Source organism: Cucumis melo, chromosome 4, assembly GCF_025177605.1.
Source record: "Cucumis melo cultivar AY chromosome 4, USDA_Cmelo_AY_1.0, whole genome shotgun sequence".
Lineage (NCBI taxonomy): Eukaryota > Viridiplantae > Streptophyta > Magnoliopsida > Cucurbitales > Cucurbitaceae > Cucumis > Cucumis melo.
This window is the reverse complement of record NC_066860.1, coordinates 27,960,375-28,082,270: the sequence shown is the minus strand read 5'-3', so window position 1 is coordinate 28,082,270 and position 121,896 is coordinate 27,960,375. Positions and strand designations below refer to the sequence as shown.

The window sequence follows — 121,896 nt, the reverse complement described above, 5'->3', positions numbered from 1 at the left end:
AACCAAAAAAAGAAAAAACAATGACATTTTTTAAGCCGACTTTCAAGTTAATACATAAATATATTTAAAAAAAAAAAAAGAAATTGAATATAAGATTAATATATACCTTGAATCAAACCATTTGATACAATTCTTATTTGCTTGACAATAAAACTATTGGAAATATGTGAAACTATTTAGAGGGAAGGAATAGAAAAATGTATCATATTCAATATGTTGTAGAATTTGAAAAGTTAATAGAAAATTTTAAGGGTTTAGAGCGTTGAGAGATTTCATTCATTACTTATACATAACTATAATATAATAATAATAAGTATTTTCGACCGACTTCAATGGTTAGTGCAGAATGCATAAATTAACCTTTTCAATTGATTATTATTAAGTCATAAAATGAATTAATATTAATCGAAACCTCCAATTTCAATATGTATCCTATGTAGAGATGTTTGATTATGGGTATTTGGAATTTTCAATACGTAGAAGGGATAAAGAAGACAAAAAATGATTCTCTCGAATCCCTCCTTTTAATATATTAAATATTTAAAAGAAAGAGTAAGTATTTTTCTTAGAACGTACTCATAAATTCTTCCGACTTCTTAAAATCAAAGTAATAAAGGTAAAAATTATTTAATTCTAACATTTTTACATACAATATAGAATAAAATCATAAACTAAATATTAATGTTTCATATTCCTTCCATTACATTCACGTTGAATTCAACTGTCCAACACTTTAAAAAAATATAAAATAAAAAGATAATTTATATCATGATTATTGCAAAAACGATAAAATAACCATTTAGTTAAACTATTTTTAAATATAAAAAAATGAATCAAAATATTTATAGAGTATAACAAAATATGACCATCCATTTACGATAGATCAACATAAACTAATAACAGTAGTCTATCACTATAATATATGACAGATAGATTTGGATGTTTTGTATAAATATGTGGAGAAAATAATTTTAAGAAAACATTGGTAAAAGTAATTACGAATATAGATGGTGTAAATATGGACACTCACTCCAATTTTACTCACTAAGAAAGCCCACATCGGTAAGAGTTTGGGCCTTTTCCTAATCTCCCAAACGGCCCATATGTTCTACCCATTTAGCACGGAAGAAAAACAAGGCAGCAAAATGGGGCGAATCCACAAATAACAAATTACCATGGGAGAAAAATACAATTTATGAAACTCAAATTCTCATTTTGTAATTTTTCCTAAATTTATTTGGTATGGTACAATCGTCGTCTATTCTCTCTCTTCTCTCTCTCTCTTCTTCTCGGTTTAGAATCCTGTTTGCTGTTCACAACTCCGAAGGGGCCATATACGAACTCAGGGTTCCGAAGGAAACCCTCAAGCTCTCTCTTCCATCTCGCCGGACCTCCGTTCAATCGCTTAACGCCGGCGGTTTTTTCCTACAACGATCTTGTTTCTTCCCTTGGCTCTGTTCCTTTTTAATGCCCTTTGTTTTTCGCTCCTTTATTATTTGCTTCCCCCTAATTCCAAAGCCCAGTTTCCATGCTCTGACTGAATTCAAGCATTTGGAGGTGCTTTCTTGATCAATTCTTCCGATAATATCCGGTAACTTGTTCGTTTGTTGTTTATTTACTGCTCTGTGTTTGTTTGTTATATATTTTGTTTTTTTCATTACTTCTGTTTTCTTTTTTTAGCTTCTGTGACTTCTTTTTCGTTTCGGGCTTGGAGAATTTTGAACTTTTGTGGTTCTGTTATAATTAGTTCGCCATTGAAGTGATGGATTATTGGGATTTATTGGACCAATTCGATCCTGGATTATTTGAAGTATTACATTCAGCTATTTACTTGTGTGTTTCGTGTTTCATCAAGGAATGAATAATTAATGAATGCTGCTGAATTGATTCCTTTTGTATTTGGTGTGAGGGTTTTTAAGTCTAGGTGTGTATTATATACTGTTTCTCGTTGTTCGAGGCTACTTTGATTTATTTCTTTCTTTCTTCGTTCCAGTAGGTTATAACTCGTTACAGTGATTCCAGTCCTGGATTCAAGGCACACCTTTAAGCCATAAGGGATCGTTCAGGATTTTGCTGGGAGTCAAATGGAACTTAAAGTTTCATATCCTAAGCCAGGTATTTCTTCTTCTGATTATGTTAGTGACCCGGAGGAGAAGGATATTAGTGATGATGAAGATGATGATCGCAACCATAAGCATCGGAGGCGGGAGACACGCTCTCAGTCTTTGGAAAGAGATACACGTGAGCATGTTTTGAGGCCATATGGAAAGCGTAATAAACCATTTGAAAATGGACGTAGTTTTAGGGACAACGATTCTCAAGCCAATGAAGCTTGGAAATCCTTCAATGCTCCCACTCTCGAGAAAGACACTCCTGGGAAATTTGATAAAAGACGCTTGGGTGGAGTGCCAGGACCTCGAGTGGTTGGGGATTTCAATCAAAGGATTAGGGGAAACCAGGGATTTTCGGGTGACCTTAGTTCTGGTAGGGGAAGAGGAAGGGATTCTGGCGCTTGGAACCAATTTGATTCAAGGTTTAGTCCTGTAGATATTGCTTCCCAAATTGTTCACCATGGGTCTTTTCCTCCTAGTCTATTTGCTGGAAGGGGTTTACCTAGTGTTTCTACGGCACAGACTGCACCTTGGAATGCATTTGGGTTAATACCAGGAATTCCAACCAGTGGGCTAGAAACGATGCACCCCATTGGCTTGCAGGGAACACTTAGACCTCCGATCAACCCTCCTCTAAACATAGGCATTCCTCGCCAGAGATGTAGAGATTTTGAGGAACGAGGATTCTGCCTTAGAGGAGACATGTGCCCTATGGAGCATGGTATTAACCGCATTGTAGTTGAAGATGTCCAGGTATGTTTATAACCCAGTTTATTGATTGAGCTTGATATTTGTTTAGAATGAATCTGTAATCTGTATGGGTTCCTATACAAGGGCCATCTAGGTTTTTTAAAGGACGTTTTCTTTAACACCAGTTTGATTGTATGCTTGTCGGTTTATTTTTCCTTAAATTATATAGATCATAACTTATGGAGTTCTGGCTATATCTCTCCATGGCACTGCCAGTTATTGGAAGCATCAATTTTAGTGTTCTTGGATTCCAAGTTTTCTAGAACGATATTATTATTTTTGGTTGGAACCTCAGAGATTAAATTCTTAAGCCAAATTTCCCTTGGGATTGCCCTGCCTAAACTGTAGTGTCCTTTTAGAAAAATATGTAAAGTGAGTTATTTTCGGGATTGATTTATGGGAACTTTTGTGTGCGTGATGTAATTAGTTTTACTTAGCTTTCTTAATTGTTAAAGGTTTAGTTTTCTTTTCAGTTTCCTTATTATCTTAGCTATAAAAAGGCCTTTTCTACATTCTTTTCAATTCATTCAATAATAGAAGTAATTTTTAAAAGAAACAAATTTACCAAGATTTGAGTTACATCAGCGTGTGTATGCGTTTTTCTTTTTTGGCAATTTGTGGGGTGGGGGAATTGAACATTTGACTTCAAGCTTGATAATACAAGCACTATGTTGGTTGAGCTAGGCTTATTTTGGCGGAAACTTGTGTTTCTGTTTACTTTTTTCTTTCTGTGTGTGTGTGTGTATACCCACATTCAAGTATATGATTATAATTTTTTGGCATGTTTGTTATTTGTATAAATTCTTTTGAAATCTAAGTTGTCATTTCTTCATGAAAATAGTACGTGCTTTGGTTGTATAGAAAACCACTAGCCGCTCAGTTTTCTTTTTCTTTTTTCCTTTTCTTCTGTGTTCAAGAAGGAGTGGGATTTACCTTTACTCTCCTCATTCCTTGTTCATTTTGTCCATTATACTGTTCATTCTGTTTATCAGTGTCATTTTCATTTTAATAATATAACAAACTTGTAAATTTTTTCCCATAAACTTAATTATTTGTTTCCCCATAAAGTTTGAAGTTCCATAAATAATTTCATTTAGTATATATTTTTAAAGGGAAGTGGTTTAGTTCCTTGTCAATTTTCCTATTTTCCCATACAAAATCAAGAAATTAGTAATTTTTCTTCTCTTTGGGATGACAAAAATTGAAGAGAACAATATATTTTCCTTTCCGTTTATATTTTTTGTTTGGTTGACTCTGTATAAGTGTACAAGCATTAATTCCTTATGGTCGTTTCTGGCCATACTTGAAAAGGAATCTATCTATTCTTTTGATGTGTAATTAATAACGGTCTAATCAACTGTATGATCTTGCATTTGCAGAGTCTTTCTCAATTTAACCTTCCTCTATCGCTTCCAAATGCACACCTAATTGGGAAAACTACTGGATCTCTGCCTGCAGTTAGCACATCTTCCACGACAGTAATGAGTGGCAAAGGATTGCTTGGAAAAAATATCAAGCCTAGTGTAGGAGATGATTCATTGCCCTTTCATGGTGTATATTCAGGTTCTGGTAGTGCAGCTGAAGCTGACTTGTATGATCCTGATCAACCTCTATGGAACAACAGTTGTCCTGAGAAACCAAATGCACTCTCAGGCATGCACTCATCAAAGATCGATGAAGTTGAGTCCTTTATGGGAGACGATCCTTCTGATAGGAATCAGGTTAGGAAATGTGATGCCGGTGATAATGGATGCACTAGTAGAATTACTGCACCTAGTGGTTCACAGGTTACTAGTTCGTCCGTCTGGGGTAGAGTTGGGTCAAGGAATAGACAAGATGTGAAAGGGAAACTTGATCCAGTAAATGCCTCTGGTTGTCTTGACAATGAAGTGAAAGAACAGAATGTGGTATTGGCTAGTGTTCAAGGAAATTCTCATCAACAAAAGCACATGGCTCAGGATGACCCCCACAATAAAGCAGGAGATTTATCTCTCAAGGCGCAGAGTGATGCCAATACCATGCGTACTATGCGAAAACCATCTCAGAAAGCAACGTGTACTCTGTTTGTCAATGGGATTCCTCTACAGAGCAACAAAACAGAGACACTTCTGTCTCATTTTAACAAATACGGTGAGGTCATTGACATCTATATTCCAGCAAATAGCCAACGCGCTTTTGTTCAGTTCTCAAAAAGGGAAGAGGCGGAAGCTGCTCTAAAATCACCTGATGCTGTTATGGGCAATCGTTTTATCAAACTTTGGTGGGCTAATCGTGACAGCATTCCTGATGATGGTGTAAGCAGTAATAATGGTATTCATGTTCCTCCACGTCATATTGCAGCCGCTTCACTTCCATCTATTGCTGTCAAAGGAAAGAACAGTGTCCCGGTTTCCACTTCAAAAGGCAGTATTTCCCACCCACTGGATTCTTCTTTAGCTGCCCCAGATCACTCTCATGCTTTCAGTAGCCCCAAGGTTTCTTCTCCTTTGCAAAAGAAATTAGAGAATCTGGAACAGTTAAAAGAGGAACTCCGGAAGAAGCAACAAATGCTAGATATGAAGCGGAATGATTTTAGGCGCCAGTTAGATAAACTTGAAAAACAGGTAAACTTTCAGCCTCTATAAGTTTAGTTACCATATGTGCTTGATCAGGAGACTATTTTTATTAAGTTTAAGATATTGCCTCTACTGCTGGAGGAATAAGGGGAGAAAATAAATGATAGTTGAGAAAGAAAATTCATGCGACGCAAATAGCATTTAGAGTTTTATATCATGTCAGCTCTAATCTCAATGGATAGACACTATTGTAGGGTCACTTGTTGTCCCGTGAGATTAGTCGAGGTATGCATAAGCTGGTTTGAACACTCACGGATATAAAAAAAAAAATTAATGCATAGACATCCTGCTGTAAAAGTGCTTTACTAGTCTCATGTATTATATGCTGCAAGCCAATCTATCATTTGTTTTATTTTCTTACTTCTTTCTCAATACAGGCCACAGGAAACAAAGCTGAAGCAGTCACTGGGTCCTCTGCAAAGAGACTTAAAGTGGGAATAGAAGCTGACACTAGTAAACTTGGACCAAAGGCCAGCGATTCTAGTGTTGCTTTGGCATCACCACATACGGAGGTGAATGGGGAGCATCCTGAGCCAACCACATCTATTGTACAACAGGAGTCCTCAAAGTTTGAGCCTGTTGATTCATTGACAACCGAAGCACCTTTTGATAATGAAGGAGAGAAATTGGGTAGCTGTTCAACTGGATTTAAAATTGTTCCTCCTTTACCAGCGGACTTTGCCAATGTATGTAGTACCATTCCTCCTTTATATCAAGACTATTTGTGATAGTTTCAAGTAAATTTCTGGAGTCTCTTATATGATATGCTATAAACTCACTAGATTATCTCAACTTCTTTTTGGGTAGCTTGACAATGTGAGGTGTTTACTATTTATATTTGTTCATATATCAGTAAATTGGTTTTTCCTTTAAGGATGTTCGCCAAGGACACCCCAAAAAAATAAAAATAGAAGAAGAAGTAAGGGAATACGCTTATTGCTTGGTATTCAATCAAGGACTATCCAGTAATAGTTTGTTTAATTGTTATTACTATTTTTTTTAATGAATAATCTGAAAAAAAAATGTATGTACAAGGAAAAACTAAAAAAACCAAAGTCCATGGAAGTAGAGCCGAACTAAAGACAGAGCCACCAATCAAGGAAAATAGCATATAGAGGATAATTACCAAAAGTTTTTCTTCACCAAAACCCTACGAGGAAGATATGGCCTCATGAAGGACCAAATATCACTTAAGTTCCTGTCAGTGAAAAAGTCTTGTTTCCGTTAAAAACAAAAAAGAAGTTGAACATGGGTTGAGTTAATTGTGAAACAGAATGGATGTTTTTTGGTTTGTGTTTGGGCTTGAAAAAAATGAATAGAGCCAAAGTTGGGTTGGATTACGCTGGTTGTGGGGGCCAAAATGAAGGGAGTTGGGTTGGAATGTATAGATTGCGGATAAAAAAATACTGAAACAAGTTGAGATGGGATGGGTATTGGATAAAAAATGGTCAAATATTCTTCTTTCTCATCTTCTTTGCCTGGCAACGACAAAATCACCTTGGATCACAACTTCTTCTGCTTCGCTGAGGATTGTCCATAGGGTTTTAGGTGCCATCATCCCACCTTGTTTCTTACTCAATTTCATAATCATTGGTTGTACAACTTTGAGTTTGAGTTTTCTTTTTCAATTGATTTTTCTTCTTTTTTGCCCATGACGTCCTTCATGCCCAAGTCTTGGATCTTGTCGTGTTTGTTTTATCACTCTCTCACACTCAAGTCTCAAATCTTCTAGACTTTCTTCAAGTCTTGAATCTTCCGAATTTTCTATTGCATTTGTTTCTTTCATGGTTTCATTGCTTTGGTTGGGTTCTTGAATTTCACGAGACTTGCTCTCAATATTTGCAATTCAAATTTTTTCAAATATTGAATCATTCTTTTCAAGATACCATAAACGTTGATGATGAATCTAAGCTTAGAGAGTTTTGATTCCAAAGAAATACCTCTGTAATGTTATTCAAAAATGAAAGGAAGGAGGAGGTTAAATAGCCATCCAAACCAATCCCCAACTGTAATATTTGTTCTACAAAAGCTTTTTTACAAAAGTTATTGACTAAACTATTACAGGTTGAGTTAATAACCAAGCGCAGAGAAAAAAAATTAAAGTCTAACGTAGTAAATTTAATTACATCAGTTGACTACTCCATTTCAAATTTATTTCAGTGCTTCAGGATCGACGTAGTGACTACTTCTGTGAGGTTCAAGATAAATGTAGTAAGAAGTGACATGTGTTCTGGAATATAGGCTTCTGCCTTTCTTGGTCGTTTTCATAACCAAGGTAGGTTTTTTTGGTCTTGAATGTTCTTCTAGAACTCCGTTATTGGGCGATTCTTCTTGGTTTTTCTTGAATTTAAAGGGTTTTCCCTAATTAGGTGTGCACTGTTTGACAATAAGCACTGCTCACAAAGTTTCCTCTTGCGATTTGTGTCGCCAGGAGTTTAAGAGTCCACAGATGGTAGCCAATATTGGCCTTGGCCTAGACACTTGCTTTGATACCAAATTGATGTAGCCTAAAGATATAAGGAGAACTGTCTTTATTACGAGTCAAAAGTTGTCGAGGAAGACAATTGCAAAGAATTGAAAAACCAATTATCCTAATCCTAATTAAGTAAACTAATCCTCATCCAAATTAATCCTAATTCTAATTAATTAAGTAAACTCATCCTCATCCAATCATCCTAATTAACCAAGAAAAATGTTTCTAACTAGTGCTTTTGGTGATCGTTTCTAATGACTCATTCTTTCTTCTTTTGGGTGGCCTTCCCCTCCCTATCCCTTCCTTATTTTCTTTGTTGAGCGAGGTGAGGGCTCAAAAGAAAATTAGGCTTTTTTTTGTTTGTTTTTTGTTTTTGTTTTTTGTTGCCTGGCAGACCATATGGGAAGATTAAAACTATTGGTTCTTTTTTATATGAAACGATTTCGTTGCTGGTATGAAATTACCAAAGACCTCTCCAGTTAGAGAGGGGGAAGAAAGCAATTGCAATGAAAAAGAAGAGGATCTACACCATGTCACCACCAGACTAAACAATAGCTTCAAAAGAGAATCTAGGATAGGATAGGTAAGTCCTTTTCTTGAAAGATTCCGCTGCTTCCTTTGAATTGCAGACTTGAGAGGCTTCGCTGCCCTAGATGCTCTCTCAATCCATATTTCCCTGCTAATCTTTAAAGTATTTTCTATTTGATTTGAAAGAAACAAAGAATCTTTGAAAGGAAAAGGTTAAATTAGATTAGTATAAGTTGAGTAGTTGCATAGAATCAAGCCTCTTCTTCTTAGTCAAGATGTTATTCTAACTATTCTTTATCTTATTTTATTTTTATTATGACAAAACATGCTTTCATAAAGAAAATGAGAGGATCTAAAAAAATGCACTTTTTAACAAATAATATAACGAAAATAGGCTAATGCTTGAATTACAATGAGACATAAGCCATAATGATCCAAAAGAGGGGATCAGCAAGTGCATTCAGATATCTCAACTAAGTTCATATACCCTCAACACCCTCATCATATCCCAATATCGAAATAATGACAAGAGTCAATCCTCAACATAGGAAGATGCATAATAAAGCATGAAGTGAACTTGTGACTCAGATAAAGTGGATAACTAGATCTAATCTAGGAAGGTGAAAGCTCTTCAATTTAAGCTGTCTTGCACCAAAAAGCTTGAAAATTGCTTGGAGAAGTTGACACCTGGGTGATGCATTAAGTCTTGCAACTTGAAAACAATGCTGAAGATCTTTACTCACAACTTGACAGAGGACAAATTGAAAGGGATAAGCAATGTAATGCCATCTTTCTTTGAAGAACCAAAGAGCAATTCAATGATCCGAATAACATAACCTAAACAAGAATATTATTTTTTTTTGGACTATTTTCCACAATCTCCTATAGATTTCTTTAACGAAAATTTAATTGAATACTTCCTGAAGAATCCAATCCCCAAATGCAAGAATTATCACAAGCCTCCACTTTCTTTTCGGCCACTGTTTGAAGGAGCTGGCCAAATTCAAGAATTTGGGGGTCTTTCAACAATCTTCTGAAGGAGATATCCCATGACAGAGTTTCAGTATCCCAATGGTTGAAAACAGAAACATTGGGCTGTAGAGCAATTCTATACAGCGAAGGAAGCATGGGCATAATATAGAATTATCGACCAAGTTTTGTCAAAAAGAAACTCTTTTACCCTTACACCAACTTAAAGACAATGAAGCTTCCACTTGCGACCAAGCTTTAGAGATACTGATCCTAGGACTTTGAAGGCTCATCTCAAGCCTTTCAACCGTGTGCCAAGAAAATTGGTCCTTACCATGAATACTTCATACCACCTTACACCATAAGGAATCGGATTCATGCTGAAATCCCCATCCCCATTTTGCCAAGAGTGCCAAATTCCCATTTAGGAAGGTGATTGACTTCACTCCCTTTATTTCCTTCGCATAAGAAATTTTTCATAATCCTTCCAGTAATTGGAAAAACCTCGGATGGCATTAGATATGAAGACATATAATAAATAGAGAGATTTTCTAAAACAGCTTCTCACAAAGTTAAGTCTTCCTCCGTGAGATAAATTAAATTGCGTCCAAAAATCTAACTACTTAATTTTGTCAATAATTGACTGCAGTAAATAACTTTTTTGGGATAGCCACCCAAGGGAAGACCAAATAAAGAAAAAGAAGACATTTGACCTTACAATGCAGGCAAATGGAAGTGGACAGCCGCTTATCATCATCAATATTTTAGCCACACAAAGCTGATTTGTTCCAATTCACTTTTTGGCCCGAGCACCCCCAAAGTTAAATAATTTTAATGAGTGCATTCAAACTATTATCATCATACTTGAAAAAAACAGTGTATCATCAGCGAAGTGAAGGATAGAGACATGCACCTTATCCTTTCCTGCTACCTCCCTTTTCGTAAATTAGGTTTATAAGTGCATGTAAAACTTCACTAACAAGAAGGAACAAAATGGAGAAATCAAGTTACCTTGCCCTATGCTTCTAGAAGCTTGATTCTCCCCCTTGGTCTTCCATTAATGAATATTAAAAAGTTTGGGTTACAAAAACATCCATCACTTTATGAAATGCATTTAAAGTTGAATCCTTTAGGCAGGAGAAATTCATCCAAGAAGTTCCAAGCTACTCCATCAAAGGCCTTCGTTAGATCAAGCTTGAGAATCCAACCCTTTTTCTTCAATCGATCCTTCCCTACAATTTCATTTGCCACAAGAACTGGATTAGATGTTTGTCTGCCTCCATTGAATGCACTGTGAGGAGAAGAAATTATTTTAGGTGTTTCGTTCCTTAATCTTTCAGCTAGCACCTGTATAATAATCTTATAAACTGATGTCGTAAGGCTGATTGATAATGCATTACATGAAAGGAAAAAGGAAAGGTGGTATATTGGTAGCTATTTAGATCCCTATGCAGATGGAAGTTGACTTTGGTGGCTCCTTTTTTGAGGGATAGGTGGCATAGATGGGGGATAAGGTGTGGGAGGCTTGCATTCCCCTCTCTTCAGCGTTTCTTAGGTTACACCATTTGTCTTCGTTGAAAAGTCTTTCCATGTCAGATGTTTTGGTGTCTTTCTCCTTTGGTTTCCGTCAGGCATTGTTCAATAAGGAGGTGACAAAGGTGACTCCTCTTCTTTCTTTGATTGAGGGTTTTGATTTTAGATCGGAGATAAAGGATGTTTGTGTTTGGAGTCCTAGTTTGGTGGATGGGATTTCTTGTAAGTCATTCTTTAGGATTTTAGTTCACTCTTCTCCTGTCGTTGAGTCTTCTTTGATATCTTATAAAGAATAAGATTCATAAGAAAGTCAGGTTATTTGTTTGGCAAGCTTGAATTCAATGGATAAGGTTTCGAGACAGATGCCTTCGTAAATGGGTCCCTTTGGTTGTATCCTTTGTCGGAACGGGTAGGAGAGCCTGGATCACTTTATATGGGAGTGTCTGGTCGCGAGATCTATTTGGATCTTGTTCCCACAGGAGTTGAGTTTTGTTGGCTTGCGAGAGGGGGTGTTTCCTTTGCTGTGCTGGGGTGTGTGCTGTTATTTGGAATATGTGGGGCGAGAGAAACAATAGAATGTTTAGGGATGTGGAAAGGGAATCTTGCAAGTAAGTTTCTCTGTACCCCCACCCTTAGCCTGCTCCCTTTTTGTTAAAGAAAAGATTATATAACATCTTTAATCTACATCCCGCACATCAAACACAAGCATTTTTTATTTTTTTTATTGAAGCAACTTATATTGAGAAGAAATGAAAGAATACAGGGGCATGATTTATGTTGAGCCACTTAAAGAATCTAAGGAACCTCAGTCTCAACTAGAACAACTCTACTGTTGCAGCAAGGAGCTCTTCATGATGATTGGAAAAAGGTTAGAAAAGTTCTACATGAAAGTGAGTGACTGCTGTTCTATGAGTCCCCTCGGGGGGCTGGATAAGGGAATGGTATTCTCCAATTCAAGTTTGAACTCTAGGGTGAAAAGCCTCTTCAAAGAGAAGTTTTTTCCTTATGGAGGCCTAACAAAGGTTCAAGTATCATCATTAGTCTCTTTTCATTTCTTCAATGAAAAGTGGTCTTTCCATTTCAAATATAGATATATATATGCACATATGCACATACATGTAGATTTACCAAAATTATTGAACAGATAATTAGAGATTGATTTTGGTGGCTGAATATTTTCAGAAGGGTAATAATCATATTAATTGAGATCATGTCAATGCTGATGATCTTTTATTGTTCATACGACGTGGCGGAACGTACTGGTGTGTTGTGTCAACAAGTGCTGTCAAGGCTACCCCATTTGGGAAATTTGGATGGAGAGAAGAAAGAAAATCTTTGATGGAGCTGACAATTTTTTTTCTTGATGTTGATAAGAATTTGTTAATTTTGCTTTGTTCTTCCCTTTTTGAGTCCAATTTATGTGCACTTCGGCAGTACTCGTTAGTCATTGGTCAAATATCTTTTGAACTAATGTTTTCTTTACCGTCTTTTTGGGTGATCTTCATCCTAATTCTAATTTCATTTTATAATTTGTGTTGTAGGAGGACGTGATAAAGCAACATTTCTCGGCGTTGGGTGATGTTTGTACTGTGGAGCTTGTTTCCGAAGATGGTGTTCGGATTTCAAATGCATCCAATAACTGCTCAGCTAATGTCACTTTTTTAACCCGTCATTCAGCTGAAAGGGCATTTGTAGATGGCAGATCCTGGCAAGGTCAAGACTTAAAGTTTATATGGCTGTCTAGTGACAAAGACCCTCATCGCACTTCTTCGGACACATCACGAGATGCAGACATGGAGCCTGAAAACGAAGCAGAAATCATTTCTTTAAACGAAACCCCATGTCACAAAGAATCCCAAAGTCCAACACAAGATGACAGCGACGAGCCTTTGGAAACAGGTAAGGTTTCGGCAGTGATAGAAAGAGAGACATGATTGAAGCATTTTTATTGTTTAGGAGGCGTTTTCTTTTCTTTTCTTTTCTTTTTCTTTTTTTGGAGCATTTTTCATGCCGAGTTAAAAGTGTAAAATTAATGGATTTTTCCTTTTTTCTATTTAGTTAAGGAAAACTGGTTTAGCAAATGTGAAAAATTTGTTTTTCGATTTTCATCCCCTCCCCCTCTTTACTGAATTCATGTATAAAGAAAAAAGAGTCTCTGATTCCAGACTGCCACCAGGGATGATTGATTAAGATAGTTGATTGAATCAAAATATTGTTTTTAGGTTTTTATTAGGGTTCAAAGAATAAATTTGTATCAATTCCATTCATTTCTTAGATTAATGTCTTTTTACCTCTTAAATATTACAATTACTATCCCTTATTTTCCTTCTCATGCTTGGTGTGTTGAACCCAATTTGTGTTTCACAAGTTTTTCCCCTAATCATCCCATTTTGTGCCTCCTTAAATAAATGGACTAAATTAATTGAAAAAATGTTCATACGTATAAATTACCATTAGTCCAAATATCACACAAACATAAAAATTTTCAGACTATTAACTCATTTATCTTAGAGCCTTGATTAATCTGAACATTTCATTGCTATTAATAAATTTAATCGATATACACTTGACTCGAAACTTCTCTATATTTACATCTTTACAATTTTGTCTATACAAGAAATTGATGTTACAATTGAAAGGAAGACATACATGAAGGGTTAAGGACAAATCACCTTCATTTTTGTACAACTAAATTTGACTATAGTTAGCTGCTAATCTAATCTACAAAATATTTGATGGTCAATTTTCCAAAAATGGCCTCTTTGCTAAGTGATGATATTCATGTTCGCTAGTCTAAGCTGCTCCCCAAATGGCAAGAAGTCCTTCAAAGAAACGCATGTATTATGCGTCACATGTAATAGTGAAGTAGCTGCATCAATTTCACTTTCATCAATAGGTTGGGAGCTATGTGTGCCATCCACATTCGGAGTCTGGGTGGCGAGATAGATGCGTTCGGTCAAGGCAAAGAGACGTGAAGCAACGGACTCTGCAATGGAACTCCAGGCAGATGTGGACAGAAGAGAATTAAGGGTAACTGGCAGATTGTTCAACACATTTTGAGGGTCCAGAATGAGTAGAGGCATATACTTGCTAAAGCAACTTGATAGTAAAGCAAGAAATTGGATTGCCTGCAGAAGAAAACATCAAAAGGTTTCAACACAACCAAATTTAGTGTATTTTGGGATGTTTTGAGCAACATTTCTGTAAAGAAAGTGATGAATTTGAACACTAGATAAAGTTCTCATATCCAGCCCACTCTAATTTTTTATAAAAGTGTAGTCTAGTTTTTGAGAAAATACAACATTGCACTAAGCAGTATGATTCTTCGTGTTTCTACTTCCAGCTCTCTATTAACAGTTTAATCATTATATTTCCATACCTAATGGAGTTTATTGTAGAATATGGTGTTATCTGAGGTAAACTAAGTCGGATGGGACTAAAACAATAGCTTATTTTGTCCATGAATCATGTTGTAATGAAGTTTATTGTCTAAATTTAAATGTGATTGTTTCATTGCGTACCGTGGAAGGATGCACCGATACACAGCTAATTTCTACTGCATCAACCACCCATTGTCTTTTGACATTACCCTCTGCAATTTGAAGAGCTGCAACAACCTCAACTAGTACGTCCCACACGTCTGCAAAGTAAAGGTCGGGTAAGTCGATAGTAGTGTGAAATGCCTAGAAACAGGCAAGTAAATGGACAGGAGAATGCGAGAACCCTATTATGTGTTGAGATCACATGAGCGATTTCTATTTGGAGCATTGTAAAACATGCAACGCCCCTCCATGGGACACTTTAATTATAACTTGGTTCCTAGAATTTGTTCAAAGAAGAACCTTGTGATTTCAAGTTCAGCATCAGGGTTTTCATTTTTCCTAGTTCGCTCATTGGGAGAGAACCATTCCTTATTAGATTGGCTTTGGCTTTCATCTTTTTTAGAACTTCAAATAACTTCTGATCTTTTGGTACTAGATCCTCGCATGAAATCTGCACATGACACTTCCAAGTCAGAAACAAAAGACCGTTCTGCAAAGCTTTTACCAGCATAGACAACTAGTTGTCACATAAATATGAATATTAGTCCCCTCCAATGAACACAATGAAAAAAATCTAATCAATATAAGGAGGTAGAGTGTACCTGAAGGAAGTTCAGCAACCAGGTCTGCCGTGCCTTGCTAAGGCATCTGATTGCCTCGGACCACTCTTTTGCGGATTGTACTTCATCTACTTCTTTGTTGGTACTGGACGACAATGTAGGTAACATGGTGAAAAGAACCACCATGAAGTCTTCAATATGAGCTATGCACTCCAATGAATTAAGATTAGCTTCGTCAATACATTGGTAGAGCCCCTTCCAGCACGCGATGCATAGTAAATGCTTCTCATAATTGTACAGGAGTTGGTCCAAGTAAAAAGAAGACATGTAAATTTTCATGTCATTGAAAAGTTTTTCAACTCTTGCATTAGAGAACACTTTCATGAGACCTGCGAGATGAGTAAGCAGGCATGACTGCAGATTCAGTCCAAGTGTCCTAAACCTGGAGATGTCAGAGAGCTCATCGAGAAAAATAAGTAGTTGGTCAAATTGGTTTGCGTGGGCTAATGAGAACTTCAAGCATTCTTCCCTTACAATGCCCTTTCTAAGAGCAGAACTTGGTGGCAGCAACTCAGCAACTTGGTCTTCATACCTCATGCAGCGCCTGATTATTGCTCCCCAGTCTAAGGACGGCAATCTGGGAGCTTGAGAAAGACACCGTAGTGTGGTTACTAGAGTCTCGGTATGTGTAGCTGTCCCTGTCTGGACTTTTGATGTATTAGATTTTTCAAATCAAACTTTTTGACAATAAATTGTGCATGTAGCAAACAAACCACTAGAGACAAAGATTGCATCAGTTCAATAAAGTGTTAATAAGAGTAGTGTGCTCTCAAGAATTTTCATGAGAACAGAGTGGACAATATTTGCGATACACAGTTCATTGATGCTCTCTTCAAATAATAAGAAGCAACTTTCATTCTTATCAAAATACTCAAAAATGAGATTTGGAGAATGCTAAAAGCTTCCTGAATTGTTGAATCAAGGTTAAGATGAACGTGGTTAGGAACAAAATGACAGAGATCTTTTGAGAATACTAAAAGCTTCCTGAATTGTTGAATCAAAGTGCAAAGGGTAAGTTGGTAACTGTGACATCTTTGAAGATAAATGGATTGGCCTAAACTCGCCAATTAAAAAATATACTTATTTTTCTTATAGGAAAGAAATACTATGCCACAAGCCAACTGGAACTCCTTTTCCCATTTCGTTAGGTAAGGAGAAAAATGCTTTATCCTCCCCCTTCATGTACCACTTTCTTTATTATGGATTTATTTCTTATATGAAAAAAGTAAGAGTAAACTATAAATTCTTTAAAGGGAGAAAAAAGAATCCAGAATTTTAATTGCAGGAAACCAAAGGTGGATTAGGTAAAAAAAATGTCACCCAAGAAGCCAAGATAGATTAAAGAAAGCTAATTAAATTTTAAATTGCCAGTTTTATTCACCATTTTGGTTTATGCTCCTTTAAGAAGTACAACCATGTGGCATTTTTTCCAAGCAGCTTGTTACTTCTTGTTTGGATCTCCCCAATGGAAAAGCTTCAAGAAATGGACTGTGTAACATTAGAAGTTTCATTCACTACATAACCATGTAGGTCAATTCATTATGAGGGTGAAAAAACATTGGATCATTGGATTTCTTCCTCTGTTCTGGCCTCGAATTTTGGTAAAACATAGCATTTCTTCCTCTGTTCAGGCCTCGAATTTTCAGAATGCAACTCAGCATTGGATCATTAAAAATCCGGAAGTTTTAGAAGAAGACTTCGATAATCTATGGATTATTTCAAGATTATTTGCATTTGATGATTGGAAGGAAATTAGAAAAACCTTGGAAGATCTTTTTCAATCAAAGATAATCATTAATCCATTGTTTGCAGCTAATGCTTTGATTAAATTGGATGAAGGGTTTCTAGAAGAGTTTGTTGGAAAAGAAGAGGTATGACAAGTCATGGGTCCTTTTCATTTAAAGTTTGAGAAATGGAGTAAAAGTAAACATAGCAGACCATTTGTTGTTGAAGGCTATGGAGGATGGATTAAAATAAGAAAAACTTCCCTCTTGATTATTGGAGCAATCAGACGTTCAAAGCTATAGGAGATATTTTGGAGGTTTGGAAAATATTGCTTCTGAAATGCTCAACCTTCTAAATGTGTCTGAAGCAAAGATTCAAGTAAAAAGAAACCAATGTGGTTTTGTACCAACTACATTAGAAATAATAGATTTCAATCGAGGGAATTTTTTCTTACACTTCGGTGATTTTGAACAAATTGAGCTTCCTACATTAACCAAGGGCTATTTATCATTTGAGGATTTTTCAAACCCATTTGACTTGAAAGATTAAATCATGCTTTAAAAGATGGAGTTGTTGATGATTCATTCTTTCCGAATGGAGTGGAATACCTAAGATCAATCCAAAAAATTCCTTCATATACGAGGAATCCTTTTGAAGCTTTAAACAGGGAACTCACCGGTTTTTAGCCTCGCCAGTGCCGGCGCCGATTACCTCCCCTGGTGAGGGTGGTTTTAAATTTAGACTCCAAGGAAAGTAGTGTGAACTTGGTTGGATTTGAAGAGCCACACTTAAGAAGGAGAGAGAATAATAAATTTGGTTTTGAAAGGAACAAGAAAAAAGTTGTTGTAAAGTAACTTTTAATTAAGAGAGAGAAAATTCTGGCTGTGTCAACTTTTACAGCTGGAAAGTCCCCTCAACCAGCCAGCTTAAGAAATCTGAGTACCCAAATTCTAGCCCCAGTCTGTTCTTCGAAATCATTTTCTCATCATCCCTACTCTAACCCAGTTTAAGTAATTTGAGTTCTCTTTGCCTAACTCCAAGGTATAATTTTTTAAGGGCTTCCCAAGCAAAACCCCTCTCAATCAATCCAACAAGAAGGGTGAGTCTTTTTTCGACTCTCTTTTAAACGTTAGTAGCGAGGAATTGGAGCATTTAAATAGGTCAACCAAACTTGAAAATCAGAAACATTTTGAGCCTCTAGAAACCGATCTCAATGCCCTGTTTCAATGCGAGGAAGAGCCAGGATCTGCAAAGTTTCCGTCTGCTACTCATTTTTGTCCCCGGTCTTGCTAAATACCAAATCATTTAAAATCAATAGTAGCTAATTGTGGAATTATTCTAATTTGATTTTTCAGCATTTTATTGTATTTTTCCACAATATAAGACCAACATCAGTCGTTCTTGGATTTTCCTTCATATGGATGGCAAGTAAATCCTTCACGTCGATGCCGAATAGTGGAAGACTTCTTCAAGCCTCCTCTGGATTATGGATTATTTTGGTTAGGCAGTTTCGAGGCAGCAGGTTGCATCTTCCTGAGAGTTTTTAGTTTCAATTTAGTTCTTTATGAGAGGTTTTTGCATTATGCTTTGTAATTAGATTTATTTGGATATGGTTTTGTTTAACTTGATCTCTTCTATGTTTAGCTTGAATTTGTTTTGCAACTTTTTTGTAGAGGTAGTCTGAATTTTCTCTTTTCTCTTGCTCTTAGTATAATACTCTTGTACTTTGAGTTAAAGGCTCTTTTATTAATAATAATTTAAGAGGTTTGTCTCCTTTTCAAAAAAAAATCATTACGAGGGTGAGCTTTTTTATGCAACTTGAAGACTTAATAAATCTTGTATTTCAGTTTTAAGAAAGATCCTGATAAGGGAAAGAAACAATCCTAGTTGTATTTCAGTCTTATGAACAGCCTTCTTAGCTATTTTCTGGTATATTCGCCTTGAGAAAAATGGAAGGAATTTTAGGGATAGAAACTCCTCTAGAGGACAATTTTTTCTTCAATGAGGTTCAACCACCTCCCTGAATGCCTATCTGTAACTGAGATTTTTGTTACCATACCTTATTTCTTATTTTGAGCAGTGGCCCTTTTTCTGGGCTTCCTTTAGCTCGGACTGGTTTTTCTTTTAATTGTCCGCTTGTAAAAGTATGGTTTTTCACAAATTAAAAAGAAACGGGAGATGATGCATAAATTAAATTAAAAATAAGGTTTGTCATAAATTAAAAGTATGCATGCAGTTCATAGATTCAGACCAAAGCTAAAAAGAAAAACAAAAGAAACATACCTCTGAAAGATTCAGCTGCATTAGCCAATTGCATAGCCGCATTCCTACACCATCCATTGGGAAATTTTGAGGTAAAGATCTTGAATCAGATACATCTGTCTCATTTAAGTTCCGAAGGTTTGGAAATTGCTTTGACCAAATATTGTATCTAAGGAATGATAATGCCCATGCAGCATATTGCTGCAGCTTCTTATCATCAGAGTTCTGTGCAACAAGATACAGCTCTTGGATGATTGATGTCAACAGTGGCTCACAAACACGACTTGAAAGAAGTGGGCCTAGAAGATGGGAAGTCTCCTGTCCAGGAAATGCATTTTATAAGAGAACTAATTTCAAAGTTAATAAAAACATAACAGCATAACAGAATGACACATTACCTTTAAGTCATGTTCAGTTTGAACTGATGATATTGTAGGATGCAAGTCGAACAAACTTCCAACACCCACTCCCATGGCAGTTACTACTCCAAGCATTCCACCAAAATGGATCAAAGGACTGTAAGGATTAGAATAACATCTTTTAAATAACTCCAGCAAGTCTTGGACATGTGCAACTTCAATAGAATGCACCCCCTCATTTAGAATGCCGGCAAGGAGGTTCCCTGCTCCTATGCATGATGCCATCAACAAATTCAGATGGGATGTACAAGATCTTTTAACAGGTAACAATTCAGAAATAATCTCCTTATAGGCACTTATTAAATGGTCCAGTTCATCACCATCCACCAACTCAAGTCTATGGCAAAACAATGTCATGGTTGGTAGTGCAAGACAGGATCCAACAGAGAGAACTCTAATAGAAACTTCATCAAATGAACCAGAGCATTGAAGTACAGAATTTCCATGAGGAAACCACGAGGAAATCAAGCTTTTGATCTTCAGGACAGCATCATATGCTCCAACTTTGCACAGTGCAATGATGGTATTAGCCAGACCAACGACTAGTCCAGCAACACCCCAGACATCGTCTTCTGGGTCACCATTCTTATGCAACAGCTGAGAATCTACACTGATACCAGAAGAGTGTAATGGAACCAACTGAAAAAGATCTTCAAACACATCTTTAGAAGATCCCGTGAGCTGACATATCATCAAAGATAAAGATCTAACTATAGTTCCCAGTAACTCTACTTCCTTTATCTTGGTTGTCTGCTTATCTCCACCCAAGTTTGATTTATCAACAATTCCAACCCCAGAAAGAAGATCATGGCTAGAATAGCCTAAGCCAACTCCACAAGCTCCTTTAACAAGAGTACTCTTGGTAACACTTAAAACCTAAAAAGGAGATTTCACGTTATTCAAAGTCAATAAATAGAAAGTCAACCACAATGATAATCAATTAAGAACATTGCAACCCCTTTATTTGCATAACACCGTGCGTAACAAAACAATAATGTTTTTTTCTAAAAAAATGAAACTGAACTTTTCATTGATTGACAAAACCCTCCTGACGAACAAGGATTATCCATACCTCAAGAAGTCCAGAGATAATCTGAAATTTCAATTTATGGTCGGTCACATGTAGGCATCTAGAGATTATTCCAAGGGATATGGCAGATGGCCATTGGTGAAGCTCATGCTCATGCTGGAACAACCAATTTAACAGAAACTTAGAAGCAGTTGATTTCACGGCATGGGCAGCCTGAGGCAAGACCTGATAAAAGCAAGGAAAAAACTACGATATTAGTAATTTTTCAATTCATATCATCAAATATTGGCTTCTTATCCCAAGAAAGAGAAGAAAAAAACCCTCAAATTTTCATATCGTATATCTACCACATCCACAACGAGGCTGCTGTGGTAGAAAAACTCACAGATCTAAAAATGCACAAAGGCCAATTTTACTCCTGAAGCCCATGCCAAGAAGCTGGCCTCTCGACCTTAACGCCCTAGTGATAATATAGCATTTCCATATGAATTTATACTTAAAAATTAATAAACTTCAGAAATTTCACTGACATTTTGACAAATTCAAAGTTTCTTGAGAACCAAATTACGAAAGAGAGAGGTAGTGGAAGCAAAATATTACCATACAGAGTGCACCAATAGCTAGTGCCATATTTTCAGCACACCTTGGCAAAGCTTCTTCAGCAACATGTATTATTCTCTGAATGACAGGAATAACAACATTAATATCAAGATTCCGACATTTTCAGAACTAATGTAAATAACTGACATGAAATTCAAGGTACTACAGAGGAGGGCAACAGCAACGTGAACCTTCAAAATTTCGTTAGCCACTTTAGAAGTTTTCTCTGAGATAACTGCAGTATCTCTAACATCAGATGATAAAACTTCAGACTTTATCCAGCGTTCCATAAATGCTTTCCATGATTCTAGGGCTAAGAGAGCCATGGCAATATTTCTTGAAAGTTGAAGAGAATCACCAATTTCTCGCATCGCATTTTCATAACTGGTGTGTTCTTCTTGTGTTCTCTGAATAAAGAGCTATCTTGTTAAGGGAAAGGGAAAAAAATCAAAATAAAGGTTACCAGTTACAACTGCCTTACTCTTGTAGGATCATTCCCTTTTCTAGAAGAGAAAGAATGACATAGCAGTGCAGCAGCAGGCAGTTGCCTGACATTACTTCTGATCCCTGAGAACAAATTTACAACTTAGCAATTTTACACAAATAAACATAGGAGGAGGGAACAGCACAAAATATGAGTGGCTAAACTATTCACCAAAGTTTCGAATTCAATTGAATACAACACCCATCTTCCTGAGGAAGAAATGGAAAAACATAGGATGCAACTTTAACTTAGCATCCTTTACTTCTGCTAATCTTCTAGTGGAAGGGTTGCCTGTTATATTTCCTTTCATTTTATGAGTTTTTTCCAATATTATTTGATAGTTACTGTTTCACAAGGTTACCGTGTTTTAAAAATCTGAATTTAACCATTTTTCCATGAGTTTGAGTAGGTCTTAATAATTCGGTTGGTTTAAGATAAATATTTTGTTCTCACATCAACATAAACTAGTGACCATGAAATAGTAAATGTTACCTATGGCCTTCAATAGATCGAAACTACTTTTCCTAGTGTGGCTCCTACTTTTAACGAGCAAAGTCACATATTTCCAATAGGTACAAACAATTTCATTTATGCAATGAAGATTTGTTTCTTATAGAAAAAATTTTGTTCAATATATTTTTATGTATTAACATTTTTTAAAATTTTAGTGTGATCCCATTTAAACATTAACTGAAGTGCATGAGTGGTGTGCCCACAAAATGTGCAACATCTATACTTCATGCAGCATAGATTTATTGACGACCAAATATATTCCTTCAAAGTCAAGCAAATATAATGAAACAAAATGTTTCATAAAAGAAAAGAAGGGAGATCCAGATGGGGCAGGTATAAGCATCCACCCGAAAAATGTTTCATAAACTAATTATTAAATATTTCTACCGGTTGCAATGTAAAATATTATTAAATGTTTCTCATTTTGAAAAAAAAAAATATGAAATTCTTGGTCATAACAGCTTTACCATTAATCATACAATACCTGAAGAAAAAACAAGTCGAGGAAAGACATCTAGTAGCTTCTCAATCTTGCTTCCAGCAACTTTCTTCTCCTTTACCAGTCGTCTTCGGTTACTGAAACACATTGGGAATGATTTGTCAATTATTTTTCAACAGCAATTGAAGCTGGAATTAGATTATAGTAACTTCATGTCCTGACCTGTGCTCATGAAATATAATTTTAACCAGAAAATCTTTTATGGCACTGAGGACGTCCACATCTTTCTCAGTAAAAAGAACTGACGTGCTCTTTTCTTTAAAATCTTGATAATTTCTCTCAAGAAGGGACACCTGGGAAAGCGTGAATAACAAAACCATAGGAAAGAATATAAAAAAGTGAACAAATAAATCCAATGAGCGTAACCCTACCCAAATCACTAACAGAGAAAGAATTTGTGAGAATAACGGTGTATTAGTGGTGAGCTAAGGAGTTTGTTTGAATTTTTTATTATAAATAGAAGCAATTAGGGATAGAGATAGCCCTCTTGAAAAGCTGTTGGTAATTTGGTATTTTGTACCTTCTCTTATATTGCAATATATTTTTATCATTGAGCGGTCTTGTGTTTCTTTGTGTGTTCTTGGAGTTTCCTTGTTCGTCCCAGAAAGTAATGGGGTGTTTACAATAATCTACTAAGGGAAGCTTGAAAAGAAAAGAAGTTGGAAGTTTGAAGTTCAAACCAAATACTGAGGACATAAAGAGTGAGAGACTTGATGAATCCCTCAAAACAACTAAGCTATGCCCAAATAGCCCTTATGTGCATGAACAAGTTAAATCTAAACCAATAATCACTTTCAATGTCACTGTAATGTGTGGTGTATAGCTGAAGATATATGCTAGGCCCCCTATCTTATTTACGTATAATAGGAGAAATAAGAAGAAACATGAAACCAATGAGGGGGAAACAGGTGGCAGGGAAGGTCGTGGCCATGAAACCAATACCGAGGAGACACGTGGGGGATGGGAAGAAAGCAAGGAGGATGGGGACCAGGAAATGGGACCCACAGTTAGTTAGTAGTGGGTAATAAAAAGGGGACAGCAGGCACAGGGAAGGGCAGAAAATGTTTTAGAGGAAAAGGGGGCAGTGGTAGCCATCTCCTGAGAGGGGAGGGTGCAGAACCAGGTTTTATCATTCCGTTTATGTCTATATAGTCTGCTGGTCGATGTGAATGTTATTTTAGGGAGTCTGAGTATTATTCTGTTTTGTGTTTTGTTATTCAGCTTTGTTGCTCGTTAAGTTTTCCTTGTGATAGTCCCATATTGTGGGATTAAGTTTGTTCATTGTGTTTTTTTTGGGCTGTAATCAGTTTTTGAAAGGAAATATATCAATCGAAAGTTGAAGAGTCTTAACATATTGGTATCAGAGCATCATACCTAGGCAAATCGTAACAATGACGAAAGCAGCGGAGGAACGGTTGGAAACGGTGGAGCTGGAGATGAAAAGGCTGCCGATGATTGAAGAGAACATAGCATTGTTGGCCAAAAATATTGCGGAGATGAACTCACAAATCTACAAACAAGCACAGCAGCAGAAGGTGATATTGAAGTATATTGAAGGAATCATTAAGGACGATACACCGGGAAGAAAGATAGAAGAAGGATCCACCAGCAAGGTTACCATGGCTGAAGCATCCTCCCCAGCGACTGTTGAAGAACCAAAGTTGGAAGCAAAAACAGAGGAAGAACGAACGCTGGATCAAAGTAAGTTTAAGAAAGTGGAGATGCCAGTTTTCGATGGAACAGACCCCGACTCGTGGCTGTTCAGAGCGGATCGCTACTTCAAGATACATAACTTGTCGGATTCGGAGAAACTCACAGTGGCAGTGATCAGCTTCGATGGGCCGGCGTTGGACTGGTACCGGTCACAAGAAGAGCGGGAAGCATTTGCCGGATGGGATGACTTGAAATATAAAATGTTAGTAAGGTTCCGAGCGACCAGGGAAGGAATGTTGGTGGGCCGATTCTTAACAATCAAACAGGAGACCACCGTCGAGGAATACCGGAACCGTTTCGACAAGCTACTAGCACCGGTGGCTTCCTTGCCCACGGTGGTGTTAGAGGAAACATTTATGAATGGGCTAAACCCGTGGTTGAAGTCGGAAGTGGAAACCCTGGAGCCCAATGGGCTGGCCCAAATGATGAAGTTGGCATTAAAGATAGAAAACAAGGAGCTGGTCCGAAAGGAATGTGGGCTGATTAGTGCCTACAACGTTAAATCCGGCCATAAAAGTCAACAGACTAAGAACACCGGTTCAACAGCCACGAAGGAGGGATTGACCGGGGGAAGTTGGCCAATGAGAACAATATCTCTGAGAGAGGTAGCCATGGGAGATAACCGTCGGGAAGGACCCACGAAACGACTGTCAGATGCAGAGTTCCAAGCCCAGAGGGAAAAGGGATTATGTTTTCGTTGTGGGGAGAAGTATTTTGCAGTACACCGATGCAAGTCAAAGGAACATAAAGAACTCCGAATGCTGGTAGTCAGAGAAGGAGGGGAGGAGCTGGAGATAGTGGAAGAGGAGTTCTTTGATGCCGAAGCTGAGATGAAACAAGTAGAAGTCCAGAATGTGGAGAACCTGAACATTGCACTGTCTCTCAACTCAGTGGTGGGACTGACCAACCCAGGGACCATGAAGGTAAAAGGAAGGGTGGGAGAAGAAGAGGTGGTAATCCTAATCGATTGTGGGGCTACCCACAACTTCATCGCGGAAAAATTGGTGACCAAACTGGGATTGACGCTGCAGGAGACACCGAACTATGGGGTGATCCTAGGGTCTGGAACGGCAGTTAAGGGGAAGGGAGTGTGTCGAGATGTCGAAGTACAATTGGAAGGCTGGAAGGTGAAGGATAGCTTCCTACCACTGCAGTTGGGAGGGGTTGACATGATCCTAGGTATGCAGTGGCTCCATTCTCTGGGGGTGACGAAAGTTGACTGGAAAAAGCTGATGCTGACCTTCCATTACCAGGAAGGAAGGTTGTGATAAAAGGGGATCCGAGCCTCACCAAAACACGGGTGAGTTTGAAGAACTTGATGAAATCCTGGGGAGCAGACGATCAGGGATTCCTTGTAGAATGTCGAACCATAGAATGTGGACTGTTAGAAGAACATGAACAAGACAGAGGGCAGGGGAGGGAAGATGAAGAAGCAATAGCCACCCTGTTAAAGCAGTTTGCTAGCGTGTTCGAATGGCCCACAGCACTCCCACCACAGCGCAGTATTGATCATCACATCTACCTGAAGAGTGGAACGGACCCCGTGAATGTCAGGCCATACCGGTATGCGCACCATCAGAAGGAAGAGATGGAGCGATTGGTAGACGAAATGCTTTCCTCAGGGATCATACGACCGAGCAAAAGCCCTTATTCCAGCCCGGTGTTGTTGGTAAGGAAGAAAGACGGGCGTTGGAGGTTTTGTGTAGACTACCGAGCATTGAATAACGTGACAATCCCAAACAAGTTCCCAATACCGGTGATAGAAGAATTGTTCGACGAATTGAAGGGAGCTAGTGTATTTTCCAAAATAGATCTCAAAGCCGGATACCATCAGATTAGGATGTGCCCCGAGGACATCGAAAAAACCGCGTTCAGAACTCATGAAGGGCACTATGAATTCTTAGTGATGCCATTCGGATTAACGAATGCTCCATCGACCTTTCAGGCACTGATGAATCAGGTATTTAAGCCATACTTGAGACGGTTTGTGCTGGTATTCTTCGATGATATTTTGGTCTACAGCCAAGGGATAAACGAGCACATCCAGCACTTAGAGGTGGTCTTAGGACTGCTGAAAGAAAAGGAGTTATATGCGAATTTGGAGAAGTGTAGTTTTGCAAAGCCTCGGATCAGTTATTTGGGGTATTTCATTTCGGAACAGGGCATTGAAGCAGATCCGGAAAAGATAAGAGCGGTTAGTGAATGGCCAACTCCGACCAATGTGAGGGAAGTTCGGGGATTCCTTGGGCTAACCGGCTACTACCGGCGCTTTGTCAAAGACTATGGAGCAATAGCAGCGCCACTCACCCAACTGTTGAAGAAGGGGGCGTACAAGTGGGATGCTGAAACTGAGACTGCTTTTGATAAGTTGAAGAAGGTCATGATGACTCTACCGGTACTTGCCATGCTCGACTTCAATCTGCCCTTCGAAATCGAATCAGATGCTTCAGGATTTGGGGTTGGGGCGGTGTTGACTCAGTGCAGAAAGCCCGTAGCTTATTTCAGTAAGACACTAAGTATGCGAGACAGAGCGCGGCCGGTGTATGAAAGAGAGTTGATTGTCGTAGTCCTTGCAGTACAAAGATGACGGCCGTACTTGCTAGGAAGGAAGTTCATGGTGAAGACAGACCAAAGGTCGCTGAAGTTTCTGTTGGAACAATGTGTTGTGCAGCCTCAGTATCAAAGATGGGTCGCGAAGCTGTTGGGATATTCGTTCGAAGTAACCTACCAGCCAGGACTGGAGAATAAAGCCGCTGACGCCCTGTCCCGAATTTCACCAGCCGTGCAGTTGAATCAAATCACAGCCCCCACACTGATAGATGTGGATATCATCAAGGAAGAAACAAGGTAGGACCCCGCGCTGCAAGAAATCATTAGATTGATCGAAGAGCAAGGGATGGAGATACCCCATTACACTCTGCAGCAGGGGGTGTTGAAGTTTAAAGGACGGCTGGTGATTCCAAGCAACTCCACTCTGCTACCTACAATATTACACACCTACCATGATTCAGTGTTCGGGGGGCACTCGGGATTTTTAAGAACGTATAAGCGGTTGACTGGGGAGCTCTACTGGAAGGGCATGAAGAAGGACATTATGAGGTATTGTGAAGAGTGCGCGATATGCTAGCGGAATAAGTCTTCAGCATTGTCACCGGCAGGGCTACTGATGCCATTAGAAATTCCCAACGCAATATGGAGTGACATCTCCATGGACTTCATTGAAGGGTTGCCAAAATCCAAGGGGTGGGATGCGATACTTGTGGTGGTGGATAGACTGAGTAAATATGGCCATTTCCTGCTTTTGAAGCATCCTTTCACAGCCAAGACGGTGGCAGAAACTTTTGTCAGGGAAGTGATCCGACTTCATGGGTATCCGAGATCGATAGTGTCTGATAGGGACAAGGTTTTCCTAAGTCATTTCTGGAAAGAACTATTCCGTTTAGCAGGCACTAAGCTGAACCGAAGCTCCTCCTATCACCCACAATCAGATGGTCAGACCGAGGTGGTGAACAAGAGTGTTGAGACATATTTGAGGTGTTTTTGTGGGGAAAAACCGCACGAATGGAGCCAGTGGATACATTGGGCAGAATACCGGTACAATACTACCTATCACAGTTCGATTGGCATCACCCCTTTCCAAGCTGTCTATGGACGCCTACCCCCTCCACTGGTGTACTATGGAGACATGGAGACACCAAATTCGACACTTGACCAGCAGTTGAAAGACAGAGATATCGCACTAGGGGCGTTGAAGGAACACATGAAAATAGCTCAAGAAAGGATGAAGAAACAGGCTGACACCAAGAGAAGGGAAGTTGAATTCCAAGAAGGGGATTTGGTGTTCCTCAAATTACGACCTTACCGGCAGACATCACTTAGAAAGAAAAGGAATGAAAAGCTGTCACCAAAGTACTTCGGGCCTTATCGGATCTTAGAAAGAATCGAAGAAGTAGCATACAAACTCGAACTTCCTGCGAATGCTGCTATCCACCCCGTGTTCCATGTGTCACAGCTGAAGAAAGCTGTTGGGAGAGGCGAAACGGTGCAACCATAGAATCCATACATGAATGAAAACCATGAATGGATCACGCAGCCCGAAGAAGTCTACAGCTATCGCAAGAATCCAGCAACTAATGATTGGGAAGCATTGATCAGCTGGAAGGGACTGCCGCCACACGAGGCAACATGGGAGAATTGCGCTGACATGAAGTACCAGTTCCCGGAGTTCCACCTTGAGGACAAGGTGGATTTGGAAGAGGAGAGTGATGCTAGGCCCCCTATCTTATTTACGTATAATAGGAGGAATAAGAAGAAACATGAAACCAATGAGGGGGAAACAGGTGGCAAGGAAGGTCGTGGCCATGAAACCAATATCGAGGAGACACGTGGGGGATGGGAAGAAAGCAAGGAGGATGGGGACCAGGAAGGGGGACCCACAGTTAGTTAGTAGTGGGTAATAAAAAGGGGACAGCAGGCACAGGGAAGGGCAGAAAATGTTTTAGAGGAAAAGGGGGCGGTGGTAGCCATCTCCTGAGAGGGGAGGGTGCAGAACCAGGTTTTATCATTCCGTTTATGTCTATATAGTCTGCTGGTCGATGTGAATGTTATTTTAGGGAGTCTGAGTATTATTCTGTTTTGTGTTTTGTTATTCAGCTTTGTTGCTCGTTAAGTTTTCCTTGTGATAGTTCCATATTGTGGGATTAAGTTTGTTCATTGTGTTTTTTTGGACTGTAATCAGTTTTTGAAAGGAAATATATCAATCGAAAGTTGAAGAGTCTTAACAATATACCACTATATACGGTGTAAGGTGATGTTGGGGGAGCTCAAGCACCTGGGAAAGTTCTCTGTAACTATAACCAGACAGGAAGATGGCAAGGAAGAAGAAGAAAATCTCGAGTGACAAAAAGGAAAAAACCCAAGCTGACAAGGGAGGACTTTTACTTTATTTGAACATTTTTTTTAAAAGGAAAACAGGTCTCTTTTATTAGATAAAAATGAGACTAAAGCTCATCGTACAAAAGAGTTATACTTTATTTGAACATTTGCTCCTCTAAAATCAACCTAGTCATGGAATACCTTTCTAGTAGTGGAAATGCATAAACCAGCAGACATTAGAGAACAAGCAGAGTCGCCAAGGACCCAACTATTTAGCTCTCTGTCAAAGAGCCACGTCTGAGTTCCAAATTCCAAGATTGGTTGTTGTCGTCTTAACATTCAAATATAAAAACACCTTTCTATTGCTAAAAGATCTGAAAAGAAAGACTGCAAAGTGTGTTGGGCAACCCAAATATCTTCCAAAATACTTATTTTAGTACCTGCTCTAACTATGAATATAGTAAGGCAAACATACAAAGGCAGATTGTTGGCAAGGTTCACCTATGGTTTGTTCCCTTTTTTCGGCTTGAACTCTTTCGTTGTCCACCTATGAGGGTCGATACATCCATAAATACTAGAAATAACCTTTTCCCTTAAGAAATTTTCTATTGGATGAATCTCAAAAGTCACTTCATCAGCACAAACGTGTTTTGGTTATCGAGAGAAACCGCTTCAAACGTGAGCAAGGATGTCCACTCCAAATGAAGTCTCTTCATCAACTTTTCCATAGATTTAATTACATTTTTCGAGGCTTTGAGGAGAGAGAAGTAATAGGTAGGCAAGCAATTAAGAATACACTAAGCAAGAGTGACTCTGCCCTTTCTGAAGATCAAAGAACAAAGAAGGAAACTCCTCCATCCCTCCAGCTAGGGAATCAACCCTATGCCAGGGAGGAAGGGAAAACGGTTTGGCAATGGTCTTAGGCTAATTGCCTCTTTTTGAGCAACCAATCCATTGTTAAGATCACAGTGAGTTTAATTTATTTATGTACTCCCTCTTATCCAAAAAAATTTATTTACGTAATCCCCAAACCTAATGTTAGGGTCAGCCCTAATCGTCTCAGTACAACTGCTTCGTCTATAAAAGAAGAAAAAGATGGCTAACAACTAGATAAATGGTTTCATTTTAAATTTTACCTCATTTTTCTAATGAGAAAAACTTCCTTTGAGAAAAAATGAAAGAACACAAGGGCAAACAAAAAAAATCAGTCCACAAAATCACCCCAACTAAAAGAAGGGGACCTACTGAGAAAAATGTTACCGATGGAATAATTACAAAAGCACTTAAAAATTGAAGCCCAAGGGGACACATGAAATCTAATCAAAGACCAAACCTCACTATGATCCCTTTCCCTACCATGAAACACCTGATCGTTCCTCTTCCCGAAAATGTCCCACAAAATAGGACACACCCCAGTGATCCATAAAATGTCCCCCCTTTCTCTAAAGGGCAGATGGAGGAGGAACTCCTCGATCGTCGCACGAACACCCCTATCACCAACATGGCTAACACCAATCTCATGCAAAAACAAACTCCACAAAGCACACATATATTGGAAATCCTAAAAAAGGTGATCAAGGTCTTCCTCCACCCTTCAACAAAGCAAGCAGCAAAAAAGCCCAACAAGAGTAGACCTCCTTCTCATAAGCCTATCCACAAAGTTAACCTAACCCAATAGAACTTATCAGATGAAGAACCAAACTTTCTCAAGAACCTTGGTCCTCCAAACCACTTTAAAAACAGACTTAGAGGGGGAGGGATCCAACAACAAACTAAAAAAAGATTTACATGAGAACCCCTGACTCGGATTGGGGTTCCAAACACAAACGTCCCTCCTTCTCTCCCTAAGACTGCACCCCTCAACCAGAGAAAGATGAGAGGCAACCTCTGTCACTTCCCTATTGGTCAAATTGCGACAGAACCCGAAAGAGGGCATAGAGTTATAGACCTGACCAAGAGGTGCTAAGGCTTCAATAGGGGGACTAATTGAAAAGAATGTCTCCAATGAGAAGAATGTCTTCAATTGAATAATTACAAAAGGACTTTAAAACCGAAGCCCAAAGGGACACATGAAATCTAATCAAAGACCAAATTTTACCTCATATTGTGCTAAGGCATCAAAAGCAGAAGCCTTGGCCTTCGCCCATCGCAAATCATGACTAGGAGAAGTTGATGTGCCAAGGGCAAGAAGAATTCCTATGATGTTTTTTGAAGCTTCTGGATAGACCTCAGCATCAATAGCACCCCACCTGAGAAGCTTACAGAGGCTGCCAAAAAGCCAAGTCACCCTCTTAATTAGATCAATAATACAAGTAGTTAAAAGTTGATTTAACTGTCTTTTAACTTAAACGATTTCAGTGTCAACCAAATTGGAAAAAAAATATTTTTCTTCACATTGACTTTTTCATAAATAGTCTGATTAGATAAAAGTGGTTGGAGGTCTGGGTCCCTATTTCGTTGCAAGCAAAAAGGGTTTATTATTGTTTTCTTATAGAAATTGCAAGCAGAAGGATTCATAAGCATCAATGTGAATGTCCTATAAAATAATAACAGTCTCGCATTGGTAAAAGTTACAATTGCTATTTTTTCTTTTGATTTACATAAAATCCAGTGACAGTTCATCGGGAGCAGTGACTAACCTGTTTGCAAGAACTGGACTTGCAGAATAGTCCAGTGGATTCTCGGCAATGACATCCCATGCAGTGTAAAAATCTGGAAGGTTTATTATAAACTACTTAAGTCTAAACTATTTGATTCTTGAAGTATGAATAATTTAGGCACTGATAGATTAAAAGAAAATAAGTTGTAGACAGTAAGTTTACCAATGACATCAGCTTCACATAGATGTGCAAGACCTTGTAATCCAAGAGCTTGATTGATAGGATCAGGGCTTTCTATGCATGACTGTTAATTGAGAGGGTATATTAAATCCATCTAGATGTGAAACAACAACAAGAAAAGAAAAAAAATTCCAAGAAAGCCTTACTGAAACAGACAAGATAAGGTCCACTCCTCTATCTGCATCTTTTCTGCAAACATCTCGAATTGAAGCAGATAAACTGAGACAAATCTCTCCCTCATGGTTAAAGTCAGAAAATCCCTCGGGAAGCAGGACTCTCTAGAGGTGAAGGCAATGGAGCATGATTACACAATCAGGTATCAAGTAAATGTAAAAAGGAGGAAAGATGAGCCAATAACCCCATCCCCAAACCCCCAAGCACTCACACAAATATAAATGCAACTTACTTGCAGACTCCCAAATGCACGATCATTGATTTCCCAGGTTTGACATAGCAATCGAGTTGCTGTAGCATATAAGACTCTGGGAATGAAATGAACAATCAGAGATTAGAAGAAGCTATCTGAATAGTAAGCCACTGAGTACTGAAATACATCCACCCTGTATGTATGAAACTTGTGACACTTATAGACCAACCAGAATATGTAACGGGAAATTGATGATTAAAATAATCCTAACTTCTCATCGACTGGAGCATCAGAGTCCTTGTGGCTGCTTTCTTTTTCTAAAAAAGAGAAGATACCACACTTTTCTGCCCCAAGATACAAGAGGGTCAACTTAAGCTGGTGGCAGTCACTAGGTGACTGTAGTCTCTATTGCTAGTAGAGGGCTATGCTCTAGGGAACTCAATAGAAAGAACATAACTTACTTAACTAAATGGTTCTAACACTTTACTTATCGAGTATTAAGGATTAAATTTATCATAACCATTAGCTTAAGCTTTTGGGTTCATTAATGATTTAACATGGTCTCAAAGCAACATATTACATATACAAAGGGCAAGGCTAAACCTTGTCATGTTCTTCCAATTAATTCTAATTACCACTTGTTGGGCCTCGTGCAATTTCTCAAGTCCACAGGTGATAGGGAATATTGAAGTATTGAATCTATTAGTTTATGTTTTTAGCTCAGTGGTAATTGAAGAGGTATTTTGGAAACAAGTCAAAGCAAAGACATATGTATCTATAGGACCCTGTTGTTCTGAATTTTTGCGTTATTTGCTAGCGCTCACAACTGATGGTTTGATATCTTTAAGCTAGATTCTCTACTTTTGCGAAAGTTTGCATGGATACTTAACAAACTAAAGAATATGACAATCAGCAACTAAATTAATGCATGGTCATAAACAGAAAAATAGCTGCTGGAATAATTCCGAAAATTGCAATCTGATTGAAAGATGACCTGACTTGTCTAAATAGTCTTAACCTCTCTAAATAGACCTTATATTTCATATATCAAGAATCACTTGACCTATCTCATAAAAGATTGTATATGAGGCAAAGTGCCAATGGCAACTGGCCACGAAAGGTGAACAAATAAATGAAAGTAAAACACTTACAGATTTGAATCTTTACGAAGCATTGGTGAAATAGTTTCAACTATAAACGGAACCATTGCACTGTGGGAAGCAATGCTTGGAAGCAATCCCAAAAGTTTAAGCTGCATTAACATGAAAGAAGTATATGTAGATGTCTAGATAAAAAGATAAATAGTGCCTGAACAAAAGGCAAGTAATCGAATATTAACTATCCATGCCAAATATAAAGGTGAAAATAGTACACTGAAGAAACTTATTTTTGTTGGAGAATAATGTCTAAAGGCTTCTAATGCACATATATATGTGCATATATTATATGATGGAAGGACGACAAATGATAGAAAATTTACACTTTTAATCAATAATCTACAAAAGTATATTAATATTTTACACTTACAAGTGTATGATCCAAAGGTAACTATTACAGTTAATAGTGAATATCATCGACTCAAATGAACATTAACACATTCTCAAATGCAATGAAGCGAAAAAGATAATGTTCAGACATGCTGAAAACTAGTCAGACCCCAGTGTAAAAAGAAAACTCACCACCATATCCTGGCGTTGAACTTCTTTTCTTGAAAATATATTACAGTAAAAAAGAACTAAAAGCAGCAACTGAAATCCAATTTTTGGATCCAAAGTTCCAATTGCGGCTAGTAACTCTACAGCATCAGTTCCCAATGAATGATGCACCACCATAATGGAAGTGATTGCACCTACAAGGAAGGGCATTTCTGCAACAGCATATGCTAAAAGAATATCAATCATTTAACCCATCAATCCATGGATGTCAAAATATAAAAACTCTTATTAAGACATGGTGAGTAACCCATCAAAAACAAATATTTTATTTTACCTTTAACAAATAATTCCTCAAATTGAGTGAGGGGCAGAAGGGATTTTCGTCTCTCGACAATCCATAATGAGTACTCTCTTAATTTAGATGTCCAACACTTTCTGGGCAAATTGTTATCATCTTTGCTATTACTCTGGCCATAAAGAGCAAAATCCAAAAAGAATCCACGGGACAGTGAAGAACGGCCCTGAGATAAAATTATTTAAATCTTATCAAATGTCAATCACCATTTCAAGCATCTATCTGTACTTTTCAGCAACAATTACATGTTAGACAAAAAAGAATACTAAAGAAAATATGATTACAAGATTGACCTGGAACCATAGCTTTTCCAAAAGCTGAACAACGATAGACCCAGGTGTCCTAATTGATGGAAACTGGAACCCCCTCTCCTCAACTTCGTCCTTTGTTGTCACCAATAGTGTCACCAACAACTTTTCTAACATGGAAAGCAATTCAGTTGCTGCTCTTTTAATGGATTTTGAAGGAGATGACATGAGACTGAGGGCAGGAAAGACAAATAGAAGTTCTTCACTTGGAACACGTGTTGTTGCTCTGTTGGCATATTCTGAAAAGTCATACACATCGTTATATATTCAACAATGTAGCAGTATAGTGGACAATGTTGAAAGAAATTTTCTTAGAACCAACTCCCAAAAGAATAAAATGTGAACATAAATAATAGGTACATGTAGGAGGCATTCAACTAAACAGCAAACATACCACGCTCAGCTTTCCACCGCAGGAGGGATACAAGAAGTTTCAATATCAATAATTGCTCATGTTCTAGCTCTGATTTTGTGAGGATTGTAAATAATGGTGAGAAGGCTGAAGATAGCTTTGGTACATATTGCATCCCGAGGTCCTTTTGTACGGACAACAAATATCTTGACAGTTCAAGAATGCGCTCACAGCCACAAACGTGTCTGTCAAGGCATGCATACAGGCAGAGAACTGTATCTAACAATTCTATGCTGCTTTGTTGAGCCTCCATTTTGAGATGCTGAGTGGGAAAAAAAGAGCAGTTCAAAATTTAAAACAGTAATTAAAATTTAAAATATAGTAATTGAACTAAGCCAAGGTCAAATCTATCAGAAGTTTAACTAAACCTCCAAACTTCTGTGCAATCAAGAAGAAGCAGAGACAAAAATAATAATCTAGTATTTCACTGTGGTGAAAAATGGAACTACATACCGATCCCTTGTTGACTACAAATCTTAACACCACAGTACAAGCGTCCACCAAAGATTCCACCAAATGTATGAAATTCCAGAAATCCTACAAATTTACAAAGAAATATTAACCTTATTGGTATATGTCGAGTGCAGTCATTTGTATATTGAATAATGTGCTTGTCGTGTGAAACTCTTAAAATGATAAATATCAAGTTCAAATATTATAATCTAAAACATGCTCAAGACAGTATGGGAAATTATCTTCCTCCTGCCAACTTACTTCTAGAGTCATGCGTGGGACATACTTGAGGCTTCGAATTAATAAAGCAAGTATAGGCATTGCCTCGTGCGGATACGAGCAACAAACCGACATAATTGATGACATCAAACTCCGTGCAAATAATAAAGATGATGAGTCTGAGAACTGTGTTTTTAATATTGAATAGTTCACAAATGGGCTTAAGAATTTGCAGACAGCTTCCATTCCCAATGACTTGTTTTGTACCATAAACAGTGGAATTTGGTGCAAGAGCTGGGCTTGAACATCCACTCGACAAGATAACACCTGCCACACACCCCAAACTGTCACTGCTTTAAACTTTACATTAAACAGAGAAAGTTGGACTGCTCAATTTGTTCAACACAGATAAGCCACAGCCATATCATCAAATTGGGTATAGAACCAGAGAATCGGCTTTCAAATCTAATAACCATGTAGTGTCTTATAAACCATAAAATTAAGCATTGGTTTCACCGAACCCAGGATAGCACTGATGCAACCAAACATCAAAGGGGTCTGACAACTGTTTTATTATGACTAGCAATGACTCACGTGTGATGCACATGTCTATGAATTTTATAGTTTATTATTTTGTTTTTTTTTTATATATTTTCTAAAGGTTGAGTATGAATGTAGGCATTTATATCTATTCATGGTAAATAATGGTGATTAAGTATACTAAATTAGATTCTACAAATATATATATATATATATATATATATATGATACAATGAAATCTCTTTCTAAGAACAAAATAATTTCTAAAATTAGCAATGGATGAAGAGATTCAAAATGTAACATCGATTGCACCCAAATAGTGATGTTCTATTCGCATAACATGTACTTATTCAACTTTGAAATTAAATTTTTCTTATTGCCCCTTTTAGTATAGACTATTAATATAGTGTAGATATAGATATAGACTAAACTAGATCAATACAAGAGATGATCCCTGTATATAAGAGGACGTAACCCCAGTTAACCAAAATAAACCAATAATCTCTACAGATTAGAGTAACAATTCAAATAAAAATCACAAAACCACTAATCACACGCATAATGTGTTACCCCCAAGTACAGATATAATACCACATCGTCGTTAACATTCCACAGTTAATATCGATTCCACACAACAAACGTCAAGCAATCTCTTCACAAGACAACTCCTCGTACCTTAACAAACGGATGAGCTTCCGCGGAGCCAAATTGCCATGACCCATTGTGTTTACGGAATCCAAAGTGGACTAGGAAACCCAGTCCCTTGACGAACACGTCAACGAACCGCGACTCGGATCCTTCGAGAGCGGCTTGGAGTTCGATTAGGGCACGAGAGACGTCGGTATGAGATTCCTTGACTAAGCGGCAAAGCTCTCGTACTGATTGGTCGACGACGGCGGGAGAGGAGTGGAGGAGGCATTGGGAGATGGCTTCTCTTCCCGGGGCGGAGTCGGAGTCGAGATGCTTCGGAGCAGATCGGAGCTTGGAGAAGATTGAAGCGACGGCGAAACGTTGAAGGGATGGTTGAGGAAGGCGGAGTTTCTCTAGTAATGGAGCATACGAGTCCATAACTCAGTAAACAGTGAAGAAATTGAGGGAAGGGATCCTTTGTGGGGTTGGGAGGGCGGGAGAAAGTTAGGATTGTTTGGCGGTCAAATTGAGGAACGGTTAATTATTGCCTATCGAGAATTTATAAAATTTAAGGCTTTCACCTATTTGTACAATGAGATGGCTACCCTCTTGTTATCCATTGATCTTGGGAGCTCGGGTTTGTTTGATGAGTTTTGTCCATTTACGATAATATCAGTTTTTCAGCTATTTTATATTCCTTTCGACCGTTTGATTTTATTTTTTAATAATATAAACTTTACAAAAATATTTTTTGGGTTATTTGAAGGATAATTAAAAAATACTAAATATTTATATATTGTGATAAAATATCATACAAAAATTTGCTACATTTTCGTGTAAATAGTTTATCCATTTGGCTACTTTTTATCTTTACTCCTTTCCCTTTTTTATATTATTGAATTAACATAAAATTTAGAGTATAATTTATCTTTATTAGATAAATTAATTATTTAGTTTTAATTATAAATTTCAAATTATGCATCTTTCAATTATTTGCCGTTAAAATTAAAATAGTTTTTTTAATTATTTCTTATTGATATATTGAATGATATTTATTCTTCAATTGGTCAATTTGTTACTATGATATAAGATTGTGAGTTGATTTTATGAATTAAATACAAATAATTTTTTCATAAAATTTTAATACTATTTTCATATACAACCAAACACGTTTATATTTGATTACCAGACATACATCTTGTTCTCACATATTTATAAAACTTCAACTAAATGATCCTACATAATTTATCAAGTGACTTTATACTTTTATTTTAAATAATTACATGGTGTTTTAAATTAAAGTAATAGTTTGAAGAATCATATCATCTTTATTTTGTTAATATTGTATAATTGTTTTAAATAGATCAATTACTTTTAACACCTTTTAAACTTATTTCTAAAATATCGAGGACTAAAAATGTATATCTAAAAACCATAGACTAAGCCTATTCTTATAAACACGATGACTGCAAAAGTATAATTTTAAAATAAAATGACCAAACACACGTATTCATCAAAACTTGTAAATTAAAAATATAATATTTTCTGCATTTAAATTAAACATACTACCGTACTTCAAAATATGGAATGAATCATATCGAAACTTGACAAAGGCAAATTAGTAGAGATGTGTTGTGAAAGAAGACGTATGAATGAAAATCAATGCAATAACTAATTTATTATATAGGAAAATAAAGAGAAGTATATTTTCTTGCATGTCGTAGTTCTTTTAGTTACCACTTCTATATGAATTTAAAAATTAAGTCATAAATGGAAACCAAAAGCAACATAATTGCAAAGGTTTTTTTTTTAATGACTTCTTTATACGGATAATCTTATTCAAAGGATCACATTGAAAAATTACGCACATTTTTTCAAATTTAAATAAAAAGTTACTATTTACTTGCATCAATACCTTGCGGACCTACTAATTTGACTATAAAAACCGATAATGGACTTGCAACTAAAAACAGTACTCGATGCTTGATGCATGGTGTACAATGTTTGATGGTTGTGGTTGTGCTTTATGATTGATGCTTAACACTCGATGCTCTACATTCTATACTTTATGCCATATACTTGATGTTTGATGCTCCATACTATATGTCCACTTTACAAGCTCATTCGATGCTCAATTTTCAAAACTACGGATATGGGGTTTGGATATATTTCTTCCCATGAATCTATAAAAGAAAAAAAAAAAAGAAAAAACAGTAGATGATGATAAAGTGACAAGAGGGGGAAAGAGAGCAATTGGTTGAAGGATTTGTAAGTGTGAGTAATAAATGAACACCAATGAGAATGGGGCTAAAAGTCAGAGTAACCACTAAGCTAATGATAAATATTAATAATTAAGTAATTTTCTTTATATATATTATATAAAGATGATAAAGTTGAGGGGGCCGTCCCCTGAGCCTATGCCAAATTTGCCGGTACGCACAAGACACAAAGGGATGAGCATTCCCAACACAACGGTCATCTCCATCTCTATCGTCATAAAATTTTCACGTTGGTATTTTCCATGTTTTTCTCACGGTTCTTTGCATATCTTATGAAAAAAATGTGCATCATGATACTCATCACCATAACTACACATGACATAATTAACTCAATACATTGTAAGATGGATAAGTCTATTGTATTTTTCCCATTATTCTTAGAATTAGCTCAGGCATGCAGTTAATCACAAAAAAGTCTAGAAAATTGGTCATTCTTAAGATAACATCCACCCTCAAATACATACATAAAAATTATTCAAAAGACCTTCGCGACCCTATCACAACTACATTGTAAACTTTAAAGTCAAAGTATAGGTGGAAGTTTAATCTCGAAATTCATAGAAACAACATTTAAATTTTGAAACTAAAATAAAATCAAACTCAAATTTTTATTTTGTTTTTTTAAAGATTTCAAATCAAAGCTCTATGGCATTCTTAAATCCACATATTAAACCAACACTAAGAAGTTATTTATTTTTTTAGGAAAACGATAAAAAATAGTATATTTGACAAATTATTTAAAAAATGAAGTGTAATGAAATTTGCCTATTTTTTTATGTAAATAATTTTTCTATTTTTTATATTTTTCTAAAATTACTTTTGCTTTATTTATTTCCTCCCAGGAAAAATTTAATATTTTTATGGAAAATTAATAAATTAAAAAGGGTTTTGGCGTAAAACCCGAACCTGAAGTAGAGTTAAGAGGGGACCCTCATAGACTCTACGAAATCCAATAACTCTAAACTGAAAAGCCAGCATTCCGCCGCGCTAAGATGGCGCTTACCGAGCTCGACGATGCCACGGTGCGCAGTATGTCAATCGGAGCCGTCTTCTCGGACTTCGTGAGTTTCGCTTACTCTCCTATCATCATCGTACTTTTATCTTCTTTCTTCCATTAGATTTTGGTTATCTGAAGATTCCGGCAACGTAATTTAACAAATGGTTGCAAAATTTAACTTTCGTGGCGAATGACTTGTAGTTTCCAGTCTATCCAAGGGCATGCGAAGACTGTTACTACTGAAAATAAGTATAGAGAGGTAGAATTATGGTTTAGGATTTTGTTGTTCTTCATCTAAAAGTTAGTATTGTCTGGTTGCAGGTTGGGAAGATAAATTCTTTGGATTTTCATCGCAAGGAAGATTTGCTGGTAACGGCGAGCGAGGATGATTCCGTCCGGCTCTACGATATTGCGAATGCCAGGTTAATTTTTGTAGGCTCTACGTTATTAAATCTGTTAGTTAATGACTTCACTTTGGCAATTCGATCGTTTATAGGTTGAACCATCGACGTCTGTTATCTCTTTTGACGACACTGTGGTTAAACCTTTGGAAATTTGAGAATTCTCTTGTAATACATGATAGTAGTAGTTTTCACTGTTGATGTGATGCGATGATGGCACCATGAATGTATCAACCTTGTTGAAATATCTAGGTGTGCCAGCTGATGCCATAATCTCCTTAAATTATTGTTTCCATTGTGGTTATATATAATCAACCATTAGGCTCTCTTCATTTCCATCAATGGAAAGTGTTCCTATTTTAAAAAAACAACCAGAAGAATTTTCCATTTGTTCTATTCTATTGTTATGATCCGATGCTTAACGGGATTTAGTTTGATCCAACTGGTTAAAATTTTTAGGTTACTCAAAACCACATTTCATAAAAAGCATGGTGCTGATCGTATATGCTTTACTCACCACCCAAGTTCTGTTATTTGCTCCTCAAGACACAATCTAGATACTACTGGAGGTACGTGAATTCCTCTGGGTGTTCGAAATTTGTACGGCACTTCCTGACTTTGAATACAAACTGCATTTTCTCCTGTTTATGTCTTCAGAGTCATTGCGATACCTTTCAATGTATGACAACCGATGTCTTCGCTACTTCAAAGGACACAAAGACAGGTACAATCTAATGGCTAATTGATAGACGAAGAAAACATATGTACCATATTTAAGAAGTTAATATGCCTAGTTTTGTTTGTAATTACACTCTTTAAGTTTTAGCCTTACTCACTTTTATATAGTTTAGCTTTCTTTTGTGGACTTCATTACTTTTTATGTCCACTTTTCTTTGGTTTTTACCAGAAAATAATGTGCCAAGTTTCTAAAAAATGGTCCAATTCTGAGCCTTTAGCGTTTACCTTACCTGAGATTTCTTAGATTGGATGTGATTTTATTCAGGAAGATGTGCGAAGTGATCTTTTTGAGTTGCATGTCAATATTCACGATCTGTCGCTAGCATGTGATAGACATATTTTAAACTCCCTACTCTGCTTACCCCGAGAACATTTCAATTACTTTTTCTTGACGATCTTTAGGATTCCATTTATGAACTATAAAAAAATGACCCTCCTTTGTTCCACTTTTTACTTTTTGATTTGCAGGGTTGTCTCTCTCTGTATGTCCCCAATCAATGACAGCTTCATGTCAGGTTCTCTCGACCACAGTGTCAGGATATGGGATCTTCGTGTAAATGCTTGTCAGGTTGGTTTCAGATTATCATGTATGATGTATTTACGCTTTTAGTTTTCTTTAGGAAGTTTCTTCTTTGAAGGTGGAACTCTATATACTGCTAGATTATTTCTTATAGCCTAGATAAAAGAAGCATAAATTTATACATATCCCAAACAGCCACAGGAGTCCTGATACCTTAAAAGTGTAATACATACTAGAAGTATACAAATGCACGTTAAAAGAAGAAAATGAGCACACTGTAGTTATAGTTATAGTTGAAATAATTCCATTTGAATGATAAGCCAATAAGGTTAAACGGCTTAAGCCATAAGACTTCCCTTCCTTCTTAAACGGGTGAGTGATCAAAAGAGCTTCAAATAATGAACGTGGATCTCCCGGTAATGCAGTGGACCATTAAAAGCAGCTAATAGATCCTCCAAAAAGATATCGCTCAAGGACGATAAAAGGACAGGTGCTGTAGTGTTTCATTATCCTCTTCCCAAAGGAGGCACTAATTTAGCAAAATAGAGATCCCTTTCCATTATGGGTGTTAATAAAACAATAACTGAAATCCCATGAGATCTTAATCTTCTTAGAGAACTTAGTCCTCTTAGACATTTTCCCTTTCATATATTTAGTATTTAAGGAAAGGACAATAAACGAACAGGTGCTATAGTTTTTCATTATTCTTTTTCCAAAGGTTGCACCAATTCAGAGAAATAGAGATCCCTTTCCATTGTTGGGTGTTGATACAGCAATGACTAAACTCCCACAAGAATTTGATCTTCTTAGATATTTCCCCTTCCAAATATTTACTTATAAAGGAGACACAATAGAATTGCCGCATAGCAGAGAGGTCTAGGAAAAAGCACCTTTGCTTTCTAGTTTTCAAACCCAACAATTGGTTAAGATTGAAACTGGATAGCTGATCTTAGTTAGGCTTATGAAAGGTGAGATTTGTTGGTACTTCGGATAGGACGGGGTTGTTTAAAACAAGGTTGAAATGTAGTGGAGCACATTAATATTTGCCTTATCCCGCAAGTGTTGATTTGACATGTATAAGGGGGAGATACTTGATATCGGGAGCAGCTAGAGAACACTGAATCAGATACGTCCCAGGAATTTTATACTCTACATATTTTACACCCACGCATTATTCTAACGCACGTGAATAGAAAAAAATGGCCCGGGCTGTATTGTGCCTCAACACTTTTGAGACCCAAAATTAAAATTCTTAATGCACATTCGTTGCGATTTCAACTTTCTCACGAATATGATTGTGCTTACTTTCATAGTTTGCAGGGAATTCTTCGCTTACGTGGCAGACCTACTGTCGCTTATGACCAACAAGGCCTTGTGTTTGCTGTGGCAATGGAAGGAGGTGCTATTAAGTTATTTGATTCACGTTCTTACGACAAGGTTCATACTGGAGAAACATTACCTCGTCTTTTGACATCGTTTTTAGCATCTGTTGATCACCATTCGTTCATGTACAGGGACCCTTCGACACCTTCTTAGTTGGTGGAGATATGGCTGAGGTCTTTGACATCAAATTTAGTAACGATGGGAAATCTATGCTCTTGACAACTACAAATAACAATATATATGTTCTTGATGCATATGGAGGAGAGAAGGTTAGTCTGCCTGTTTGGAATTTGAAACTTCTATTTTGCTAGTTTACCGAGGTAAAAGAAACATTCTTTATGTTCTTCTCTGCCCACTGATCGTGGACCCTGTATCTCGTACAGCAATGTGGGTTCAGTTTGGAACCATCGCCCAACACAACCATAGAGGCTACCTTCACCCCAGATGGTCAATACGTCGTTTCAGGTATTAAAAACTTACCTTTCTTTCCCAAATCTCTCAACGGCCAAACTTTTCGCTTCTATCTCACTCGGTTGCTGTACCTTTTGATGATCCCCCACTTTGTTCACAGTTTCTTCTGGCTTAAGCCAGCAAAATCCTATTAGACGTAGTCAAACGACTTTGTTTAAAGTTAAATTATATAGTTACATTCGGGTCGGAATCCCATTACGATCCCCACTTCATTTTTTCGCCCTCTAGTTCTTTTGCCCAGGATAAAAAAATTTCTAGACTAAACAGTGTTTATATTTGTGCTATAGGCTCAGGAGATGGAACCTTGCATGCGTGGAACATTAACAAGCGCGCCGAGGTACTCGTTCATCTCAAATGTTTACCGTCTCTTAGTTTTCATTGTGAAAAGGTGCGCCTCATGTCATACTTCCATGAATTCTAATTGTAGGTTGCAAGCTGGAACAGTCACATAGGCGTTGCCTCGTGCTTGAAATGGGCTCCTCGCAGAGTCATGTTCGTTGCTGCATCCAGCGTTCTTACTTTCTGGATCCCCAACACTGCCAAGTCCACAGGCGAGTCGGGTATGGAATTTGATTCTCATTCTCAAGCCGAACATATTTCTCAATGAAAGTCACGATAACACGCCCTCTCTTTTGAATTTTATCAAACCAAACTCATACACACCTTAGTTTACGTAGGTCAGCTACAGTTTATGTTTGAATAGTTTCTTACGCTAAAATATAATCATCACTAGTTCTATTCCAACTTGGGTTTTTCATGTTAGAGAGGAGAGAGGAGAGAGAAATAGGTCTAACGACCAATGCATGTCTAATAAGTAATAACAAAGTGATTGAAGCAAGCAGTAGTACACTGAAATAGTAGAAATGCAAACCAAAGCCAGCATTCTAGAAGTAGCTCAAAAGTGAACTATCCTAGGATTCCTGAAAAGAAAACACTCAGACACCTACAATTCCGACATTGACATCGCTACAGGATTTAAACATAACTCAGCCATTTCCCTTTATCTTCTTCCATTCACGTCCTCCTCCCTTGATCTTGGGTCCTGCTTTGAATCTCCTGCCCCAGGTCCTTTGTCTTCTGCCCCACATAACCAGCCATATCCTGCATGCGCCTCTTTGCTTGATCAATCTGATCAGGCATAAACCCGGTCGCCCGACGGAGGTAGTTGAAAGCCCATGTGAGCGAAGAGAGAGCTGTCAGCCCAAATGCCCCAGAGGTCAAAAAGGCAAGGACGGCCAGACCAATGGTTAAGATTGCTGGCACTAGAATGGGGCTGAAGATGATGAATACAGGGGTAGACACGGCCAAGCCAAATAGCGTGGCTGCTAGAGTCAAACCGGCGAGTCCAAGCAGTGAGCCACCGAGAGGGACAAGGGTTACGACGGCGAGGATTGTGGAGGCCGAAGGGCCTCCTCGTCCCTTAGCTCCGATGTCGTCGTAGCGGCGTTGAGGGTGGACTTGGAGCTGGTGTGGTTGTGGACGGTCAGCCATTTTGCCTAAAGTGAAAGGAAAAACGGAAAAGGAAAGTTGAAGGAAGAAAGACATATTGGATGGTGTTTATAAATGGAGGTGGGATTGGCAAAATGGTGACACGTAACATGTGAGATGGTGAGTAGGGGCTTTGCATGGGGAACAAGTTTCACTTGGAACCTATAAACGATATATATATTATATATATCAAAAGACATAAAGTTTAGATAGATAAATGGCAACTTTGCGGTGTGCATGAAGGAGAATTGTACAAATCTTTGTACACAATCGTCTGGTTCTTTCTGGTGCAGTAAATTTTATGTCAAGTCAATTTTTATTTAAGAGGGAATGGTTTTGGTTGATATGTTGTAAATTTTAGTTGCGGAGGAAAGTGAAAAAAGGTTATTTAGGGGAGAAATACAAGTTTATGCATCTGCTGCTCACCCTTCGTCCTAAAATGATGTCATTTTTAACACGATAATATATCTCTACTCCAACCTCAACATAGTTCGACTCCTTAAAAAATTCAAGAAAAAAGTTCAAATATTAAAGTCAAGTTTTCTGTAACAGACTATAGTTAAAGAACATATATGGTATTTAAGGACTCATAAGTGTGAATTTACATCTCGATGCCGACAATTTTGTTTCTTAGCTCTAAAAATACCATACTTGTGGGATATAGATAACAAAATAAAAGTCAACTAGAAGTACCATTCATGAGCCTGATTTTGAGAACTCAAAATAGCTATAGCTGATCCTTAAGTTCCAATTTGATGGTATTGAACTCGAGGGTTGAATTAAACTGAGTGAAGTTTTTACATGGTTGATAGTGTAAATTTAGAGGGAAATATGGGAGAGCACCAAGTGTTTTAGTTTTATTGAATTTCTCCCTTTGAAAACACACTATAGTATCCTATTTATTTTAATAAAGTTTAATGAATTAAATGTTATTTTATTCTTAAAGAAATATGCAAGAACCAAGCTTTAAATGACAATTTGAAATAAACAATTACACAAAAGGCAATAGGCTTTAACTTTTCTTAAAAAAATACAATCCAACAACTCTTCCTTCGAACTCCATGTGCAATTGGTTAAAGCTTCAAGACTTAAATTGAGTGCAAACCTTTGACAGAGAAGCTTAGGAAAAATTCGGTTTTAACCAAACAGACTTGGACAGACCTCGTCGATTCATGCAAAGTATAAACTGAACACTTCGGTTTAGTCTTGGTTTTGTCCAAAATTGGATCAAATCTAACCGTGGGCACTCCTATTTTTCATTCAAAATATGAATGAAATCGATGCCACCAAAATGTTCGACGTTTTTTAAAAAAATTAGGGACGGTAAACAAACTTTATTTTTTATGCCAACAAAATCGTGTTTATTCATATAACTCTTAAAATTTATTCACACCGGCTTTTAAAAGTAGTTTCACATATGATCATGCCATTTCTTAACAATCTTTAAATTTTCGAATAGTTTTTTTCTCAAAAGAAAATTAATATATAGTTTAGTTTATGCACTGGCATGCTTCTCAAGGAACCAAATTATATATTCTAATTTTTAGTAATTTTTTCTTAAAATAATGTGTGTTCATATAATTTCGACTATCTCTCTTCTAATTAACAAACAAATAATCAAGAGCAAAAAACTTATCACTAGAGGCAAGTAATGTTCACTATTAAAAATATTTTATATAAAATGTGAAAATGTATGAAAATAAAGTCTATTTTGCTAGCTAATGTCATTTAAGAGAACTTTTTAAATTAAAATTATTTTAAGAAAAACTCTTAATTACGAAAAAGAGGATAGTTGCAAATGTAGCAATTATATTCAAAATAATTAAATATATAACAACATTTTAAAAAAATTACATATATAGCAAAGTCTGTCAAAATTTATCAATGATAGGAGTTTATCACTCATAGACCGTGTAAAAAATGTTAGGTCTATCACTGATAGACTATATAGAAAATGTTAGGTCTATCACTAAAAACCATAAGAGTTTATCGATGATAGAAATCTATCATTGATGGACTTCGTTGTATTTGCAATTTTTTTAAAATATTGCTATATACTTAATAATTATTCTAAAAATTACTGCATATTATAATTAAAAAAAACCATAATATCTCCAAGTAGACCTCTATTTGGGCCGTAAAAATTGGACCAAAAAAACGGGCTAAAGTGTAGTACCTCGGCCCACATTGTTATTTTGAATGTTCCAATTGTCAACTCCTTCAAATTCATTTATAGAACATCCCAATTTAATATATATGTATATACAAATTAAAACATTAATTGTACATATATTTATTAGAACTTGATCAAAACATTGTTTACCAATAATCATTATGATATAAATTTATTTTTAATTATTGAAAACTTGATAAGATATTGATTCTAATAAGCTTATACTTTGAAATAAATATAAAGCCTTCTATTTGTCAATCTCACTATTTAGGAATAGTTCCTCCTCCATAATTTATTGTACAAAAATTATTTTGATACAACCTTACTATATCTGTACATATCCAACCATTTTCTACGAAAAATCATTCTCATCGGTGACATGAAATGTCTGACCTATAAATTATTAAAAATAAACCTAAATTGGGATCCAAATTTTTTTATTTCTTAAACAATAAAGTTCACCCAATGATGGTCTCATTTAACTAATTCTCCCGTCTTCTTAACGGCTACAATCAAAATTCAAAATAGTTAGTTAAAGAAAAAAAAAAAAAACACTCAACCAACTTTTTCAAACCAAAAGCTAGAAGACCATTTTTTCAATGAAGTAAATAGTTTTGATTTGGACCATTCATACACATCAAATTAATATATATTATTCTTCTCATGATAGGATTCCAAGTATTTGATCATTTTAAGTAATTCGTTTTTGTTAAGAAAAGACCCCCAAAAATTATGCTCTACCACACACTTTGAGAGTATCTAACTTTTAATTATTTCTTCAAGTAGATTCTTATAAAATTATATATAATTTCACCATCTTCTCATTTAGTCAACCTCAAGTTCTTTAAACCACTATAATCTTAAATTCAAAATATTCCATTAAAGACTTCATCTTTCCTCCTTTTATTTCGTTGGTAAAAAAAATAAAGAACTTAGACTTTTCCCCAAACACACAAGTTTTCTAAAAAAATGGTATCAAATCAAATCAAATAGTAATTATTAATGGTAAATGGTTGGATTCATTAAAACCAACCAAAAGTTGAGGTTTAGCATAATTTTCGGAGGTCATTTTTTTTCCCAATTCTTTTACTAAAGAATGATTAAGAAAGCACAATAAAAAAAATAAAAAAAAATTCTATAGTAACTGAGAACTTTATATTTGCTATCACCTCATTTAATCAAAACTCAAATCACTTAACCGACCAAATTTTGATTTTGGAATATTTCTGAAAACTTGAATATTTTTCTAAGAGTGAAAAGACTAGCATATGTGAATGGGAAAAAAAATAAAATAATAAAGAAAATAACCTTAACAATTTCAAATATGGCTTCGTAAACTTGGCTGGTGTCCCCAAATGTGTTTTTGTAAATTAGGAAGGCTAAATCCTTACATAATTAATTTTGATGACATTCTTCATGCTTGGAACAAAGTTATTGTAAATTTGAAAATATGAAAACTAAATTATTTTGTGATAAAGTTTTAAAATTAAGTTGTTTAAGATTCGAAAATAGTGTCATGAAGTGTTAAACAACCAAATACTTTATTAAACAAACAATTATATCACTAAATGTAAAGGAAGAGACTAGATGTGACAAAGTCGGGGTAGGGAAATAACTTATTCCTCTCTGTGAAAAAGGTCAAGTGAGTTTGTTTATCCATCTCGACTCTAACCCTAAATTGAAAATTGTATGGGGTTAGACGTCATACAAACATAGATCATCATCAAACCCAAAACGTCATTCATCTTTATTATTAATTTTGGAGGTAAATTATTCTTCAGATATACTAGATATTTCGATTAATTTAAACCCAATGAACTAAAGTTGAGTTCGAGCAATTTTTCCTTTGTGGAGAAAGAATGAAATTAATTAAAATTATCTAACACTTAAAATTTAATAATAAAAATAAGATAGTATTAAATTGAACCCTCGAACTTATATTATGGTAGAAATCATACAAATTATAATAATTTTTTAAAAAAACTTTTAAAGGTTAGTTTTCAAAATTGAAAAATTAAAAATATAAATGCAAGTTATGGTTTTGATGGTTTTGCAAATTAATTACAAAGAGAAAGACAGACATATAAGGTTGAGAAGACGTCAAAATTATGTTGAAATTAAGGGTCGCATGTGGGAAGCCCACTATGAACCATGAAGGATTGGGGGATTCCTCCACATCTCATCAATCAAATCAAACCCTAATTACAATCTCAATTTTGTCGTTCCTTCTTATCATTTCATTATATCTTATCCAACATTATTATTATTCTCCCTACCTTCAAGTTTTTGAATGTCCATTTTATCATCTCTTCTAAGAATGGTCATACCCGAAAGTACTTTTTTTATCAGTAAATACTTCTGAGGATGTCATATTGAAAAAGAAGAAGAAAGAAACTCTAAACTTAATTGAAAAATCAAGTAAGACAAAAAGAAAATTATTGCAATTGTCAATAATAAAACTATTAAAATTATTTAAAAAAAATATAACAAAAATTTGAAAACCTAATCTACAATAGAAACTATGATTTTGACCTATTTGAAAACATAAACTCAAACTCTATATTTGAGGGATAACAAAGTATAAAAGAAAAGGAAGAATTAGTTGGTTTTTGAGGAGAGTATATGGGTGGGAAGGGGGAAGGGGGAAGGGGGGAAGGGGGGAAGGGTGGTTGGGAAAGGGCACGTCTTGGTGTCGTAGCCGTAAGACAAATAGTTAACAATAGGGAATGCTCATAGGGTTCGGTGTACCCTTTTTCTAGGGCGCTTCTTCTGGGTCCCTCCCCCTCCCCCCCTCCTTTCTCACACACACATAATATATACTTTAATTTGTTGTCTTGCGTGTTGCCTCTCTTGTTTGTCGGGTTTTTTTCTTTTAGTTTTTGTTACCCAAATTGAAAAAAGTTAGGTATATTATTATGTATTCCATGTTAGAAAGAAAAAATAGGATGTACCAACATGAATAAAATATTTATACTTTCTAAAAAAAATTAAATGAATGAATTTTTATTGTTATTATCTTTTATGAAACGTAAATGTTTTATTTTATTATTATTTTTTTTAAAATTCGTACTTAGGTTTTAAAATTCCAATTAAGATTAGAGAGCTTTTAGTGGAATAATCTCCATTTAAATGATGAGCAATTATTTTTTTTTATGAAAAGTTGTATGTGACAAAGTGAAACTATGCATTTAAATTGAGTCAAATTTTATTATCTAAATTGTTAGATTTTGATATTTTGTAAATATTTTTAATATTTTTGTTATTTATTTATTTATTTTGTATGAATAATTAGATTGTGTTTTAGCAATATGCTTTCAATTGGTAGAGATGTTAATATCATTTCATTTAAATGCATATTCTCATCTTAAATTTTGTAAATTTGAATATTCAATTCTCGATTTTTTTTTAAAAATAATATAAATAGTTTTTAAAATGATGGAAATTAATTTTAAATTAAGATTCTAAAAGTAAAGAGCAAAATATAGTTACAATAATCTTTAGTGTTTTGGTTGAACCATCTCATATTGATTATTTAATGTCTAAATTATAAGAAATTTGAATTATAACTGTGTGGCTTAATTTGTCCAACCACTTAACATAATAAACTACAAACCTATATAAGATGAACTCAAAGCACCTCACATGTGATATTGTCATGTGTGATCACCAAATTAAGTGACAAGTACTTCGTTTATAATGATGAACAATAATCAAAAGCATACATTTGTCTCGATATTATGATCGAATTGAATTGTCTAGGCCAAGTGCCACCTCCCAACATACCATTATCATATGCACTACCTCTTTTCGAGAGGCTTCAAGTCTGATATATTCGTATCAATGTAATAATTACATTTCTTTGATTTTGACATAGCTTGATATAAATAAATATTTGTATTGCATTTCATACATGTTATACACGATGCATCTAAATAGAGAATTAGAAACTTATAACAGGATAAATTAATGAACCTTAAAGTAAGTAATGGTTAGAATACTTAAATAATTACGTTCACAACATACTTTTAAATGTGTTAAAATAACCACTCAAACCACTAGAAGAAATTTGGTCTTTAATGTCGGGTGGAAAAAATAAAAAATAAGCTTTAATGTCGGTTTTCAAAAGACGGATGTTTAATGTCGGTTTTAAACCGACATTAAAGCTTTATCTTTAATGTCGGTTTAAAACCGACATTAAACATCATGTTTTTTAGAACCGACATTAAAGGTCTTTTTTATTTTATTTTTTATTTTGTAAAAAGTTGAATTTTTCTCTCTCTTATTTTACTCTTTTCTCCTTTCTTCTCTACCAAACCCTACACTTTACTCTTTTCTCCTTTCTTCTCTACCAAACCCTACAAAAGAAAGGTTTTCTCTCAACATTTCTTCCCTTTCTTCCTTTCTCAATCTCATCACTTTCTCCCCTCTCTTCTCTGATCAGTCGCCAATGCGCGTGAACTCGCCGTCGTGCTATCATCGTAGGCAGCTTCTTCCGTTGCTGCATCGCGCTCGTGCCTCAGGTGGAACACTCACCCTCCTCACCACCGGCACGTTACCGGCTCGGGATGTCCGTTGTTGAGCGATTTCGGTTGCAATATCCCGACATCGGAGGCTCATCCAGCAAGTCAGTTTTTAGCGAAATGGTTCGAGGCACGTGGGGGGTCGCCCGGGAATGGGCTTAGGCTGTGTTCGCACGTGGGGTGTGGACGTCCGGAGACGAGACGACATGAGTTCCGTCGGTGTTCCGTTTGTGGTGCCGTTATTTCGGCATTTCGGTGCTTCTGGAACTAGAGCAGGTTTGCTTGAACATCTTTTTAGATGAATAATTTCGATTTTATTAATGGTTGAATTTCATGTTTGTGTAAAAGTTGAAGCGATTAGTTTGTGATTTAATGTAGGGCTTTGTACGTAGTTAGAATCGATATTTTGATAATTTTTAGATTCTAGTTGTATTTCTTCTTGTTTTATTGAACTTGTTTTCATGTTATCAGGTTCTGGAGGATATTCGTATTTGTTTGAACCTATGTGGTGGGCCGGGATGATAAGTAGTAAGTTTCTTCTTCATTCATTTCGTTGCTTATTCATATTGTTATCACATTCAAACCTCGAGATGCTAAAACTAGCAGCGTTCTCAAGAAAGCATTACCATATGCACTAGCATTTGAATTTTTGTTTGATGAGTTTTCAAACTCTGCTCGTGTGTGTTTAATCTCTTTTTTTCTCCAGTTGATTCCTCTTTTGAGTGTTTCCTTTTCTGAATTCAAGTAGTTAATTAAGGTTTAAGAACTCAGAAGAATTCTTATCTATGAATATGAATACTTCAAGTTACAAGGTACAAAATTAGTTGCCGCTGCTTTTCTCTTCGGAATTAGGAGTTTCTCTAATTTTACCATATTTATCACTTCCAAATTCAAACACATAGCCATTGCATTTTGTTTTGCTGATCCAAACTTTGTATTTTGCTGATCGAAAGAAGACAGAGGAAGCCATATGTGAGCTTCTTGTTGGGTTGAATTATATTTGCCGATATGAGCATCATCAAAATGCATTGCTGGATTGTGCAAGTAGTTTCGACTTTGAAGATTGTATGGAGTGACAGTTGCAATGTAAAGATTCGTATCTTACTTGAAGACGATGGTACAGCGTACAGGCGTAGACATTTTCTTTCTTTTTTTCTTTTATTACACAAAGTGCATCTAGAGGAATGATAGTTCAATAGAATTGTGAATACTGAGCAGCTTTACCACACTGAAAGACATGATTGATAGGGATTTCAATTCGTCACTGTTTGCTGTTGAGAGGTATGAATGTTCAATCCAAATTACTCAATTGCATCCTTAATGAAATGAAACATATCCTACCTCTGGAATCTCTATATACTTTGTTGGATTAAGTACGTTAGTTTGAAAACATTTCATAGTCATAAGTAATGAAGTAAAAACATCAGTTCATCTTTCTGTTATATTCCAGTCTATAAACTGTCTATATGTTGCATTTCCAAGTCTGTTACATTGATTATTGTTCTTGGGACTGTTTTTTTGTTTTGGTCATGAACTTGTAGAAACTTGAGTATCTATTGAAAAGCTGCAACTTTATTCTTTTCAGGTGGAAAATTTCTGTTTTTCTCCATTAAGCTATGAGGCTGAATCTTTCAAATGAAGATGGAAAAAGGTACAGTATCTATTGAAAAGCTACAACTTTATTCTTTTCAAATGTTTTTCTCCATACAATTAGTAGCTATTTCTCCCCAACTCTGCCCCATCCCACGATTTGTTTTTCGTTTTCTGGTGGTTGTAATTTAAATATAAAACAGTAGCTTGATGTATTTAAATCACAACCATGTCAACATCATGCCAAATCAAATGGATGAAATGAAATATACTTCTTACAGGACAATGTTACACTTTATTAGATACTGAAATATCTTGTTAATTCTTGAAAAGTTCATGTTAGAGGTAATAAATCTATTTGCATTCAGCATGTTTATATATTCAATCAGATTTCATATTTTTTTTAGCAGAGAAGGATGTTTTGTGAATGAAGAGTAAGGAAATAAAAAATGGTCCAAAGTTTGAATTCAATGATTGAGATTGTTACTCCACTTAACAATAAACAACAAAACTCCCTCAAATTTAACTTAACTATATTCATTAATTGAATAACCTTAATTTTTATAAATGTCACCAAACACGAAACTAGTAACAAAGTTCATAAAGTTAGTCATTTTGATATTTCTACTAGCAACTAGGTCATAACATTGTTACTTATCAATTCTACCATCTTGATGTCTTTTACAGGGAGTTATCACTAAACAAATGACTGCAATAGAAGAAATGGTTGCAAGTGAGTACAATTAGCCAGACCCTCATCTTTGTGACAAGATCTTGAAGTTGGTCATTTGTGAAGCGTTCTAGTTTGCTATTAGTTGCAGTTTTAGTTATTGCTCTCTCAATATATTCTTTTTCTTTCTTTCTTTCTTTCCAAAGGATGATCAGTGTAATAATTAAGCTTCATAATTTCTGTGTTTGGATTCAAGTTGTATATAAATGTACACATTATTAAGATTTCATTTTGTATATGTACAAGTAAAAGATTTCATTTTTAACTATTTGGTGTCATACAAAATGGACGATAATGCAAGGATTTAATAAAAATAAATTTGAAAAAACGACATTAAAGACAGCTTTAATGTCGGTTAAAAAAAATTAAAGACATCTTTAATGTCTTCCACCGACATTAAAGATGTATAATAAGTGACATTAAAGACATATTTAATGTCGGTTATCCACCGACATTAAAGATGAACCGACATTAAATGCCTTCAATAACACCTTCAAAGATGTCGGTTTATAACCGACATTGAAGGCCTTTAATGTCGGTATGTCGGTTATAAACCGACATTGAAGCCCAACCGACATTAAAGCCTTTTAATAACGCTCGCAAAGATGTCGGTCGCCAAGTGACATTAAAGGCCTTTAATGTCGGTTTTAAACCGACATTAAAGGCCAGATTTCTTGTAGTGAACAAAACCTTTAAACATCTATCTCTTTAGATTAAGGTAAGCTTTTTTTACGTAGTTATATAATAATCATTTTAACTCTTTTCACGTGAAACTAAAATGTACAAACAATACTTATGTTCTAAATAAATTTGGCATGTGACACTTAACTACTAACTTCTCATCTTTTAAACTAACATTTTAAGTAAACTCGTGTTGAGAAAACTTTAAAACAAAAAATATAATTTCAAAACTAGAATTAAGATATAAATCTACAAAATATCTTTTAATTTCCAAACCATAAAAAAGTAAAATCAAAATAATTTGGTGGAATTCAAACCATATAATTTTTCTATATCAATGATATGAATTTTAACCAATTATATACACACACATATATAGAATCCAATAGGGTATATATCTAATCACAATTATTGCTATAAACTTCCATATAAAAAATTCCTATTGTTTTACACAATAGAGATTATTACTATTTTATATCAAATTAAAATAACAATTTTTAACAAAGTAAAACAGCCATTATTATTTTCATCCAACTTTAAATTATGTCTAATATTCCAATTGCTTTTTTATCGTTCAATTTGGTTTTTTTAATGAATTATTTTGTGAAGAAATACTATTTAAATAACTACTCACTTCATTAAAATACCTTTTTTAGTTGTTTATCACTAAATTACACGTATTGATAGTTATCGTAACGTTAAAAATCATTTTCAGTCTCTAGACTTTTACGAAAAGTAACAATTTAGACATTGGAATTTCAGTATTTTCAGTCTATATAATTTCAATTTTATAACAATTATATAGTCTCTAGACTTTAGTATGTAACACTCTAGTACATGTACATTAAAATTTGAATGAAAAGCCCTTTATATTAAAAAAAATTAAATTTAAAGTTTGATAATATTTCTTGTACATAGATCATGAATCAATAAACTTACTAGGACCCAATAATAAGCATTGATATTTAACTTTGATATATATATATATATATATATATATATATATATATATATATATATATATATATTATTTGCTGTAGATTCTAAATGACCAGGGACCTACGTGGGTAATCCATTTGTTTATGCTTTTTTAATTTGATTTAAAAAAAAAGACGTGTGTTTGATAATTAATTCACCTTTTTTTGTGTTTTAATAAAAAAAAATTGTTTTCAAAATTACGAAAGAAAATTGAAAATAGAAAAAAAATTTCAAAAAATATATTTTGTTTTAATAAACAAAAAAGGGTCAAAATGATTACCAACAAGACCTATATTATTACATGCTAAAATTTAGAAATTAAATTGTCTAACAAATTAAAAAACATGAACTATATTGTATTTGTTACAAACGAAAGTCCATAAAGGTTAAAATGTGTATATATATAATTGATCCCACATATATATAATAAAAATAAAATTTGATGCTATGGTTAGGTCAAAGAGATGCAGTCCCCAACAATGATTCATTTCAAATGAGGAGTCCACACCTACAGATTTTCTTTTTACATCACCTTATAGGCCATATGTAGTCACCAACTTTTCCATATAAATATACTATAATAATCTAATTTAATTGTTTTTTTTTTTACTTTAGAAATAATTTTATTATAAAAATAATATTTAAATGCATTTCATCTCTTTTTTATTTTACTTACGCAAAAAATAAATATTTCCTTTTATTTAATTTCACAAAAACCATAAATTAATAGTAATTTTTATATTATTATTTACTAAACAATTGTTTGCTAATATTTATTTTCTTTAAACTATTACCATTTTTATATGGGGAATTAAGAATACAAAAATCTAAACTAAGTTTAGTTGATCAAAATAATTTAAGTCTTGTTTTTACCACAAGTTCTGCTTTTAGATTTTGTTTTTGTTCTCAAATTTTCACTATAATTTTTACATATTGTAAAGAAATTCTTAATTAAGATAAAAAACAAAAATACATTTTTAAATATATATATTTTTGAATTTTTTTTTAAAATATTGGTTTGTTTTGCTTGAAATATTGCAGAAGGTTGATATATAACAAGATAAAATAAATTTATAGGGGGAAGTAGTATAATTCAGGAGTATTTTAAAAGATAGAAAAATATTAAAACTATTTTATAAAATATAGCAAAATTCATCTAATTCATTATAGTCAATTTAAATTTGTTTGTTATATTTTTGTAAATTGTTTCATTTTTGTGATATCCATAACAATTTTTCTATCATTTATAAGTTTAGTTATAAGAAAATTAAAGATTAATTCAGTATTAAATGATTATCAAACGTTACCTCTAAAAATAGTTAATATGAAAAAAATTAGAAAAATACATATTACTCTAATTTTATTTTAAAATGCACCGTACTAACTGTCTTTTTTAAATCTTAATTGGCTAACAAGAACTTAATTCAAATGATGCTTTTTACGTGCCTTTGGAAAGTTTCAGGTTTAGATCTCCCTACCCAATTTGTACTAAAAATCTTAATTAGTTTTAAATAATAACCTTTTTTAACTCCAATTTAAATAATGACAAACTTGAGATGATATAATATATGTAACAGACTTTAATTTCTTCATATTTAGGGTTTTTTTTTTCTCTTGACACTTTTTTAGAACCAAAGTCAACAAAATTACAGTTTTAATCTCCACCAAACTTGAAAATGTCATTTTTCATTTTTTCTTTCATTTTTTAGAGGAAACATAAAGGCAAATTTAGCAAGTTGGTAATATAAAATATTTAAAGAATTGATTCCCTAAAAGGGAAAAAGAAAAGGTGATAGAATTTCCTTTTTTTGTTGTTGTTGAATTTTTGTCTAAACAATAGGCCAAAAAAAAAAAAAAAAAAAAAAAAAGAAAAGAAAAGAAAAGAAAATAAAAGAAAAGAAAAGAAAAACAAAACAAAACAAAAGGTATATAGATCAATGATTTAATTCATATTTTATTCTATGAACGTTTGACATACTATATATACTTTTTAATTATATACTTTAATATAGATCAATGATTTATATGACCTTTTTATTGATAAATTAAAATTTTAAAATAAAATTAAAATAATAATCCTTTATTCGATTTGGTTTTGATTTAAGAAAACTATTTCACATTTACACTCCCCAAAATAATAAAAGAAAATACAAGAATATAACTTTTTTATTTTCGAAATAATCCAAAAGTATAACATATAAATTGATCACTAAAATCTCATAAACTATTGTGTGGTTGCTTTCAAAGTTGTTTGACATTAATATACTTTTTCTTTTTAAAAAAAGAACTCATTTCATACGAGTGTGACATTTTAGTCTTAAACAATATATATATATCACGTCGTTTTACGAACAAACAACACTTTCTTTATTCCAATCCTTTCATGGGCGTGAGAGAGAGATTAATTATTTTTATCATGTTCAATAATTTTTTATTTAAAAACTTGTTCTATTTATGATTTTTTTTATTTATCATCTAAAAAATGTTACTTCATTAAATTTTGAAAAGATAAATTGTCAAAAATTTTTCTTTTATTTGACTAACAATTCAAATGCTTTCGTAAAAATAGTCAAAACATAATAAATAAATGAGTAATATTTGGCGTTAATTAGGCACTCATCCACCTTCCATGCATCCCCTTCGATCACAAGAATTAAAAGATACCTTTTTCAAAAAAGAAAAATTTGTTGGGTGACAATTTGTGATTGAAATACTCGTATGAGTTGCATGAAAATAAGTACATGAGACTATTTTAAAATTGTTAAAGACTCAAACATAACTCTGAAGAACATTTTTAAAAAATGTATACCTAAGACTAAAAATAGATTGTTTTCATATATACATGAGATGATTAAAAAAAAGTTACAAATATACTCAAATTAAAAATAAAAAATACCCTAGAAAATTATATATAAATAAGTTAACATGATAAATAAAGCTCAATGGTTAAAGTTATGAATAATTTGAAATATACAAGAAGGAAAAAGAATATAAATATAAAATATTATTATACACAAAAGATGATCACAAAGATAAAACCACACTATGATTGAAATGGTTACATTAAATTCCCCTCATCATTCCAAAAGAGGTATCTAAGATAGAGACACACACCCTACAAGGGCATGGGCAAACCTTAATTAAAAATTATACAGCACATTTATTTATATATGTTTCTATATTCATATATATATATATATATATATATCAAGATAATGGCAAATTCACATACTTTTGTCTATTTTAAAATTCATCACTCTTTATCTTTAAAAATGATTTCAAAGATTCTTATGATTTGCAAACGATCTCATATGGGTTAAGTTTAACAAAATTGTTACATGAGACCTATATTTTTTTATATATATCAGATATGACATCATGATATTCAATAAAAGAGTATTTCTGATTTTTAGATTATGCAAGTTATAAGAATGTTTGAAATCATTTTTCAAAATGTAGAGATATATATAGCTTACAAACTAGACAGAATACAATAGATGTGATTTGTAATTATCGATTGTATTTATGATCAAAATATCATAAAATTTTCACACCCACATCAGCATATGATATTATATCCCTTGTGATGATTCAAATTATAAAGATAATGATATCAATTGATGAAAAATATTTACTTGTATTCTCCTTTGTCATGGCCATCTCCACAAGGGCCATTATTGTTGTTACTCCATGGAGAAAAGTAGAGACCAGTATAGTAATGACCATAGCTAGAGGTAGACGAGCTTCCCTCGTGGCTTGTTGACGACGACCTTCGAGCATATTGTGACGAAGAAGACGGAGATGGGGCTGGCATTTCACTGCAGGCATAGCGAATGAGGTCGGCGTTAGTAGCATCGAGCTCTTTTTGGAGTTTGATGACTTGCCTTTGGAGTATAGAGATGGCGCCAACACAGCCATAGACAGGGTCTTTCATCCTTGCCTCGGCCTCGTAGGCGAGCGAGTTCACGGCATCCTCCCGCTGATGCGGCTGGACTTCGTTCAACAGTTTGCTGACGTTACTGGCACCAAAGATCTTGTGAACATTGGCGAACTTTTGAGGCTCTTCGGGTGGAAAATATGGCGCAAAAACACAATCCGGTAGGCATTTTCGACGTAGGAACTTGCAGGCTGCACAGGGAGAATTAGAGTAGGTGGAAGAAGACATCGTCCTACAAATGAAAAGGATTAAACAAGAAATTAAGATAAATCAAAGAACAAAGAGGAGACAAATAGACATCAGAATTACATTTTTTTTTGGTAACATATTATATAGTAAATTAAAATTAGTTATATAAGAAGAAAAAAGTTTGAATTTTTATGAAATGGGGGTGTCTAAAAATTGAACCTTTGATGAATTTTAGGCTGAATTTTGAAGATCTTGTATAGGTTTAGAGAGAGAGAGAGAAGATAAGGAGTAGTTTTTTAATTTAAGACCAGAAATTGATGGTTTTAAATATGAAATTTTGTTGTGAAAAACATACAATACAACAACTGCTGAATTTTCATGTTACAGCTATGCGACAACCTAAATTTTTTGCACCTTTTCTTGGGTCTGTCAGAGCCGTCTTTCTTACCATTTGGAGATTTCTTTTGTAACCAAATTTTCATTTATTATGGGGTAATCTCTTGAGGTGATTTCTAGACCGCACACTCTTTTATGTGTATTGTTTTCTTACATGATATACATATAAATATATAATCTTTTAGGTTTATTTGACTAGTAATTTCATTTGGGATATTTGGGAATAGGGTTTGGGAGAGCGTTTTTTTTTAAAGAAACTAATGAAGGAGACGAATCATACGTTTCAATAATTGTGTATATGAACATTTCAACTAGATTGAGAATAGGATTCGAGAGAATCTCAATTAAACTTATGTTAACTTGAATAATTTACGTATAATCAGTTAAATGTAAGTTTTGTTTTTTAGGCATAGCTTCAACTAGTATTGAATATGAACACTCGAGGACCAAGAAGTACTTTAGAAGTTTGGACCTTTCTTCTCACTGTCCAATTCTCTCTATGTGTGTATATATATGAAAAGGGTCTGGTTCTTTTATCGAGTTTACCTAATTACACAAGTTTTTATTTAACTCCACCAACCAAACATTAAACGCACATATCTCTATTTTGATCATATAACAATTGTATATATGCATAAGTTTGATATATATATATCCTCTTGATTTACAAAGCTTTATCAAAATGGTAAAAACTAGAAATGTTATAACTTGCAATTATCATATATATATTGCTCTAAATTAAACACATGATAGTTTGAAAAGAGAGAGAGAGAGAGAGGGAGAAGAAGAAGAAAAAGATAGGGTTTTCCCTGTTGAAAGTTGAGGGTTTTGTATAAAATTTGGTGGAAGGTCACTTGGCCTTCCCCTAATTGCATCCCTAAAGGCAAAGGGCAACATAGCCCTCAATGCATGTTTCTTGTCCCTAAGTGAATCACAATTAATTAAAATGCCCCTAATTTCTCTCTCCTCCCCTTACCTCTTTGTCTTCTCTCTCTCTCTCTCTCTCTCTCTCTCTCTCTCTCTCTCTCCTTTTCTCTCTCCCATACCAAACTTCAATTTTCTCTACTCTTCATAAAATCTAAAAGGTCCCCTTCCCTATAATCATCTCTCTTCCATACCCACCAACGCCCACTCCCTCTCTCTTACACTCATTTAGATCAAAGTCTAATCAAAATTTTGATCTTTTTTCCAAAAAAAATGTCTTGAATATGTTATATTACCAACGGTTTCACCTCTATCGTGGTTGGAGATATAGTTGGACGTCTTTCGTTCTGATCCTAGCGACAATTTTCCACCCCGAACAAATTAAGAAACACCCCATTAGTGAATTGAGGAGATCTAGAGGAGAGAGAGGGACATATTGATGATGATGTGAGAAAGAAAATGAATTAATTTCAAAAAAAGAAAAACAAGTAGATTGATCAAAATTAAACAAATAATTAAAAAGGGTTTGTTACCAATAATTTTTTCCCCCTTTCTCTCCTTTCTGTAAGCTGTTGTTTCAACATCTCTTGTATGAAAACCTTAAGCAAAATGAAGTTGAAGCCATAGGAAAAGAGAGAGGGAGAGAGAGAGAGGAAAAAGGAACAAACTTTATTTTATGGGATATCCCTAAATAATGTTTACATGTGTGAGAGAGAGAGAGAGAGAAAGAAAACCCTAAATGGGTGATATAAAGGAGAGAGGGAAAAAAACCCTTCAACAAATAGTGATCATTTCACAAAAGGGAGGCAAAGGGAATTTTATTTTTCCTTCTTTTTTTTAAAGAAATTTGAGAAAGTAAGAGAGATGGAGAGAAAAAGGGTAATAAATAATTAAGAGACATAAAGTTGAAAAAAGAGATGAACAAGAATGTCAATTTCAACTTGACATTAATTAGGTAAATTTCATGTCGTGGCTATAACAATTTTGACTTACAATACTAGTTACGTAGTACCGTTAAATTTTATTTGATGAGGGTTATATAAATATATCTTTTTTAATGTCAACGTAGAGTTATATTGATCGTTGCACGTTCATGTAGATTTACGGCGAGAGATATATAGGTAATGAAACTTTTGATATTAGGGTTTCAATCTCGATAAACTATAGTAGAAAACACTCGTTATATACTAATATAGATAAACAAATCCAATTATGGACTTTTACATTTATGAAAAATTAACATATAATAACATAGTGTAAAACTATTACATTTAATACTTAAACTCTCTTTTATGTAAATGAAGACAATTTCAAACTAGTGAAAATATTCGTTATTGTAAATATCTAATGATAGTCTAGCTATATGATCTTAGTTCATAACCGACATTAGTATCTTCTATATTTACGAAAAATCATAGGTAAAAATTTCATAAAATAATTTTAAAATTAACAAAAGATTCATTTGGCCCTTAATTATCTAAATTTTTTGGACCTACATTAATGACCTACTTTGTATGATATATAATGATTCAATTTACGCTTTATATCAAGATGTAAAATCATAGACAATTAATATGAAAATATCTATAAAAATGTCAAATATGTTCATACCATTTTAAAATTACCTTCAATAAGAAGAACATTATATGCTCCAAACACATATATAGTAGCCTTTCATACCATAATGATGGCAAGAGTTACTATTATTTCATTTACCAACTATATATTCTATTTTTGTGTTTCTATTAATCATTCATTTATTTAAATAATATTTTTTTAATTATATGTAGTAGAAAATTTGAAAATAATTTAATTGGTTAGGACTTATTCTTTTATTAAAAGATAAGATTTTTCAATTCATATTGCACAACATGTTTTCAACTTAAAAGTTTGTATTAAAATAAACGTTCTTTTCTTAAATGGATGAAGATTGATATTTTAAAAAATAGCAAAATATCAAAACTATTTACACAATATAACAAAATTCATCCAACTAACTCTATAAACCCCACTTAAGTTTGTCGTTACTATAGTTTATAAATAATTTTTTTTTCTATCCATAACAATTCTTTCTTAAACAAATTATGTTTAATTTAGCCTAACATTTGAACTTGCTACGTTTTCTTTTTTTTGGGAAGTTGTCAAAAATGGTAAAATGGACAAATTATTTACAATTTATGGCAAAATCAAGGTGTAATGAATTTTTATCTGGGTTTTTTTACCGTAAAATATAAATAGTTTGTATTTTTATTATTCTTGAAAAAAACTTTTTTTTTTTAAAGTTAAAAAGTACTTTTATTAGGGGCCATTTGCAAAAATAGTAAAAATAAATTACGATAATAGGATACATTTCATTACATTTTCTTAATTGCAAAAGTAGAAAATTTAAAAGCGAATAACTATCTGATAATCCTTTGATAGCCATCGATCTAATAGTTGTCTGATATATCTAATTAGTTGTCATATTTGCAATATGCAAAAAATATGTGCTATGAGCTATTTTTTTCTAAAAAATTTTGTCATCTGATGCAACTTCCCTCTTATTAGTAACCTCTACTCAAATTTCGATTATACATCTTAACTGGACGCAAATTAATAGGTTTAAGAACGTTAACTTAAGTAAAATTTTGTTATTTTTATAGGAAAAAACAAAAAGAAAAATATGAATATGTACTTTTCATAAACGGAATTCTTATCGATCCGAGCATAGATCAATATATGCATGTTCCCTCAAGAGTTCAAAAACTTAGAATCTCCATTCTACATGAACTAAAAAAAGTTATTTTGATATTTATGTATTCAACTAATTACATAATGTTTGACCCTATTTTTTTCCCTCTCAATTTGTGAGATAGTGGATGATTTGATCTATACCCAATCATCATTATTGAAATGAGCATTTTTATTTCTTTTTCTTTTTCTTACTATACATGCACTTAAATATGGAGATGAGGGAATATTTACATGTAGATTGAGAATTGTCATATAAAACTATCCATTTTTATTACACAAAAATTCATAAAATGTAACAAATTGAGTACAATTATTACGGAAACGATGTCGTAACAATTACCTTTTAAAATAGTGTTCGAAGACATGTACTTTTTTTCTTTTTTTCTTTTTCATAAATTTTCATATTTCTTAACAAGTAGGCTATAGTTTTTTGTTAATCTGTTTTCTTTTATAAGAATTTTTTTATTTACGTAATAATAATATAATAATAAGTGCATGTTTCTTTTCGCTCTCTCAAGATAATTTTTTTTATAGTAATTTGACATTAGTGTAACACTTTTAATGTATCTAATAGATCAAATAGATTTATATATATATAAACACCGGTGGATTTAGCATAGGTCTAGGGGGCTCGAGCCCCCTCAATTTTATTGTCTTTATGTAATATATATAAAGAAAACTACTCAATTATTAAAATTTATCATTAGCTTGGTGGTTACTTTGACTATCAGTCTCTCTATATTTTCTAGATCCACGACTGTATATAAAAAAGATTTTGTTAAACACATTGTTCCTATTTTGAGGAAGTTTTATTTAAAGTGTTTTTAAGTGATCATTTTTACTTTAATGTGACGAAAAAGGGCAGAGAAGAAAAAATAGATTATAAAAGAATAAATTTTCTGTCCATTAATTTAAAAGAAAAATTAGTTTCCAAATTCAACTACATTTTCGTCACTAAAATTTATTGAAATTTTTGCATCATAATTAATTTTAATTAATTAATTAGTTGAAATTAATATCAAAAAGATAAATTGTTTGTTTGGATTATATTTACAAGTGTTTAACTTAAAAAATAAGTAATCTTTAAAAAAAATTAGAGTTTCCGAAAGTTACTCAAAATTATTTTTTTAAGTCTATTTTTAAATAATTTTTACAAAAATGAGTTTCTTGAAAGTTTTTTTTTTTCTTAAGTCAATACAGACAAACTCATAGATAAATATTAGAGTATTTAAAGAGGGGGTGAAAGTACAAAATCATAGAATTTTAGAACCAAATAGAAAAATTAAATTTTAATTTACGAAATTAATGGAGAGGCATTTTCAAATATAACAGCAGATTGAAATTACTTACAAAATATATCAAATTCTCTCTAGTCAATTTAAGTTTTTTTTTTCCTGCTATATCCGATAAATAGCTTTAATTTTGGTGCTCTTCATAAGAATTCCTCTTAAAATTTAATTTTTAAAGATAAAGATGTAATATTTTGAATGTATAAATACTACTTTTGTTTCAATAATTTAACTGTAGTTCATTTTTGGTAGACAATGTCGTTCCAAAATTTTTAAAATCTTCATTTTGATCATTGTACTTTCAACTTTTGTTCATCTTAATCATTGAACTTTTAAAGAAGTAGTCGTCTTGATCTTTTAAAAATGAAAATAAAAATAAGGATGAGTGGATTCAAAATATTACTTATTTTTAAAAGTTTAAAAATCAAAATATAATCTAAAGTTAAAAGTAATCTATTAAAAATATTTTTTAAAAATAAACCAAAATAATATTTAAACCTAAAATACAAGACAAAATGAAAAAAAAAAAAAAACTCAACTTAATATCAAAAGTAAAAATATAAAAAGATTAAATAGAAAAAAAGTTAGGAGTATATATAATAAAAACCAAAACCATGGCATTAAGATTCCTGCCGAAAGGCAAAAGATGGGAAAATTAATAAATCAAAATAAATAACTTAGATTTTCATATCATTCAGTGGAAACTTTCAATTATTGATTTTTATCATTATCATTTGCAAATGATGATTTTTTCCAATGTCTTCATCCTTTCTATATTGTTCCATATTAATTGTTTAATTAAACGGTTTTGTTAGGTTAACCAAATCCTTTTTTAATTTATTTGCTAATTAGTATGAGTGTTCTTAGAAGTTGAAGGTTGAATGTTTCACATTACATTTATATACTAAAAAAATATATTTTATTTTATCATACTTTAGTTTGATTTAATCTTTTTCTTTTTGAATTTGTAACATGTTTCTCTAGAACTTCAAGAAACATCGATTTATAAAGTTTTAATATTTTGAAATTTAAAATATAGTTTATCAACCAGGTCAGATAAGCATTTTGACGCTCAAAGAATATTGGGAAGCAACTGTTAAGGAGTGCTGGAGCAGAGCATAAGAAGAAAACAAACATTCAGATGGCTCGTGAATTTCACTAACTCGTCATCTGGACCACTAAAAGGTTAGGACTTCGGACTGATTGATGAGTAAGGGGAAAGAATTTGAGAAGTACGATAAAAAAGAAGGGGAGGACTTTCCATACAATGTTGATGTATCAAAGATGGAGCGTGAATCTTCGTATTTATTTTGAGTAGGGTTAGAAGAAGAAGAAAGAGATAAGAAAAAGAAAGACCAATGAACAAGAGAAGAGAACAAAGAAATAAGAGAGAAGTAATAATATTTATTCAATTTCATTGAATCCTAAATATATATATTCTAACGTATAGGCTAAATAGTTACAAATTGTAAAGTTTATGTACTAATAATTTGTTGACTAAATTACTATATTTGAAAGTACCAAAAATAAACCGTTGTTAGATAAAGTTTAGAAACTAAATTGTTAAAATGTTGATAGACTATGTTCCTTTTAACCTTTTTTTAATTATGAAATTGTCGGTTGTTATATTTAATATATTTGTTAATAAAAATGAACCATATTTGATTTTCAAGTAATGGGATCATGTGCATGCATGATTATACAATATTAAAAAAAAAAAAAGCTTATATATATATATATACAAATATATATATATATATATATATATATATATATATATATATATATATATATATATATATTTGGATTCAAGTCATCATGTGCTTACATGATTGTACATCAATCTCTCTTTCTCTCTTTCTTCCTTTTGTTTCTTCTTTTAATTTGGATAAGAAACACATTCTCTTGTGATAATGTCAAATTATAACTTAAGATTAGTACTATATTATGTATTAAAAAAGATTAGCTTAGAGAAAAAAAAGACTTATTTTATGTTGAGTCTATAATACATATACTATTTATAATAGAGTTTTTTTTATCAAGAGAGTCTACTCATCCTTTTAGGATTAGAACTCAGTCTCATTTATCTTTTGGAATTAGGACAATTGAGGACTGAATTTGGCCACTAAGGAGGTTCTAGATAAAAAGTAGAAAGACCTCACGTATGAGATTCTCTAGCTCCATTTCTATTTTCAGTGGATAGTTCTGGTCCTACGTACCTTAATTTCCGGTAGTTTCCTTTTCTTGGTAGGCTTTCCTTCCAATATCTTAGAACTTACTATTTCTCATCAAGTCTATCTTTCACTTTCGTACTTAATTTAGATGGTTTTAGTAGGTTCAATTCACAAACTGTTCAAGAAAGAAGTTGAAAAACAAGATAAAGATCAGTTTTGATAAAGCCTTTGTTCGCAACTTCTTTACGCCTTGTTCATTGATCTTTCTGTGGGGCCTCCTTCCTTCTATCACCGTGGGCTTCTTTCTGAACTTCTGCCTTGGCCTTTGAGGCCGAGGCGACTAAATTGGGTCATCTAGTCCAATTTCTCCTTAATACATAAATTCATTTGGATCAATTTTTCTTCCAATCTCAAGTCAGTTTAGGATAAAATAAATATTCTAGTTATATTTTATCTTATATTCATTTTGTTTGTCCAAATTACCCTCATATATAGTATTGTTAATTTTAGAAATCAAACAAATTATTATATCTAAATATCTAATTAACTCTAGCCATATTTTTAATGAGAAATTTTAGTGATGATATTTTGTGTATAATCATTTTGAGACAATTTTAACTTAGTTTCAAAATTAAGAAATCTTGTTGTAAGGTTAAACAATCATTCACGAAACAAAATTAATTAAATAATTATATATTTTTAGAAAACTCAAACAAATCATTTACTTGGCTCAAAATATACTAATTTTAGATAGATTACTCAAATTAGAACTTTTTTTTGCTTTTCTGGTTAACCAAAAAAAGTTAATACTAAAATATTACCATTGCCTTATCTTTTTAATTATCATTATTCTTTAAATTTATGTGACAAATAAATTTATTAAAATAAATATATGCTTTTGTGGGCGTGTGATAATAAAATAAATATTACTTATGTTAATAAAATATTACATGAAAATGAGTCATAATTAATGCATTTTAAATAAATTAAAGTGAACATAACAAATATACAAAGAATTTTCTTTATTTCTTTATTTATTTTTGGTACTTTGAGGGTTAAAGTCAAAAGAAATGTGTAAGATTCCCTAATCATTAGAGGTGCAATAATTGGATAGTTACCTAATTTTTTTTTAAAAAATTAATCCTTTTGCTAAGTCAAAATTTAAGATAATTATAATATGTAGCAATTTTTAGAATAATTATTAAGTATATAGTAATATTTTTAAAAAATTGCAAATATAGCAAAATCTATCAGTGATACACCTCTATCGTTGATAGACTCTTATGGTCTATCAGTGATAGACCAACATTTGCTACATGGTCTATCGGTGATAGACTCCTATCATTGATAGATTTTGACAGATTTTGCTATATTTGCAAATTTTTAAAATGTTGCTATATACTTAATTATTTTGAATATAATTACTACATTTGCAACTATCCCTTCAATCTATTGAATAAAGAATTTTCAATACATACTGAATACATGTACTATATCAAAATTAGAAAAGAAAATAAATTTGATCTGAATCATAGAGGAGTGAATATCACTTATATAAACCAAGTGATAATTTGAAATTTGGCTTTTAGAAATATCGTAACTTTAAATGCTGTTTTGTGAAGTACAAATTTCGACGTGGTTTTTCAATATCCATAATTATAGAATATGTCGTTATCAAATGATATTGACATTTTTCATATATATGAATGAACAATATAGAAATAGTAAAGTAATATTGAATGAATAGTTTTAGATGTAAGCATTCATTATTCATCGTGGATATATAAAAAATAAGAAATATGATTCTGAATCACATGATTTAAAATATTAGAGAGGGAAAAACTACGAAATATTTTTTCGATGGTCTTTCGATTCTAATTAATTGTAAATTTAAAACTACATGTCACAAAATATAATGAAAAATCTATAAAATATAGCAAAATTTTCAAATTCTATCAATCATAGACACTGATAGACTTTTATTAATATTTATCAATGTAATAGAGACATTAGTAGAAGTGTATCAATATCCATTATCGATAGAATTTGAAATTTTATAAATATTTAATTTTATTTTTATATTTGAAAATGATCCAAAACATGTGTAAATTAGTTGATTGCCTAATTCCACCTAATTATATCCTTTTAAAATAATTTTCTCTAACTATAATTGATAGAACTTTTCTAAAAAGATTAAGTTTGGTATTTAAGTTGTTATTTGCTAGAAAATCCAATTACAAATTTGGAAATAAGAGTTTTAATTAAAAGAGAGTTAACTTTTCGTTTGTTTAAATGTGTTTTTGATAGCTAATCAAGAAACTGAGCATTAATTTAAATAATTTTTAAAAATATTTTGATATAATTATATTTATAAATACTAAAACTTTGTGTAATTAACCATTAAATATTATTTGAAAATAAATTATTATTAATTTAGTTTTTTAGTACAACAATTTGAAGTTGAGGATTTGAACCCGAGTCCTCTTGTTAGAGTTAAGCATGGCGAGCCGAAAAACCAAAACGAACGATCGAAACTGACCAAACCAAAATCGGTCGGGCAGAGGAATGATGTAGGCGGTTGGGTTTCGGTTTTAGGAAATAAAAAACCGAAAAGTCGGTGGGTTGGTTTTGTAAACCGACTGAACCAACCCACAATTTTTTTTATAAATATATATAACTCTACATTTTAGGGTTTGTTTTGTTTCCTTCTACCCTTACTACCGCCATCTAACTTTCATCTCTCAAGTCTTACTCTCCTGCGCACCTCCCTATAGTAAGCCTCATTCTTCCCTGCCGTTCGGTGTTCCTTCGCCAAGCTTGTCGTCGTCAAAAGTTCGGTCATCCACCCATCTGCCATCCCTCTCATCTCTTCTTTCCTTGTCGTCTATCGTCGTCAAAAGCTTGTCGTCTATCATTGTCAAAAGCTTGTCGTCTGCCGCCCCTCCCATCTCTTCTCTTCGTTCGCGTCTGTCGTCCGATCACCCTCTGTCCAGATCTTCCCTTCTTCACGTTTGTTGCCGATGTAAGTTACAAAAAAAAAAAAAAGGAAAGGGAAAAGAGACAAAGGAAAGGGGAAGAAGAAGAAAAAGATATATTATTAAAATGTTTTTTTAATATGCAAACCGACCAAAACTGACCTCGACCGGTTCGGTCGTTTTTTGCGAACGACGGCAGAAGTCGGGCCAACCAGTTCTATACCGACTTATGGTCGATCGTGGTCGATTTGACCGAAAAACTGACTCTGACCGACTGTTGCTAACCCCAACCTCTTGTCTTCAAATATATATATTAATCAGTTGAACTGAACTCATATCGATAATTATTACCAATTTAGTTAGGAACATGTTTTATGATTTTTAAAAATTTGTATAATATTATTTTCTAATGTTATATATTTTTTCATATATTAAATAATATATGTTTTAATGTAATAAAAATTGATTTGAGTTTATAATCTTACTCGGGTAGTTCTAAATGTTTTTATTTTTGTTTAATATTATGGCTGCACTTACAAATTTTTAATTCAAAATTTTGATAAAAAATAAGAAATAAAAATAGTAAAAATATTAAAACTATTTATAAAATATAACAAAATTCATCCATTCTTATTTAAATTTTTTATTCATTGTCTGATATATCGCAACATATCCCCAAAATGAAAATATAAAAATTTTGTTTTCATAAATGGCACCATTTGAATCATAAAATTCAAAAAAATAAAAAAAAATAAAAAATAAAAAACAAACTCAGATTGTCAACTGAATAAATATCTACTCAACTCAATTAATTTAAAAACATAATACACTCTATTTTTGGAATAAAGTCTACTTGTGCTTTAAAAAAAAAACAACTAATATCTTTATAAACTTTCACACTATATTTGTTGGTTTTTATTTTTTTACAAACTTTTTATTAAAATCTTTAACCCTTTGATTTTGTACTTAAAACTTCTAGCGGTTAATTTGCTTCGTTTGACATTATGGCCACTAGATGCTACCTATACATTTGAAAATAGGTCCTAACATATTTTTCTTTTAAGTATTAAAATTAGTCTGTCAGATAAATGATTGAACACGTAACACTCAAGACCTCTTTTCAAAATATATAAAGACTTTTGAAACTAGTACTGGAGCTAAAATAGTAAAGTTCACGTACGTGTTAAAAAAAGTGACTAGGTAGATTTATGGTTAAAAGTGATGTAAGGCCAACGACCATATAGGTAGTTTTAACTAACTAACTATCAATTAGTTAGCAATTAGTTAAACCACAACCATAATAAAACTATTTTCTTCTATAAAATGCACAGCTACGTTCAACTTGGTAGACTGAGATTAATTCATGAAAAAATAGAGTTTAGTTGTTACCAAACTTGGTATCAGAACATCATCGGACTTGGGACCGATGAACAATCTGCGGCAGAGCTCTGTCGGTCGAGGAACAACAAGAAGCGGGAAAACCCCTATCCTTTCTCCGAGGACTTCCTCTAGACGCTTATGGTCAGTGGAAGCTTCCCTCGAAGAAATCCGACAACTGTTGAACGACGTTGTACAACGATTAAATGAAGAAAATGTGCAGTGGAATGATAGAGAAATAGAACCACCGATGTTACAACATTGGGGAAGGAGAGGTAGAAGAGGTCCTGAATATTTTTAGACCTCAATTAAAATATTCAAGAAGAAGAATACCCGAAGATCAGCGGCCATTTCCGAAGGGCAGATGCGATCGAAGGTTCGATTGGCGAGCGCGCGAAGAAGAAATTCAAAACTCTTCTTCTTCAGAAGAAAGCGACAGCGAAGATGTTGATGAATTCGGACGACACCGATATGCCCGAAATGAAAGACAACAACGAGAAAATTCTGAATATAAAATGAAGATTGACCTCCCGAGCTACGACGGTAAATGCAACATTGAAATTTTTTTAGATTGGTTAAAGAACACTGAGAAATTTTTTTACTTGTATGGGGACAGCCAAAAACAAAAAAGTTCACTTAGTAGCGTTGAAGTTAAAAGGAGGTGCTTCAGCGTGGTGGGATCAAATCACAGTGAATCGACAAAAACAAGGAAATGACCTGATTCGATCGTGGGAGAAGATGAAGAAATCGATGAAATAGAGGTTTTTACCTCCTAGCTATGAGCAGACACTCTACACGCAATACCAGAATTGTAAACAAGGAATGCGGAAAATAGCTGAATACATCTAAGAATTTCACCAGTTTGGGGCTAGAACAAATCTGATGGAAAGAGAACAACATTTAATCTACGGTTTGTTGGAGGCCTGCAATTTGATTTAAAAAAGAAGGTTAAACTCCAACCATTCCAACATTTATCAGAAGCCATTGTTTATGCTGAAACTGTAGAAGAGATGTTTGATAATAGAGCAAAATCAACAAGATCAAAAGGACCTGGGAACCTTCTGTCTAAAAAAAAACTACTGTAGGAAATTCTAAATTAAAGAGCTCAACATCTGAAAAGTCAGTAGAACAAGAAAGGCAAGAAGAGAGCAGTGGAAAGAAAGAAGTTCCAGAAGGAACACAGAAAGACAATAATCCTTATCAATGTCCCTTCTCAGGTAGAAACGATCTAACAAAGCTTAAGTGTAAGTTCGTTACTCATAACCTAGCAAAAAGTTAAAAAAGTGAGAAAAGAGCCTTTCAAGACCCAAAATGGCAACAAAGTGTGTAAGTTTAAGTTTAAAACAAACCTAAAAAGTGTTGAAAACATGTCTACGTATCACTTGGACCTTAAAAAATGACCTAAGACATCTTAAGTGTAAGTTCATAACTCACAACCTAGCAGAAAGTTCAAAAAGTGTGAAAAAAGCACTTTAAGACCCAAAAGTGGCAACCGTGTGTGTGAGTGCAACAAACTTAGTGCCAAACCAACCTAAAATGCATTCAAAACATGTCTAAGTATCACTTGAACTTTCAAAACGGTCTAACAAATCTTAACTGTAAGTTCGTAACTCATAACGTACTAAAAAGTTCAAAAAAGATTGAAAAGAAGCACTTCAAGACCTAGAATGCCAAGTGTGTAAGTGCAACAAACTTAAATGCAAACAAACCAAAAAAGCATTGGAAACACGTCTTAGCTTTCAAACGACCTAATGACGCTTAAGTATAAGTTTGTAACTCATAACTTGCCAAAAAGTTCAAAAAAGTGTGGAAAAAGCCCTTCGATGGCAATCATGTCTGTATGTGCAACAAACTTAGTTCGAAACAACCTAAAATCTGTTCAAAAAATGTCTAAGTACCATTCGAACTTAAAAAATGGCCTAACAATGCTCAAGTATAATTTCGTAACTCATAACCTACCAAAAAAAATTCAAACATTATAAAAAAAGCACTTTAAGACCCAAAATGGCAATTAAGTGTGTAGATGCAACAAACTGAGTCTCAAACAAACCTAAAAGGTGTTCAAAATGTGTCTAAGTATCACTTGAACTATCAAAATGACCTAACTTAAGTGTAATTTCGTAAACCATAACCTACCAAAAAATTCAAAAAGTTTGAAAAAAAGCACTTCAAGGCCGAAAATGGCAACCAAGTGTGTTAGTGCGACAAACTTTGTTTCAGACCAACCTAAAAAGAGTTCAAAACGTGTATAAGCTTTCAAAACGATCAAACAATGTTTAAGTATAAGTTCCTAAATCACAACCGACCAAAATTTCAAAAAGTGCAATAAAAGCACTCTAACACCCAACATGTCAACTAAGTGTGCAAGTTCAACAAACTTAGTTCCAAACCAAAATAAAAAGAGTTTAAAACCTCTGAACATTGCTTAAGTGTAAATTCGTAACTCATAACCGACCAAAAAGTTCAAAACGAGTGAAAAAAGCACCGAGGACCTAAAATGGCAACCCAACCAAGTATGTAAGTGCAACAGACTTAGTCTCAAACAAACTTAAAAAGTGTTCCAACCGAGTCTACGTAACTTGCCAAAAAGTTTGTAACTCATAACTTGCCAAAAAGTTCAAAAAAGTGTGGAAAAAGCCCTTCGATGGCAATCATGTCTGTATGTGCAACAAACTTAGTTCGAAACAACCTAAAACCTGTTCAAAAAATGTCTAAGTACCATTCGAACTTAAAAAATGGCCTAACAATGCTCATGTATAATTTCGTAACTCATAACCTACCAAAAAAATTCAAACATTGTAAAAAAAGCACTTTAAGACCCAAAATAGCAATTAAGTGGGTAGATGCAACAAACTGAGTCTCAAACAAACCTAAAAGGTGTTCAAAACAAACCTAAACCAAACATGGGAATAATCAAGAACAACCTCGAGAAGTTTCAACAATGGCATGAAAACATGCAACAAAAACTATTAAGAAAGCAAAAATTACCTCAGGTATCCTAGAATTTCCACCGAGAATTAAAGAACGTATAAGATTACCTCAGATGATTGGAAACAAAGAAGAAGACCTTTGTATAGATTCAGATTCTTCTAAGAAAGAGGAATTAATTCCTAAATCTTCATCCCAACATTCCTGCAAGATTTCAACCCCTAACTTTGTTTCACATCCATTCACATTACAAAAACATGAATAAAAAAAGTTTCCAAGATTCAAAGAAGAATCTGACTCAAGCAAAAGAGAAATGCAATTTCATCAAGATTTTCCAGCCTACATCTTTTAGAAATCAAACTCAATCGTGCGATTGGAACGACCAAAATTGAAATTCAACTAAGTCACTTCATTCTTAAAAATTTAAAAGCGAAATTAAATGAATTTAGACTCATATATTCACATATATATGTACGTGTCTACTTGACCTAACCGGTTGGACTCTAAGGGATAGGCAGGTTTGGTTTTAGTTAGGCCAAAAGTGAAGAGTTCCCCACACAAGCTCTGATACTGAGGGAGCTCAACGCATTCTACTTCACCTAACCGGTTGGGTTTTAAAGGCTAGGAAGGTCTGGTTTTGGTTAGGCCAAAAGCGAAGAGTTCCCCACACAAGCTCTGATACTGAGGGAGCTCAACGCATTCTAATTGACCTAACCGGCTGGACTTATCGGCTAGGTAGGTCTGGTTTTGGTTAGGCCAAAAGTGAAGAGTTCCCCACACAAGCTCTGATACTGAGGGAGCTCAACGCATTCTACTTGACCTAACCGGCTGGACTCTATGGGCTAGGCAAGTCTGGTTTTGGTTAGGCGAAAAGTGAAGAGTTCCCCACACAAGCTCTGATATTGAGGGAGCTCAACACATTCTACTTCACTTGATCGGTTTGGTTTTTAAAGGCTAGGAAAGTTTGGTTTTGGTTAAGCCAAAAGTGAAGAGTTCCCCACACAAGCTCTGATACTGAGGGAGCTCAACGCATTCTACTTGACCTAACCGGCTGGACTCTAAGGGCTAGGCAGGTCTGGTATTGGTTAGGCCAAAAGTGAAGAGTTCCCCACACAAGCTCTGATACTGAAGGAGCTCAACGCATTTAACTTGACCTAACTGGCTGGAATTTAAGGGTTAGGCAGGTCTTGTTTTGGTTAGGCCAAAAGTGAAGAGTTCCCCACACAAGCTCTGATACTGAGGGAGCTCAACGCATTCTACTTGACCTAACCGGCTGGACTCTATGGGCTAGGCAAGTCTGGTTTTGGTTAGGCGAAAAATGAAGAGTTCCCCACACAAGCTCTGATATTGAGGGAGCTCAACACATTCTACTTCACCTAATCGGTTTGGTTTTTAAAGGCTAGGAAGGTTCGGTTTTGGTTAAGCCAAAAGTGAAGAGTTCCCCACACAAGCTCTGATACTGAGGGAGCTCAACGCATTCTACTTGACCTAACCGGTTGGACTTTAAGGTCTAGGCAAGTTTGGTTTTGGTTAGGCAAAAAGTGAAGAGTTCCCCACACAAGCTCTGATACTGAGGGAGCTCAATGCATTCTACTTCACCTAATCGGTTGGGTTTTAAAGGTTAGGAAGGTCTGGTTTTGGTTAGGCCAAAAGTGAAGAGTTCCCTACACAAGCTCTGATACTGAGCGAGCTCAACGCATTCTACTTGACCTAACCGGCTGGACTTTATGGGCTAGGTAGGTCTGGTTTTGGTTAGGTCAAAAGTGAAGAGTTCCCCACACAAGCTCTGATACTGAGGGAGCTCAATGCATTCTACTTGACCTAACCGGTTGGACTCTAAGGGTTAGGCAAGTCTGGTTTTGGTTAGGCGAAAAGTGAAGAGTTCCCCACACAAGCTCTGATACTGAGGGAGCTTAACGCATTTTACTTAGACCTAACCGACTAGACTCTATGGGCTAGGTAGGTCTGGTTTTGGTTAGGCCAAAAGTGAAGAGTTTCCCACACAAGCTCTGATACTGAGGGAGCTCAACGCATTTTACTTGACCTAACCGGCTGGACTCTAAGGGCTAGGCAGGTCTTGTTTTGGTTAGGCGAAAAGTGAAGAGTTCCCCACACAAGCTCTGATATTGAGGGAGCTCAACGCATTCTACTTCACCTAACTGGTTGGGTTTTTAAAGGCTAAGAAGGTCTGGTTTTGGTTAAGCCAAAACTGAAGAGTTCCCCACACAAGCTCTAATACTGAGGGAGCTCAACGTATTCTACTTCACCTAACCGGTTGGGTTTTTAAAGGCTAGGAAGGTCTGATTTTGGTTAAGCCAAAACTGAAGAGTTCCCCATACAAGCTCTGATACTGAGGGAGCTCAACGCATTCTAATTGACCTAACCGGCTCGACTTTATGGGCTAGGTAGGTCTGGTTTTGGTTAGGCCAAAAGTGAAGAGTTCCCCACACAAGCTCTGATACTGAGGGAGCTCAACACATTCTACTTAGACCTAACCGACTAGACTCTTGGGCTAGGTAGGTCTGGTTTTGGTTAGGCCAAAAGTGAAGAGTTCTCCACACAAGCTCTGATACTGAGGGAGCTCAACGCATTCTGCTTGACCTAACCGACTGAACTCTAAGGGTTAGGTGTCAAGGGCATAATCGTCCAAGGTATTATTTGTCGCACTCTTTGCAAGTTAAGCTATTTTCTTTGCAATTGACAGTCTTCAATGCTTTCTTTATGATGTTTTCAACTATTTAATTTCTCTTTCCCGTTTTATAAAAATATTTTCTCAAGAACGAGGAGGGAGGCTACATCATACCGCGAGTTTGTCCGCGGATTCCGAATTTCGAACGGCTGACTTGTTGATCGAGCTAAACAAGTGCCGCACAATCGTGTTGAGAAGTTACGATTGTGACAAGTGGTATCAGAGCCAAATTGGCTAATTGATGATAAAACCGAAACATGTCGTCATCGAATCCATCGGGCAAGGCCCAGAAAGACCGACTAGTAGAGCTAGAAGAACAGATGCTCTACCTAGTCGAAGTTCCCGACTCCATCCGCTACTTGGAGTCTCGTCTCGATGAAATTTCTGAGAAAACTAATACGATTGATGCGGTAGCTGGCCGTGTCGAAGGGTTTCCGATACAAGAGTTGATGACAAGGGTCGACGCCTGGAAACAACCATAAACATCGGAAGAACTGTCAACTACGAGCGTGGAGACAGTTCGACGGGCTCTGTTGCCCATATTGAGGAGCGTGTTCAAGAGCTGGATAGCTCTCAAAAGACGCTGTTAGAGATGATAAACGATATGTCAGAGGATTTCCGAGCTACCCTCGATGTCGTCAGAAACGAAATCGCAGATGTGAATGCGAGACTGAGCCTCACAATGCGAGCAATGGCAAATCAAGCTCCCGCTGGGGGAGCCATTCCGGTTAGTAGAGTGAAGATCCCGGAACCAAAGCCATTCTGTGGGGCAAGAGACGCGAAGGCCCTAGAAAACTATATCTTTGACCTGGAGCAGTACTTCAGGGCCACAAACACGGTTACAGAGGAAGCCAAAGTCACGTTGGCGACGATGCATCTATCTGAGGATGCCAAGTTATGGTGGAGGTCCCAATTTGTCGACATGCAGGAGGGACGTTGCGCGATAGATACTTGGGACGCTTTGAAGAGAGAACTTCGCTCACAATTCTTCCCTGAAAATGTCGAGATCTTAGCTCGACGAAAGTTACGCGAGCTGAAACACACCGGTAGTATTCGGGAGTATGTGAAACAGTTTGCGGGACTGATGTTGGATATACGTGATATGTCCGAGAAAGACAAAGTTTTCTGTTTTGTCGAAGGATTGAAGCCGTGGGCGAAGACAAAGCTATATGAACAAAGAGTTCAAGACCTCACGTCCGCGTACGCTGCAGCCGAACGGCTGTTTGACCTGTCTAACGACTCTCAAGATACGAGACGTCATCCAAGTTCCTCATCTGGAGGAAGTAGGAACAACCGCCCAAGTTCTCCTAAAACTACGGGAGGGGATAGACGCTTTAATGGAGATCGTAGATCCCATCAATCGAATACTGGAAACTCCTGGCGAGGACAAAGTAACCAGAATGTGTCCAGTCGTTCTCTTAGTTGCTTCATATGTAAGGGACCACACATGGCCAGGGAATGCCCGAACAAAACTGCTTTCAATGCATTCCAGGCATCTTTGGCCTCAGATTCAGACAATCAACAAAATCAGACTGAGAGGGAAGCAGACCAGACAGAAGAAGTTGATAACCCTCGAATGAGGGCCTTGAAATTTCTGTCATCTCTCCAGAAAAAGGTGGGGGAGACGAACACACTAGTGGAAAGGGGCTTAATGTATGTTGACATCTGGATCAACGAGAAGCCAACCAAAAGCACTATGGTTGACTCCGGTGCCACCCACAATTTCATAACAGAAGCAGAAGCTAAACGTTTGAATCTCCGCTGGGAGAAGGATGCAGGAAGAATGAAAGCCGTGAATTCTGCTGCCCTGCCTATCATCGGACTAGTGAAACGAACGATGATAAGATTAGGAGAATGGAGTGGCCTCGTAGACTTTGTAGTAGTAAAAATGGATGACTTTGATGTGGTACTGGGAATGAAGTTCCTACTCGAACATCAGGTAATCCCAATGCCTTTGGCCAAATGCTTGGTGATCACTGGACCTACACCCTCGGTTGTACAGACTGACCTACGTTAGCCAGATGGGTTGAAAATGATCTCGGCCATGCAATTAAAGAAGGGTCTCTCTCGAGACGAACCAACATTTATGGCCATCCCACTCAATTCGTCAGAGAACTCAGGGGAGACAGTCCCTAAGGAGATCGTGCGCGTGCTAAAGAAGTACCGTGATGTGATGCCCGATAGTTTGCCCAAGTCATTGCCACCTAGGAGAATGATTGATCATGAGATCGAGTTGGTGCCAGGGGCAAAACCGCCTGCGAAGAATGATTATCGTAGGGTTCATTAGGCCTGCAAAAGCTCCGTATGGGGCCCCGGTTCTTTTCCAGAAGAAGAAAGATGAGAGTTTACGATTCTGAATTGATTATCGTGTCCTAAATAAACTCACGGTTCGCAACAAGTATCCACTTCCCATAATTACTGACTTGTTCGATCGCTTACATGGGGCGAAATATTTTTCAAAGTTAGACTTGCGATCGGGGTACTACCAAGTGAGAATTGCAGAGGGAGATGAGCCGAATACAACCTGTGTCACTCGATATGGTGCGTTCGAATTCCTCGTAATGCCATTTGGTCTCACCAATGCCCCTGCCACCTTCTGTACGTTGATGAACCAGGTCTTCCACGAATATCTCGATAAATTCGTAGTAGTCTACTTGGATGATATAGTGGTCTATAGTACGACCATGGAGGAACATAGAGACCACCTGCAAAAGGTTTTTCAGAAATTGAAAGAGAATCAGTTGTATGTCAAAAGAGAAAAATGCTCTTTTGCACAAGAGCGGATAAACTTCTTGGGTCATGTAATAGAGTGTGGCCGAATTGGAATGGAAGAAGGGAAGATTGCTGTGATACGCGACTAGGCAATGCCGAAATCAGTCTCGGAGTTACGCTCCTTCCTCGGGCTGGCAAATTACTATCGTCGATTTGTCGAGGGATTCTCCAAACGAGCAAGCTCGCTGACTGAACTATTGAAAAAAGACGTTTACTGGAATTGGGACCCCGAGTGCCAAGCCGCCTTCGACGGCCTAAAACAAGCCATGATGGAGGGGCCACTTCTAGGGATTGCGGATGTGACCAAACCTTTCGAAGTCGAGACAGATGCGTCTGATTATGCGTTGGGGGGTGTGCTCCTACAGAATCGGCACCCGATTGCATATGAAAGTTGAAAATTCAATGCAGCCAAAAGGAGGTATACTGTGTCCGAAAAAGAAATGCTCGCAGTCGTACATTGTTTGAGGGCTTAGAGACAATACCTACTAGGTTCGTCGTTTGTAGTGAAGACGGACAACAGTGCAACCTGCCACTTCTTTACCTAGCCAAAGTTAACTTCGAAACAAGGAAGATGGCATGAATTTCTGGTCGAGTTCGACTTCGAATTTGAACACAAGAAGGGGTCGAGCAACCAGGCTGCTGATGCCCTAAGTCGAAAACAAGAACATGCAACCATATGCCTGTTAGCTCACCTCCGGGTTGGGTTTTGGTTAGGCGAAAAGTGAAAAGTTCCCCACACAAACTCTGATACTGAGGGAGCTCAACGCATTCTACTTCACCTAACGGGTTGGGTTTTAAAGGCTAGGAAGGCCTGGTTTTAGTTAGTCCAAAAGTGAAGAGTTCCCCACACAAGCTTTGATACTGAGGGAGCTCAACGCGTTCTTCTTGACCTAACCGGCTGGACTTTATGAGCTAGGTATGTCTGGTTTTGGTTAGGCCAAAAGTAAAGAGTTCCCCACACAAGCTCTGATACTGAGGGAGCTCAACGCATTCTACTTGACCTAACCGGCTGGACTCTAAGAGCTAGGCAGATATGGTTTTGGTTAGGCCAAAAGTGAAGAGTTCCCCACACAAGCTCTGATACTGAGGGAACTCAACGCATTCTACTTCACCTAACCGATTGGGTTTTGAAGGCTAGGAAGGTCTAGTTTTGGTTAGGCCAAAAGTGAAGAGTTCCCCACACAAGCTCTGATATTGAGGGAGCTCAACGCATTCTACTTGACCTAACCGGCTGGACTTTAAGGGCTAGGTAGGTCTGGTTTTGGTTAGGCCAAAAGTGAATAGTTCCCCACACAAGCTCTGATACTGAGGGAGCTCAACGCATTCTACTTGACCTAACCGGCTGGACTCTAAGGGCTAGGCAAGTCTTGTTTTGGTTAGGCGAAAAGTGAAATGTTCCCCACACAAGCTCTGATACTGAGGGAACTCAACGCATTCTACTTCACCTAACCGATTGGGTTTTGAAGGCTAGGAAGGTCTGGTTTTGATTAGGCCAAAAGTGAAAAGTTTCCCACACAAGCTCTGATACTGAGGGAGCTCAACGCATTCTACTTGACCTAACCAGCTGGACTTTAAGGGCTAGGTAGGTCTGGTTTTGGTTAGGCCAAAAGTGAAGAGTTCCCCATACAAGCTCTGATACTGAGGGAGCTCAACGCATTCTACTTGACCTAACCGAGTCGACTCTAAGGGCTAGGCATATCTGGTTTTGGTTAGGCCATGTTTTCAACAGCACATGTTTTCAGCACACATTATTAAGTATGTACAGTATTTAAAATATTTAGAAAATGGATAACATGTCTTCTACACATTTTTAAGCTATCAAAGAATGCATTTTCAACATATTTAAGATATTCAAATGACAAACACAATCACAAACCCGAGCTCCATGCTTAAGGGTTAGGCATACATGCTTGTCTAAGCTAGAAAGCAAATTAGACATGGTATTTATTTTAAGAATAAAGAAATTAAAAAAGTTTAAAATTTGGCAAAATGAAAATTTCCCAAAGGACATAGAACATGCAAAGCTACAACCCTACCCCCCACTTAAAACTTTAATTTGTCTTCAAAGCATTTTAAGCAAGATTGTAAGGATCGAAAAAAGAGATAGGGAACAGAAAACTTCCCCTTGCTTGCAAAGGTTCCAAATTCGATTATACTTCATTTTCCTTTATTCCTACAAAAAGAAAACAAGAATTTCTATCAAATTTTATTAAAGAGGTTAAACTAAAAATTTATGGATATCTAGGATGTTAAAATCAACGAGAAAAATAAGTTCTGCTTTAATAAGAACATCCTCAACTATGCCTATGGGGCTAACATATAGGACCTATCCACTAATTGGATACTTACATTGCTCTTTTGCAAATTATTTAACCCTAGTTCTTTTCCCACATACCCCACAAATCATCAATTGATGGGTATCTAAATCCATTTCCTCTTAAGCTTGGAATGAGAACTAAAACCACCACCTACACACGAGTATTTTTCACATGCATCAGAATAATACCATCACCCTAAATAAATAAAAAGGCTATGATCTTGGGTTCTACATATATTCTATCAATTCCAATTCTTTGAAAGTTAAATTCTTCCATCTATTACAGCGAGGAAAATGGATACTAAACATCCAACCAACGGACAAAGACCTCTTCCCTCCCTAATGGAAGTTTGTTTTGAAGTCCGCCTGGAAGAGGATCGCATTAATGCCATGGGTGTACTACTACCCCTACCATTGACTCCGCTGCCTTTAGCGCTCGGTCCTCAAATCATGACAATGACAAGAATAATGGAAAGTCAATTCCTGTGTGTGAGCACTGCAAGAAACAATGGCACACCAAGGATCAGTGTTGGAAACTCCACGGTCGTCCCCCAAGAGGTAAGAAACGGTTCTCCAACGAGAAACAGAACTCAGGACGTGCCTACATTAGTGAGACTACCCCTGTCAGCACCTCTCAATCAGTTGATCCTACTGCAAGCCAAACCAAGACTCCGACTCTGGGTGCCATTGCTCAGTCAGGTATGCCTCAGTCCTTGGGCTTATTAGCGTTGATCGGAAGAATCCCTGGATCTTAGACTCAATGGCTACAAATCACTTGACAGGTTCTTCGAAACACTTTATCTCGTATTCCCCGTGTGCCGGTAATGAAAAGATCGGAATAGCTGATAGCTCTCTAGCTCCAATCGCTGGCAAAGGACAAATAGTTCCCTCTGACAGTTTTACTCCCCAGAATGTTTTGCATGTCCCTAAACTGTCTTACAATTTGTCATTTATAAGCAAGATCACTCGTGAGTTGCAATGTAAGGTTATCTTCTTACCTGAATCGGTTTATTTCCAGGACATGAGCTCGGGGAGGACGATTGGCACTGCTTGACATAGCAGGGGACTTTACATCCTTGATGATGATACCTCCTATAGTAGTTTGTCTAGGGTTAGTTTACTGTCATTTTACTTTAGTACTTCTGAACAAGACTGTATGTTGTGGCATTTTCGATTGGGCCACCCAAACTTTACATATATGCAATATTTATTTTCCCACCTTTTTTCTAAACTTGATGTCTCTTCTCTATCTTGCGATGTGTGTATTTGGACTAAACAACATCGGGTCTCTTTTCCCTCACAACCATATAAACCTACACAACCGTTTACCCTCATCCATAGTGACGTTTGGGGTCCTTCCAATGTCACCACCTCATCGGAAAAGCGGTGGTTTGTAACTTTCATCGATAACCATACCCGTCTTACCTGGGTCTACCTTATCACAGATAAATCTGAGGTTTCATCAATTTTCCAAAACTTCTATTATACTATTGAAACATAATTTCATACAAAAATTGCAATTCTTCGGAGTGATAATGGTTGGGAATTCCAAAACCATAATCTTAGTGAATTTCTAACCTCCAAAGGGATTGTTCACCAAACCTCATGTGCCTACACTCCTCAACAAAATGGAGTGGTCGAACAAAAGAACTGTCACCTTGTGGAAGTAGCTCGCTCCGTTATGCTTCCCACTTCCCTTCCATCATACCTGTGGGGAGATGCTATTCTTACAGCCACTCACTTAATCAATAGAATGCCTTCTCGTATCCTCCACCTTCAGACTCCCTTAGATTGTCTTAAGGAGTCTTACCCCTCTACTCGCCTTGTGTCTGAGGTTCCTCTTCATGTGTTTGGGTGTACCACTTATGTCCATAATTTTGGACCTAATCAGACCAAATTTACCCCTCGGACTCAGGCATGTGTGTTTGTTGGATATCCCATACACCAACGCGGATATAAATGTTTTCACCCGCCGTCCAGGAAATACTTTGTCACTATGGATGTTACTTTCTGTGAGAACCGACCCTACTTTCCCGTTAGCCATCTTCAGGAGGAGAGTGAGAGTGAATAGTCTAACAACACTTTCGAATTTACTGAACCTACTCCTAGTACCGTATCTGACGTTGATCTTCATCCCATAATCTTACCCGCAAACCAAGTTCCCTGGAAAGCATATTATAGAAGGAATCTCAGAAAGGAAGTTGGGTCCCCTACTAGTCAACTGCCGGCTCTAGTCCAAGACTTCGAACATCCTCGAGACCAAGGTAGGGAAAACCCTACAGAACCTTGTACTAATTATACGATGAGTGAGAATGACAAGTCGGATGTTGCTGTTCTTAAAAATATGGGTGAAAATAACTGTGGTGATGAGATTGTGGTTAGAATAGAAATCAGTAATGATGAAGCAGCACAGGGTCATACAAGGAAACTTGATGAGTATGATCCCTCTCTTGACATTCCCATTGATGAGTATAATCTCTCTTCACAGTTTAGAACGTTTACAGCAAGCCTTGACTCTACCATAATACCGAAAAATATCTACACTTCTATAAAGTGTCATGAATGGAAAAATGCTGTTATGGAAGAGATGAATGCTCTTGAAAAGAATAGAACTTGGGAGATCTGTGCTCTACCCAAGAGACATAAAACTGTAGGATACAAATGGGTGTTCTCTCTCAAATACAAAGCAGATGGTACGCTTGATAGACACAAGGCAAGGTTAGTTGAAAAGAAATTTACTCAGACCTATGGTATTAACTGTTCAGAAACCGTTTCTCCAGTTGCTAAGTTGAATACTGTTAGAGTCTTCCTATCTGTTGTTGTGAACAAAGATTGGCCTCTATACCAGCTGGATGTTAAGAATACTTTTTTGAATGGAGACCTTGTGGAGGAAGTCTACATGAGCCCCCACCAAGATTTGAAGCCCAATTTGCTCAGCAGGTGTGTAAACTCCAAAAATCCCTATATGGTCTGAAACAGTCTCCGAGAGCATGGTTTGACAGATTCACTACCTTTGTCAAGTCCCAAGGGTATAGTCAAGGGCACTCTAATCATACTCTATTTACAAAGGTTTCCAAGACAGGAAATATTTCTATTCTAATAGTTTATGTAGATGAAATTGTTTTGACCGGAGATGATCAAACAGAAATCAAGGATTTGGGAAATCAGAAATATTTCCCTAAAAAAGCACTTCAAGACCTAGAATGCCAAGTGTGTAAGTGCAACAAACTTAGATTCAAACCAACCAAACAAACTTAAAAAGTGTTCCAACCGAGTCTACGTATCACTTGAACTTTAAAAGCAACCTCACAAAGTTTAAGTGTAAGTTTACAACTCCCAACGTACCAAAAAGTCAAGAACTGTGAAAAAAGCACTTCAAAGACCACAAAAGAAATGGCAACCAAATGTGTAAGTACAACAAACTTACCCTCAAACCAACCTTAAAAGTGTTCAAAACGAGTCTAATTATCACTTGAATTTTAGAAACGATCTAACAAAACTTAAGTGTAAGTTGGTTGCTCATAACCTAGCAAAAAGTTAAAAAAGTGAGAAAAGAGCCTTTCAAGACCCAAAATGGCAACAAAGTGCGTAAGTTCAACAAACTAAGTTTAAAACAAACCTAAAAGGTGTTGAAAACATGTCTACGTATCACTTGGACCTTAAAAAACGACCTAAGACATCTTAAGTGTAAGTTCATAGCTCACAACCTAGCGGAAAGTTCAAAAAGTGTGAAAAAAGCACTTTAAGACCCAAAGTGGCAACCGTGTGTGTGAGTGCAACAAACTTAGTGTCAAACCAACCTAAAACGCATTCAAAACATGTCCAAGTATCACTTGAACTTTCAAAACGATCTAACAAATCTTAACTGTAAGTTCCTAACTCACAACGTACCAAAAAGTTCAAAAAAGATTGAAAAAGAGCACTTCAAGACCTAGAATGCCAAGTGTGTAAGTGCAACAAACTTAGATTCAAACCAACCAAAAAGGCATTCGAAACACGTCTTAGCTTTCAAACGACCCAATGACGCTTAAGTGTAAAAGCTTGTAACTCATAACTTGCCAAAAAGTTCAAAAAAGTGTGGAAAAAGCCCTTCGATGGCAATCATGTCTGTATGTGCAACAAACTTAGTTCGAAACAACCTAACACCTGTTCAAAACATGTCTAAGTACCATTCGAACTTAAAAAATGGCCTAACAATGCTCAAGTATAATTTCGTAACTCATAACCTACCAAAAAAATTCAAACATCGTAAAAAAAGCACTTCAAGACCCAAAATGGCAATTAAGTGTGTGGATGCAACAAACTGAGTCTCAAACAAACCTAAAAGGTGTTCAAATCGTGTCTAAGTATCACTTGAACTATCAAAATGACCCAACAAAACTTAAGTGTAATTTCGTAAACCATAACCTACCAAAAAATTCAAAAAGTGTGGAAAAAGCACTTCAAGACCGAAAATGGCAACCAAGTGTGTTAGTGCCACAAACTTTGTTTCAGACCAACCTAAAAAGAGTTCAAAACGTGTGTAAGCTTTCAAAACGATCGAACAATGCTTAAGTATAAGTTCGCAAATCACAACCGACCAAAATTCCAAAAAGTGCGATAAAAGCACTCTAACACCCAACATGTCAGCCAAGCGTGCAAGTTCAACAAACTTAGTTCCAAACCAAAATAAAAAAGAGTTTAAAACCTCTGAACATTGCTTGAGTGTAAATTCGTAACTCATAACCGACTAAAAAGTTCAAAAAAGAGTGAAAAAAGCACCGAGGACCTAAAATGGCACAACCCGACCAAGCATGTAAGTGCAACAGACTTAGTCTCAAACAAACTTAAAAAGTGTTCCAACCGAGCCTACGTATCACTTGACCTTTAAAAGCAACCTCACAAAGTTTAAGTGTAAGTTTACAACTCCCAACGTACCAAAAAGTCAAGAACTGTGAAAAAAGCACTTCAAAGACCACAAAAGAAATGGCAACCAAATGTGTAAGTACAACAAACTTACCCTCAAACCAACCTTAAAAGTGTTCAAAACGAGTCTAATTATCACTTGAATTTTAGAAACGATCTAACAAAGCTTAAGTGTAAGTTGGTTGCTCATAACCTAGCAAAAAGTTAAAAAAGTGAGAAAAGAGCCTTTCAAGACCCAAAATGGCAACAAAGTGCGTAAGTTCAACAAACTAAGTTTAAAACAAACCTAAAAGGTGTTGAAAACATGTCTACGTATCACTTGGACCTTAAAAAACGACCTAAGACATCTTAAGTGTAAGTTCATAGCTCACAACCTAGCGGAAAGTTCAAAAAGTGTGAAAAAAGCACTTTAAGACCCAAAGTGGCAACCGTGTGTGTGAGTGCAACAAACTTAGTGTCAAACCAACCTAAAACGCATTCAAAACATGTCCAAGTATCACTTGAACTTTCAAAACGATCTAACAAATCTTAACTGTAAGTTCCTAACTCACAACGTACCAAAAAGTTCAAAAAAGATTGAAAAAGAGCACTTCAAGACCTAGAATGCCAAGTGTGTAAGTGCAACAAACTTAGATTAAAACCAACCAAAAAGGCATTCGAAACACGTCTTAGCTTTCAAACGACCCAATGACGCTTAAGTGTAAAAGCTTGTAACTCATAACTTGCCAAAAAGTTCAAAAAAGTGTGGAAAAAGCCCTTCGATGGCAATCATGTCTGTATGTGCAACAAACTTAGTTCGAAACAACCTAACACCTGTTCAAAACATGTCTAAGTACCATTCGAACTTAAAGAATGGCCTAACAATGCTCAAGTATAATTTCGTAACTCATAACCTACCAAAAAAATTCAAACATCGTAAAGAAAGCACTTCAAGACCCAAAATGGCAATTAAGTGTGTGGATGCAACAAACTGAGTCTCAAACAAACCTAAAAGGTGTTCAAATCGTGTCTAAGTATCACTTGAACTATCAAAATGACCCAACAAAACTTAAGTGTAATTTCGTAAACCATAACCTACCAAAAAATTCAAAAAGTGTGGAAAAAGCACTTCAAGACCGAAAATGGCAACCAAGTGTGTTAGTGCCACAAACTTTGTTTCAGACCAACCTAAAAAGAGTTCAAAACGTGTGTAAGTTTCAAAACGATCGAACAATGCTTAAGTATAAGTTCGCAAATCACAACCGACCAAAATTCCAAAAAGTGCGATAAAAGCACTCTAACACCCAACATGTCAGCCAAGCGTGCAAGTTCAACAAACTTAGTTCCAAACCAAAATAAAAAAGAGTTTAAAACCTCTGAACATTGCTTGAGTGTAAATTCGTAACTCATAACCGACTAAAAAGTTCAAAAAAGAGTGAAAAAAGCACCGAGGACCTAAAATGGCACAACCCGACCAAGCATGTAAGTGCAACAGACTTAGTCTCAAACAAACTTAAAAAGTGTTCCAACCGAGCCTACGTATCACTTGACCTTTAAAAGCAACCTCACAAAGTTTAAGTGTAAGTTTACAACTCCCAACGTACCAAAAAGTCAAGAACTGTGAAAAAAGCACTTCAAAGACCACAAAAGAAATGGCAACCAAATGTGTAAGTACAACAAACTTACCCTCAAACCAACCTTAAAAGTGTTCAAAACGAGTCTAATTATCACTTGAATTTTAGAAACGATCTAACAAAGCTTAAGTGTAAGTTGGTTGCTCATAACCTAGCAAAAAGTTAAAAAAGTGAGAAAAGAGCCTTTCAAGACCCAAAATGGCAACAAAGTGCGTAAGTTCAACAAACTAGGTTTAAAACAAACCTAAAAGGTGTTGAAAACATGTCTACGTATCACTTGGACCTTAAAAAACGACCTAAGACATCTTAAGTGTAAGTTCATAGCTCACAACCTAGCGGAAAGTTCAAAAAGTGTGAAAAAAGCACTTTAAGACCCAAAGTGGCAACCGTGTGTGTGAGTGCAACAAACTTAGTGTCAAACCAACCTAAAACGCATTCAAAACATGTCCAAGTATCACTTGAACTTTCAAAACGATCTAACAAATCTTAACTGTAAGTTCCTAACTCACAACGTACCAAAAAGTTCAAAAAAGATTGAAAAAGAGCACTTCAAGACCTAGAATGCCAAGTGTGTAAGTGCAACAAACTTAGATTAAAACCAACCAAAAAGGCATTCGAAACACGTCTTAGCTTTCAAACGACCCAATGACGCTTAAGTGTAAAAGCTTGTAACTCATAACTTGCCAAAAAGTTCAAAAAAGTGTGGAAAAAGCCCTTCGATGGCAATCATGTCTGTATGTGCAACAAACTTAGTTCGAAACAACCTAACACCTGTTCAAAACATGTCTAAGTACCATTCGAACTTAAAGAATGGCCTAACAATGCTCAAGTATAATTTCGTAACTCATAACCTACCAAAAAAATTCAAACATCGTAAAGAAAGCACTTCAAGACCCAAAATGGCAATTAAGTGTGTGGATGCAACAAACTGAGTCTCAAACAAACCTAAAAGGTGTTCAAATCGTGTCTAAGTATCACTTGAACTATCAAAATGACCCAACAAAACTTAAGTGTAATTTCGTAAACCATAACCTACCAAAAAATTCAAAAAGTGTGGAAAAAGCACTTCAAGACCGAAAATGGCAACCAAGTGTGTTAGTGCCACAAACTTTGTTTCAGACCAACCTAAAAAGAGTTCAAAACGTGTGTAAGCTTTCAAAACGATCGAACAATGCTTAAGTATAAGTTCGCAAATCACAACCGACCAAAATTCCAAAAAGTGCGATAAAAGCACTCTAACACCCAACATGTCAGCCAAGCGTGCAAGTTCAACAAACTTAGTTCCAAACCAAAATAAAAAAGAGTTTAAAACCTCTGAACATTGCTTGAGTGTAAATTCGTAACTCATAACCGACTAAAAAGTTCAAAAAAGAGTGAAAAAAGCACCGAGGACCTAAAATGGCACAACCCGACCAAGCATGTAAGTGCAACAGACTTAGTCTCAAACAAACTTAAAAAGTGTTCCAACCGAGCCTACGTATCACTTGACCTTTAAAAGCAACCTCACAAAGTTTAAGTGTAAGTTTACAACTCCCAACGCACCAAAAAGTCAAGAACTGTGAAAAAAGCACTTCAAAGACCACAAAAGAAATGGCAACCAAATGTGTAAGTACAACAAACTTACCCTCAAACCAACCTTAAAAGTGTTCAAAACGAGTCTAATTATCACTTGAATTTTAGAAACGATCTAACAAAGCTTAAGTGTAAGTTGGTTGCTCATAACCTAGCAAAAAGTTAAAAAAGTGAGAAAAGAGCCTTTCAAGACCCAAAATGGCAACAAAGTGCGTAAGTTCAACAAACTAGGTTTAAAACAAACCTAAAAGGTGTTGAAAACATGTCTACGTATCACTTGGACCTTAAAAAACGACCTAAGACATCTTAAGTGTAAGTTCATAGCTCACAACCTAGCGGAAAGTTCAAAAAGTGTGAAAAAAGCACTTTAAGACCCAAAGTGGCAACCGTGTGTGTGAGTGCAACAAACTTAGTGTCAAACCAACCTAAAACGCATTCAAAACATGTCCAAGTATCACTTGAACTTTCAAAACGATCTAACAAATCTTAACTGTAAGTTCCTAACTCACAACGTACCAAAAAGTTCAAAAAAGATTGAAAAAGAGCACTTCAAGACCTAGAATGCCAAGTGTGTAAGTGCAACAAACTTAGATTAAAACCAACCAAAAAGGCATTCGAAACACGTCTTAGCTTTCAAACGACCCAATGACGCTTAAGTGTAAAAGCTTGTAACTCATAACTTGCCAAAAAGTTCAAAAAAGTGTGGAAAAAGCCCTTCGATGGCAATCATGTCTGTATGTGCAACAAACTTAGTTCGAAACAACCTAACACCTGTTCAAAACATGTCTAAGTACCATTCGAACTTAAAGAATGGCCTAACAATGCTCAAGTATAATTTCGTAACTCATAACCTACCAAAAAAATTCAAACATCGTAAAGAAAGCACTTCAAGACCCAAAATGGCAATTAAGTGTGTGGATGCAACAAACTGAGTCTCAAACAAACCTAAAAGGTGTTCAAATCGTGTCTAAGTATCACTTGAACTATCAAAATGACCCAACAAAACTTAAGTGTAATTTCGTAAACCATAACCTACCAAAAAATTCAAAAAGTGTGAAAAAAGCACTTCAAGACCGAAAATGGCAACCAAGTGTGTTAGTGCCACAAACTTTGTTTCAGACCAACCTAAAAAGAGTTCAAAACGTGTGTAAGCTTTCAAAACGATCGAACAATGCTTAAGTATAAGTTCGCAAATCACAACCGACCAAAATTCCAAAAAGTGCGATAAAAGCACTCTAACACCCAACATGTCAGCCAAGCGTGCAAGTTCAACAAACTTAGTTCCAAACCAAAATAAAAAAGAGTTTAAAACCTCTGAACATTGCTTGAGTGTAAATTCGTAACTCATAACCGACTAAAAAGTTCAAAAAAGAGTGAAAAAAGCACCGAGGACCTAAAATGGCACAACCCGACCAAGCATGTAAGTGCAACAGACTTAGTCTCAAACAAACTTAAAAAGTGTTCCAACCGAGCCTACGTATCACTTGACCTTTAAAAGCAACCTCACAAAGTTTAAGTGTAAGTTTACAACTCCCAACGCACCAAAAAGTCAAGAACTGTGAAAAAAGCACTTCAAAGACCACAAAAGAAATGGCAACCAAATGTGTAAGTACAACAAACTTACCCTCAAACCAACCTTAAAAGTGTTCAAAACGAGTCTAATTATCACTTGAATTTTAGAAACGATCTAACAAAGCTTAAGTGTAAGTTGGTTGCTCATAACCTAGCAAAAAGTTAAAAAAGTGAGAAAAGAGCCTTTCAAGACCCAAAATGGCAACAAAGTGCGTAAGTTCAACAAACTAGGTTTAAAACAAACCTAAAAGGTGTTGAAAACATGTCTACGTATCACTTGGACCTTAAAAAACGACCTAAGACATCTTAAGTGTAAGTTCATAGCTCACAACCTAGCGGAAAGTTCAAAAAGTGTGAAAAAAGCACTTTAAGACCCAAAGTGGCAACCGTGTGTGTGAGTGCAACAAACTTAGTGTCAAACCAACCTAAAACGCATTCAAAACATGTCCAAGTATCACTTGAACTTTCAAAACGATCTAACAAATCTTAACTGTAAGTTCCTAACTCACAACGTACCAAAAAGTTCAAAAAAGATTGAAAAAGAGCACTTCAAGACCTAGAATGCCAAGTGTGTAAGTGCAACAAACTTAGATTAAAACCAACCAAAAAGGCATTCGAAACACGTCTTAGCTTTCAAACGACCCAATGACGCTTAAGTGTAAAAGCTTGTAACTCATCACTTGCCAAAAAGTTCAAAAAAGTGTGGAAAAAGCCCTTCGATGGCAATCATGTCTGTATGTGCAACAAACTTAGTTCGAAACAACCTAACACCTGTTCAAAACATGTCTAAGTACCATTCGAACTTAAAAAATGGCCTAACAATGCTCAAGTATAATTTCGTAACTCATAACCTACCAAAAAAATTCAAACATTGTAAAAAAAGCACTTCAAGACCCAAAATGGCAATTAAGTGTGTGGATGCAACAAACTGAGTCTCACACAAACCTAAAAGGTGTTCAAATCGTGTCTAAGTATCACTTGAACTATCAAAATGACCCAACAAAACTTAAGTGTAATTTCGTAAACCATAACCTACCAAAAAATTCAAAAAGTGTGAAAAAAGCACTTCAAGACCGAAAATGGCAACCAAGTGTGTTAGTGCCACAAACTTTGTTTCAGACCAACCTAAAAAGAGTTCAAAACGTGTGTAAGCTTTCAAAACGATCGAACAATGCTTAAGTATAAGTTCGCAAATCACAACCGACGAAAATTCCAAAAAGTGCGATAAAAGCACTCTAACACCCAACATGTCAACCAAGTGTGCAAGTATAATTTCGTAACTCATAACCTACCAACATGTCTAAGTACCATTCGAACTTAAAAAATAGCCTAACAATGCTCAAGTATAATTTCGTAAGTCATAACTTACCAAAAAAATTCAAACATTGTAAAAAAAGCACTTCAAGTCCCAAAATAGCAATTAAGTGTGTAGATGCAACAAACCGAGTCTCAAACAAACCTAAAAGGTGTTCAAAACAAACCTAAACCAAACATGGGAACAATCAAGAACAACCTCAAGATTTTCAAGAATGGCATGAAAACATGCAACAAAAACTATTAAGAAAGCAAAAATTACCTTAGGTAGTCTAGAATTTCCACCAAGAATTAAAGAACCTACAAGATTACCTCAGATGATTGGAAACAAAAAAGAAGACCTTTGTATAGATTTAGATTCTTCTAAGAAAGAGGAATTAATTCCTAAATCGTCATTCCAACATTCCTGCAAGATTTCAACCCCTAACTTTGTTTCATACCCATTCAACATTACAGAAACATGAATAAAAAAGTTTCCAAGATTCAAAAGAAGAATCTGACTCAAACAAAAGAGAAATGCAATTTCATTCAGATTTTCAAGTAAAAAAGATAGTTGTTTCAATATCCAATCTCAAATTCAGCAGACTTTAATTTTTTTTACAAAACCAACATTAAATTAAAGACTATATCAACCTTAATTTTCATGAAGCATTCCAAACCTCTCAACTTAAACAGATTAACATTACCTGTCAAGATCGACATTACTATCGATTGCAAAAGTTAAAGAAATGGGAGCCATGGAATCTCTCGCCCATTTCTCAATGAATCCAGTGCCCCTCTTGTTATGGTTCTTCTATTCAATGTTAGCTCACCTCCTTTTCCAGCCTACATCTTTTAGAAATCAAACTTAATCATGCGATTGGAACGACCAAAATTGAATTCAATTAAGTCACTTCATTCTTAAAAATTTGAAAGCGAAATTAAATGAATTTAGAATCACATATTCACATTGAGTTTACTTGATATATGTATGAATTTAGACAGATATATGTATGCGATTGGAAGGTCTGGTTTTGGTTAGGCCAAAAGTGAAGAGTTCCCCACACAAGCTCTGATACTGAGGGAGCTCAACGCATTCTACTTGACCTAACCGGCTGGACTCTAAGGGCTAGGCAGGTCTGGTTTTGGTTAGGTGAAAAGTGAAGAGTTCCCCACACAAGCTCTGATACTGAGGGAGCTCAACGCATTCTACTTCACCTAACTGGTTGGGTTTTAAAGGCTAGGAAGGTCTGGTTTTGGTTAGGCCAAAAGTGAAGAGTTCCCCACACAAGCTCTGATACTGAGGGAGCTCAACGCATTCTACTTGACCTAACCGGCTGGACTCTAAGGGCTAGGCAGGTCTGGTTTTGGTTAGGCCAAAAGTGAAGATTTCCCCACACAAGCTCTGATACTGAGGGAGCTCAACGCATTCTACTTGACCTAACTGGCTGGACTCTAAGGGCTAGGCAGGTCTGGTTTTGGTTAGGCGAAAAGTGAAGAGTTCCCCACACAAGCTCTGATACTGAGGGAGCTCAACGCATTCTACTTCACCTAACCGGTTGGGTTTTAAAGGCTAGGAAGGTCTGGTTTTGGTTAGGCCAAAAGTGAAGAGTTCCCCACACAAGCTCTGATACTGAGGGAGCTCAACGCATTCTACTTGACCTAACCGGCTGGACTCTAAGGGCTAGGCAGATCTGGTTTTGGTTAGGCCATGTTTTCAACAGCACATGTTTTCAACACATTATTAAGTATGTACAGTATTTACAATATTTAGAAAATGAATAGCATGTCTTCTACGCATTTCTAAGCTATCAAAGAATGCATTTTCAACATATTTAAGATATTCAAATGACAAACACAATCACAAACCCGAGCTCCATGCTCAAGGGTTAGGCAGACATGCTTGTCTAAACTAGAAAGCAAATTAGACATAGTATTTATTTTAAGAATAAAGACATTGAAAAAGTTTAAAATTTGAACATTTTTGGCAAAATGAAAATTTCCCAAAGGACATAGAACATGCAAAGCTACAACCCTACCCCCCACTTAAAACTTTAATTTGTCTTCAAAGCATTTTAAGCAAGATTGTAAGGATCGAAAAAAGAGATAGGGAACAGAAAACTTCCCCTTGCTTGCAAAGGTTCCAAATTCGATTATACTCCATTTTTTCCTTTATTCCTACAAAAAGAAAACAAGATTTTCTATCAAATTTTATTAAAGAGGTTAAACTAAAAATTTATGGATATCTAGGATGTTAAAATCAGCGAGAAAAATAAGTTCTCCTGCCTTAATAAGAACATCCTCAACTATGCCTAAGGGGCTAACATATAGGACCTATCCACTAATTGGATGCTTACATTGGTCTTTTGCAAATTATTTAACCCCTAGTTCTTTTCCCACATACCCCACAAATCATCAATTGATGGGTATCTAAATCCATATCCTCTTAAGCTTGGAATGAGAACTAAAACCACCGCCTACACACGAGTATTTTTCACATGCATCAGAATAATACCATCACCCTAAATAAATAAAAAGGCTACGATCTTGGGGTCTACATATAATCTATCAATTCCAATTCCTTGAAAGTTAAATTCTTCCATCTATTACAGCGAGGAAAAGGGATACTAAACATCCAAGTACAACGAAACATCCATCATACGTTCCACAATTTAATTATAGATCAAATATCATCCCAGATTCGTTAATTTGTATCCACTTCAAAATTTTAGACTACTTGTTTAGTTGCTTTCACATGGGAGACTTCAGCAGCTGGTTTTTAAATGTTTGCATGTGGAAAAACTTCATAGCAGCTATGAAATATCTATTCAAGATACTTTCATTGGCCACTCTCTAATCTACTTTTTCTGTGATTTTATTATGTCAAAAGAATGGAATGATCTAGAGTTTCACTAGCGGTGCATTAAGGATCCCATCCGAAACGAGATGCATAAAAGTGGACAGACAGAAAAGACAAGCATACCAGTCCAGAAGCTGGTGGCATTCCATATTCCAAAGCAGTAAGAAAATCATCATCAAGTGTCACTTCATAAGAATCATCCTCATCTTTTTGGCAATTGAAGTCCAAAGAGTCATTACATAAGAAACGAGATACATAAGAAACAGCTGAGCCATGCTTCTCATTGTGTTGCCTGATCTGGTCTTCTAATCATCCTCTGTGCCAATTTTGTTTGTTTTAAAAGAAAAAGATCATTACAACCATTCCAATTATCATGGAACCGAAACACTAAAACGTTCCAATAGAAACTATTATTTCTTGACATGGCACATAAACCAATAATGCACAAGTATACCAAGCAAGAAAAATAGAATGCTCATGTAGAGCTTGGACGCACATTGTTATGGAGTTAAGCACATAACACATAACAAAAACGATTCCTTTGGTAACCTTTCGACTGAAAGGGTCTATACAAGATGGAACAAAGTACAGGAAAGTTATCTTCCAAAAGGTGATAGACTATCCAGTTTAACTTGAGTTCAATACTAATGTACTTTCTCTTTCAAATGCCATGAAATTGGCTAAAAAGTTTCATCATCTGTGCACCCTTCTAACATTAATGATTGATATAATCACCTCTTACCTGATAAATACGATCGATCAATTCGAAAAATGCATTGGCCAGCTCACGACCACAAATGAAAAGTTCAAATCTTTCTGTAAACCCTGCATGGCTAATAATGCACAAGAAATGAAAATTTTTAACCCCTCCCAGGTAAGAAGAAAGAAAAGATAGAAAAGACATTCAAACAGCTGTTGGTGTAAAGATTTGAGATCTCAATCATGGTCATCCTCCAATAATTTCCCAAAGAGGAGAATAATTGAATATTTTAGGATGGAAAACAAAATTGATAATGACCCAGAGCTTATTTCTTTGGAGTTCTTGTAGATTACTAAAGGGATTAGACAATACGACTTTGTGTTTTAACATCAAGAGTGGATATCTTGTTATAGCACAAACTTAACTTAGGACAGTATGCTCCGTAAATTATGCTTTTATGTTTCTGCTTGAATAATTAGTTGTTTTTGTGTGTGCACTCTCACATATATATTCTAAATGATGATTATCTTTCTTGTCCTACAAATGAATCCTTGGTTGCAAATGGAATGGACAAATTTGACAATAAGATTGATAGAATCTAAGCGAGCAAAAGGCTGAAGTTTCATACCTGGGGGAGTGGAAGAACTGAAAGAACGTCAATTGTGAAGTAAGATAAAAAGAATCTCCAAGCTCTTGTGCAAACACCATCATCGGCTTCATCAGGTTTTGCATTATAAAATTTGGAATATCTAAAATGAAAATGACAGACTATAAGAATTATGTAGAGGAAGTCTATGATTGAGCTAACAATTACAACTACTATTCTCATCTTGTTGTCAAATCCAACACATCTTTTGCCTTAATCAACCAACAAGGTGTAACAGAACAAAGGATCCAACAAGGTAGCAATCACACACAACATGACAAGTATTTCATTCCACAAATGAAGAAATACCGGGTTTCTATCACCCAAACATTTAAGATATCCCAAACCTTTACTCCTAACTTCTCAATCAAATCTTATGTTTCCAAAACTCGTAAGCCTATCAAAACTAGTAGTAAAGCTTGTTGAAATTGATCTCAATGTTCTCAGTGAGCATGTTTCTCCAATATACGAAGGTTTACTCCTGGACAGGGGACAAAGCAAGTGGAACAAATGAACCAACAGATACTTCTACTATTTGATTTTGAAGAAAAGAATCACAGGAGATGGGGGACATCAGAAGAATTTCAACCGCACACAGAAAACAGATAAAAAATAGTATAGTTGACAACCCAACAACCATTTAACTGCAATACTTCCTAAATGATTAGCTGGTAATTATTTAATCTTAGAAGAGAACTAGAAATCGCCCTGGTCTATAGACAATACATAGAGAAATGACAATGATGTGAGTGATTGTTACTAAAGGAAAAAAATAGTTTACTGATGATGAATTGAAGTAGCCTTTCCTTTGTAATTGAATGATTTAAAGAGTGATCTAATGAATGTTATAAAAAATAAATGAGGGGAGAAACTCAACCATGGAGAGAAAATGGATGGTGAATGAAGTACCAAAAAACAAACTAGCAAATGCAGTCATAGTTAAAATAAAACCATCTTCCAAAGTAGTCTTCTCAACCAAATGGCACTTATTTTCTACAAACCCAACTTCTTTTCACTTTTTAAATATTCAATTTGTGTTAGTTCCTACACACAAAAAGATCACAAACTCCTGAAATGGATAGAATTACAGGGCTACAGGTTATAGTATTTTTGTGAATCTAAAGCAATTATGAAGCATAACCAAGTAGCAAACACAAACACTTGATGAAACTACTAACAATCACAAAAACTTTGGAAGTTAGAAGTGCAGAGAAAGAAAGTGAGAGAAGTCAATTCTGGCAAAGTGAGAGAAGTCAGTTTTGGCTTAAAAAATCCCTTTTGACTCCTTCCCAACTTCCCAGATGCAGTTGAACCCCTTCAAAATGACCACAACTGACTCAACTTACAGTAAAAAATCAAATTGAGTGAACATATGGCAAGTGGGTCCAATTCCTTTTACCACAGAAAACTATAATACAAGTTCTTTCACTACCTAAAACCCAAATTCCACAACCACAGTTATACAAGAAGAAGAACAACAACAAAAATGCCTCTCAAACTCCAACAAGAAGTACAGAAGAACTTGAATTCCAAAAGGGAACTTTACTTACCTCCGTACTTCCATGGCTGAATTGAGTGAGCTAGAAATTAGAAAACACAAAGAATGAAGCCGACTAAAAATGGAAACCAAAATGAATGAGCAATCAATGAAATATTAAGTATATCTGAAGAAACAAACATATTATTCTGATAAACCCTGCATAATTATTCTGAGATTATAAAGATGGTGTTTAAAATTGTATTCAATTCATTTTAAAAGGTTAACCATGAAAAGGAAGAACAGTGGAGACCATGAACTACTAAAGGCATGCAATTTTTCACAATATCATGATGAGAGACTTCATGCTTTAAGTAGTCTTTGACACAAATCAAGACTATAAAGTGTCGAACATTTTCTAATCTTTATTAAAGTTTATCTTTTTTCATGCTTTAGTAATAGAACTAATTTCACTTAACAAGGTCCAAAACTTGATGATTAATCTTGAGTTTATGATTTCAACCGCATACTGAAGTCAGTTCAACCAATCTACGAAATTACAAAATTAAAAATATAAAGGATGGCATACAAATTATATATAGACATTTTGGACAACTGCAACTTCTTTTTAGTACACGGTTGCAGGGATAGGGGTGCACTCAGGTGCGCATATTAGCACGAGGCAGATAAAAACCTTCATTAGAAGCCGAGTAACGGCTGCCATTGTGGATACACACTCCTCTGTTAAATTTTCTACACCAGATTTTACATCTTCTCTAATCTGTGAGATGATTCAACATAAGACCAAATTAATTTTTCATATTACAGGAAAATATCATTTCACCACACAAATTAAGAAAAAAATATACCAAAACATCCATAATCACACCACGTAAACTACCTTAACAACAGAATCAGACAACCCAGGGATGGAATTCTCAGGAACGGTCTCCATACTGAGCTTCCGCTTAAGTGGGTTAGAAGATGGAGCAGGCTCTTCAACTTAGTCGGCGAGGGTTTGGAATCGGGAACCATGGAGTTGGGAATTTGGGATCTGACGGTGAAGCATTTTCTTTGGAAGACGACATAGGCTTCCGAGGGGTCTTCCGCCCTTGATTCCGGCGCCGTTAGCGCATGGAATAGAAAATGGCAGTGGATCGGCGAGATGGGTATTTAGCAAGATAGGGTTTCTTGGGTGGATGCTTCATTTTAGAGAATAGAAATTGAGAGAAAGGAAGAGTGAAGATTCTGAGGAAGACGAAGGAGACAAGAGATCGAGAGAGAAGGGGAGGCGGAGAGGGGGGGAAGAGGAGGGAGATAGTTGCCGTTGAGAAGAAAGATGAAGAAATTTAGAAATGAGAGAGAAGCTGCGAAGGGAAGTTGTTTTTTGAAATTTGAAATGAAATGAAATGAAACCTTTTAATTTTTAACTAAGTTATTGGAGATTTTGAATTAAAAAAATAATATATAATTAAAGTTAAAAGAATGTATACGTGCATACACATTTTTTGCAAAAGAATACTTAATGCACTTGTTTTTTTAAATAGTTTTTAGACAAACTATTATAAATAGTGATACTATTTTACTAATAGACATTATTTAATAGAATCTAAAAATTTAATATATTTAAAAACGACTCTAATTTTTAAAACAACTCTATTTTTATATTAATAAAAATAATAAAACAGATAAAATATTTTTCTATCAAGTATAGAAAAATTTATCTCGGAGAGGTTTCTTATTAAACATAAATAACTATATGTCATTAAAATATTTTATTTATAAATATTTTAAAAAATAAATTCTGTTATTTAAAATAATTTCTTCAGAACTTTTCATCAAACTATGTTTTTTCCATAAATGATTTATTTTGTATTTTTATAGCCACGTGGAGAAAAAAACAAAAGGTGTGGAAATGTGTCCTATCGAGCGCCGATTCGATGTTTCGTTTTAGTGCCCGAAATTCAACCATTTATCTATTTAACTACAATTTACAATAAATCACAACTCATTCTTATTTCTTAATTCTCCCTATTTAAGTATTCCGTAATTAGTTATAAGTTTCCACCATATAATTTGATCACAATTGAGTCTTATCATATTTCATGACTTTAGTTTAATATTTATGGGGAAAATATAAAAAAGTACATAGTCATTTCTATAAAAAAAAAAATAAATAAAGAAACCTAAATTCTTTTGAAACGTTACAATATTGTTATTATTGTTTACTTTGGAAATAGTTGCAAAATTAAAATTAGATTCAATAGAATCGTGAAGAAATTTCTAATACTAGGATAGCAAGAGATTCATAAATTATTTATAGTACCTTTATTGGATATATCTAAGCATTGCTTAAAAATTGTAAAAGAGCGCTTAAGCTCCCTTTTTTAAATAGCTATCTATGTCGCAAAAATGTGAGCGTTCAAGGCATTGTGGAAATGGCTCGAAGTTGGAATACAAAGAAGGTCCACCCATAGCGGCTGCTTGCTGACGTAGATTCTCAATCACACTTAATTATCTAATGTATAAAATTTTCAAAATTTTATTTATTTGTTTTTCCTTTTCAATATTTGGTAATCTCCTTTAACCAAGAAACAAATTAACCCCCACCCTCTGGACCAACAAATTTTGACAGAACACAATAAACTCTTCTTTACCCATTTCTCATTTTTCAACCTCCTGCCTACTCTTTTTACCCAAAAATAAAAGCTGTAACTCTCTTTTATATAACCTCTTCTCTAACTTTTTCAAGAAAGTTCTTAAGCTGTATTGTAAGATTAATGATTTTTGTTAAAAAAAAATAATGTTATCTATTAACTAATCAAATGGTCCAAAGTTTAACATGGTATAGTTGTCAGAAAGTGAGCATCAAAATGACAGATTGTTAGATGTATATATTTCATTAACTAAGAGTTGTTAAGAACTTCAATGTATGATCAAGCTTTTGATTTCTTATCATGCTTGCTGGGGCTATGGATATATCTTTAGCATTCGGTAGAAATTCTAGGATTCTTGTACTCAAACTGATGTTTTATTGATTTTACAATATCAGATTATGTATATGACTATTTAATTCCCCAGATCATTTTCCAATAATTCAAAAGAATGTCTATTCTTGCTATTATGAATCTATAGAACGAGAAATAATTAGGGACATGCATAATAATAATAATAATAATGCTTCAGAACCAACTTCCTTTCTTTGTTCTTCAAGCTATGTATGACCAGCTAGTTTCGTCAAATAAATATTTTCCAACGAACATAACCAAGGTTGGGATATATGATGGAAGAAGGTGATGTTCGAAAAAAGAAAAGAAGGAAGAAGAGCATCCATAGCTACGAATTCACATGAAGAAGAGGAACTCGACGAACTCAAATGGCAAATCGGAGGAGTGGGTAGCAAATTAGAGAGATGGAGAGAGTTTTCGTGGAAGGGGAAGGGTAATTTCACAAATAATCAAAGACAAACCTTTTTTATTACCAACCAATTTTTAAAGATTTTATTAGGTATGACAAAATATAAATCTATATTGTTACCTTTATCTATTCAATTTTATTCAACTTAACTTTATGTTTTCTTTTTCTCTCCATCTAACTTTTTCGATGATCACCTCCCTCCCTCATACCTCACCTCACCTCCGACGGTCACACCACTTTCAGTCTCTTAAATCTGGTTGTCTCCACTCCAACATCTCTCACTCTTACCGCTACCGCCATGCCATGCCACTCTCACTCTCTCATAGCCACGATCACTTTCAGGAATTTAAAAAATATATATAAAAAAAACATATGTTGATAAAAGGCAAACTGTGAAGTCAAACCAAACCACATAATGTAATTTGATTTTCGATTTTGGTCTGATTCTATTCTAGAAAACACAAGCTCCAACAAACTATGAACACACCCATATATAATAGGGTAGATTATTAGTTTGGTCTCTTTTTTTCACTTTTTTTTCAAAATATTTAATAACACATTAATGTTAACACTATTAGGCCAACCAATAATAATAACAATAAAATTTATAGCTACATGATTTTATGTATCAATACTTCATCTATCTAACCTATTTGTTCAACCATCAAATATTGCTTATGTTTATGGATGTCTCTTAGCAATTGCCAAATAACATGGCTAATTAAGCAATAATTAAAATCTCATATACTAGTTCAACGAGTCACTATAATTTTGATCCCAGGGAATTTGAGACTTTGTATTGAAAAAAAACAAAGGCAGGTAAGTGTCAACAATGTATACATCGATAATTATGTAGAAAAAATGTAGTCCATGAAACCGTTGCTTAATTAAATAATTTATAAATACACTAAAGTCTAAATTGAGCTGGGCCATATATTCGAATGTTAGGGAATGCACGAAGGTTTTCATATAGATAATTCGCCAATTCTTCCTGTTAGCATACAACACCTCCTCGTCGTTAGACTAAAGTCTTAAAACTAGTAAACATATTTATCATATCATTCTGAATTTTCAGTGTTCCAGGTAACCTAGTTGATAGAAAAATAATACATAAATTCCTTGATTAAAGAAAAAAAATTCTATTACTAACTTACTATGAAGGTATTTATTTAGTTGATACCCTGATTTAGTTGCTTCACGCATTTTTCACCGCCCAAAAATTCTCAAACAAAGGGTATATACCAAATTTCAATCAACTCACTTCGTAACTATGAATTTTTTGCATTTCGATCCTAGATAAATAATCAATAGCAGCTCCCCAAACCAATTGCTTCTCCAATTGTAGGCGTCCCAGCTTCAAATCTAACGAAGGGGGATATGAGTAATTAGTAGAATTAAGGACAATATTGTCCACCAAAAAGACTTCTTAATGCAAATATCAAAAGGCATTTGGGTAGGAAGAGAATACATAGAAGAGATGAAAGGATATGTAAAAAGGCATCAATTAATGAATAGTTCGAATAAAATAGACATCACAAAATGTTAGCACCATTCAAGAAGTCATCTATTTAAATCTCATAATGACTTCAAAAAGATTATTTATCAAGTGTCAATTATTATGAGAACAAATGAGCAAACAAATAATGCTAAACGACAGTTATTTAGGTCTCTTGCAATTCTTGAGCCCTATATATTGAACGTTTTAATTTTTCCACATCATATAAAATAAATACATTGAGAAAAATTTCATTTTAAAGTAAAAAGAAAAGGACAAAATTGCAACCATGGAGTCCACTAACCTGGAACGAGGTTGTGCAAATGTGGAATGGTCAAGAAATCTCCACCATCTAGAGCCATGTAGGACCAAATATGAAAATTAGATACTGACTTCCTAAAAACGAACTGATGCAATTTTAATTTCATAACTTATCTTCTCAAAGGACATACCTAAGAATGGAGGCATTGCAAACAATAGATCAATCTACAAGAATCCAATGCCTGTAGGCCCACACATCTTAAGCACGTTTATTCCTTATCTTCATATGCCCAAATGTAAGGCTTGCCATTTAATTAATAAGAAAACAACCTAACCTTGTGAGAAGAAGCAACAAGAAAGTCAGCATCAAGTGCCTAGATGTCGACAACTATATGTAGAACACTCTAGCACGCATCTACAAGCACTTTTTCCCCAAAATGATGTGCTAAGCCAACTATTTCTTCAATTGGAAGAACATAAGTTGCAGAGAAAAAAATCAAATCATACCGAATTCCACTATTTGCATAGAGTTATTATTAGAAAGATATCAAGAGTAACTAGACACAGATCAAGAGAAGGAAAAATGTCTGACAGTTCTTTTCATTCTTCATTCATTTGACTTTATTATTTTTATTCAGCTGCAAACCTTTCCACTAGAAGTGTGATAACTGAAGTAATATGATAACACTTCAGTTTGAAATATTCACCTACTACTTGTTTTATTTGAGTAATGTTTATAAATTGAATGGTGTAAAAAGGAAATAGATTTAAAAAAATGCTAAATATCAAATAGAATGGTGTACCCAGTACATTTTGAGACATGATAGGTAACCACAAGCTTTGTTTTTGTTGAAAACATTTCCTTTAACTCTAGTAAGTTTGGGACATTATGTTCACCTAAACTTACAAACTTCAGAACAACACCGGTCCTTTCAGCTATAAGTTGCCAAGGAACAATGGCACTATGATGTTCAGCAACCGTAAGTATGATATGCACTGAAAGAATAGATTGTTACAGTTTAAACTTAAAGTAAAAGCAGTATATGGCTACACATGTTTAAAAAGATAAAGGATGCAACTTCATGATGTAGGAATGTAAAACACTTTCATTAACTTAAATATGAAATCATAATCTTCACAAATAAAACCTTAAAGCCTACTGTTAGAATTAGTAGGGCTTTGTCCTTAGAGTATTTTTGGAAAGAATAATATATAAGATTTTATTTCCTAAATATTTCCTAGATCTTTTCCTTTCTTACTCCTATTGTACTATATTTATTTTCTCTATTTGTACCAATTGTATTCATAAGAAAAATAATAAAAACTAAAGTATCGTGGTTTTTCTCCCGGTTCTCTGGTTTCCACGTAAGTCTCGGGTTGTTGTTAATTGCTTTCAATATGGTATCAGAGCAAAGCAATAACAAAACCCTAGGAGAAACCCAGATCGAAATTGAACCCGTCACTGTCGTCGCTGCCGCCATGGAGAAACTGCTTCAGAACCTACAGAAACCGTCGATCTACCCAACGGGAGTGGTTTCGCAGTCGTACGAGCCACCGTCTGACCAGAAGATGCTTCACGCGCCGCTTCTCTCCAGCGCATGGGCCGTTTCATCTCACCGCCCAGCCCATTCCCTTTTACGCACCGTCGGATGTCCAACCGTCAAGCCCTTCCGGCCATTCGCATCCTCACGCGCCGCCTATGAGCTCCGGACAGCAACCCTCAACCGTAAATCTTTCAAATCTGTACAGTAAGCATCCGCTGTACGTTGACTCTTTACAGCAACCGTTGTTTTCTGGTAACGGAATTAATCAACCTCAAAACAGATCGAACATTGAAGCGGGTGAGTCTTTGATGCATTTCAAACCAACCGAGTTACCGATGTATTCCAAGAACCCGATAACTTCGTTCCCTAATTTACTGTCAAATTATATAACTGGCTCTTTGGGTTCGTCTACAGAGAATTTTTCAGGTGAAAAATTAAATGGGCAAAATTATTTTTCTTGGTCCCAATCAATAAAGATGTTCCTCGAAGGTCGCCACCAGTTCGACTTCTTAACTGGAGGGACTGTACGTCCTCTACCAGGAGACGCCTTGGAACAACTTTGGAAAGGGGAGGACTCACTTATTCGGTCCATGTTGATTAATAGTATAGAACCACAGATCGACAAGCCTCTACTATCTGCTGCCACAGCAAAAGATTTGTGGGATACAACTCAAATCCTTTACTCGAAACGACAGAATGCCTCTCGGTTGTATACACTGCGAAAACAGGTCCATAATTGCAAACAAGGGACTCTGAACGTGACTACCTATTTTAACAAGCTCTCTCTCCTCTGGAAAGAGATGGATTTGTGCAGAGAGACAGTTTGGGACACACCAAATGACGATACTCAATATGCTAAACTTGAAGAGGTTGATCGTGTTTATGACTTCCTTGCAAGACTTAATCCCAAATTTGATACTGTTTGTGGTCGTATACTCGGACAAAGACCTCTTCCCTCCCTAATGGAAGTTTGTTTTGAAGTCCGCCTGGAAGAGGATCGCACTAATGCCATGGGTGTACTACTACCCCTACCATTGACTCCGCTGCCTTTAGCGCTCGGTCCTCAAATCATGACAGTGACAAGAATAATGGGAAGTCAATTCCTGTGTGTAAGCACTGCAAGAAACAATGGCACACCAAGGATCAGTGTTGGAAACTCCACAGTCGTCCCCCAAGAGGTAACAAACGGTTCTCCAACGAGAAACAGAACTCAGGACGTGCATACATTAGTGAGACTACCCCTGCCAGCACCTCTCAATCAACTGATCCTACTGCGAGCCAGACCAAGACTCCGACTCTGGGTGCCATTGCTCAGTCAGGTATGCCTCAGTCCCTTGGGCTTATTAGCGTTGATGGGAAGAATCCCTGGATCTTAGACTCAAGGGCTATAGATCACTTGAAAGGTTCTTCGAAACACTTTATCTCTTATGCCCCGTGTGCCGGTAATGAGAAATTCGAATAGCTGATGGCTCTCTAGCTCTAATCGTTGGCAAAGGACAAATAGTTCCCTCTAACGGTTTTACTCTCCAGAGTGTTTTGCATGTCCCTAAACTGTCTTACAATTTGTTATCTATAAGCAAGATCACTCGTGAATTGCATTGTAAAGCTATCTTCTTATCTGTATCGGTCTATTTTCAGGACATGAGCTCGAGGAGGACGATTGGCACTGCTTGACATAGAAGGGGACTTTACATCCTTGATGATGATACCTCCTATAGTAGTTTGTCTAGGGTTAGTTTACTGTCATCTTACTTTAGCACTTTTGAACAAAGACTGTATGTTGTGGCATTTTCGACTGGGCCACCCAAACTTTACATATATGCAATATTTATTTCCCCACCTTTTTTCTAAACTTGATGTATCTTCTCTATCTTGCGATATGTGTATCCGGGCTAAACAATATCGGGTCTCTTTTCCCTCACAATCATATAAACCTACACAACCGTCTACCCTCATCCATAGTGACGTTTGGGGTCCTTCCAAGGTCACCACCTCATCGGGAAAGCGGTGGTTTGTAACTTTCATCGATGACCATACCCGTCTTACCTGGGTCTACCTTATAACAGATAAATCCGAGGTTTCATCCATTTTCCAAAACTTCTATCATACTATTGAAACATAATTTCATAAAAAATTGCAATTCTTCGAAGTGATAATGGTCGGGAATTCCAAAACCATAACCTTAGTGAATTTCTAACCTCCAAAGGGATTGCTCACCAAACCTCATGTGCCTACACTCCTCAACAAAATGGAGTGGTCGAACAAAAAAACCGTCACCTTGTGGAAGTAGCTCGCTCCCTTATGCTTTCCACTTCCCTTCCATCATACCTGTGGGGAGATGTTATTCTTACAGCCACTCACTTAATCAATAGAATGCCTTCTCGTATCCTCCACCTTCAGACTCCCTTAGATTGTCTTAAGGAGTCTTACCCCTCTACTCGCCTTGTGTCTGAGGTTCCTCTTCGTGTGTTTGGGTGTAACGCCCCAACAAACTCGTTTTTGTTCATCTTACTATTAATATTTATGTATGGTCTTGGAAAAGACAAATTTATTGGGAGAACCTTATCATTTTGAATTTTCCGGTTTATTAAAGTTGGGTTTTCCACTTTTTTTATTATTAAGTATTTTTCTATTATGTTACCTATTTTAGTATTTAGAAATTATTTAGTGAGTTATTGCTAATTGAAAGGAGGGTTGGTTGAGTTTGGTGAGATTTGGAGAGAGAGAGGAGATGGTTGGTTTGGGTTATTTGAAGGAAAAGAAAAGAGATATTGTCTTATAAAAAGCCTTGGGTCTCGTGCGTAAATAAGAAGAGAAAAATCAAAGAAAGAAAGGGGGGAAAAGAAAAGAGAAAAAGGGAGAAAAAAAATATTTATTAATAAAACCCTAGCCGCCGCACGCCGCCACACGCCGCCGCGAACCCGAGCCGCCAAGCCTTCCCCTCTCTGTTCAGCAGCGCAGCCGAGTCTGCAGTCCACCCGAGCCGTCGCCGAGCTTCCAGCCGCGTCGGAAGAATCGTCCAAGCCGATCCGCGCACGCCGAGCGTCTGCCGGAGCAGCCGTCTCTCGCAGCCGTCGCCCGAAGCCAAGCCCGCGTCACCCTTCGCGATCCGCAGCCGATCCGTCAGCCAGCCGCGTCGTGTCAAGGGCATAATTTTCCATGGTATTATTTACCGATGGTCGTATGCCCGAATACCCCCAAATCACTTTATCTTTATGTCTTGAAAGTAGTTTAGGTTAATTCTTTCGTTTAGGTGTCGCCGAGTCATAGTGTGACATTTCGGCTTTTTCATATGCAAGCCTGCCAAGGCCAAAATTCTCAATATGTACTATAGGGGGTACATGACTAAGTCCGACCCCCGCCCAAACCTTGTCACACTCTTTGCATGTTGAGTTATTTTCCTTGTAATTGACAGTCTTCAATGCTTTCTTTATGACGTTTTCAACTATTTACTTTCTCTCTCCCGTTTTATAAAAACATTTTTCCAAGAACGGGAAGGGAGGCTACGTCATACCGCGAGTTTGACCGCGGATTCCGATTTTCGAACGGCTGACTTGCTGATTGAGCTAAGCAAGTGCCGCACAATCGTGTCGAGAAGTTACGATTGTGACAAGTGGTATCAGAGCCAAATTGGCTAATTGACGATAAGACCGAAACATGTCGTCGTCGAATCCATCGGGCAAGGCCCAGAAAGACCGACTAGTAGAGCTAGAAGAACAGATGCTCTACCTAGTCGAAGTTCCCGACTCCATCCGCTACTTGGAGTCTCGTCTCGAAGAAATTTCCGAGAAAACTAATACGATCGATGCGGTAGCTGGCCGTGTCGAAGGGTTTCCTATACAAGAGTTGATGACAAGGGTCGACGCCCTGGAAACAACTATAAACATCGGAAGAACTGTCAACTACGAGCGTGGAGATAGTTCGACGGGCTCTGTTGCCCATATTGAGGAGCGTGTTCAAGAGCTGGATAGCTCTCAAAAGACGCTGTTAGAGATGATAAACGGCATGTCAGAGGACTTCCGAGCTACCCTCGATGTCGTCAGAAATGAAATCGCAGATGTGAATGCGAGACTGAGCCTCACAATGCGAGCAATGGCAAATCAAGCTCCCGCTGGGGGAGCCATTCCGGTTAGTAGAGTGAAGATACCGGAACCAAAGCCCTTCTGTGGGGCAAGAGACGCGAAGGCCCTAGAAAACTATATCTTTGACCTGGAGCAGTACTTCAGGGCCACAAACACGATTACAGAGGAAGCCAAAGTCACGTTGGCGACGATGCATCTGTCTGAGGATGCCAAGTTATGGTGGAGGTCCCGATTTGTTGACATCCAGGAGGGACGTTGCACAATAGATACTTGGGACGCTTTGAAGAGAGAGCTTCGCTCACAATTTTTCCCTGAAAATGTCGAGATCTTGGCTCGACGGAAGTTACGCGAGCTGAAACACACCGGTAGTATTCGGGAGTATGTGAAGCAGTTCGCAGGACTGATGTTGGATATACGCGATATGTCCGAGAAAGACAAAGTTTTCTGTTTTGTCGAAGGATTGAAGCCGTGGGCGAAGACGAAGCTATATGAACAAAGAGTTCAAGACCTCACGTCCGCGTACGCTGCAGCCGAACGGCTGTTTGACCTGTCTAACGACTCTCAAGATACGAGACGTCATCCAAGTTCCTCATCTGGAGGAAGTAGGAACAACCGCCCAAGTTCTCCTAAAACTATAGGAGGGGACAGACGCTTTAATGGAGATCGTAGATCCCATCAATCGAATACTGGAAACTCCTGGCGAGGATCAAGTAACCAGAATCTGTCCAATCGTCCTCTTAGTTGCTTCATATGTAAGGGACCACACATGGCCAGGGAATGTCCGAACAAAACTGCTTTCAATGCATTCCAGGCATCTTTAACCTCAGATTCAGACAATCAACAAAGTCAGACCGAGAGAGAAGTAGATCAGACAGAAGAAGTTGATAACTCTCGAATGGGGGCCTTGAAATTTCTGTCATCTCTCCAGAAAAAGGTGGGGGAGACGAACACGTCAGTGGAAAGGGGCTTAATGTACGTTGACACCTGGATCAACCAAAAGCCAACCAAAAGCACTATAGTTGACTCCGGTGCCACCCACAATTTCATAACAGAAGTAGAAGCTAAACGTTTGAATCTCCGCTGGGAGAAGGATGCTGGAAGAATGAAAGCCGTGAATTCTACTGCCCTACCTATCATCGGACTAGTGAAACGAACGATGATAAGATTGGGAGGATGGAGTAGCCTCGTAGACTTTGTAGTAGTAAAAATGGACAACTTTGATGTGGTACTGGGAATGGAGTTCCTACTTGAACATCAGGTAATCCCAATGCCTTTGGCCAAATGCTTGGTGATCACTGGACCTACACCCTCGGTTGTACAGACTGACCTACGTCAACCAGATGGATTGAAAATGATCTCGGCCATGCAATTAAAGAAGGGTCTCTCTCGAGACGAACCAACATTTATGGTCATCCCACTCAAATCGTCAGAGAACTCAGGGGAGACAGTCCCTAAGGAGATCATGCGCGTGCTAGAGAAATACCGTGATGTGATGCCCGATAGTTTGCCCAAGTCTTTGCCACCTCGGAGAATGATTGATCATGAGATCGAGTTAGTGCCAGGGGCAAAACCGCCTGCGAAGAATGCTTATCGTATGGCGCCTCCAGAGTTAGCTGAACTTCGGAAACAGTTAGATGAACTACTGAATGCAGGGTTTATCAGGCCTGCAAAAGCTCCGTATGGGGCCCCAGTTCTTTTCCAAAGGAAGAAAGATGGGAGTTTACGACTGTGCATTGATTATCGCGCCCTAAATAAGCTCACAGTCCGTAACAAGTATCCACTTCCCATAATTACTGACTTGTTCGACCGCTTACATGGGGCAAAGTATTTTTCAAAGTTAGACTTGCGGTCGGGATACTACCAAGTGAGAATTGCAGAGGGAGATGAACCGAAGACAACCTGTGTCACCCGATATGGTGCGTTCGAATTCCTCGTAATGCCATTTGGTCTCACCAATGCCCATGCCACCTTCTGCACGTTGATGAACCAGGTCTTCCACGAATATCTCGATAAATTCGTAGTAGTCTACCTGGATGATATAGTGGTCTATAGTACGACCATGGAGGAACATAGGGACCACCTACAAAAGGTTTTTCAGAAATTGAAGGAGAATCAACTGTACGTCAAAAGAGAAAAATGCTCTTTTGCACAAGAGCGGATAAACTTCTTGGGCCATGTGATAGAGTGTGGCCGAATTGGAATGGAAGAAGGGAAGATTGCTGCGATACGCGACTGGGCAATGCCGAAATCAGTCTCAGAGTTACGCTCCTTCCTCGGTTTGGCAAATTACTATCGTCGATTTGTCGAGGGATTCTCGAAACGAGCAAGCCCGCTGACTGAGCTACTGAAAAAAGACGTTCACTGGAATTGGGACCCCGAGTGCCAAGCCGCCTTCGACGGCCTAAAGCAAGCCTTGATGGAGGGGCCACTTCTAGGGATTGCGGATGTGACCAAACCTTTCGAAGTCGAGATAGATGCGTCTGATTATGCGTTGGGGGTGTGCTCCTACAGAATGGGCACCCGATCGCATACGAAAGTCGAAAATTGAATGCAGCGGAAAGGAGGTATACTGTGTCCGAAAAAGAAATGCTCGCAGTAGTACATTGTTTGAGGGCCTGGAGACAATACCTACTAGGGTCGTCGTTTGTAGTGAAGACGGACAACAGTGCAACTTGCCACTTCTTTACCCAGCCAAAGTTGACTTTGAAACAAGCAAGATGACAGGAATTTTTGGCCGAGTTCGACTTCGAATTTGAGCACAAGAAGGGGTCGAGCAACCAGGCTGCGGATGCCCTAAGTCGAAAACAAGAACATGCAGCCATATGCCTGTTAGCTCACCTTCAGGGGAGCGAGATTGGTGGGTCGATCAGAGACACCTTGAGAGAGTTCCTACAGAAAGATCATGCCGCTCAGAATGTCATGAATTTAGCGAAGGCGGGCAAAACACGACAGTTTTGGGTCGAGGAAGACTTGTTAGTCACAAAGGGCAATCGACTATATGTTCTAAGAGCAGGGGACTTAAGGAAGAAATTGTTGTACGAATGTCACGACACTCTATGGGCTGGCCATCCCGGATGGCAGCGGACGTACGCCCTGTTGAAGAAGGGTTACTTTTGGCCGAATATGAGAGATGATGTCATGCAGTACACTAAGACGTGTCTCATCTGCCAACAAGATAAGGTAGAGAAAGTGAAGGTTGCTGGACTTCTTGACCCTCTACCGGTTCCAACAAGACCTTGGGAGAGTGTCTCTATGGACTTCATCACCCATCTTTCTAAGGTAGGCGACTTTGAAGCCATTTTAGTCACCATTGATCGTTTTTCAAAGTACGCCACCTTCATCCCCGCCACCAAGCAGTGTTCAGCAGAAACAACAGCTCAATTGTTCTTTAAGCATGTTGTTAAATTGTGGGGAGTCCCGACAAGTATAGTGAGCGACAGAGATGGTAGATTCATTGGCTCCTTCTGGACAGAGTTATTTTCCTTCTTGGGGACGAGTCTGAACATATCATCAAGCTACCATCCCCAAACTGACGGCCAGACTGAGCGATTCAACAGCATGCTCGAGGAATACTTGCGCCATTTTGTAAACGCAAGGCAAAAGAATTGGGTCCAGCTGTTGGACGTAGCCCAATTCTGTTTCAACGCTCAGACAAGTTCATCTACAGGGAGAAGCCCATTTGAGATTGTTTCTGGGAGGCAACCAGTACTGCCACACCTTGTTGATCATCCTTTTGCAGGGAAGAACCCTCAAGCCCTCAATTTCACGAAGGAGTGGAGACAGACAAACGACATCGCCCGAGCGTACTTAGAAAAAGCATCGAGACGGATGAAGAAGTGGGCAGATAAGAAGCGACGGCCCCTTGAGTTTTGAGCGGGAGACCAGGTACTCATCAAACTACGACCAGAGCAAGTCAGGTTTCGAGGACGCAAAGACCAACGTCTCGTCAGGAAGTACGAAGGACCAGTTGAAGTGCTGAAAAAGGTAGGGAATACTTCTTACAGAGTAGCGTTGCCCACATGGATGAAAATCTACCCAGTAATTCATGTTAGCAACCTGAAGTCGTACCACCAAGACACAGAAGACCTGCAGCGGAATATCGTAACTCGCCCAATTATCGACCTTAGTCAGAAGGAAGACAAAGATGTTGAAGAAATTCTGGCCGAGCGAGTAAGGAGGGGCAGAAGACCCGCACGAAGGATCCACGAGTATCTGGTAAAGTGGAAGAACCTTCCTGTGGAGGAGACCAGCTGGGAACGTGTCGAAGATCTTGAAGCGTGGAAGCAGAAGATAGAAGATTTCAAGCTTCGCCAGTTGACGGGGACGTCAATCATTTAGGTGGGGGAGAATGTCAAGGGCATAATTGTCCATGGTATTATTTACCGATGGTCGTATGCCCGAATACCCCCAAATCACTTTATCTTTATGTCTTGAAAGTAGTTTAGGTTAATTCTTTCGTTTAGGTGTCGCCGAGTCATATTGTGACATTTCGGCTTTTTCATATGCAAGCCTGCCAAGGCCAAAATTCTCAATATGTACTATAGGGGGTACATGACTAAGTCCGACCCCCGCCCAAGCCTTGTCGCACTCTTTGCATGTTGAGTTATTTTCCTTGCAATTGACAGTCTTCAATGCTTTCTTTATGACGTTTTCAACTATTTACTTTCTCTCTCCCGTTTTATAAAAACATTTTTCCAAGAACGGGAAGGGAGGCTACGTCATACCGCGAGTTTGACTGCGGATTCCGATTTTCGAACGGCTGACTTGCTGATTGAGCTAAGCAAGTGCCGCACAATCGTGTCGCGAAGTTACGATTGTGACACGTCGCGCCGCTTCGATCCGACGCAGCGCAGCCGAAACGTCCGTCTGCAGCCGTTGCCGAGCGAAGCCGTGGTGTAGCCGGACCACCCGGATCCGGAAGCCAGCGCCTCGTCGCGTGAGGACCCAACCCGGCCGAAGCCCCGCTCCGTGACCCGAAGCCCGACCCGCGCCGCGTGCCTCCGACCCGGAACCCGAGCCGCGTGCACCCGCGAGCCGAGCAGCGCCCGCGTGCGAGCCGCACGTGCGTAGCCGCTGTACCAAGCCGACGCCTCTCTGCACCACGAGCCGCGCCAGTCTACGCCGCGAGCCGAGCCGATCTTCAACCTCCAAGCCGAGCCGGTCCCTGTTCTCTTTCCAGTCGAGCCGCCAAGCCTAATTTGGCTCCTGCCATCCAATTTTCGGTAATTAAACTAATTATTTTTGCATTACCCAGTAAGACTCAATGACTTTGGACACTAAATAATTTAATTTGGAATTAAATTAAATTATTTTCCTTAAGGGACGTCTTGGACCAAGTAACTGCTGCAGCGTGGGATTTCTTCAGTAGGGGCTCAGCATTGCAACCTCTTTCTAGGGTAAGTCATTTCAACTGAATTTTGAACCGTTAGTCGTTGGTGACTTAATTACGAATTTTGGCGTATTAAACAGTTAGGACCTCGTTGCTTGGAAAGCACACTTGCCTCGCGGTTAAAACTCGCCAAGTAAATCTCCAGGTAAGAGATTTCTACTACTAGCTCCATGTTTAGAATTATGAGGTCACGTATACCTTCAATTGTGCATGTCGAGGACTAGACTGTACGATGCATGAAATTAATGATAGTATGATGCGATTGATGATATGGTTATATTATAACATGATGTTGTGATGACGAGAACTGTTATGGCTGTACGACGGGTGTCGAGATGGAGAGTGTAATGATGATTTATCTGTTATGTTATATGATGACGCCATGTGTATGTATACTGCGATTAGGGTACCTGTTAGCTTAACCTGTTAGAGTCGTACCTGCATGGGTGTCCTTGGGGATCACCACATATTTAGGACTGTGCGGTCCGACGGGACACCAGTCTAGCATGGATATAGATATGACTCGACGGGGTCCTCGCATCCCGATTGTCCTAGGTGTCTCCCGGGGAACCGAAGACCAGAGTTACGTTCCTACGGGAGCGCATGTTGCACGTGTTCGGAACGTGCCAGCGATTGGGTACCAGTTACAGGACTCTGACAGGAAGCTAACAGGCACCTAGTGGGACTAGTAGTGGGTCCCTTACTGAGTATTTTGTACTCACTCTTTTCATGTCATGTTTTCAGGTAGAGGACGAGATAAGGGCAAAGGCAAGCTGGCGAGCGACCAGAAGTGACCGTGGCAAGCCATAGGGATTTCTGCTTCTGCCTATTCTTGTTTTTGACTTTAGTACCTGAGTTTGAGTATTCTTCACTATTCACCATTTCGTTTTAGATAGGGCCCGAGTAGGGTAGTGTTTTGTCTTTTTCTACTCCATCTGGGGAGGTCCTGTTGTCCAAAGAACAAATAAAGGCATGTCGGGTAGAGATAGCGAATCATATGTTAGACGTGACCTTACTAGTGTTAGACATGCAGGATTTCGACGTGATTCTAGGCATGGATTGGCTGTCAGCTAACCATGCAAATATAGACTGTTTTGGCAAGGAGGTTGTCTTTAACCCTCCCTCCGGGGCTAGTTTCAAATTTAGGGGGGCAGGCATGGTATGTATACCCAAGGTCATCTCAGCCATGAAGGCTAGTAAACTACTTAGCCAGGGTACTTGGGGCATCGTGGCAAGCGTAGTGGATATTAGAGAGCCAGAAGTTTCCCTATCTTCCGAACCAGTGGTAAGGGAGTACCCTGACGTTTTCCCCGACGAACTCCCAGGACTTCCGCCTCCCAGGGAGGTAGACTTCGCCATCGAGTTAGAGCCGGGCACTGCACCTATCTCGAGGGCCCCTTACAGAATGGCTCCAGCCGAGCTAAAAGAGTTGAAGGTCCAGTTACAGGAGTTGCTGGACAAAGGTTTCATCCGGCCCAGTGTGTCGCCTTGGGGAGCCCCAGTGTTGTTCGTGAAGAAGAATGATGGGTCGATGCGCCTTTGTATTGACTACCGAGAGCTGAACAAGGTGACAGTTAAAAACCGCTACCCCTTGCCCAGGATTGATGACTTGTTCGATTAGTTGCAGGGAGCCACTGTCTTTTCCAAGATCGACCTGCGGTCAGGCTATCACCAGTTGAGGATTAGGGACGGTGACATTCCCAAGACAACCTTTCGTTCGAGGTACGGACATTACGAGTTCGTTGTGATGTCTTTCGGCTTGACTAATGCTCCTGCAGTGTTCATGGATTTGATGAACAGGGTGTTTAAGGATTTTCTAGACTCGTTCGTCATAGTCTTCATTGATGACATCTTGATTTACTCTAAAACTGAGGCTGAGCACGAGGAGCACTTGCACCAGGTTTTGGAGACTCTTCGAGCCAACAAGTTGTATGCCAAGTTCTCCAAGTGTGAATTCTGGTTAAGGAAGGTGACGTTCCTTGGCCACGTGGTTTCCAATGAGGGAGTTTCAGTGGATCCAACAAAGATTGAAGCGGTGACCAACTGGCCTCGACCGTCCACAGTTAGTGAAATTCGAAGTTTTCTGGGCTTGGCAGGTTACTACAGGAGATTCGTGGAAGACTTCTCATGTATAGCCAGCCCGTTGACCCAGTTGACCAGGAAGGGAACCTCTTTTGTTTGGAGCCCAGCATGCGAGAGTAGCTTTCAGGAGCTCAAGCAGAAGCTGGTGACTGTACCAGTCCTGACAGTGCCCGATGGGTCGGGAAACTTTGTGATCTATAGTGATGCCTCCAAGAAGGGACTGGGCTGTGTCCTGATGCAGCAAGGTAAGGTAGTTGCTTATGCCTCCCGCCAGTTGAAGATTCATGAGCAGAACTACCCTACCCACAACTTGGAGTTGGTAGCTGTAGTCTTTGCACTGAAGATATGGAGGCACTACCCGTACGGTGAGAAGATACAGATTTACACCGACCATAAGAGCCTGAAGTACTTCTTCACTCAGAAGGAGTTGAACGTGAGGCAGAGGAGGTGGCTCGAGTTGGTGAAAGACTATGACTGCGAGATCCTGTACCACCCAGGTAAAGCAAATATAGTGGCTGATGCGCTGAGTAGGAAGGTTGCACATTCAGCAGCGCTAATCACCAAGCAGACCCCCTTACTTAGAGATTTTGAGAGAGCTGAGATTGCAGTCTCAGTAGGTGAGGTCACCTCACAGTTGGCTCAGTTGTCAGTTCAGCCAACCTTGAGGCAAAAGATCATCGCTGCTCAGCTGAATGATCCTTACTTGGTCGAGAAGCGTCGTATGGTAGAGACAGGGCAAGGTGAGGACTTCTTCATATCCTCTGACGATGGCCTTATGTTTGAGGGACGCTTGTGTGTGCCGGAAGACAGCGCAGTCAAGACAGAACTTTTGACTGAGGCTCACAGTTCTCCATTTACCATGCACCCTGGAAGTACGAAGATGTACCAGGACTTGAGGAGTGTCTACTGGTGGAGGAAAATGAAGAGGGAAGTGGCAGACTTTGTTAGTAGGTGCTTGGTGTGCCAGCAGGTGAAGGCACCTAGACAACGTCCAGCCGGGTTGTTACAACCCTTGAGTGTGCCAGGGTGAAAGTGGGAGAGTGTGTCGATGGATTTTATTACGGGACTGCCCAAGACCCTAAAGGGCTATACAGTGATCTGGGTTGTGGTCGACAGACTCACGAAGTCGGCCCATTTCGTGCCAGGGAAATCCACTTACACTGCCAGTAAGTGGGGGCAGTTATATATGACAGAGATTGTGAGACTACATGGAGTACCCGTATCCATCATTTCAGACAAAGACGCTCGTTTCACATCGAAGTTCTAGAAAGGACTTCAACTTGCTTTAGGTACGAGGTTAGACTTCAGCACGACATTCCACCCTCAGACTGATGGTCAGACAGAGAGATTGAACCAGATTTTGGAAGACATGCTACGGGCCTGCGTGCTAGAGTTTTCAGGAAGTTGGGACTCTCATCTGCATCTGATGGAGTTTGCCTATAATAACAGCTACCAGGCTACTATCGGTATGGCACTGTTCGAGGCTCTGTATGGCAAGTGCTGTAGATCTCCTGTCTGCTGGGGCGAGGTTGGAGAGCAGAGGATGCTAGGCCCCGAGTTAGTGCAGACTACCAATGCAGCCATACAGAAGATCCGAGCTCGTATGCTGACAGCACAGAGCAGACAGAAGAGTTATGCTGATGTACGACGTAAGGATCTCGAGTTTGAAGTGGGAGACATGGTCTTTCTGAAGGTAGCACCTATGAAGGGTGTTCTGAGGTTCGTGAAGAAGGGGAAGCTGAGTCCACGCTTCGTAGGGCCGTTTGAGATACTGGAGCGGATTGGCCCCGTGGCTTATCGTTTGGCGCTACCCCCATCTTTTGCTGCAGTGCATGACGTATTCCATATCTCCATGCTGAGGAAATATGTCGCAGACCCAACACATGTGGTGGACTTCGAGCCACTACCGATCAGCGAGAACTTGAGCTACGAGGAGCAGCCTGTCGAGGTCTTGGCAAGGGAGGTCAAGAAGCTTCGTAGTCGAGAAATTCCACTGGTCAAAGTCCTTTGGCAGAACCATGGAGTGGAAGAGGCCACGTGGGAGAAAGAAGAGGAGATGAGAGCTCAGTACCCCGAGCTGTTCGAGGATTAGAACTTTCGAGGACGAAAGTTTTCTAAGGAGTGGAGTATGTAACGCCCCAACAAACTTGTTTTTGTTCATCTTACTATTAATATTTATGTATGGTCTTGGAAAAGACAAATTTATTGGGAGAACCTTATCATTTTGAATTTTCCGGTTTATTAAAGTTGGGTTTTCCACTTTTTTTATTATTAAGTATTTTTCTATTATGTTACCTATTTTAGTATTTAGAAATTATTTAGTGAGTTATTGCTAATTGAAAGGAGGGTTGGTTGAGTTTGGTGAGATTTGGAGAGAGAGAGGAGATGGTTGGTTTGGGTTATTTAAAGGAAAAGAAAAGAGATATTGTCTTATAAAAAGCCTTGGGTCTCGTGCGTAAAGAAGAAGAGAAAAATCAAAGAAAGAAAGGGGGAAAAGAAAAGAGAAAAAGGGAGGAAAAAAAAAGATTTATTAATAAAACCCTAGCCGCCGCCGCCGCCGCCGCGAACCCAAGCCGTCAAGCCTTCCCCTCTCTGTTCAGCAGCGCAGCCGAGTCTGCAGTCCACCCAAGCCGTCGCCGAGCTTCCAGCCGCGTCGGAAGAATCGTCCAAGCCGATCCGCGCACGCCGAGCGTCCGCCGGAGCAGCCGTCTCTCGCAGCCGTCGCCCGAAGCCGAGCCCGCGTCACCCTTCGCGATCTGCAGCCGATCCGTCAGCCAGCCGCGTCGCGCCGCTTCGATCCAACGCAGCGCAGCCGAAACGTCCGTCTGCAGCCGTCGCCGAGCGAAGCCGTGGTGTAGCCGGACCACCCGTAGCCGTCGCGCCACCCGGATCCGGAAGCCAGCGCCTCGTCGCGTGAGGACCCGACCCGGCCGAAGCCCCGCTCCGTGACCCGAAGCCCGGCCCGTGCCGCGTGCCTCTAACCCGGAACCCGAGCCGCGTGAACCCGCGAGCCGAGCAGCGCCCGCGTGCGAGCCGCACGTGCGTAGACGCTGTACCAAGCCGAGTCGCGCCAGTCTGCGCTGCGAGCCGAGCCGGTCCCTGTTCTCTTTCCAGCCGAGCCGCCAAGCCTAATTTGGCTCCTGCCATCCAATTTTCGGTAATTAAACTAATTATTTTGGCATTACCCAGTAAGACTCAATGACTTTGGACACTAAATAATTTAATTTGGAATTAAATTAAATTATTTTCCTTAAGGGACGTCTTGGACCAAGTAACTGCTGCAGCGTGGGATTTCTTCAGTAGGGGCTCAGCATTGCAACCTCTTTCTAGGGTAAGTCATTTCAACTGAATTTTGAACCGTTAGTCGTTGGTGACTTAATTACGAATTTTGGCGTATTAAACAGTTAGGACCTCGTTGCTTGGAAAGCACACTTGCCTCGCGGTTAAAACTCGCCAAGTAAATCTCCAGGTAAGAGATTTCTACTACTAGCTCCATGTTTAGAATTATGAGGTCACGTATACCTTCAATTGTGCATGTCGAGGACTAGACTGTACGATGCATGAAATTAATGATAGTATGATGCGATTGATGATATGGTTATATTATAGCATAATGTTGTGATGACGAGAACTGTTATGGCTGTACGACGGGTGTCGAGATGGAAAGTGTAATGATGATTTATCTGTTATGTTATATGATGACGCCATGTGTATGTATACTGCGATTAGGGTACCTGTTAGTTTAACCTGTTAGAGTCGTACCTGCATGGGTGTCCTTCGGGATCACCACCTATTTAGGACTGTGCGGTCCGACGGGACACCAGTCTAGCATGGATATAGATATGACTCGAGTGACTCGACGGGGTCCTCGCATCCCGATTGTCCTAGGTGTCCCCCGGGGAACCGAAGACCAGAGTTACGTTCCTACGGGAGCGCATGTTGCACGTGTTCGGGAACGTGCCAGCGATTGGGTACCAGTTACAGGACTCTGACAGGAAGCTAACAGGCACCTAGTGGGACTAGTAGTGGGTCCCTTACTGAGTATTTTGTACTCACTCTTTTCATGTCATGTTTTTCAGGTAGAGGACGAGGTAAGGCAAAGGCAAGCTGGCGAGCGACCAGAAGTGACCGTGGCAAGCCATAGGGATTTCTGCTTCCGCCTATTCTTGTTTTTGACTTTAGTACCTGAGTTTGAGTATTCTTCACTATTTACCATTTCGTTTTAGATAGGGCCCGAGTAGGACTTTAGAACGAAACATCATTTTTTTTGTGCATGTTACCTTGTTGGATTTTCATAAA

The 121,896-nt window shown here is 36.8% G+C and overlaps 6 protein-coding genes and 1 long non-coding RNA gene across 17 annotated transcripts in view; 3 read left to right on the top strand and 4 right to left on the bottom strand.

Moving 5' to 3' along the window:
• The first annotated feature begins 1,248 nt into the window (after positions 1-1,248).
• LOC103487115 (zinc finger CCCH domain-containing protein 41) lies at positions 1,249-13,253 on the top strand. Of its 3 annotated transcripts, none has more exons than XM_051083284.1 (5): positions 1,249-1,591; positions 1,994-2,864; positions 4,241-5,464; positions 5,854-6,162; positions 7,637-8,120. In XM_051083284.1, the coding sequence occupies exons 2-5, from the start codon at positions 2,085-2,087 to the stop codon at positions 7,715-7,717; spliced, it is 2,394 nt and encodes a 797-aa protein (XP_050939241.1). In that variant the 5' UTR covers positions 1,249-1,591; positions 1,994-2,084; the 3' UTR covers positions 7,718-8,120. The 3 variants fall into 3 exon arrangements, with proteins under 3 accessions (XP_050939241.1, XP_008443557.2, XP_008443556.2); XM_008445335.3 differs by lacking the exon at positions 7,637-8,120 and adding an exon at positions 12,521-13,253 and having other exon boundaries at positions 1,250-1,591; positions 1,997-2,864; XM_008445334.3 differs by lacking the exon at positions 7,637-8,120 and adding an exon at positions 12,521-13,253 and having other exon boundaries at positions 1,252-1,591.
• Positions 13,254-13,498: 245 nt separating this feature from the next.
• Positions 13,499-37,562, bottom strand: LOC103487116 (protein RST1). Of its 3 annotated transcripts, none has more exons than XM_008445337.3 (25): positions 37,086-37,559; positions 35,913-36,197; positions 35,652-35,735; positions 35,181-35,460; positions 34,772-35,025; positions 34,458-34,644; positions 34,148-34,350; positions 33,620-33,720; positions 32,508-32,583; positions 32,248-32,379; positions 32,084-32,165; positions 31,901-31,973; positions 31,360-31,528; positions 22,836-22,966; positions 22,659-22,750; positions 21,659-21,744; positions 21,369-21,584; positions 21,178-21,255; positions 20,620-20,802; positions 19,527-20,423; positions 19,150-19,446; positions 15,124-15,783; positions 14,822-14,972; positions 14,501-14,619; positions 13,499-14,107 (listed from the first exon to the last, which is right to left on the bottom strand). In XM_008445337.3, the coding sequence occupies exons 1-25, from the start codon at positions 37,476-37,478 to the stop codon at positions 13,745-13,747; spliced, it is 5,592 nt and encodes a 1,863-aa protein (XP_008443559.2). In that variant the 5' UTR covers positions 37,479-37,559; the 3' UTR covers positions 13,499-13,744. The 3 variants fall into 3 exon arrangements, with proteins under 3 accessions (XP_008443559.2, XP_008443560.2, XP_050939239.1); XM_008445338.3 differs by having other exon boundaries at positions 34,148-34,335; XM_051083282.1 differs by lacking the exons at positions 13,499-14,107; positions 14,501-14,619; positions 14,822-14,972 and having other exon boundaries at positions 15,610-15,779; positions 37,086-37,562.
• Positions 37,563-40,211: 2,649 nt separating this feature from the next.
• On the top strand, positions 40,212-44,573 carry LOC103487117 (protein ANTHESIS POMOTING FACTOR 1). The gene is made up of 10 exons (XM_008445339.3): positions 40,212-40,380; positions 40,638-40,738; positions 41,177-41,286; positions 41,375-41,441; positions 41,924-42,023; positions 43,296-43,412; positions 43,490-43,627; positions 43,742-43,823; positions 44,117-44,166; positions 44,257-44,573. Exons 1-10 carry the CDS (start codon positions 40,312-40,314, stop codon positions 44,434-44,436), a joined length of 1,014 nt encoding a protein of 337 aa, XP_008443561.1. The 5' UTR covers positions 40,212-40,311; the 3' UTR covers positions 44,437-44,573.
• A 32-nt stretch (positions 44,574-44,605) lies between these two features.
• On the bottom strand, positions 44,606-45,454 carry LOC103487118 (oleosin Ara h 10.0102). Its single transcript, XM_008445340.3, has one exon. It carries the CDS (start codon positions 45,372-45,374, stop codon positions 44,844-44,846), a length of 531 nt encoding a protein of 176 aa, XP_008443562.1. The 5' UTR covers positions 45,375-45,454; the 3' UTR covers positions 44,606-44,843.
• Positions 45,455-51,855: 6,401 nt separating this feature from the next.
• LOC107990612 (uncharacterized) lies at positions 51,856-54,538 on the top strand. Of its 4 annotated transcripts, none has more exons than XR_001762297.2 (4): positions 51,857-52,286; positions 52,482-53,291; positions 53,596-53,661; positions 54,288-54,538. It is a non-coding gene; the product is annotated as an uncharacterized LOC107990612 (long non-coding RNA). The 4 variants fall into 4 exon arrangements; XR_007820072.1 differs by having other exon boundaries at positions 51,858-52,286; positions 52,482-52,538; positions 52,967-53,661; XR_007820073.1 differs by having other exon boundaries at positions 51,858-52,286; positions 52,482-52,538; positions 52,964-53,661.
• A 4,951-nt stretch (positions 54,539-59,489) lies between these two features.
• LOC103487119 (LOB domain-containing protein 25-like) lies at positions 59,490-60,158 on the bottom strand. Its single transcript, XM_008445341.3, has one exon. It carries the CDS (start codon positions 60,152-60,154, stop codon positions 59,621-59,623), a length of 534 nt encoding a protein of 177 aa, XP_008443563.1. The 5' UTR covers positions 60,155-60,158; the 3' UTR covers positions 59,490-59,620.
• A 34,053-nt stretch (positions 60,159-94,211) lies between these two features.
• LOC127148887 (uncharacterized) overlaps positions 94,212-121,896 on the bottom strand; it is a 105,373-nt gene continuing 77,688 nt past the window's right edge. For 2 of the 4 annotated variants that reach the window (XR_007820094.1, XM_051083298.1), the window contains exon 6: positions 96,653-96,820. The gene's annotated coding sequence lies outside the window, so the exon portion shown is untranslated. Of the gene's footprint in view, positions 95,823-96,627; positions 96,821-97,246; positions 97,338-97,832; positions 97,954-99,400; positions 100,109-100,228; positions 100,738-121,896 lie in introns of those variants that run through there. The other 2 variants (XR_007820095.1, XR_007820096.1) reach the window with 2 other exon arrangements.

Bases quoted from the DNA above. Each gene is read 5' to 3' on its own strand.
- LOC103487117 (XM_008445339.3), top strand. From the start codon at position 40,312: ATGGCGCTTACCGAGCTCGACGATGCCACGGTGCGCAGTATGTCAATC. The intron at 40,739-41,176 runs GTTAATTTTTGT...TAAAATTTTTAG, and splicing joins TACGATATTGCGAATGCCAG to GTTACTCAAAACCACATTTC. The intron at 41,442-41,923 runs GTACAATCTAAT...TTTGATTTGCAG, and splicing joins TTCAAAGGACACAAAGACAG to GGTTGTCTCTCTCTGTATGT.
- LOC103487115 (XM_008445335.3), top strand. From the start codon at position 2,085: ATGGAACTTAAAGTTTCATATCCTAAGCCAGGTATTTCTTCTTCTGAT. The intron at 5,465-5,853 runs GTAAACTTTCAG...TTCTCAATACAG, and splicing joins TAGATAAACTTGAAAAACAG to GCCACAGGAAACAAAGCTGA. The intron at 6,163-12,520 runs GTATGTAGTACC...TTTGTGTTGTAG, and splicing joins TACCAGCGGACTTTGCCAAT to GAGGACGTGATAAAGCAACA.
- LOC103487116 (XM_008445337.3), bottom strand. From the start codon at position 37,478: ATGGACTCGTATGCTCCATTACTAGAGAAACTCCGCCTTCCTCAACCA. The intron at 35,736-35,912 runs GTAAGTTGGCAG...GTAAATTTGTAG, and splicing joins TCCCACGCATGACTCTAGAA to GATTTCTGGAATTTCATACA. The intron at 32,584-33,619 runs GTAAGTGTTTTA...TTTCATTCCCAG, and splicing joins CTTCGTAAAGATTCAAATCT to AGTCTTATATGCTACAGCAA.
- LOC103487119 (XM_008445341.3), bottom strand. From the start codon at position 60,154: ATGTCTTCTTCCACCTACTCTAATTCTCCCTGTGCAGCCTGCAAGTTC.
- LOC103487118 (XM_008445340.3), bottom strand. From the start codon at position 45,374: ATGTCTTTCTTCCTTCAACTTTCCTTTTCCGTTTTTCCTTTCACTTTA.